Here is a 120,346-nt window from a genome sequence, read left to right on the forward strand (position 1 = left end):
TCTCCTGCTTGTGCTGGCAGCACAGGATTGCTTTGCCTGTGTGAGAAATGGAGCTTCTTTCTGTGCTCTGTGTCTTCAGGTGCTTGCAGAAGATGTGGGTGCTGCAGGGCAGGACATGCCTGGGGACACTGGCAGCCAGCAAGGAGCCACCTGCCCCACACATGGCCAACCCATGGCAGCAAACCCCTCTCTGAAGGGTTTTCTTCCCACAATCCTGTATAAACAGTTCCCATGCTGATGAATACATTAGCAATTCAAACCCAGCTTCAGCAGAGTCACTAGGGAGAGCCAGGTGGGATGCACAACAAGAAATATCCCTGGGGCTCTTGGAGCAAGTGCTGTGCCATCCCTTTGGGCCCATCAGGGTGCTCCTGCTCCCAGGGGCAGGATGTCAGGGCTTTGCATTAAGTCTGAAATGGCTTTTAAAGAGACTTTTCCATTTCACTGTCAAGCAGAAGATAGACTTTTCAGTGCTACAGAAGTTGCCCTTTGCATGCAGTGGGTGTCAGGCTGCAGTTCAGTGCTAAGTCACACTGTTTCCACAACCAGGGCAAGAATAAATTGTGCTCAAGAGACGTTTACCTATTGGGAGCTAAATTTCAATGTATGCTCCCTTGCTGATGAGTCAGAGGTCCAAGTCTGTTCCCCATTACACAGCATGAACCTCGAATGCACAGCAGATGCTGCTCTCCAGTAAACCAGGTTATGCTGTGAAAGTGAAGTTGTTCCAAATTCGCCAAATTTATATAATTGAGAGCAGAATAGGGCCAGGCAGCTGAGCTGGCAGCAGTTGACTGAGTGCATCTTAACCAAGGAGACTGTGAGCAACTGGCTGGGTGTTTGACAACCACTGGAAATGTTCTCCACAAGGTGACTGGAAGATGCTTCAGTCCTGTGGTTTCTTCAAAGCCCTCATGAGAGACTTTGCTATGATGTTATGTACATGTGCTTGATCCCAAAACAGGGATGGGAACCTATGGAAGGGGAGCTGCAGAAAGCCCTGTTGCCATTGCCATGGGCAGGACTGGCTGGTGGGTTCCTGTGCTCAGAGAGCAAACGTGGAGACACCTGAGCTCCCAAAAGCTGCAGCATCCACAGGGTGGGCAGAGGCGCAGGACAAAGCCTGCTCTGCTCCCTGCAGCACTGGTGGGGCTCTCACAAACAGGAAATAGATGCTGATGCAGATGTGATCCCATGGTGCTGTGCTGGGAGCAGATAGCTGAGGGCTGGGGGAGAAGAGGCTGGGCACGTTGTGTATGCACAGCTCCAGAGGCAGGGCTCTATTGTTCTGTGCTCTGCAGAGGCTGTTCCCTGGAGGATATCCTGTCTGGACAGCTCTGTGCCAGTCTGCTCCATGGTGGTGGAGGGGCTGGATGGCCAGCCTGGAAAGAATTCAATAATGCCTTGTAAAAGCAGTGATTTATCTGCAGCAGTGGTGAGCGAGCAGAGTCTGAGATTTTGCCCCTCTTGCTGGTTTCTATCAGTGTTCCCATTATCCCTCTCCTTGGGCATCCCTACAGGCTCCAGGCACTCACAGTGCCAGGTCTGTGTGCAAGGATGTTCCATTGTGTCCATCCCTCTCCTGTGGGAGCACAGCCACAGAGGGAAGCACCCAACTGCAGCAGAGTGAGGAACCCCAGCCCAGGCTCTCCCTGAGTTCTGCTGCAGTTTGGAAAATGCTCTGGGAAGAGCTGTTTATTCCAATGGAACTGACTTGCGAATTCCCTAGCTCTGACTCACCTGCTCTGCCTTGCTGGATATGAAAAAAGCCCAGAATATTTAGTGTATCATTTAAGCTAAATAACACACCCAGTTGTTCTGGACATGGAATTCACAGAATACAGGGTGGTTTTGCTCCTGCTGGCTGCTTCCAACAGTGGTTTCAAGGATGTGCTGTGAGCCAGTGTGGGCCTCAGAGAGAGCAGCTGGTGGGACTCTGGGCAATCTGAGCTCCTTGCTGATCCTCTGACTCATCCCTTTGACTCTGGTGCTGCCCTTTGTACCATGAGGAGCTCTGGGGGTTCCCAGTTTGGAAGTGATGGTTGAGATGGGATGGGTTGGGATGGGATGGGATGGGACAGGAACAGGCCCTTGTGGGGTAGCAGCGACCAGACTCTTCCCATCAGCTCTCTGTAAACACAGGCAATAGTTTCTCATGCATCTTTTTCCAGTGAAAAGTACAGATTTGTAGATATTAGGATGTTTCTGAGCCTATGTTGTATTTTGCTGAAGATTTTGTTTACATTTTCAGATTTTCCTCTAAGAATAACTTCAATGACCTCTTCTGACATTCTCAAAACTAAGGTGATGCCCCATTTTAGAACAGAGGTGGAAATAGTTCCAGCATTTCCTCCAAATGAGAAATAAACTAAAAAAAAAATATATTAAAAATTGAAACCTCAAAAATGTGGGAAAAAAAGAATTTTTGAGCTATGTTTTCAGTCAATCAAAAATAAAATTTCAATCTTGCCTCCTCTTTTCAAGTGGAGGTGCTGAAACTGCCAGGATGGAGCTGCTGTGGCTGTTGGTGCCAGCAATGCCCCTGGGATGGGAAGAAGAGGATGAGCCCTGCCATCTGCAGTTTGAGCCTTGTTTTGTCACTCAGGTCACCAGGACAGGGCAGTGCCCACCACACCATCCCATCTGTCAGCTGTAGAGCTGCAGTCAGCTGCAGGGATTTTGGACCAAGGGCAGCAATTTATCTGCCTTCCCAAGTCAGTGCTCATTAAACTCGAGTGACCTGAGCCTGCTCTTGAGCTGGACTCTGGTTCCTGAGCAACACCAGGGCATTTGGAGAGGATTGTTGTATTTGCAGTTATAAATCACAGCCCAGAGCTGAGCTGCCCCACCAGAACTTTCCTTGTGGCTCCTTCCCTCTCCCATCCAGAAAAACAGATGGCCACAGCTCTCCCCTGCACTGCAGAGCAGCACCACAAAATTACACAGGGTGTGAGTGGGGAAGCCAGGCTTGTTCAGCTTCCAGATTTTACAGGAATCGTCAAGAATTTAGCTTAGACTTTCCACAGAAGTCTAAAAATCCATTATTTGCTGCAGTTTGGCAAAAGGAGAGGGGAAGGGGCACATGGGCCAGGGCTGTGATCTTCCCCTGGGGCTGCAGCAACAAGGATGTTGCTCCCACAGAAGTTATAAAAGAAACTGCTGGTTTCAGCACTTCATTTGGCTTCAAGTTCCTTTGGAATTGGCTTCTCTGTTTTTTAATGAGCTGAGAAGACTTGAGGTCTTCTGCACCCAGGCTTGACACTCACCAGAAATGCAGCTCTTATTTGTTGTGGGCATCATGAACAAACGAAAGATTTTAAGTTCCCAGTTGGGGAGTTTGATGGTGCAGAGCTGCAGGACCACGGGGACAGTGCTGGGGATGGGGCACTGCTGTGGTCTGAGGAGCAAGGGGACATCTCCTCCCAGCTGGCATGGCCAGGGCACCCCAGGGCTCAGGGCTGTGAGGAGGATGTGCAGGGCTGACTCATTTGGCCCCTGAGTCACATCCGCTGCTTCTCGGGGTGCATCACTGCCCCTGCAGCCTTTGATGGGAGCCATGGGTAGCATTCCTTGGAAACTGCTTCTTCCTAATTAATTCAAAGGAAAAGCATCACTGCATTCAGAACCTCAATTAGCAGGAGAAGCAGACTCTGAGCACAAGAATATCAGCTCCTTTCTGGAGGGGGACAGTGAGCTCTGCTCCATGCAACCAGAAGTTTCCAAAAGGCACTGAGTGTGGCAAGTGGCAGGAGGAAACTGATCCCTAAAATTACATCAGTATAGCTTAGAGATGACCAGAGAGGAGCATCAACTTCAGCTTCTCACACAGCAGCTTCTCAGGACAGGGCTGCCACAGAAGTGTGGTCAGGGAGGGTAACTTGGGACCTGTGCTCTGTCCCAGGGGCCATCCAAGACATTCATCAAAGTCCCAGGGCTTCCAATTGGCTTTTGAAGAGATTGCAGACAAGTAAATATGCTAATTCACTAATTCAGCACTTAAGCACATACTTGAAGCTAGACAGCTTTTTAAGTGCCTTTATGAGTGGGAGCCAAGACCACGAGGGAACGCAGCAGGTCCGATCATTCTTCCCTGGCCTGAAATCAACAACGACTTCAGCACGTCCAAGGCAACAGCCATCTTCAGATTCCTGCTCTTCCTTCCCCTCCCACGTGAGCCAGAGCCACCAAATTCACTGCACTTGTCACTTCCATGCTGGTGCTGGTGGCACCTCCCTGCAGCCTGGCCCTGTCACCCTGCTTTTATCCATGCCATTGAGTGAATGCATTCATGGATACAGAAAGGAGGGAGTGACACATTTCAGTGAGAAGATGAAAAGAACATTTTCCGTTTGGATAATTAATTATCAATTATTGGTTTCATTGAGAAGAACCTGAACTTTTTCCTTCTCAGTCTCTTGACTCAGTGATTTTTTAAGTGATGATTTATTTTGCACAGCAGCTGCTGGGAGGCAGCAGAGCTGTGAACTCTGCCATAAATCCAGACTCTCCATCTATGGTCCCCAGTTATGAAAACAGAAAAAAATAATTCATATGCTGGCTGCTTCATTGGCTCCACTTTCCATCATTTGAGGCAGTTTCCTTGTGCAGTTGAGTGAAGCCTCCCAGGGAGATGGCTGCAGCAAGAGGAGCTGTGCATTATCTGAGATCAGCTCAGATCCTGACACTGTGTTTGGTGAGCAGGAGAAGTGGAATAATTCATCGCCAGCAAGTAGAAAAACAACCCTCTCCATGCTTCTTCCAGAGAGACAGACACATTGTAGGACACTGTGGCATGTGAGCCCTGCCAGAGCTGGTGTGGGTTGTGTGGCTGTCTCCTGGCTGGCTGGAAAAGTCACTTGCAATATGTCTGTCTGTGAGGATGTGTAAATTTTGGCAGGGAAGACAGCCTGGTCTCATTCTCAGCCCTGATTCAAATGAAAATGATGTTATTTCCTACTCTGCTGGAATCCCTCTCATTACCACTGGTAAAATACTCTTAACTGTTGGTGCTCAGGCTGTATTTTCTGTGTGAATTTGGGAACTCAGAGCAGCCCCTCCACCCACCTTGGGGCTGAGAGAGGCCCTACCTGCTGTTTTTATCAGATTGCAATTACATGAACATCTTGATGACTGGATTTAGGATTTCCTGCTAATAAAAGTGTGGCGATGTTAATGGGTTTGTGATCAGGAGATGGGATCTGATTTCCTGTATATTTCCCACTTGTTTCTGCATGTCCTGGGAACAAAACCCCAGGCTGGTGGTGCTGTGGGACAGTCCCTGCTGACATGGGCAGTGCTGCAGGGACATCAGGTTTTGTCCTGTGCTCCTTGACAGGGCAGGGCTTGTCCTTCATGATCCTGTCTTCATCCTGTGCCTACACCAGGCAGGAGGAAGATTTCCTCTGCAATAGAATGGGCTGAGAAGCAGATGTGACTTTCAAAAACATAATCAGCACTTTAGACTCAACCTGCACATGAGTATTGTTTGGGGTTACAGTGAGGGGTGTGCTTGAGGCAGGGCAGCTGTACTGGATTTTATCCTGGGCTCAGGAGGACCCCAGACACACTTTGGTGAAATCCATGAACCTTGTTGCAGGATCAATGCCAAAGCAAAACACCAGAAACACCAGCAGGTCTGAGGCTGCCATGCTAACAGCCACTGTCATCTGCTCAGGAACAAATGTTTGGCCACAGAATACATAGTTTTTATGTGTGTGCATGGAATTACCAAAAACAAAACCATCCATTTTTCCTTTTTTGACATTTCCAAATGTTTTTGCTGCCTGATTTACTGCAAAGTGCTGGTGCTGCAAGTTCAGTCTCTCTGGGGTTAAAAGGAATGAGTGCCTTGCACAGGCTGTTGTACTCCCAGTTTGTGGTTGTTGAGTTCAGCATTTTTGGTGTATGTGTTTGAAAGAGTGATTCACTCATTTTTGCTCAAGGCAAGCTCAATTTCAGCCAGGAGCAGGCCAAGGAGGATATGGGTTTGGTTTTGCAAAACCTCATCTGTGACTTTCAATTTGCTAATCCAAACCCAGAACTAAAGGGTGGCTGGGGTCCAGCTTGCAATTTATCTAAAATGATTGAAAACCAAAGCTGAGGTTTGGGAATGTGGATATTCTTTTAACCCTCTCTTGCTCCATCATTTTGTCTTCTCTTTGAAAAAAGAATAAGCAGGAGACGATCTAAATGACCATCAAACACTGGAAAACTTTTGATGGCATCTTTTTTGATGGCATGCCCTTTTCCTGGTGATTTATTTCCGGCTGGCTTCAGTCTTGCAGAGCTCAGGGAGATATAACTTGTGAGGGTCTCAGCCTGGAGCAGGTTTGCATCCAGAGCAACACAGGGGTGCTGGGTCTGTGGTGCTGGTACTGTTTTCTTCTTGGCTCTTCTCAAGGAAGAGCCTGGGCTGTCCCAGGGGACAGGAGGGAGCACTCCTAATCCAAGCCTGCAGCCTCTCCCCAGCCCTGCCCCTGATAAACACAGGATGTAATTGGGCAAAGGGACATTGTCCTGTTTTGTGCCTGGGAAAACAAGGCTGAGAGGCAGGAACAGAGTGCCCAAGGGGACGTGGCAGAGCCAAATCCCCAGTTCAGGCTTTCTGGCTCTTTCTTTTGGTCTCAGGGCCACAGTTTGGAGGGGCTGGAAGGGAAGGCTGTGATTTCATCCCTGGCAGTGGCAGGGGAGCAGCAGTGTGTCCTTTACCCTCCCACACAGGCAGGCAAAGCACAGTGTGATCCTGCTGGCTGTGCTCCCTCCTCTCCTGGGCACACTCCTGCTGAGCAGAGCCCTCTGTGCAGCCATCCCCATGGCAGGGAGCAGCTCAAACAAAAGGGTTCCTGTCACAGGATTTGATTCCAGCTTTCCAAGAGCCTCCCAAACACAGAGCTGCAGTGTCTGCGAGGGAGCAGGGATTGAACATCTGGTAAAGGTTAGGGTCAAACATATAAATGGGGGAAGCACAGCACATTTCATTAAAATACCCAATCTGTGACGTCAATTAAACTGATCAAGCCCTTCTGCCTTGCAGTTAGGGAACCATTAACTTTATCCAGTGAAGAGTGTTTATATGGAAAATATGAGGCCAGGAAGTCTCTCCTGATTGTGATATTGAGGCTATCAAAGGAGCTCGCTCTCCCTTTTTTATTTTTAATCTCTACATGTTGCTTTTCCACCCTGTTACAGTAAGAGCAGCCTCTTGCCTGGCCCCTGTGGGGTGACATTCACCATCCCCTCTCCAGCCAAGCTGCTGCTGCTGCCTTCTGCCTCTCCTGGGCTCAGATGCCACAGGAGCCTGTGCAGCCACTCTCCCTGGTCCCTTTTGCCAGGCAGCTTCCTACCACACGTGCACAGCTTGGCCACTGTCCAAAGTACACTTGGAAGTATTAAGACGAGGTTTAGAAGAGTAATAAAAAAATTAGCTTCCATGGGAACAAAATTTCTGTTCTCGCAGTTGTTCAAAATGCAGGATACTCTGTCTGCATGGGCATAAAATGTCAGTGATAGATGTATGACACCCCAATGAGCTCACAGACAATTGGAGTTGTGGGGTTTGCATATATAAAATGAAGGACTTAATGTTTTTCTCTAGAAATTCTGGTTCATTCAAAGCCTGTTCAGTTCCTGCCAGGCAAGTAGAAATCTTGATCTGTGTGTTCCAGGAACATAAAGAAGCTGCCATTGAATTACTTGATGACAGGGTCTGGTTCTTGGAAATCTGACCAAGGGTAAAACTGGCAGCATTTGTTGTGTGCCCAGGGAAACCTGCCCCTCTCAGCTCCCCAGCATTGCCCTGCAGCCCTGCTGTGCTGTGCTTGGGCTGCCCTGGGACCCTCAGTCAGGCTGGGATTTCACCCTCACAGGGGCTGTGTTCAAACCCAGTCCATGGCTGTGCTGGGAGCTTCTCTGCTCTGCATCCATCCATGGCTGTGCTGGAGCTGAGCTTCTCTGCTCTGCATCCATCCATCCATGGCTGTGCTGGGAGCTTCTCTGCTCTGCATCCATCCATCCATCCATGGCTGTGCTGGGAGCTTCTCTGCTCTGCATCCATCCATGGCTGTGCTGGGAGCTTCTCTGCTATGCATCCACCCATCCATCCATGGCTGTGCTGGGAGCTTCTCTGTCCTGCATCCATCCATCCATGGCTGTGCTGGGAGCTTCTCTGCTATGCATCCATCCATGGCTGTGCTGGAGCTGAGCTTCTCTGCTCTGCATCCACCCATCCATCCATGGCTGTGCTGGGAGATTTCCTCCTCTGCATGCATCCATCCATGGCTGTGCTGGGAGCTTCTCTGCTCTGCATCCATCCATCCATGGCTGTGCTGGGGCCTGAGCTTCTCTGCATCCATCCATCCATCCATGGCTGTGCTGGGAGCTTCTCTGCTCTGCATCCATCCATCTGTGGCTGTGCTGGGAGCTTCTCTGTCCTGCATCCATCCATCCATCCATGGCTGTGCTGGGAGCTTCTCTGCTCTGCATCCATCCATCCATGGCTGTGCTTGGAGCTTCTCTGCTCTGCATCCATCCATCCAATCATGGCTGTGCTGGGAGCTTCTCTGCTCTGCATCCATCCATCCATCCATCCATGGCTGTGCTGGGAGCTTCTCTGTCCTGCATCCATCCATCCATCTCAGGTTTTGATCTTCTACCCTTCTATCCTTCCTGGTTTTTCTGATGGCTGCCTATCAGGAAGGAGTTTTTATCCCTTATCTTAAATCCTGGGTATGTATTTTTGTTGCTGAAGTCTTTTCACAGAATCTCAGAACTAACTAGGTTGGAAAAGACCTTTAAGATCATCTAGTCCAACCTATGACCTAAAATATTCTGATTTCCTGAAATTCCCTTTCTTTACAGAGATAATCAAATCTCAGCCACCTTACATACCTTGGCAGTGCTAGTCATGGGTCAATTCAGCCTTGGTTTTCCTGCAGAAAAGCCTTCAAATCAAACTCCCTCATTGGAGAAGGGGTCTCTCTCCGAGTGGGTTTTTTTCTTTCTTTCTTCTTTTTAAATTTGAAAGAGCTTTTGTTTAAATTCTGACCAAGCCCTTTGCTTTCTGTGACCTGATCTCAGGCAAACCAGCTGGGAAAACAAAAGAGCTGTAAAAGCTGCAAAACACATAAAGTATGGACAAAACCATGAGGAAAAAAATGGTTTTCTTGCCATGCAGCTGGGTGGTCCACATGGACCCCGGGGATTGACTGAGTCTTGTGAAACTTAACACACCTCTGAGCACAAATACCTTCTGTACAGGATCAGGCACCTCATTCACCTCCTGTTACACCCCTAGATTTCCCTAAAGGCATGTGGTGCTGCTTTAAAACTCTGCCCTTTGTGAAGCTGAAGGACAAGTACTGGAGGACAGGTACCAATGTCCACCTGAGCTGTGAGAATTGGTGTCTTCTTAGGAAATTTCAGCACTGGATCTGAAGAAAACACTTTGGTGTGAATCCAGCCCAAAAGAATGGCTTTGTTCTGTCAATCCCTGAAGGCAGCACCCTCAGGATTGAGTGAGTACTGCCATGGAAGACTCAGGGGTGTAACACCCCTTAAATCCTTGCACTGCCAAACACACTTATAGAGGTGAGCTGTTCCCTTCCTTGCTGAGGAGCTGCCTGTGCCTGCTGGGTGTTTCCTGCACCTTTGTGGGCCAGGATCAGGGAGTCAGGACTGGTGTTAGGCCTGGGATAACACACGTGGGTCACTCTAGACCTCTGTGTGTCTCCCTTGAAACATCACCAAGGGCAGATGGGCAGCTCCTCTCCCCTCACTGCAGCTTGAACATCCATTTAACGGGACAAGGCACGAACCTCATTTTCAAAAACAAGTTTGTGAAGTTCTTGAGGTCGTGATCCAGGATGGGTCAGCCAATGTGCTGTGTTTAAAAAGCATTATGGTATTCAAAATGAAATAATTTTTCTCCTTTGAATCATGGCAGTTAACTGAAGTGCTTCCAGACCAGAGCCAACTGTTTGTAATTGGATATTAAATTTGTTTTGTGTAGTTTAGCACCGAGTCTCCATGTTGTCTGAGCAAGAAAAACCAAAATAAATTTTAAAATCTTTCAAAGTCAAAAGGATTTGCCAAGCCTGAGAATATTATTTTGTACTCTAATTAGCTGATTTGTCAGAATAAGAATGAAAACAACTCCTGGCTGCACTCAGTTTATTGAGGTGTTGCCCAAACCAGGGCAGTGCTGATGGGGGGTTCCCACTGGTGACTGTCAGGAGGCTCAGCCTGCCCTGCCCAGGTGTGAACTGAAGTGTGGGCAGGGAAGGGGAGGTTGGCATGGCCCAGCCTCATATGACACAAAGCTTTCATTTTGTGGTGGCTGCAGCTGCTGGGCTGCTGGAAAATGTCATTGACTCATGGCCAGAGATGGCACATTGCTGACAGTCTGACTAGAACACCTCTGTCCCCAGGGATTATTGATCATTTGAGCATAGCTGTGACAAGAACTGCTGAACATTAGCCAAAAGACAGGTTTGTTAAATTAAACTGAAAATAGATGTCCCTGTACAGTGAGGCACTCAGCCCAAGAGCATAAATTGTTGTATCACCCTCCCTTTTCACAGGGTGACACAAATGGTGGTTTAAAGCTTAAACTTTTAACACTTCCTCTTTGGCCACTTTTGCTGCATGAGCTTCTAAAAGTGTTGGAACTGTTCTCAGAATATCATGTATTTATGTCAATTTTGCTTCTTATTTGTCCCCAGTGAATGACCCAAGGTGTAGTTAAATGCTTACCAGCTAGGTAGTTACTTACCTGGGAGCATGAAGTAATTTCATTCCCATGTGCATCAAGTTGCCCATTTGTGTGGAGATTGGCAAACCAGGTCCTCAGCAGTCACATGGAGACAGGAAACTCGTGATTCTCCAGCAAATCATGTAAAACCCTAAGCAGTGCCTGCTTTCAGAACAGAACTGTATTTTAGCAGAGTTCACACAGGTCTGTAGAGCATTTCAGGGGTTTTGGCCAGCTGGGCTCAGCTCAGTTCACCTTGTGCTTGTGAACATTTTCATGGGCACCTTCACAGCATCCTGCCTTCCCCTTCAGCTCAGGCCTTTTTGGATAGCCTGGATTTGAGTTCAGTTTGGATACTCTGGACCAAGATTTCACTCAGAGAGGCTGAAATACATGGAATGCATTCACAAGAGCAGAGAAAAACCAGAATGCTGAGACAAGTAATAACAAGATGTCCAATGAATGACATCAAAACTTGACTGAAGCAGACAGATGGGAACCACAGAGGAAGCCAGGAGGGAACAGTGAAGAGATGATAGGACAGTGGCCAGGAAAGAACAATGCAAAATTATTTAGATTAAACTTGTAGCAGAAAACCAAGTCTGGCGCCAGGAAAGAAACCTGAGGAATATGGCAGGACTGACTGCAGTGCAACTGCTGGGTCTGGACAAGAGGGAGAGCCCAAGTGTCAGAAGGAGAAGATCAGAGGCCTAAATGTCTCCACAGCAGGGGGACAGAGTTCCTGCCTGGTCAGAGGGAAAATCTCCCAGGAAAGGCCCTTGCTGCAGGCTGGACTCCTTTGCTGTCCAAAGGAACACAGAGTAACCGGCGGGTGTGGAGGGAGCAGAGACAAAACAACAATTCCTGCTGGTAAACAGAGTGGAAGTGGGTGAGGCAGGGGACAGGAGTGACATCAGTTACTTATCGCTGTTTGTGTCCCCATATCTTTTATCTCCCAAGGAAGGCAGAGGCTCTGTCGTCATTGGCCGGCTGTCCCCGCCCGAGGGCAGCAGGGACAGAGACCACGTCCCTGGGATGGAGCTGCAGCACAATGACCCTGTGCAGGGATGGGATGGCAGCTTGGGGTGTTGGAATGGGGACAGTCTGCTGTCACATCCAGCCTTTCCCTGGGGGCAAATGAACCAACTCACAGAAATGTGTCTTGCTATGAAGAAGGAAAACCAGAGGTGACAGTGAGAATGAGGTGTGAGCACAGTGCGGATGGAGCAGTTCAAGGAGTCCAACTCTACTCAACAAAACACTTTGGGATGTGCCCACTTGGGCATCAAACAAGTCCTGCTGCCTTGACTGAGGTTTAGGTATAAGCTATTTCTGTTTTTCTGAATCAAGCCAATGCTGTAAAAACTTTGTGAACTTGAAATGAGGGAGAGCAAAGCCAGTCTTGCTCTATTTTTCATATTTGTTCCCAGAGGCTTGTTGACAAAATTGTGATGTGTACTGTTACAAAAGAACTCTGGGACAGAATTATTTGAATAGAGAGCTATAAGTGATAAAAATCTGTTTATACCACAACATCTCCAGCCAAATGATTGACGTATACATTTCTGTCCTTCCATTGATGTAACTTTTCAATTTCCTGTTGGTGTCTAAGCTTGATTTATTTTTCCATTTATTTGGGTTTTACAAAGAGCACTAAAGAGCTTGGCACTTGGGGCTCTTTTTTTTTTTTCAGTTCAACCCTCTTAGTCCTCGATCACTTCATTGTTTCTGCAAACAATGAAAAAGAGAGATGGAAAGAACAGCTGAGAACAGCTGGGTTGCTCACCAGGTGTCTGACCGGTATTCAAGTATCCTCTTTTGAGAGAGGCCTGTATTCCCTGAAAAAAACAAAATACAACAAAACCAAAATTAATTCAGAATTCACTTTATTTGCTGCCGTCACACATGATGTGACATTGCCAATCTGAAAGAAGTCTGAAAAAGCAAAACAAACAAGAAAAGCTGCTCCAGAAAGCTCAGGGTTTTTTCCCTCCAGTTCCCCCAGCTGAATTGAGCAAAGAACTCTGCAGGGCCTCTTGACAGATCTTGCCAAGTTAATTTGGAGACTCCTTTCTCATCATCTAACTCCCCTCTGCCTCCCTCGCCCAACATCTTACTCAGAGCAGCAGTCAGGAGCCTGGCCTGGAGACCTCTGGCTTGGAGGAAATGACTCCTATGATTTATTCTGCCAGCAAATCTGCTCACTAGGGCAAAGACCCTCTACCCATCCCCAGCTCACAGAAGTCCCCTGGTTCCTAAAAAAGCAGCTGCATGTTGCCAGTCATCCCAAGGGTGCAGGGTCTTGAATGCAAATCAGACTGAATTCAGGAGCAAAACTGATTTATTGCCCACAGATTGGTACCACAGTCACAGCAGCACCCCAGTGTGCCCAGGAATAGTGATGTACTCCTGACACCCTGCCCCACAGAGGTTTATTCAAGGCAAACAGAGAGAGGCAAACACATCTCTATCACCCTGAGGGAGGACACACAGATTTAGTGGCAAACAGAACCAGGAACTGCTCAGCAGCTCTGTCTGCAATGGCAGAAATTGGTGGGCAACACTGCCCAAAGCTGGAGCCTTCATTTCCCCTCGTGCCCCTGGGTACAGCAGCTTCTCCTGGATGTCTGTAGCCCCTGGCTTTTCTGGGAGGGTGCCAGCACCTATTTTCCTCTTCCAGGCCACAGTTGTGTTGGTGGGGAGGTCACCAAACCCAGCACACCCCCAGATCTGGGCACAGCAAGTGCCTCTTGCTACCACTCCACCAGAAAAATCCTCATTTACTAGGAATAAGGAGAGAAATAATATAACCCTTACTCTTCATAGGCAATAAAACAAGAAGCTGAAGCTCTCACTTTGTGATTTCTCAGATTAAATGCTTTACTACCTACAATAATAATTTGATTTCTGACAGTCACAATTAGTTCATAGCTCCTGTTCAGCTCAACACACACACCTGGGCAGAGCACTGTGTGCACCTAAACCATTCCCAAGGCATCTCAGCATGGATTTCAGGGCCAGGGAAAGAAGGGAAGTTTATCCTTAAAGTTATTTGTGCAGCTCCAAGTCAGAGCAATGGAAAGGACAGGATAGTTTATATGGAGCAATTTTGAGTTTGATAGAAAACTCAGATGGGGTAAGCAAAAGGGTTTCATTGAATTTGGTGCAAGTATGTCTACATCATTAATTTTATATCTGCATCCTCTTGATGAGCTCTTGAGTTATGGGACAGAAGACAAATCAAGCAAACAGCCCAGCTACAGAAAAACTGAAACCCAGTTTGAATCAGCTTTACCCATTCCAGGACACCTGCATCCAATATCAAGCATTTCAGACAGAGAAATATTCCCTGTGCCCTGGGTTTCACATTTCCACTGCTCTTTGCTGCTGCTGCAGAGATGGAACACAGAACAAATGAAGCTGTAAATAGGAAGGAGTTTAAACCACTGTGGCAACACTTCCCGGAGCGGGCACGGCGGGGCCTGCGCTCCCCCTGCAGGCGCCGGCACAGCGCAGGCCCCAGCGAGCAGAGGGGGTTAAAGGCAGAGCGGAAAGGTAAAAGCAGAAGATGTTAAAGAGCAGAAAAGGTTAAAAGCAGAGGTTTCCCTTCTGGCAGGCGCTGCCGGCTCTCTCGGGACGTTCGGACCACTGTTGGTAGTCCGGTGCCACCTGCCGGGCCCGGCCGGCTCCGCGGGGCTCCATCAGGAGAGCAACAGCTCCTACGTGTGGCCGGCCGCGATCGGGGCTGGGAGCTCCGGGAGCTTAAAAACCGAGCTGGAAAAGCCTGCAGGGAAAAGCAGCGAACCCGGCCGGAAAGCCGCGCTGTCCCCTTGTTCATTTTGGTTCTGTGAGTTCAGGTCTCTGGTGCTGCCGGCTGCTGTCTGTGCCTCACCTTCTGTTATTTTTTTTTTTTTTTGCTGCTGGTGAATTTCAGGTTCCTTTCCCCAAAGTTCTCAGATCTATTGCATTATTCTTGCACTAGGGAAATAGATAGGCCATAGGAGACAGGGGAGAGTAGGGGAAGGGGTCAGGTGCTTCTCGACCCTGGCAGGGTTTGTGCGTGACCTCAGAAGGCTGGGCTACGCACACACACACAAACCCTCATGTATGGCCCCTCTCAAACAGCCTGCCCTGCTCAAACTGGCATTTGGGCACCCAGAGGGGCTCAGTGGCTCTGCCCTTGGTGGCTGCACATGGGTGGGTAACAGACCTGCTTTCCCTGGATTTGCTCTGGGCACTCGGTCTGGACTGTAGGTACTGGGGTAACTGTGGCTCCTGATCACATCAGGTTTCTCCCTGTGGTCCTGGAATCTCTGCAATTTCCCTCTTAAATTATGACTTGCATGAGGAAGGCAATGGGCTGGGCAGCTGCCTGTAACCTCTAAGTGTCCACCTTTCCTGTCCTGAGCATCAGGGACTTGGCAGGACAAGGTGTTATGCTGGTGTTGTCCTGTCTGACACCCCATCTCAGCCCGTTCACTCTTCTGTCAGCCTGTGCTGCTATTGCTGCCATCCCTATTCCCATCCTTCCCACTGCTGCTAGATTGAAGTGATTTCTTTTTGAAGGGCTGTTTTTAGTGATGACACCATGGTTAAGTCAATCAGGGCAGGCAGTGGTGACTCTCCCCTGGCTGGAATGGGCTCTGCTGTGCCAGCGCTTCCCACGGCACACGAGGCTCTGCTGCCACCTCAGCCTTCAGCTGGGGAGCACAAGGAGGGGAAATGATCTTAGCTTCCACACGTCTGAGTCTAGCAGAGCCTGAATATTCTGCTCTGGGCATCCCTCTGATGCCTTGTGAGCTGGTCACCCTCCTGAGCTTCAGTCCTCCAGCCAAAAGTGCGTGTGGAGCGGCCCTGAGCTGCTCTGCAGAGATGGCACAGCAGGGACCTAGTGCTGAACTCCCCTCTGGGGTCAGACCATGGAGTTTCCTGCAGACTGATTTATCCTCTTCAGCCATTGCCTGCAGCTCCTTTGCAATTTGTGCTGTTGTTGCTCTCCAAACAGAGCTTTTATAGCTCCCTTCTAACAGAACCTTTTTTTAAAATCTTTTTTTCTTTCTGATTGTAGGGAGGTTCTTTGCTGTTTCCCTAACATCCGAGACAGAGCCTTTGTTATGATTTCTTTCCTATTCTATTCTTAGCTAGCCTTCTGAGGAAATCCTTTCTTCTATTCTTTTAGTATAGTTTTAATGTAATATATATCATAATATAATAAATCAAACCTTCTGAAACGTAGAGTCAAATCCTTGTCTCTTCTCTCAACCTGAGACCCCCGTGAACACTGTCACAACATCTGACAGCCAAATACTGAGCCTCAGACCCAGCATGTGGTGTGTGACAGGCACAGAAGAGCAGGGACGCACAAATGTGCATCCCGGGTGCCATGGGGCTCCCTCCCTCTGCCAAAGGTGCCGCTGGCAGTGCCAGCCTCTGGTACAAACTTCTCCTCAGCTAAAGAGCCGTCAGAGAGGGCAGATGGTGGGTGGGGGATGCAGCCCTGTTGACCTCACGGCGGGTGCCATGTGTGAGGCCCGGGCGGCAGGATGGCCCCGTGACATATTTCTTACGGCTTAGACGCGCCAGATCGGATCCTGCTGACACGTAAAGCCCTTTTCCACAGCTCTGCCGCTGCTCAGAGCTGGGACAGCCTAATCTCTTCCTAAAGGCTCCTGTGCTGTAACCAAAACCTTGGGGTTTTGCATGGAGAGGTGGATGTGCTGATGTCTGTGGTGCTCCTGGCACCATCCCTTTGTGCTGCCTCCCTGGTGTCCTGGACATCTCTGGCTTCCAGCAGCTGGGGTGGTCTCTCTCCAAGCACTGTGTGGGTGACAAGTGGCAGCTCTCTATGTCCCTACTCCCTTGTCAGCTTCAGAGACATAAATCTGGAAGGTGCAAAAGGCACTTGAAGGGTTTGTGGTCAGGAGCCTGGCGCTGCTGCCAGGCACTCGCAGACTTCACCCTCTTCTCAGCCGAGGATCCACACAGGAGAAAGAAATTGGCAGCCCCCTGGCTGCAGAAATGCTGCAGTTTTGTTGTACCTTCTCACACGTGGGAGACTCAAATGAGACAGAGCAACCTGTGGGAAGCAGGATCCTACAGAGGGATTTGTGCAAGGACTGGCTGGGCAGTGTGTGACAGCAGTGTGACGTGTCCTTGTAATACTGACAGTGACCTGGGCAATAAACATCTTTAATTCACTTTAAAACACTGCTGTAGCACTAGCCCAGGGCAGAAAGAATTTAGTCAGAATCAGTGATCAGGCATGTGAGATTTTGAGAAAAGTTACCTTGCAAATAACTTCCTAATTATTTCTGTATTCATTTACTAATTACACAGCTCAGGTTTTTCAGCCCATGAGTCCAAACCCACCTGAGGAAGGGAGGCTCTGCAAAATGCCCTTAGAGAAAACCCAGTTTGGTACCTGCCCACCAAGGAAAAAGGTGGTCCCTGGGCAAGGGGCATGTTTTCCTATCAATATAGCAATCAAATTTAGCTTCTGCCACTGTAGGCAACGTGGCATTAAAAGAAGGAGCTTAAGTTATTAAACTGAGCTGCTTTAATCGTCCCGTTCGGGGAAATCCATTGCTACAGGAGACCTGAGGATTAGTGTATTTTTACCACAAAGCCAATACATCTATTCTGATCAGTTAGCACTTGCTCATTCGTGCATATGAAACTTCTTTCTCCAGGTTTGCCCTCTCTAGTATGGGTCCAAATGGATTTTTATTTGGAGATTGACCCCGTTACCTTGAATCTCATCATTCTGGTATCTAGCTATGTCATTCTGCTTCTGGTTTTCCTGATCTCCTGCGTGCTCTATGACTGCAGAGGGAAGGATCCCAGCAAGGAATATGCTCCCGAGGTCCCTGCAGACAGCCAGCCCCCGATCCGGCTGGTGGTGATGCAGCAGGGCTCCCCTGGCACTCGCTGGGCAAAGGGGCTCGTCTCTGCCTACGAGAACCCTGCTGATCTGCCTGGGAAAAGGACTACAGTGGTGTGAGGGACCCTGCCTGCAGCTCCAGCCCCTGCCTCTCTGCTATGTTTACTCCCCGTGTGCAGAAGGATCGCGGGATCCCCAGGTACGTTCAGATTTATTTGATGTGGCGCCATTGCTCAGGGGACCATTTGGTGTTGAGCTGTGCTCTGCATCGATATGAGCTCACAGTTCTGCCCGCCAGCCATAAAGAGACGAATTTCCATTTCTGCTGCTGCCTTGCAGCCCACTGGCAGCCGGCAGCAGTGACGCTGTTATCCTCTCAGGCTCTGATGAGGCACCTTGGTTTGATCTTGGGTTGTGCCCAGCGCAGTTATTTTGGCAGGGACGCAGGGTTGTTCAGGGCATCCCACCCCAATGGGCTGAGCTCTGCTGCCCCACAGCCTCGGCACATCTTCCTCAGTCATGCAAATGACCTTGGAAGGCTGTTCCCTCCGCCCCAAGGAGAGCAGAAACACCGAGGATTTTCAGAGGATGGGGATAGTGCCTTTCCTGTGGAAGCCAGCTGCTGCTCCCATCAGAATTCAATACTTTCCATGTTGGCTGTGAGCTCCCCTGAGGGCAGTGCCAAGCCTGTCTTGGCACTTATTTTCTGTGGGTAGAACACAAGCTCTGCTCTTAGGGAGCCGAGCAGCCCTTGCCCTGCACAGATCCCCTGGCAGGGTACAGTGCTGTGCTTCCTGGAAAAGCTGGCTACAATGCCTCCTGCCCAAGGGGAAGTGGGAATTGAGGTGAATTCACCAGTAATGTGAAACATGTGTCACCACTGTGCACTGGAACAGGAATTTCTGACCCCACATTTCTGATTTTAGTGTCCATCTCCACGTGTCTGAGCCTGCCTCCTGCCCTGAGCCTTTCTTCAGCTCTATCAGGTTCCTGCTGGGCCACGTCAAGGCTGTTATTGTATCTCCAGCAAATCTAATGCTATCTGCATCAGGACCTGCTATTCCCATGATTCCAGAGCTATAAGCTAAAGGCCTTTTTGGTTAACAAGTTTCTTCTGCATCTTGCTGGTTTTCTCCCTCTCAGTGTTCCATGGGATATTTAACACTAGGTTATTGTGTCCCCCTAAATAGTGCTCAAGTTCCTATGTGTGATATTATTTAAGTGGTGGATTTTAGCTGGATATTAAGGGAAAATTAGCACTGGACCCAGACTGTTGCAGGTGCCTGTCCCAGAGGCTGTTTTGCATCATGTTAATGTGAAGTTCCCACAGAATCCTACAGAAAGCTTTTGTAAACACAGTGAGATTTATTCCCTGTGTCAGGTGTCATGGATGACTCACTGGATGCAGTGGTCCCAATGTCTTCAGGACAGGCCTTTTAAATACTTCCAGAAATAAACTGCAGTGAATTTGAACCACAATTGAACAAAGCTGTTGCCTGGATTGCATGGTTTGTACTCCAGCTGGGTAGGAACAGTCTGCGTGTGCCACATCCCCAGACATGCTGGGGGTTTCTGAATCAGCCACAGAGCATCCTGGCTCTGGCAATGAAAATCTCAAGAGTACCTTTTATTTAACTGTATTTTAAGAAAAGGAGCCAGAATGGTTAGTGGTTTTTCTTTTGGTTTCTTGTGGGTGAACCCAGGCTTTGTTTTCAAGGCTTTGTCATGGATATGCCTGGTTTGGGAAGGAAGCCTGAATTGGAAGGGAGGTTCCTGATGGGTGGGTTTAAACTGGAGGAAAACCCTTGATGATGAAACTGCTAAATCAGAAGTTGGTGCCATGATCCTCTTCCATGTATCATGCTGAAATAACGATGTTGAATGTTTTCTTTTGGTTATTTAGCACTGGAAAAGTGCAATTCATTGCAGCTGCTTTGGCAAAATATGGCAGTGACTGAACTGCTCATATGCCATGGCTGCTGTCACCCACCCAGGGTGGGTTATCTCTCCTTGGGCTCTCCCATCTGCCTTCCCTTCAGCCTCTAAGCTCTTTAAAGCTTTTTGTGTGTCCATGTATCATTTAACATTCTAGGAGCCTTCTTGGTGATAAGGGATCCCTGGCATTCGAGAACAGAAATAATAACCTTTGTTAATAAGACCTTGGGAGAGGTCTTGAGGGACTAAAAAGAGCTCAAAAATATCACAAAGAGCATGGCACAGCTCGTGTGACACCAAATGTCACAGTGCCAGCAAAGAAGCTGTGGTTCTTTGCTGAAGGTCATGCAAATAATGTAATGACACCATGTCACCATTTCATTGCCATGTGTTTGTTTCTGTAGGTAAAACAGACTTGCAAGGCTATGTTAATAAATACTTTTAGATAGCTGAAATGCTCCAGATATGGAGTTTTGTGTGCATTAACCACAGATCCCTGGCTCCTTGAAGCTCAGTGGCAAAGCTGCTGATTTTGGCAGGGTAATTTTTCTGGCTTAAGCTTTAGGAAGTTGTGCCTGGGGAGGCTGCAGGCACAAGAGCAGTTTCCATTGTTCTCTCATGAGGACATTTGTCAGTTGTGATTGTTGCTGGACTCTGATCCAAAACGTGGAGGTAAAAGCAGCAAATGATATTTTCCTTCTGATAGCAGAAAGGTAAACACAGGGCAAATCCCTTTCTGGAAATGAAAAGCTAAAGTGCATCAGGGCTTTGTCTTCCCAACAGGAATAAAATGGCTTTCTTATATACTAAACAAATATTGGAGTAATTTGTCTTACTAGGCCAATATTGGAATATTGTTTATACTAGACCAGGATTAGAGTATTATTAGTGGGAGAGAGTCCTTGAGTGTGTAACGAGAATTCTAAGTAATCAAGGCCCTGTGAGTGAAATTACTGCTTTGGGGAGGTCTCTGCTGCCCTGCTTTACTTAATGACTGTGTCAAGATTAATGCATGCAAATGGGCTTTTATCAGGCCAAGCTTGCCAGAAATCAGCCTTGAAGCTTTGTTCCTGGGAGTGCTTGCAGTCCTCTGCCATGCCATTGGCATCACTGTGAGGAAACAGGGATGAGTACTCCCACAGCAGGGCTGCTGTTTGCATCAATTGTGTGTAAGATGTGAATCCCTTGCTGGAATTCACACAGTACAAACCATCCTGGACCAGGCTTTGTTGCTTTCTATCCCAAACTGAGCCTTGCAGAGGAGCTCTGCAGAGACTGAGCTATCCCTCTGGGACGCCTGCAGCATCTTCCAAGCCCTGTCCACGTGGGGAAGCACCGGGATGTGGCTGTGGGGATCCATGGGTTCAGGGAAAGAGCCCCTGAACCTGACTCTTCCATCCCTGCCCAGTTGAGGATGGGTTTGTGCCTTGCTTAATCCTGCCCGTGCCTATGGAGACGTGCTTTGCCCAGAGGATTAGACAGGATTTTAAGGCCAGGATATCCAGCACAGAAATCCTGTCCTGCAGCAGGTGCCCTTTGCAAATGAGTGAGATGTGGGTAAAATTGTATTAACATTTATTCATAAGCAATATGAGCGACAAGGATTTAAGGAAATATGCTCTATTCCTAATTCTGCCCTTGGATTATGGGGCACCCCTGGGCAGCTCTTGTCCCCTCTGTGCTTTGCTCCATGTGTCTCTGGTTAGTTTTCTCTGCTCTTCTGCCCTCTGCACTGAGGTTTGTCTCTTCTGAGTCATTTATGCTGTTCATAAGGGGGTTACACTACAAAACTTGAATTTCAGCCCATGGGCCAGGAGAACAAAATAAAATATTGTCCCACAACAATGCAGGTGGGTCAGAGAAGTCTCTGAACAAGCCACATTAAATCTGGGCAAACCCTGGGCACAGCGTTACAACACCTGCTTTGGGTGAGCTGTGGTCACCTTGGCACCCTGATATCTGTAGCTCTGTGATTTGAAGTGAACTCAGGGGTGGTGGGAGGAATTATTGCTGTTGTGCAGGAAGCAGGAATTCAGTCTGCACTGGCTCGCTTACAGTTGGCTTAGTGTGCTCTAAGACTCACAAATTACTGCTTCTGTAAGGCCTTTATTAAAGGGTTTTACAGAAACAACAGCAAAAAAGATTTCCAGAGTTCTCCAATATTAATTCAAGTCAAACATGTCATTAAATTCACTGAAAATTCATCTTTCATGTGAGGCTGTTCCACTGTAAACATACTGTCTAAGCCTTCAGATTTCTTTCTAAAATCCCTAATAAGCCACTACATATGAGTAGAGGATTAGTCCAGACAGACTAACCCGTATTTGCCAGGGAGAATTCCTTCCCATGCAGTGATTGTTTTGAATTTGAAAAGGGGTTAATCTTGTCTCATTTTTTTTTATCAGCACATTTTTTTATCCTCCGATAGTGCTGAGTGTAGAAGCACAGTGACATGTCCCAGTCAAACCCCTTGGCTGTAAGAACTTAAGAATAATTTTTGCTGCCTAGAACTGCATCACCTTGAGTCACCAGTCGTTCAGCTTGTGTGATGCTGGTGCTTTGGTGGGAATGCCAGGAGGTAAGAATTGGTGTTGGGAGTTTAATTGGAAATACTGTTCTTCCAGCCACGAGCCAGTGGGCACAAATGGGGAGCCCATTTGTCATCTTTTAGAGGTTTCAAACCCCACAGCCCCACATCTCTTGATCTCCCTGTGTACCTTTGCTGTGGCAAAGCACTGCCCTCGTGTCCTGGCCCTGCTCCAACCCAAGTGACTTTGTGGCTCTGACTCCCTGTGCAGGGTCTGTTCTGCCAGGTGGGCCCTGGGGGTTGAGCTGGATCCCCGTGTCCTGCTGGGGTCCCTGAGGGGCTCCTGCATGAGGTGACAGCTGGAGCCTCAGCACGGGTGGGCTGTGAGCAGCGTGGCAGGCACGTACGTGTGCTGGAGCCTGCTGGTGGCTGCTGCCCCCAAAGAAGGCAGGTGGGCTCCCGGGGCAGCTCCCAGGGCTCTGAGGTGAAGGTCTGGCTCTTCGTGCTACAGTGGGTGGTGGAAAGCTAAATTAATTGTTTATAAATAAATTGCTCTGACATCCACAGCAAAAAGCTATCTGAATTAACCAGAGAAAATCATAGCAGAATGATAAAAACCAGAAAAATCTGAACAGATGCCTCCTCAAGCTTCTGTTCTGCTCCTGCTTTAGTTTCTTTACTTCTTCCTCCTCACATATGCTGGTTTCCTTGGAGACACTGCTCCTTGGTTTCCCTGTCTAACACTGACACTGTTTGACATTCGTGTTTCAAAGAGGCATTTCCGCCCCAATGTGACAAATCAGGGGCAGTTTTTGGAGGCAGATCCTTGTCACAAGGCATCTGAATCCAGAACCTGATGGTTCAGCCCTGGCTGGGGATGGGTCAGTCTCATCTCAGATCTGCAGCAGATGCTCTGTGTGGGCAATGAAGCTGTGCCCTAGTTTCTCCATCTGTTAATGTCAGTAATAATTGTTACACAAGTGGGGTGTAGGGTTGATTTAATTAATATTTATGAAGGAACATGAGATCCTTTCACGGGTGGTGCTATGGAGAAATTGTTAATTATGAATGATTATATATTTGTGTCTCTTCCTGAATGCCTAGAAGACTTGGACATATTGTTTAAACACTCTCATTTTGCACTCCTTCAGTATTTGAAGCTGATTGGGCCCACGGTATAGCTCTTTATTACTCTAAAAATACACTGAATTTAACTGCTATTGACTTCTTCATGAGCAAGGAATATAGGCTTAGCATCCACCTTTATTTGTAATAATTATATTGCCTAAGTAATCAATATCCTTTTATCACTTCATTATGTAATATTCTGCACATTCTATTTTTATCTTTGCCACTTCTTTCATGTAAAATAAATATACAAATTCAGGTAAATTCTAGGGCTAAACCTTTCAAGAAAGAGGAGGGCAGGCAGGGATTGGGCATATCCACCTTTGCCTTCTTCAAATGACAAACCCCCTGAATTTCTGAGAGATTAATGGGAGTTGTCTTAAGTTTATTGCTGGAAACTGGGCACACATAAAGGGAATATAGTGAGCATAAAAGGTGGATTGAAAAAATCAGTGAGTAGCAGCAGTATGATTTAATGTCTGTAGGTGTTCTGTCCATTGGGTTCAGACACTGCACCTCATACCCTCCCCAAGAACAACCAAAAAAAGACAATACTTGATGGAGGGATATTAATAGTGCTTATTACAGGTGATTTCTTTCCCATTCTCTGCATTCCTCCTGTTTCAGGAGCGTTTTAAGCACAGATTTGACGTAAGTCACACACTTGTTTCCTCAAAAAGAGGAAACCCACCCTTTTTCCTTCCAAAAGAAGAGCAGACAGCAGCAGCCTGGGCTTGCTGAAGGACAAACACTGCACCTGCCCTGAGCCTGAAGGACATGTCCCTTAGTGAGAGAATCTTCCCCAGTTGCTGCTGAGCCCCGCGGGGAGCAGTGCAGGGCTGTGCTTTGCTCTCTGCAGGGTTCACAGCAACGCTTCCTTTCAATCATTTCTCATCAGCCACCAGCAGCTCTGCAATTTCCAGCCCTCCAGGCAAAGCAGGCAGGTCACCAGGGCAGGGGAGGTGTTGTGAGCTGCAGGGAAAGAAAAGCTTTTTTACTGAGATGGGAATGGTATTTTTATCACTTTCAGGGCTTTAGTTTTAGACCAGGTTTACACTGAAACCAGGGTGGTTTAATAATGGGTGGGTGTTTTTATTACTAGCAAAAACTCTGATGCTGACATGATTACACCAGCAAAAAGTAATTTGACAATAAGCCTTATTTTCCTTGCTGAAGCAATGTGTACTAACTTGGCAGATAATCTCATTAATTAATTGAAGCTCTATTTACAGTTGATGGAGAGAGACAGCTTGTTAGGGGCATGCCATCCAGTCTTTTCTAGTGCAGACAAGGCTCTGGAAAGCTGCATTATTATTTATGTACACATGCTGAATTGAAAATCGGGGCATCGCTTGTAAAGCCAAGTGTTCAATCCCTGGAGAAATGAATAGAAGGCAAATCTTTGGCATCAGGAGGCTCCCTGTTTGTTTTGGGAAGGAAAACTGGCAGGGATCCCAATGCTAACTCTGAACATCTGAGGAAAAGGCTGCTGGAAAGAATTATGTCGTGACGCAGACAGGGGAAAGCCAGGAAATTTGAAGCCAGGACAGAGACTCCTACCTTAACTCATTCTGGCATGGAAAGAAATCACTGTGAAGTATTAACACCACAGCTCTGGGATGTGTATCTACAAAGGGTGCTGGTGTTTGAGTTCCCTGGGAGGAGGGAGGTTTTCAGCAATTCTTGGTGGTAGGGATTAGAGAACTGCTGGGACAGGTGGGAGTGTTAAGCCATGACTGGAGGAGGAGATAGGGATCATCATTGTCACATCCGTGTCTTTTTGTAGCTGCCTTGGCAGGGTGTTTTGGCCTGGGAGGGGACATGCTGCTCCCTCAGCAGCCTCTGGAGAGCTGAAGGGACAAAGGACCCTTTTTGTTTCCCCTCCAGCCAACTCTGGAGGCCATGAGATGCCGAGGCTTCCCTCCTCTTGAGAATTTGTGCTCTCAGTATTGCAAAAGTCCATCTGTTTGTTGGGGTGACAGTTAACCTGCCATTGGGAGAGTGTGAGATATTGTCATGGGCTGGTTAATGGGAAACTGTTTTGCAGATGGACTCACTGCTCTTCCCCTTTTGCAAACAGAAAATGCTTTGCCTTCTTCAGCTGCTGAAGGTGAACGTGCGCTTTTCTTTTGTTGCCTGTTTGCTCTTCATGTACAGTGAGAGAGGATGCCCCAACCTGGGATAGAGCTCCCTGAGGGGAGGCAGTCATGTTTGAGGCAAGAAGGCAAAGAGAGGTCCCACATCAGCAGGGAGGTGGGTGATGGTGCTGTTTAAACTTCCCCCAAGGTGGCCAAAGCCTGGCCCACAGGGCACAGCTTCAAAGCACAGTCATGCTGTAGGGCTGCCTTTTCCTGTTTTGTTTAACAGCTGCTAGGGAGGAGATGACCATGTTTTTTCTGTGCCCTCTCTGCTGGGAAGCATTCAGGGTAATCTGGAGTCATAGATGTTACAGAGGCCAGATCATTTCCATTTTTTTGAGCAGAAGAAGCCAAGGCATTCTTATTGGATGAAATGGATAAAGGCAAAAGGCTCAAGCCCAGGCTGTGCTCTCATCACAGGAGGGTGAAGCACCTCTCTTTGTTTCTATACACAGCAAAATCTTGCCCTTACCTGGACTGGAGCAGGGCCAGCCTTTTGCTATGAGTTCTTTCCAGGCATGTGTGCAGCAGCACTCACCTGCCTGCAATGAGCAGGGTACCCTTGGATCTCCAGGTACTTCCCGTCCTGTGCAGATGGCTGGAAGTGGAAGCTGGGTCTCAGCAGCTCCCTGCCCATCCTCAGAGGCCAGTTCCCCCAGGATGGGCACCAGGACCTGGCTGGATGGCAGGAATGCCTGTCCTGAGCAGGGCCAGGTGTGCCACCAGTGTGTAACAGTGCTGTGGGCGTGGGCAGCTCCTGTCACTGCCTCCTGGCAGTGCAGAGCTCAAGAGCATCCTCTCGGGTCAGAAGCATTTTGCCACTCTTTGACTGAAGTGCCAGCCAGTCAGATTAGCCGTGCTCCTACAGGGCACAGCTTTTCTGTCTTAGCAGATAAACCTCTGCTGGCCAGATCACAGCGTCTCAAACCCCCAGCACAACCTGCCAGAGGGCACTGAGGGCTCAGAGCAGCCCTGAGTTCAAAGGGGCACTTTGGGCTAAGAACTCCCAGTGAGCCTGATCATGACTTCAACCTGGGAGATGGGGACAGCAAGTGCCCCAGATGACCAGAGCAGGGCAAGGCTGCAGAGAGATAATTGGGTTTGTAGGTGCAGCCCTGGCTGCTGGCACAGCACAGGCTGCTCCTGTGTGTGGTGCAGTCAGAAAACACTTCAATGTTTGGATTTTAAAAATGGAACCATCATAATGCGTGTCTCCTAATAAAAGATAATAAAATATGCAATACTGTAGCAACCCTATTGGCTTCTCTGGTTGCTAGCCCCATATTAATGTATAATGCATGCACACAGCTCCACATGCTGGGACCTGTCTTTGTGCACATAATTACAGGTTCTTGCAAAAAGAACCTGTAATTGCTGCAGGTGCTTCTATTTTAACCCTGTACTACAATGTCTTAAATTCAATACAGAAGTCACCCCAGCTCGATTCTCATTCTTCACCTCATCTTGGGTCACCCCTTTTCTCCAGAAGCTCAAGAGACAGGGCAGGTTGTTTGACATTGACATGCACCTGCTGTCCTAAGCATCAACTTTCAAAAAGCACATTCTGGGATGCAGGTACAGCACACAACATGCACTTGGTGTCTCCCCACAAACCAGTGGTCTTTCCATGCTCCAGTTTTTGGATTTGCAGGGGCCACATTCCGTTGCTCAGGAGTGGGATGTGACCCTGGACAGGTCTGAAGCCCAAGTGCTGTGCTCTGTTCTCCCTGTCCCTGCTGCAGGCAGGAGCTCACTCCAGGCAATTCAACAGGATTTCAGTGGAAATACCTGGGGGTGACACGAGTGCAACTGCAATGCAGGAGAGGGGCCCAAATCTGCACAGGTACAACCATGATTTCTATTTGGCTGTCACACCAGATGTGCTGCCCCCAGCTTTCTGCCATTCCACCCTGCTTTCAGATCCAGCTGCTCTCTTACTGTTGGTTTTCACACTCATTTTGTCACACTTTGTAAAATGTGACCACTAATTGTGCAGCTAATTAACTGTTAAAAGACAGTATCTTGGTGTTCAGATCCAACCCATGGATCTGAGCAAAGCTTTCCTGAGGGACAAAGGCAGCCACAGGTCTGACCACCCCAAACTTGTTCATTAGAGCTGCACCTGGGAGATTCAGCTCCTCCCTTTGAGGGCCTCAAGCAATGTTTTTTGCTGAGTTGGACGTCAGGATGTCTTTTAGTGGACAGATGGCATTTTTCAAGTGAAGATGGGATTAATAAAATCAAATATTTGTTTCAATTTGAACAAAAGTAATTTGTCTGATCAGACTGTCTTCCTCTGGCATCTATCCATGGAAATACAAACCACAAAGCAACAAGCAACAGCTCTGGATTTTACACTGGAGTGCCTCCCTAAGAGACTGAGTGTCCTGTTCAGCACAGATTTCACTGGGTTCCCAGGCCTTGCTTTCTTTATTTGAGGTTTGGTGCAACAGCAAAAAATTTCTGCTTCGTTTCTTTTGAAGACTGTAGAACATTCTTTGAGTAACTCTGAATCTTCAGAACTGGGGTTCTGTGAATGTGTCCCCAGAAAACCTCCTGTGCAGGGGGGATGTGTGACACCACTGATCCAGCCAGGACCAGCTGCTCCTAACCAGACCCTTGTTTTTGTCAGCCCAAGACCCCATTTCAGACAGACCTCTGTACAAGCTATAAATCATCAGGTCTCTTCTTTCACTCCCTTTTGTATAATGGCAGTCCTACTTTCCTTTGACAGTGCAGTAATTTAGAATTTGATGGTGGTTTAATGAAAATCCTGCTGTTCTTCTCCCTGGAATTTGAGAGTCGACATTACAAAGAAGTCCTTCCTTGACCTTTCCCTCTTGGCCACTCCTGGAAATTAAAGTGTCTTCATTTTAATGAGCTCAGAGGATTGGGGAGTTGCAAGAAAAGAAAAATCAACTTCAAAAATACCTAACCTCCTCTTGTGAATATGTCAGGACATGTTTTTAGATGCAGAGCTCTTACCTGAACAGGCTTGTTCTCTCCTCATTCTGTGGCTTCTCCAGCTGAGCTGTTTCCTGGCTCCAGCCTGTGCTTGATGATGCAAGGCCATGTTGACTTTGCATGAGGTTTGCTGCAATGTATAGAGCAGATTTGTAAATCTCCCCAGCCTTTGCTCCCCTGTCTGTCCCTCCTGCAGTCCAGTCCAGCTGGCAAACCAGGGCTGACCTGCCTCTGTGTGTGTGTATAAATACATATAAGACTGTATATAATGCATAAGAATATATCATGATATAAGATGCAATATAAAAACATCTCTGCAAGGCTTCAGGAGCTGTGTCTAACCTGGCAGGGCCATCCTAGAAGTGGAAGAAAATGAACTAAATAGAAACGACTGAGAATGGGAAGAGTTCAGGAAATGTTGGGTTTGGGGCTCTCCTCTACTTAACCCTGTGGGTCCCCTTCTTGGCCATGTGGGTCTGAACTGAGCTCAGGGCAGGTTTGAAATCTGGGAGATGTGGAGGCAGAGCCCAGCAGCTGCAGCCCTTACCCTGGATGGGAATGGGACAGGACTTCTGCCTTGGAGCCAGAGTGATGCTGCTCTGGGAGTGGTTTGGGGACTATGTACCCACAGGAGTTTGTTAATGAAAATAAAATATTTGTCAGCAGTTGATGAAACTCAGCTGTATTTTTTTTTTTTAGCAAAAAGCTTTAAAACCGGCCAGGCATCTTGCTGCCTTTCAGGGAATTGAAAAAATTTCTTAATGTTACCCTTTTTGTTGGGTGAGATGATTTCTTCCAGAACCAGTGTTATGAGGTCAATCAGATTTCAAGCCCAAGCTCATGGCTATGGAATTGCTCCTCTTTTACCTACCTGAGTGCCAGATTAAAAATTCAGTTTGCTTTCACAGCCAAAGGAGAGGGTAGGGTACCTCCAGGGGAAATTCAGCTCCCAGGTGTGTTTTGTTTCCCCTCAAGTAAGGAGACATTTCATTTGGGTTCAGTGAAAAAACCACAGGTTTGGTATCTACTGTGCATTTTGGGTTTGTGGTCCTGTAGGTGGTGTAAGCACAGCTGTGGAAGATCCTCTGCAGCTCCATGCCTTAGAACAAGTTTGCAGTGTGAAAAATTAGAATTTGTATAGGTTTGAAAGCTGTATAAATAATAGTGGTTTCCTAGTACTACACCAGGGCTATCTTGCATACATATTTATTTAGTAGTAAGACCAAAAGCTTGGAAGAGAACTGTGTTTGCAAAGGGCTGTGATGGCAAAGGTTTCCTTCCCATGCCCATGTGCAGCACAAAATGGAAGCAGACATATAATGGAAAGTATGTGGGAAAGGTAATTTATTCTGTCAATGTCAAATACCCACACAAACCAGTCTGGCTTGATATTTATATTTGCAGAGTTTATTAGCATAAAATAAAAAAATAAACCATAGTGAACATAAAACATACCACACTGCCATATGGGAAGAGTGTCACCAAAGCTGTTCTTGCTGCTGCTTCAGTGCATTTATCCAACACTGGATAAATGTGTTTTTATCACTCCCAGACCTGCACTGAACAGTTTGGCTTTGAGGTGAGTCAAGGAGGAAATGACAGGGATTGTTGGTTGGGAAATCAGGTTAAAATCTGGATCAGCCATATGTAAACATGGACATGGTTATGTGAAGAATGAATGTGCAAATTCAAAATACCCTCAGGCCTTAAATCATGAGAGCCTTGCAGTGATGCTGCCCCAGGCCAGCACTGCTCTGCAGGGCAGGACCTGCCATCAGCCAAGGGCCTCTTTGATTGAGGATGGCTTTTTCCTACACTGGTTTTAGCCCATTTTTTAATAAAAAAAAGAGATGAGCTTCACTGCCTCACCTGCAGGACAGCAGAAGACAGGGCTCACTCCTTCAATGCTGCCTCAAGTCCCAGTGTAGGGAAAGTGACTGCAATTTCCTTGATTCCATAAGAAAAATTTGCTATAGCTGATGGTTTCTCCCTGTGGCCTCTCTAGGGAGCTGGGAGGTATTTTTCAAGTGGAATGGTTAGTGGATACCAGCTTTGGCACTATAAATGAGGAAAGCAGCTGCAGTTTTTGCAGTCAGGTAAGCCCTGAGCCTGAGCACGGTCATGCCCGAGTAGGGGCCTGGTGCTGTGCTCACCTGGCTGTGGCACAGAACAAATCAGACATGCCCCATCTCCCCAGGGATTTTACAGCTGTGGAGCTGAGGCTCACTAATCATCCTGCCATCAAAACAAACCTTCCTCCTGCGCTGAGGACAGGGCTCTGCTCAGAGCTGGACTCAGAGCTGCAGTAGCAGGGGCTGTGTGAGGTCAGGGTGGAGGTGAGCTGGCACAGCGCCCTGGGCAGGCATGCAGAGTGGCTGCCCACATTCCCACAGGCTTAGCTCAGGCTGTGGCCCCTGCTAGCATGTCCATTTTTGACAACAAATACGAGCAGCTTTGCCACCTCCTCTGTGAGACTGCCAGCAGAAGGATGGGCTTTGTCCCATTGCTCTCCAAGCTGGGAACTCTGCAGAAATTCCCAGCTGGAGCAGACACATCTTCATGATGCTGTTCTGCAGCCCTCCTCCAGCAACCCCTTGCTGCAGTGGGTAAATTGTGACCAAAGCAGAGACTCTGAGCTGCTTGGCTTGGCTTTTCACATTGAGGGATAAAAAGCAGGATTTGGGATGTAAAGCTGTGCAGCTAATCAGCTGGAATAAAGGTCCAGAGAGCATCCCTGGCTGCACTGGAGGCAGAGCTCCCAAGAAAGGCTGAGGATGTGCCCTCCAAGCCAGACAGAACAGCTGGATCACTCCTGCCAGGCTGTGTTCAGTCTTGAGGGCAGGACTGCTTTTGGAGGCAGCCACATTCATCACCCACAGCAAAATTTAATGAACAGCCAATCTTTTTTGGCAGCTTTTTATTGCAGGGAGGGCAGAGGGTTTATGTGAACTGGATTTGTGAAGGCAGTTGTACAAATATTTGTTCTCTGCTCCTTAGCAGCAAAGAGATGAGTACAAACAACATACCCATTTAAGGTCCCACTCACTTGTTACAAAAGAATTAATCCAATTTTGGTTGTGTTATGGGCCTCCAGCTTGGTCTGCGGGTTGTGTAAGGTGTAGCTCAGCCCCATTCCATAGCCTGGAACAGAGGCAAAGTCATGACAGAGCAATGCTGCAAGGATGGAAATCCTCCTGCACAGGGATGGAAATCCTCCTGCACAGGGAAGAGCTTTGGCCTGGGAAGTGGCTGTAAAAAGAGCACCTTTGGGATCTCCAGTCAGTGGAGACAATACCATCTACAGCTCAGGTTATCTCAAGCATCCATCTGCTCCCTGGGAAGGCAGGATCAAGCCATGGTTGTTTTCTCAGTGAGGCAGCTCCCTCCTGCAGGCACTGCAGCAGGGGATTTGTTCTTACTGTAGGGACAGAAAATTCTAAAGACAAAAAAAAATCACAGGAAAATTTTAGCATTCAGTGCCCAGGTTAGATTAGGGCTGGTCTGTAAATGACTAAGGATCAGATCAGATTATCAAGACTTGTGTAAGACCTCTCCCTCCCAGCTTGGATTAAACCCTATGCCACACATTGGAAAATGAAATATTGCACAGCTACTCCCAAAGTGAACATAGTCCATTCAGTTGTGTGATTCTTCCCATAGGAAAAAAGCTGTTTGATTATGGCATTAAATAGTGTGCAATATTAGACAGAGGCAGCTAAGACAGACTTGACTTGAATTCTGGTGCTCCCTAATATTAAGATCTTTGATTTTGCAAGTTCAGTGCTGCTCTTTTATAAGTGGAGAGATTTTGTGCTTAAAAGTGTTTAATTTTAAACCCCTCCTTATGCTGAAGAGAATAGGTCTCTGCTGTGACTATAGAAAAACGGTGAGAAAAAGAGCAGTTTGAACAAACTACCTTGGATTATTCCAAAACCATTTAGCCTTGATTCCCTTCACTGATCTCATGCTGGACTTTTATCATCACTGTAATTTGATATTAATATTTTTAAATTAAAGTGCAGGAACATTTCTGGTAGTTGTTTTTGGTAGGTTTCCATTAATATCTACTTAACTGGAGACAGAAAGAGTTGAGCACACATTTAATTATGGAGATGTCTGCATGACAGCATAAAATCTCAAATGAAAAAGAAACTCTTTTAAGATGAATAATCATCAGACTTTAAAATCTCAGTCATCTTTAAATAGCAATATATCGATGGCTAAAAGCAGCACTAATGTGTCATGCACTATACAGCCTGGAGTTGAACAACCATTTATTTTAACCTTCCATGTTGCAGGAGCTGCAAGTGGGGGCACAGCCCATTGCTCAGTTTGTGTGGGATTAATGTCACCATCCAAAAGTTGAGCCTTTGCTCCCCTCAGAACTCAAGAACAAAAGGGAAGAGATTAACTCCTCTGGAGTGTTTCCTCTCCTCTGCTAAGGGGCATCTTTCCTCAAAGGAAGCATTCTCCTTTTTGTCTCTAATAGCACTAAGGAGCTTTTAAATGGCTAATGTTAGTGCAAATGTACCCAGTACAGGTCTACTGCCAAAATCTGGGAATTTGGACTTCCACTGAAAAATTGAAAATTTATAAATTTTGGATAGAGACTTTTGTCATTTTGACTAAACCTCCACAGAGGTTTTTCCAGTGCCAGGTTGCTAATAGCTTTGCGGTTGTATTCTAGAATTAAGTAAAATGCTATTAAAAGACTCCTGCAAAGTTCCAAAGAATTGGAGACAGTTCAGAAGCCACCATTCCTACTTCAGTCAGATGTGAGGCTGTTTGCAATGAGCCTTGGGCAGTTGGTAGCAGCAGGACAGGGCACAGATGCCACCACGCTGGTTTGTCCGGGGACACTGTAGCCCTGTGCCCCACTCTCACACCAGGGCTGCATCTTGCCCTGTAATTTATAAAACTGATCCTGCTGAAACCATACAGAAAGGAGGAGAGTGCTGTGACCCCAGGCAGGAGAAAGAGCAGGAGCGCAGTGCAGGAATTCCTTCCTCCAAGGCTCTGGGTTCTGCTCCCAAAAATGTGGCCTTGCAATTTAGCACCCACAAGGAACAGATAAGAGGTTGTAACACCCAGTGCAGCAGAACAAGGTTAGGCCCTGGTGAGGATCCCCACTCCCCTCTGTGGGCAACCAGAAGCAGCTCAGAAGTTACAGCCCCAGGGAAGGAACAGTTTCTGGAAAGACATGATCTGTGCCCACAAAAATCTCTATTTCAGCTCTTCATCAGGGGCATCCTCTGTTTATTTCTTGATTTTGTTCAACCGGCCTCTCCTTACAAATATTGCACTGAGCCTCAAGACGCAGGAATCTGGAGGACAGGAATTTGCTGTCTGAGGGATTTTAAAACCAAGTTGAGGGACTCCTGTGCACCCTCTGGATTGTTGTTCACTCAATCGCTTTCCAAATGGCTCCTAAAAACTCCCCAAGTATTAGAGAATTTTTTTTCCCCTTTAGTCCTTCCAGCAATTATGTGAGGGGTCAGAGTCTCATTTGTGTGAGTCCAATTCCTCAGTAATATCACTGGAATGCTGTAGACTTTCATCCCCCCCACCAGAAAGAGAAGTCAGGTCAGAGTCTGTCTGAAAACTCATCTCTTCCATCGAAGATAACACAATTTATAACTCATTTATAACTCAAGGACAGACAGAACTAAGTGGATGGTGGATGTGAGGCCCCACAAAGCTTGCTAGCAGCAGTAACACTTGTTTTGCAATCACTGTTTGGAGCAGAGTAGATAAATTTGCACTGAAATCAAACTTCTTGATGTCTCCGTTTCTTGCAAGTCTTCTGACCTCTCAGCAACTTGGCCTGGCCATCAGCAACTAAATGATATATCCCAAGAGTTCCCTGCTGTTCAGAAGGGACATGGTGAAACAGAACTCCCTTTACTCTTTGTAACACACCATAACCAAGAAACAGAACATTTTGACTTTTGTCCTTAAATAACAGTCTGCAGAAACACTGCAGAAACAGTCTCTAAACTTATCAGGGGAATTGGAAGTTAGACAATCACTCAGATCCTCTTGTCCCTGCCAGGCACTCTGCTCCCTCTTCCCAAGGCTAACAAGCATAATTCAGACTGGGAGATAGTAGGGACAGTGTGTCTGATGTTTGCTGGGCTATATTAAAGAACATGTTCATTTTGCTTCTGAATGATATTTCTAAACATTTGCAAGCAATAGAGAAAAATGGATTCATATTTTATTAAGTCTGTTTACAAAACCTAGAAGACCTGATGGCAGCGCTATGTGTTGGAGTACAGATGTTTTGTCCCTCTCCAAATGCATTTAGGAAAGCTAAAATAAACAACACTGAGAGGCTGTCAGCTGGCTGGCAGGAAGGGCAGGGTGAGTGCACAGCCCCTGCCAGCAGGGCTGAGCTCCTGTGCCCACGATGCTTCATGGCCTGCACAGGGCACTCAGGCACCTCTTCAGTTTCACTGACTTACACTCACCTTGATCTTTCTCTCCTATATTTGGGGGGGTTTTTTAAATATTGAGAGAACTAAGTATCATTTTAAATGGAGAGACTATCCAACCAGCGTAAAATTTCAACCATTTAGCAACTGACAAGAAATCAATGCTTTCTTTTGCTAAATATGTTTAAAATCTCTAAGCAGTCCAAATGGGATGTAGGAATCATTTCCTCTCAGATGACAAATGACAGGCTAAATTCCACCCACTCTGTTCACTCTGGCCTGACCTAGGGCTGATAGGAAACAATGAGCGTCTTTCCGTTAACTTAAATGGATTTTGTGTCAGCCCCATTAGGTAACAGCTTATTTCCCTTCATTGATTGTGAAGTCAAAGATGAGGAATTAAGAGTGATTGGCACATTAAGAGTGGATGGCAGACATTCACAGAGCAAAATTCCAGTGATGGGGAGAAGAAAGGAGGGGAAAAGATTTTGTGTATGGATGTTATAAACATCAGTTAAAGATGCTCCACTCTGTACCAGGATTCAAACACAAAACTGCTTTATTTTGGCTTTGGTACAAGGGTGAACATTTTTCATTTACTTCTGTTAAAGGGAAGAATTTGAGGATATATTAAAATATTGGGTCCAAAGAGAAATAATTTAGTTCTGCACGGGTTACACATGCTAAAAAAATCTTCAAAAGCCTCCACTTCTGGGTGCTAAAATCCTATTTCCGAGGGAGGGCAAAAATGGTCTTTTTTCCCCCCAAGGATGGGGTACAGCTGGGGCTTTTTTTTGCAGGCCACAATAATGAGACAACTGGAGGATGGGGTGAGAGACCTCATGTCCTAGGATCTAATGACACTGAGAGGATATACTGTTACAATAGAGTAATTCTTTATTCTCTCTTGTAGACTTCCTAAAGGCAGGCTACAACACAGATCCTCATGACTCTTATCCCTTTGGTTTAAGAAACTGAATTGTGATTTTTCAGGTGTTCTCCAGTCTGAAGCTGAAGGCAATGGCAGCTGCTTAGCTCCTGAGTCAGGTTGTCCTGATTTGGCCTTTCATATAAAATTCTCTTTATGAGTGAATTTTACCTTTAATAACTTGCTCTTTGCCTATCAGCCAAAATTCCATACAGATTTCTGCTAGAGAAACTGATAGATGTTCCAAGGGCTGTGGGCCACCATCTTTTTTATGGTACAATTATTAAAAGCCAAACCCTTCTCACATTTTTTATTTCTAAAAAAGCCTTGAAATCTGGCACCTTTATGACTAAAGCCTCCCAAAGGAAGCACTACAGAATCAATATCTGAAAGCAGGATGCTTCTGCATTTTTTGAAGCAAAAGTTCTCTGCAGTCATTAACAGACTTGATTCATCTGATGACTCAGAATTTGTGCAGCTGGTCCAAGGCCATTTCAGAGACTGAAAAGTGCTGCTTTTCTCTCCTTCTCTAAAAAAGTGATCTTTTCTCAGTTACATGAAGAAGCACCTCCTGCCCTCGTGTCAACTTCATTTAAGGAGAAGGTTATATTCAGAGCATGTAGCAGCAAAGAATTTGATTGAAAAGATGAATTAATATAAAATTTGACCTTCATCGGTTTTCCCAATAAGCATTTTGAAATCTTTGAAATGTCCTTTTGTTTACTGGAAATGCAATACATGGTAGGATTATTGCAATACATAGGCCAAATAGAAGAACAGACTGTGAAGACAGAACAAATAGAACAAACTGCAAAATAATGTTTCTCCATTATTTAACTATAATTAAATTTCATTAGTCACATAGATCATCATATTATTATTTCATGTTTGTCTCATGTTTTTGGGAGCTTCATGCTTATTGAAGTTCCTGAATCAGATACACTTTATTTACATTTTGGTTCAAGTTTTTTAAACAATCAGAGCTTACATTTTCTGTGACGCATTTGGGTTTTATTTTCATTATAAAATTCCAGTCTCACGCCAGATTTTAAATGTTAATAATTCAGCCATTGCTTTTGAAGGGGTTCTATGGCTCCATTCACTGATGATTTAAATAGTCAATTTTCAATCATCACTCTCTTTTGAGAGTTTATAGCTGTGCTATTCCCTTCCCATTAAATGCTGTCACAGTAAAGATTCCTATCGACTGGAAGTACTTCGATTTTATTCCCCATGGTAAGTGTTTATTATCCTCACAAAATCTTGTGGGTTTGTGGGACATGAAAAATACACTTTCCTCAGAAATAGTGACGAAAGAGAAACCTTCAGCAGAATTTGACATTTCATTATCCAGACTAATGTAATCTAATACAAGGCCCATTCCTCTAAAGTCCCTTGTTTCACTTGCAAGTCTTTCTCCAATGTGAGTAGCAATGCTGTAATCCCATTTCAGGTTTAGTGCTGGCAGCAAGAGCTGGGACATCAGGTAAATGTTTGCATTTCAACATTTCCTGCTGTAAGTGGCTGTTTATGTCAAGGAGCAAGCTTTTCTTCGATACCTGTGTCACCCTGGAAAAGTTGTCCAGGCCAGAACTAATTCCATTAGTGCTTGGAAAGCTATTTATAAGCCTGCCTTCAGTGGGATGACCTTATTAATTAGATTGGGGGAAGGCTGAGGGAGGGAGAGACGCTCATTTCACAAGACCATTGACATGCATTTCCAGAAGCAATGCCTCTCCTTCACACTATGCTCAAAAAGACTGTCAAATAAAGCAGAAATCTGGGTCAGTTTGCAGCAAGGAAAAAAAAAAAAAAAGCTATATCCATGCTGTCTGCAGGACACAAAGCATAAACTTTTGACAGGGTAGTTCTGCTGCCATATGTCCTTGAACATGCTAACAAAGTCCAAACCCTGTATTCTCTAAATCCAAAAACAGGAAAGAGCTTTACCCCTAAAGCTTCTAAATCAAACCTTACTGAACCCACCACCTTCCTCCATTATCATGCACACCCCTAAGACAAGAAGGCTAAATCCTCATATTGTGCTTGTCACGAAGTCGAAAGAAAGCAGAAGGCTACTTTCCTCCCCCTTATTTACCCCACATGCTTGATTTACTCTGCAGTGTAGACGGTGAGTGGGGAAGAGTTTCACCTGCCAAACCCATTTCCTGTGCCTCACTAAGGCTCTGCTGCTCTGCTCCCTCCCGGCTGCATTTAACTGCATTTAGCCACGGTGCCCTGCTCTCTGCCCCTGAAGCCAGCCCATCACCCCTGCCAGCTCCAAAAAGTGAGCAGCTGGCAGCATGAGCCGTGTCTTGTCACTAATACATGCGTGCTGGCAACTGAGGAACTGCTGCTCTGTTATCTGTTTAACCAATCGGGGGACTGGTTATTGCGCAGGCTTGCAATAAGAACTCATCTGTGCAAAGCAGCCAAAAGAAACTCAGCTTTTGTGCAGGATGTTTACTTTTATCCATATAACCTCCTGACAGAATCTCATTCACCTCTGGCATCCCAGTGGCAATTCCATTTTTCATCTTGGGTGGGGAAAAGGAAGTTTTCAGAGCCTGCCTATTCATTTGATGGATTTGTACAACCCAGGACAATTTTGCAATGCAGGGAAAACTACAGACCCTGTTTCTGTGTCCCTCTTTGCATAATCCTATACAGATATTCAATGTCTCTTTCAGAATTCAGTATGGCTTTATGTGACAGTTTAATGCTCATCAAACTCCTCCACCTCTAGACAAGCAGACAGTGCTTGTGAAGGGTGGGCAGGAGATTGTACATGGGCACAATTTGACCTAAAAATAATAAGGGCAAACCACACAGCTCATGTACTCCTGAGCATCAAAAATTGTAATTAGTAACAGATTTGCTATGCAAACGCCTATGTGGTACCAAATGGGTGTCTGCTGGGTATCAGACTGGGATTGCCTGGTTCATTTTGAAAACCCATTTTACAAATGCCTTACAGAACTAAAGTCTCTTTGTCCCATGAAAAAATAATAGGTTAAATGTCTTATTAACCAACCCTTGGCAGTTCACGTTCAGCATGTTGCTCCTTCCAAGCACACTACATGACTGGGCCCCACAACAGGGATGCATTCAGTAAGAAAAGTTCTTTCATCCTTCTTGTAACCCTGACTCATTTATTAAAATGCATTTCTGGCTGAGTGCACGATGACATATTTCTAGTCTTAAGCACGTTTTAAATCAAAACTACTTAAGGTATTTGAAGGATCTGGTTTTCCTTACTTTGTAAATATTTGTAACCAAACTAACATGGTTTTTGCTTCCTTAATCTTGTATACTGAATGCCAATTTTTAGGATTTAGACTTAATGGTTCCTTGGTCCATAATTAGGGCTTTATTTTATTGCCATGTTTTTAAGGCACTCTGATTCATTCTATCATCAAAAACAATTACAGAGATGAGTTCAACAAGAGTCACTGGTACTAAAAATATGTTATTGGTCAGGACTGCTCTAACAATACCTGTGCTGAGTAATTTAGTGCTCTCCTTAATAAACACTGACTTCCAGTAAAAAATCTTCCAGTTTCATCACCACTGTCATGATGGTTAGGGCATTCTTACCCTGGTTCCACTCAGTCAAGCTTCATGATATGAATGTTCTTATTTTCATTCAAAGTAAACAAGAAACAAGTCTGAACAGTATTTTTTTTTACTGTATCTTGAATTTGTATACCTTTGATGCTCCAGCAACAGGAAGTTACACTGGTTTCAGATTTGTGTCTACAGAACAAAGGTGGAAAAACAGGCTTTGAAAAGTGTAAGGAGAAGAACTCTGACACATTTGTGAGTCTAGATCAAATGTCCAAGGCAGCAGGGAAGGAAATGAAAATGACAGTGGCTTGGGAGTAGGCAGAAGAAAGAGTCAAAGAGGAGCAGAGAAAATGAGAGGAGATGGAGACAAGATGCAACACCTCTATGTGTACCCTTGAAGGTGTCAGTGCACTGTTTTTACAGCAGTCAGCCCAGTTTTTTGCCAGAACCACAAAGCAGCCAGCCTTCCAGTCATGGTGTACACATCACGTGTTCCAGAACATTTCTACAACCTGAAATACAAATTACTGGGGAGTTACAGAGGAATGCAAGGATGGGTGTGTGGTACTGAGCAGGAAGGCAGCTGCATCACCACAAGCCCTACCTCAATATAAAGCCAGGATAGTGCTGGCACTTCAGCTGCTGAAATGCAGCTGTGTGCAGGTCTGGGCTCTTCAGCAGCGTCCTCAAACTTTGCTCCTTTTGGATTAACAGATAACATAGGCAATATGAAACTTTATTACCAGTGACACTGCAAAATCAGATGACTGATTATACCAATATAGTAACAGTGATACCTCACTGAAATTAATGGGAGTATTTCTCAGGGAACTAGCTTGGTTCTGCATTTCAGGAGCTCTCCTTTCCAGCATCAAGCTCTGCCCTTCTTTTTCAGAAAAGCTGAGCAGCTGTCTGCATAAGTCTTCTGGCCCAGCCTCGCCTGTCCTAGCACAACCAAGCCCCTGTTGGAGAAAAAAATCTGCAATTTGTATCAGAAGAGCTTATTCTTTACTGGAACTACAGAAGCTGAGGGGCAAGTCTTGCCATGGCAGTTTACAAAACTGTTACCACCTAATCCTTTGCTCACTGCTGATACCAGGGAACAGCTGGTAAAGGGGGAGAGCCATGAACAGTCAGATTGAGCCTGACAAGCAGCCAAGCCATGACGCTCACACTTCCCTGTGCTGGAGGTGGTTACCTGGCAGAGGTGACACGTTTAGCCTGGGAGATGACTTACAAACCATGGCACAGCTGCCAGCAGATCCTGTCTGCATCAGTCCTACCACAAAAGATGTTGACACTGAGTATGGTTTATTTGTCTAAACCTGTGCATGGCATTGGTGTGCCTCTACCAATCGCTTTTGTTGAGGGCTGGAACTGTTCAAAATCCCACTGTAAACAAGATATTAGATTAGAAAAATAGCATAAATAGAATTCTAATAATAATATTAATATTCTCCTAAATCACGCCCTGTTTGTATTGTACAAGGCAACGCCAAGTTCACCTTACAGAAATAAGCTTGACATGGTCGCTTCACTTAGTGAAATAACCCTTGCTTGGCAAAGTTAGTTTTGAGTAAGTAAGATTAGTTTCTCTCTGCCAAGCAGTCTGGCCACTGTAACCTCGATCTGGAGCGGAGTTAATGATCTCATGTGCCGGTTTATGTGACAGCAAAGCCACGGCGTTTTTCTGTGCTCTCCTGTGCCACGCCGGGATGGACCCCACGGGCGGGCGGGTGAAGTCACCCGGGTCAGTCCGTGCCGAATCCGTCGCAGACAGGCTCCCACAGCTCTCACACTGGGAAGAGGAAGCGTGCTGCCACCGCCAAGCCCTCCTGTCTGCTGAACGAGCTGAGACAATGGCGATTAAACCGCTGTCCCCAGCAGCGCCCCGGGGCTGCTCCATCCCCTGCGGGGCCGCGGGACGAGCTGCAGCCGGGCCCCGGGAACCGTCAGCCCCGGCCCCGGGCACCGCCAGCCCCGGCCCCGCCGCGGCCGCTGCCTCCCACTGCTGCCCGGAGCCCGGCCCGGCCGGGCCACCCTCGGGAGCCAGGCCGCGGCTCCCGCTCCCACCGGGCCGCTCCTCCAGCCCCATTCCCCGCTCCCACCCCGGCGCTCCCCCGGCCCCGTTCCCCGGTGCCCCGGCCCCACCTCGCAGCGGCGATGCCGCGGGTGCCCGCGCCGGGCCGGGCCGGCTCCTCCCGCGCTCGGCGGCGGGGCCGGGCCGCGGTGGGCGGGCCGGGGCGGGGGCTGCGCGGAGCCAGGGCCGGTTAAAGCGGCCGCCGCCCGCCCGGCCCCGCGCTCAGCCCGCCCGGCGCCCGCCGTCCTGCGCGCCGCGGCCGCGCGCTCGCCAATGCGGGCCCGGAGCCCGGCCCGAGCCGCCCGCAGCCCCCCGGCCCGACCCCCAGCCCCGGACCCATGCGGCGGCTCCGGGAGCGGTTCCGGAGGTGAGCTCGCCGCGACCCCCGGCGGGGATGGCATCCTCCTTCCTGCCCGAGGCGCTCCCCGCGGGATGGAACCCCCGGGCGGGGTGAGGGGTGGGTGGGCGAGCCGAGGTTTTCTCGCCGGTGCCGGGCGGGGTGGGCAGCGAGGTCCTGGGGGCGCGAGTGGGCGGGGGTGAGGAGGGTCTTTTGTTTGTGTGTGTGTTTGTTCATCGCCGCCGTTCAGTGGGTGAGGGTTCGCGCATCCGGCCCTGTGTCACAGCCGCGCATCGCGGCGCTCCGCGGGGCCCGACCTGTGGCTCCTGGGCCGGGCTGGGTCAGCGCCCGCCGGCCCCGTGTGGCCCCGCGGGGCCGTGGAGCTCCTTGTTCTGCTGCCTCCCAGGGCGCATTGAGTATCATGGAATCGCAGAATGCTCCGGGTTGGAAGCGCCTTAAAGCTCGTCTCGTTCCAGCCCTCTGCCATGGGCAGGGATGCCTTACACTAGATCAGTTTCCTCCAAGCCCTGTCCAACTTGGGCTTTTGTGCTTCCAGGGACGGGACAGCCGCAGCTTCTCTGTGACCGGGCCTCAGCACCCTCACAGGGAAGAATTACTTCGTAGTATCCAATCTAAATCAATGCTTTTTTAGCTTAAAAATCAGCCTTCATTCAGCTTTAAGATGCTGCTCGGGTAACTGCAGTCGTGGTTCTTGGATAAGCATCTGTGGGCTTTGGTTCTCCACTGTGCACATGCCAGGCCAGTAACTGTTGATGGACAGCCCGTCTCCTGGGTGAGGCCGGTTGCACAGGGCTTACCTGACCGGGTACCTGCCGTAGGCCTGCCTTGCTCTCCTTTCACCAACTTGCTCAAAAAACTGAGACCTAAGTATTAAAAGGGAAATAAAACTGAAAGAGAAAAATATTAATGCGGTCGGACGCTGTTTCTGTGCTAGCCCACACTTTGGCTGGCTGGTCCTTTGCCCCTGAGCTCAGATGTGCTGCAGCACCTGGGGTGACTTGTGAGTGCTGCCCACTCTTTGCTTGAATTGCTGCCTTTCATACTTGCCAGAAGGCTGGGGAGGCTTTGGGGCGGTCAGTGGGATGCACAGACACTTTTTTCCATGACACAGTCTGTGTATGATAGCAGAGTTGTTTGTGGGTTCTCAGAGTATTGCAGGTCTCCTTTTATCTTTAGTATCGTGCTGTAAGTACGTGAACCTTCACACAGCGTGGGATTTCACTGATATTTCCAAATAAGGGAACTGCTTCTGCACTGATCTGAATTATTTCTGTGCCTCAGATGTTGAGAGATAGTAAAGATTATGTGAGCAGTTACAAACCACAGCTAGATACTGTCAAATCCAGGAAGGAAGGTGCCTACTGTGGAGGAAGATGGATCTACTTTTAACTGAATGAATTTGGTCAAAGCCAAATTTGGTCCAAGCAAGCTTTTAATAAATCCTTTTGTTTCTCTTCAAAATCTAATCTGAATGGTCATCAGATCTGTTCTGACCTGCTTGTATTTTTTTTTTGTTTTCCTCTTGAAAACAAAGAGCTTAGGAAACATCCTCGGTACTGAAGCATATAGTTAGATAATGAAGCAATTTTTAACCCCATTTGATTTATGCTACTGCCGGTTTTGTGGAGTTACGCCCACGTTGTTGCAGTTTCTCATATGCTGTTATTTGTGGTTTATTAGGTCTAAATGGCTTCTCTTGCTGCTGGAAAGCACAAAGAAAGAAAGGCACAAGAAGAGGGAATGTGCTTTTAAGCTGGTGAAAGGAAGTATGAGGTCTTTTGAGCTGAATAAAGGAAAAAATACTTCCTGAAAAGACTAAAAAATCCAGATATTTGAGGCCATTATCCGTGCTTGCTGTTTTTAATGACAATTTGCTTTATGCTTAAAACAATAATTCATTCAGCAGATGGGAATCATCAATAGGGCAAGATTTTATTTACCCTTCTGCAGTCTGGGGTCTAAGCTTGTTGTAATGCCAGACAAATGTCATACAGATATGTGCAATGGATTTGGGGTTTTATAATTTATTTTTCTAAGCTGGCTTTGCATGCAAAGACAAAGCATTAAGAGCCCTCGGACTTTCCTTCTGCTTTGTCTCTGAGACACTATCTTCTCTTAATTCTGGAATCTCTGGGAAACATACAGCATCTGTTCCTTGGAAATGAATAGGGGCTTGAGATTAGGGTCTGTCACACAGGATGGATCAGTCTGTATGTTTAGAATTTAAAATATTTAAAGTATTTCAAGATCAAAGATCAAGTAGCGTGAAGGGAGGGGTATGAGTTTCTTCCCTCTTGTTTTAAATTGCTGTATCTCTCTCTCAGTACTTTTTGTCTGCTTATATTGGGAGTATGTCCATCAAAAGTTGTTTGTTTGCTATGAAATTCTGAGTCTTGAACTTCCTTGGCCTTGAGCAGGTTCTGAGCATTGAGAATTTAAATTGTGAAAAGGAACTCACAGCTCAATTCAGTGTGAAAGCATTCTCTCCTGGCTGGCTACAAGCCGTTCTCAGTCTCTTAATTTCAGAAATTTCTTCTTCTGATATTGAAGGCATTAATATTTTATCTTGGATATCTTGGATTGTCAATACCTTAAATGGACAAGTATTTGTACATCCTTGTGAGATGTGCTGCATATCTTCTGATTAAATTATTCTGGTTTCACTAGATCTGCTAGTAAAAAATACATTAGAGATTTGCTAGAGAATCAAAAAGGCTTCAATTAAAGACATTTCCTGTAAACTGTAGCCCAGTTCAGTGGGGCATTGTCAGTCTGTCCTGCATTTGATAATAACCTTAATGGCTGTGTTACAGAGAGCCTTTGTATAGGAGTGAACAGCATCTGAATGCTCTTTACTGAGCTTCCACTTTTAGGGAGGTGAGATTATAATTCCCACAATTATCTTTTGCAGAAGAGGCAAATGTGACCTGTAGATAAGAGGAGGAACAATGTCCCTGTGCTGCTGTATTCACAAGGCAGGAAACAAGCATCCATTGTTGGTGGTGGCATGGGGTTTGTTAGCTTATTTATTTATCTTTAAGGAAGAGCAGAGCTGTTTTGCCTCTAGAATGTGAATAAACAACCACATTCTTCTGCCTTTGTGTTGCAATATCATATGTGTCTATAACTGCAGGAGTATGTGACTGGCTTTAACTGTGTGTGTCAGAATAATTTTCCTGGGTTTGAGGAGCACATCAGTAATATCACAGAGCAGCTCTTTTCAAAATCCATGTCTGTTTCTTAAGACATTAAGCCTAAACTGTCAAACTGGAAATGAAAGGAACTCATGAGAAGCTCTGGCTGGCATTTTTGCCCTTCCAGCCACCTCGTTAATGATCCTTCCTCTGAAGCTGTTCCTGATAATGTTTATAAATAGTTAATGATCAAAAGGCAAGGAGGAATAACTCAAAGTTTGCTTTACTAAGACTGCTGCCTGTGAGCAGTGACCTGAGCAGATGTTTCCAGGGTCTGCAGCCTGTTGGATGGAGGCAATCCCTCTGGGAAGGGAGAGGTGCAGGTCTGTCAGATGTTGGGGCATTGTGAGACCCATTTCTGTGGGGGACAGGTAAAACTGAGCACTTCCCCTTCTGCCAAAACACACTGGAGGTGTTGTGTTATTGGTGTAAACACTGAGGTGAAGGGGATGGGTGAGGTGTTGCTAATGCTGGAGCTCTGGCACAGAATATTTGCATCATTCCTGTGCTGCCACAAACAAAAACAGGGAAAAAACCCAGCTCTGTGTGTAGGTAACAGAGCAAGGATAGGTTTGTTGCTGTCTTTGTGTTCTGTCCTACAGCTAATAAATGTCTTTAAATTAGTGACAGTAAGAGGTCCTCATTTCTAAAGTGTTAGTGCATAATTCTAAAATCTAACATTACCCCTAGATCCAATATGATTGCTTTAGAAAGATGCAGTGTATTTCCTACTGAAAAAAAAGGGGGGAAAAATTAAAAGTAGGCTAATGTTGGATAATAGAAGATCCCATTAGGAGGCATCAATTATTTATAGATTTGTATATGATAATAGTATCTAACATAGAAATTTGGAACACCAGAAATTATAAAGCTACTGCAGAGTATAAAATTATTCCTTTTGGTTCTTCAGGTTTGAGTTTGACTTTTTAAAAATTTTTTTACTTCTTGTGAGACTTCCAAGGTACCACCACAGAGAAAAGCAATAATATTCTAGATGTGATAAGTGAAAAGTTTCCCATGACTTTGAATTTATGGAGTTGGACAAGGGCAGTCCAAGCCTGGCCACTCACTGAGCCAACAGATGCTTTTATTTTTAAACATTTTCCTGACTTGGAAGCAGAACTGAGCAAACTGAATGTTCCATCTTTAGAGGATGCAGAGATGGTGTTCAGCAGCTGTTGAAGACATACAAGCACTGGGAATAAAGTAATTTTCCAAATATTCTGCAAGCCTTTGTGATGACAGTGTCATTGTCTTCTTGGAGAGGAGAACAAGGTGCCATTTCTCACTGACAAAAGAATTGCCATTTTTAACCATACATTAACTCCTGCAGGGTTATTAATGTGCTAACAACCATTTATGTTCTGTGTCTGTGAATTGAATCCACATTTTTCTTAGCTTTTGTATTAGTACCAATGGACTGTTTCTTGAAATTGCCATGGTTTAGTGAGGGATCATGACACTGTTATTTTCCCAATGCTGCTACATTTTCATCTATCAGTTTAGAAAAAATGGTTCACAAGTCACTTAATAAATCAGTCAAGAAAACCAAGTGAAATATTCCAGAAATCTGGAACTGCTTATGCCAACTGTAAGATTTGGGTTGGATTTTTTTTTAGTTGTTTGTTTGTTTTCCCCTGTTTTGAGGTTGGGCAGTATTTTATAGATGTCATAAAAATAGGACTCATTTTGATTTAAACCAGGGGGACATGGGGAAGGACCAAAGTTTGTCTAACAAGCTTTTTGTATAAATCTAGGTAACAAAGCTGCTCTTGGTTCTGAGTATACAAACATGTTCTGTATTTCTTGTGAAGCTGTTCCTGGCTGCTTGGATACCTGACTGATTGTCAGTGCATAGTTTTAGAAAAATCTGGAGTAAACTGGAATTATTGGTGAGAGATAATCACTTTTGCAGGACACTCAGCAGTGCTGGGATAACAGACTGGAGCTGGAGAAATTCACAGCTTTCATTTGACTGTTGCATATAGGTGTGTGCTGTCTTTTACAGGTGTTCCTGCAGAGATTTAAATTGTTGAGTTTCACAGGAAACAGCTCAAGTGTTTGGTTTTTTTAATACATGTAAATGAAACGTTTGCATTGGCAAATTCTTCCAAAACTTTCTAGGGTTTCATCATATTCTGTTCAGCTTGCATGGACTGCATTTGATGTGCTTGTTTGTTTGTTAGAATGTTTGGAAATTCTTAGATAAAAAGATGGAATGTCTATGGCAAACCTCTTGAAATATTTCCTCTTCAGAACTGACCATTAGAGTCTCCTTTCATCATGCCCATGTAGGAGATATTTGGATCTCAGTTACAGACATAGGATTAAAAAAATGAGCCACCTCATGCTCCAGAGATGCAAATACTGCTTCTTATAGGAGTCAAAAATCAGTGTTCAAGTGCTCCAAAATGGAATATTGCTGCAGTTTCAAGAACTTCTTTAAAGAAGAAGCTATGATGAACTCCATATTTTAAGAATAATTTGAGTTCTTGCCATGTAATTTAAATAGGAAATGTTTCATTCTTCCTCTGACCAAACTGTCAGAAAAGAGGGACTCTGCTTTATGTGAACTCCTGATTAAAGAGTTCACCATCCTGCATCAGGCAGTCACAGGAATTTATTTAACATGTGTGTCTGGTAAGAGACTTTACTTGGGAGAACTTGCAATTCAAATCACAGTTACTTTGAACATGTCTGTACTTACAATTTTTAACACTACCAAGTCGGAAGTATTCCTTCATTTCCTTCATGACACTCAGAGAGATGTTTTAGCAAATTTCCTGAAAGTATTCTTCATTATTCCACAGGTTCATGAACCACCCAGCCCCAGCCAACAGCCGCTACAAACCCACCTGCTATGAACATGCTGCTAACTGTTACACACATGCAGTAAGTACACTTCTGCCTTCTTTAACCAGATGTTTCAATAAATTTTTGTCTGTTTGGATTGCTAAATGCTTACCTTTGCCTTGGCTGTGTTCCTGTCTACAGCCTCTCTCTGGTTTTGTGCATATAAGCGTTAACTGTAACAGTACAGAAAATTAGATGTTTGGTAATATTCTGAATCTCTTAGAGCTCCAGACACTTCACAAGATTGATTTTCACCAATGTTACAGGTCTTTAACTTGATATTTTCCCTGTGTTCCAGTCAAAGGATGCCTGCAGTAAAGGGGGTATAGGCCACTACTAGTTAGCCTGCAAGGTGGATTTCCCAGGTCTGCCCTGACATAATATTGTGCAAATTGTAAACTGGAAGTAAAAGAAAGATTTATCCATGTGAGAAATGGGAAGGCCTCATCAGACTGTCTGTGGATATGGGCAACAATCACAGAATCACAGAAATTCAAGGTTGGAAGAGACCTGTAAGATCATCAAGTCCAACCCATGTTGTAACAATTCAACTAGATCGTGGCAGCAAGTGCCACATCCAGTCTTTTTCTGAACTCTTCGAGGGATGAGCTGGAATGTTTTAATCCTGATACCTACTGACTCTTCAAGAAATCTGCTGTTTTGCAAGAGACCCTGATAATGCTGACTGCCCTGCTGAAATTTCAAGCTTTCCTTATTTTTGTAATGTACGGACTTTTTGTAGATTTGAGTATGTGGTATTCACATAAAGAAGAACAAAAGCAGTCCCCTTTGATTTTTTTTTTTTCTTTTAGTAATTAGGAAGTTTAATTTGCTGTCTGGCACTTTGAAAAGGACTTAAAAATGTGTTTGTTTGCTTTCTAAGATAGCATTTGCCCTTTTACAAAAGCAGCTTGTGCGTCTCCTCAACCCCTCAACTCCAAACATCTGAAGTATGTTTGACTTTGTCCTCAGTCTCTTATCTCCAGTGTGTCTGAGTGAGCTGCAGATAGGAAAGCTCAAAGTAGTGCCCAGAACTCTTCAGTTCTTAAGGAGCTCTGGTTTTAAGGATCCCTTGTGTGTGTTTCATAAATAACCAACATACAGCTCCGTGGTGCTGGAAAAAACAGAATCACCTTGGTTTTGCATGTAGACATAAAGTTGACTGAAGCTTCTGTGTTCTTAAGCCAAAGGTCTCATGTACAGCATTATGTAAATATATGCTTATTTGCCTAGGGAATGAAGCAACATTCTGTTAGTTAATACAAATGCGTAGTTTATCTCATAATCCTTGTGCAAATCTTGTTTGCTCTGGCCAAAAAGTTAGATTTCAAAATATCTGGCAGATGTTGCCGTGCTCCTAAGCAATTTCAGCTTTCACCTAGTTGAAAAACAGGCATGTTTTACTCCTGATAGCTAAGGTGGATCAGTGTTTTCTGGTGGGCTGCAGTTTGTGGTGGAGCTCTCTGATTACTTTCTGAGCAAACTATCTGCTAAAACTTACAATAAACTGTTAAAATAAATATGCCATATTTTTTCATCAACATTTAAAGTCTTGAAATGGGAGTCTAAGCTGAGGTAGCACAGAAAAGCTAGAGGGGATGTTTTCATCTCCTTTGTGTTGCAGAATTACTAAATGTTAGATGGTCAAGTGGCTGTGTCTTTGCCGCTAGATTGCAATGCAAGCTTTCAATTAGACATTGATAATTCTATAGAACAGAATTCAACAATGGTTCTCCAATATATTTTTATTCCAAACTTTTATTCATAATTCAGGAAGCAGTCAACTTCTACTTTATGAATGTACTTCTCAATAGGTACCCCATCTGGTTTTGAACTTAAAAATACACAGGAATCAGTTTATGGCAGCTGCTTACTAAAAAACAAACAAGCAACAAAAAAATAAGGATAAAGGAGGGTATGGAATCCCAGGTACAACCTTTTGGTACAATACTTAAAAGGTAGTAAGGTATCTTCACATTTCTTACTTGTAAGGCTATTTTAAATGCCTTGCTCTTTTTTTTTAGCTTTAAATGAAGCATTGACTTGCCTTCGGACACTGGGAGAGGAATGGCAGCAAAGTAGTTGAAAACAGAAAAAGCTGTTCTCTGTGTTCAAAGGAACAGGAAGGAAGCAGTGTATGAGAAAAGCAGGGGTTGTGAGAATTGGAGGGGAGAGATGACTTTCATAACAAAGCTTTCTGGTGTATGTAAGGTTTATCAGACCTTGTTGTGTTAAAACCTCAGGATTTAGACATGCCTTGCTTTATACTACTTTAAATGTTTCTTCTAACTGCCTTAAAAGGAGTAACTATTCTTAAAATTAGTTATAATCTGTATTCCAGGTTGGGTTAGTGAAGTGCATGGAAGAACAGAAGTAGTATAAATATTTAAAAAGTGAGACTTGGAGCATTTAGGTGGCCATTTGAGCAGGGAAGAAGGGGTGATCAGAATTTCAGAAGGAGACTTCTGATGAAAATGTCTCCATTCCCTCTGACTGGTATAAGCAGTTTCTCTGCTCTCTGTGTGTTGCACAACCCAAGCTGCTTGTGGGCCTCTCACTCTGTCTTACTGGTCTCCTAAAACTAGGGGAAAATTGAAAAGTTGGGAGAGATGGTAACAGGGGTGTGCTCATGGAGCAGGCAGCTGGGGATGGGCACAGCCCTCCATGGGTCCCTCTAAGTGTCACATTTTGGGGGACAGGGCTGGCAGCTTTATTGCTGTTTCTGCTGCCTTCCTTTCCAAAGAAAAGGAACTGCATGGACCATTTTTGTGCCCTCAATGTTTCCCTCCCAGTGAGAGGCTCGTGAGATTGCAGCAGTGACACCAACACTGCTGCAGTGGCTCGTGCATCAGAGGGCAGTGCTGCTGCCTGCATGATGTGCAAGGAGAATAACTTCATTCTCCAGGGATGTTAGATACAAAAGCAAAACTTCCAACAGGTTTTTGAAGCTGTCTGTGACAGAGATTGTCTGGAGAAATATGGAAAGAATGCAGGTAAAATGCTGAGCAGTGGAGCAGTATCCTCAGCAGCCCCAGACAGGTGGAAGGTACTGGGTATTTTGCTGTAAGTTGGTAACCAGAGAGTGTCATTTCACTCAGGTGACCCTGATCAGGCTCACAGCTTATTGTCTCAGCCTCTTCCCTTGTGCCTTAAGGGTTTTTACTTGCTGTGACAGCAGGGTTTGTGGTAGTTGGTTTCCCAAAATGCACCACACAAAGGTTGTGCTGAAGACTATTCTGACAGATTGCCACCTGTAGATGTAAATGAACATATTTTAATCCTTTATCTTCCTCCTTATTGCAAAGAGCTTTTAACTTCATTCTCTTATTTTGTTCTGACATTTTTCTAGAAAGCTTAGGAAACTGTTGCCTTCTCTCCTGTTCTGCAGATCTTCCTTCCAGCCCCACTTCTGATGCAGCCAGGATTAATCACGGTGCTAAAATTAGTAAATTTGCACATCACAGCTCTGGGTTTGCTCACAGTACATTAAGTTACTGGGTTTGATGATATTCACTTGGAAGACTTGCACTCCATGATGAAATAAGCAAAGATTTTGTGACTTGTAGCTGGAGTTTTTTTCAAGGAATATTGGCAACTAAGAAATGCTTTGTCATGCTGTAAAATGACACAGCACAATCCCACTCATTCTGTTAGTTCTGATTCTCTGACTGCTTTTTTGGTGAACTCCCCTTCTTTTAAAGGACTCATTAATGGCTTTTCCATTCTGAAAACTGGAGATTAAAATGCAGTTCGTGTGCTTGTGATTTTTTTTCAAATGAATGTGGGAAAATTTGCCTTTTTTTGTGAGCTGAAGTTTCATATTTCTTTTGTAAGATGGATAAAGCCCATTGTACCACATGTTACCTGTTATGACATTGCCATCTGAAGAACTTTAATCGAGTTGGCTGGAGCAGCAGGGTATCATTTCTGGAATTTGTATTTAATCTAGCTATTTTTGGCCAAGAAAAAAAAAGTAATAAAACATCTCTTGTTTTGTCTGGCTGTTCCCATGGTGCCTACCAAGCACGGAGAGGAAAATGGTTCCAAAAAGAACACTTAGAAAAAACAATCAGTCCTTTTCATGGAATACAGTGCTCTTCCCTGTGACAGGTAGAATTGTTCTTTAAAGCAGGACAAGGCAAAAAAGGGACTGTACTCTTGATTCTGAAGGTGCAAATAAAGAGGTGATAATAATAGAATTGCTTCTTTGTTTTAACTCTATCACTTTATACACAATAATTACTGGAAAGAGTGATTGACTCTGAACTTTGTTTTGGCCCATTTGAGCATCCCATATCACAGCTTAGCTTGTGAAATATTTATTTGAGGAGATTATTGAAAAGCTGGGGTCTCTGTAAGAAAGGTGGGTTATTCTGTGTAATATCTAAATCTAAAGCCCAAAGAGGGCTCTCTTCCTGTGGTCTCTGTCAGAGTCCCTGAGCAGCTCATGCCTAGGCTGTTACAGGGAATTAGTAGGAATTTGCTGTTTTACCTGGTATTTATAGGTATTTAATCTCTGAAACCTTTCAGTTCTTTGTCAAGCATAGTCAAAACTGGAATTTGCACCAAAAATTGGGAAGGAATCTGAGGGTGCATTGGGACTGTACAGCTTAGGGCCGTGGCTACACCTCCATTTCTGGGGCTGTGTGTCCTCCTGTCCCCTGCAAAACCTAAATGAAACAATTGTCACATCTCGTCAGTTCCTGGCTGTGCCAGGGGCTCCAGCCACACTTCACTCGCACTGTGTCTCACGTGTGGAGAGCAGGAGTGGCTGATCTCCTGAGGAGTGGCACATCTCAACCTTCCCTGAGTTTGGGGGCTCCCCAGGATGTGTGCAGGAAATTTAGGGTTGATGATAAATGGGAAGCCAGGCTGGCAGACTATTGCTGGCCTTAAAGTGCACCAAGTCAACTTCCATAGCTCCATTACAAAGCTCAGGAAGTGTTTTCACCTGCAGTCCCAATGCTGTCAGTGTATCAGTGCCATGCTTTTAATTTCCATGGCTCTACAGCTTTTGGCACAAATACACTGAATTTTGCAAAACATAAGGAAATTGAATAGTAATGAAGCTACAGCTGATACACTTCAAAGTCAGAAGGAAATTGTTATTCTCAGATCCATTCATGTTATTGTTGTTCTCACATCCATTCAGTTTGCTCTGCATCCTCTGCACTGAGCAGAACCTCGATTTCCTCTGGTCTGTAATTAGATAAAGGACAGATAGGTCAGGCTAGACTAGAACTCTGCAGTCTGAGCTATCAGAACTCTAATGCAAAGTGCCAGGTTTGTTTAAACATTGCTTGTTCCTGGCTTTATTGTTTAACATATGAGACTTGGGTTAAATTACCAAGAGTTTAACCCTAAGGAGCTTATTTGCAATTCAAGGGAACAAATTAGCATTTTAGACATGCTGTAGGGCCTGGAAGAGAATTTGTGCAGTGTTTGTAACTTAGAAGGCTGACTTGATAGTGGATGGAGATGGGTAGAAATAGCTGAGTCAGTGAGCTCTCTTCTTCAAATACTTGTTGGATTTAGGGTGTTTTTTAGGGTTTTTGGTTTTTTTTCTCTTTCTCTCTCTCTTCTTTTTGCCTTTTCCTGAAGGAGATAGAGGTATATCAGGTATTTTATTCTGGAAGGGAGTGTGGTTTTAAATGTATGCATTTAAAGCCTGCATCACTTCTTGGATGCTTCATGCAAACATAATTTTATAATGATGTTTGAACAGGGCCTGTTTTGGAGGAAGTGAATTAGAAATGCTTTGAGAGGGAGGTGGGAAGGAAAACAGAGTTGGATATGCTGCATTAGAAGAACATCTTTGTGCATTAAAAATCTATTCATGAGAGAAGTTTGCAGCTAATTTATTTATGGTAGCTTAACCCAAGTTCTGCAAAATTATTGCTTAATTCTTGCAGCTGCACTTTGCTAAATGCTTTGTTTTTTCATTTGGGATTTGGGTTTATTTTGGTCTATCTTGTGCTCTGTGTCTGTGCACAAGATGTGGCTTAAATTGAAGCCTAGAGTAAGATCAATTTGGTTTTAAAACATGAAGCTGAATGTGAAAATAAGACCTGCTAATATTTAGAAAATTAGACAAAAGAATTTGCTGTCATGGCTAGAGGAGTTGGTAACCTTCCCTGGTAACCATGGGGGGGAGAAATTTAGCAAAACCAGATCTAACCCATGCCTGAGACATCGATGAATTTCTGGTGCTGATGTGTCAACTTCAAACTAAATGACAGAACTCTGTGGCTGTGGCTGGGCTCTCTGCCTGCTGGTGCTGCTCTGTGGGTGGCACCAGAGCACAAAGCCGACAGTGTGCTTTTGTTGTGGCAGCTCCTGATTGTCCCTGCCATCGTGGGCAGCGCCCTCCTGCACCGGCTCTCGGACGACCGCTGGGAGAAGATCACGGCATGGATGTACGGCGTGGGGCTCTGCGCCCTCTTCATCGTCTCCACCGTCTTCCACATCGTCTCCTGGAAGAAGAGTCACCTCAGGTAGCAGGAGAGAGTGCTGCACCTCCTTGGCATGTTTGCCCTTTGTGCTTGTCAGTCAAACCAATTTTACCGGAGGTTGGAGTGGTACTTCCTACTGGACCGCGATAAAAACACCTGTGGGATTCACGTTCTCTGAACCTGAGAGAAGCAGAGAAAAGAATGATCAAAACAAATCTTATCACTGTGTTGTGCCAAAGTAGAATGCAATATGGAGGTTCTTTGTTTACCCATCACTTTGGGTAAACAATCTCCATATTGCATTCTATCACACAAAGTGATGGTGTTTTGTTTCCTTGGCCTGTCAGGGCCAGGTGTGTGTGTGTGTGTCAGGACTGTCAGCTGACAGCCATGGGATTCTGGGTGCTTGTGCAGATTCAATTTAATACAATGCAATAGAATATAGAATAATATAGTATAATAAAGTAATTAATTAACCTTCTGATATCAGTGGGGTCAGATGCACCATTTCTCCCTGCCACAGGGGTTGCCTTGGTTCCTATAAACATCCTTGATTTTTTTGGAAGGAATAGTGAGCCAAGCTCATGTACCAGTGAACTTGAATGTCTGCTGCCTTGTCACAAAGAAAACGTGTTTTGGTAGCCCTAGTGGCTCTTAATCCAGAAGCAGAATGAGAAAAACATAATGTAGGTGGTTGATGGATAATATCTGATTGCAGATGTGAAGACACTGTCTGGGACTGTGGCATGCTCAGGTGCTTTGAGGAACACAGCTTTTGCCAATGCCCAGCTAACCAGCAGGAAACCTCCTTGGGACCAAGGCAGCAATAGCAGAACTGACATGGGATTTATTCTTTTAATTTTATTTTATTTATCCATCCCTTCTAAAACTCCCTAAATAATTCTGGGCCATAAATTGGATGTAGCCAGTAGTCACTAAATAGTAACAGTGTCTGGATTAGGCAGAGTTGATGTGACAGGGGTGCAAGGTGGAGAAGTGCCCAGCTCTTATGTGTCTCAGTTCCTCCACATGGTTGTAAGAGGGATGGAGGTGATGGTATTTTCTCCAGAGTAATTCCAAAGCATGTCAGGAAAGTGAGGTGATGCAAAAATCTTCCCAAAATGTGTCATGGTGACCTGTTCTGTCTCTCTGTCCCTAGGACAATGGAGCATTGCTTTCACATGTGTGACAGAATGATGATCTATGTCTTCATTGCAGCATCCTACGCACCATGGTAAGAAATGGGGACCAGAGCTGCAGAATCAAAGCTTTTCCAAAGTAAGGAGTTCATCATGGCAGCTTTCCAGAATCTACAGATGCCTTCTTGGATGCAACTGGCCACATTATGTGTTGTGACAGACATTGCAATGTCATCTCCTGGGCCTTGCTGAGCAGAAAGTGATGCTAGAAAACATCAGAAAGTAGTTTATTTATACTCCTCATACCTCAGTTCATGCTTTCCACCCATCAATGCAAGCACCTTCTGCCTCCCTGTGGGTAGAATGTCCTTGTTTGTTCCCCCATCGTTCTGTAGTTATAGCTCTGAGTATTTATTTGTTTTTATTAACCCCCACTGCTATTGTGTTAGTTTACTCACCACTTTTGTCCCTTGGAACCTTTATGCCTCCAGGTTAAATCTCCGTGAGCTGGGACCTCTGGCATCTCACATGAGATGGTTTATCTGGCTGATGGCTGCTGGAGGAACCCTTTATGTATTTCTCTACCATGAAAAGTAAGAATTATTCTTTGCATTTAACTTTAAACTGAAAATTATCATCAGAGTACAAGACCAAACTTTTTTTTGTTTTGGAGATGAGCTACCAAGGTTCTCATCAAACAAGAAAATTTAAGTTGCCTCAGTGTTTTATTCTCACTGGTACTTACTGCAAGTGAAAGTGTCTGGGCAGTATTTAGGGAAGGTATTGCCTGCAACTCTACAATGCAGAGATAAATGCTAGTTTTAATTTTGTCATAAAACACTACAACCTCCCTATCTGCATGAAAACTTTTTGTATAATGACCCAATACCAACAGATAATTTAAAATACTCATTTTTGCTGTTGAAGGAAATGTTCACCCTTTTGTACACCACCTTAAATTGCTCAAATCATTCCTTTTTAGGTATAAGATCGTTGAACTCTTTTTCTATTTAGCGATGGGATTTTCTCCTGCTCTGGTAGTGACATCCATGGTAAGGAATGTGACTTTGAACAGTGCAAACAAACAAGACTTGCCTTTTATAACCAGCTTGAATTCCAGTGCAGCTCTTTCCTCTGCAGAGATGTTCATTTTAGTACACTGTACTTGTAAATGCTCTTGGCAGAGCAACCAAATACAACCTGTCATAGTTTGGATTTATAGTTCACATTTCAGTGAAGTGCTGCCTTGTTTTGTTCAGTCTGGGCTGCACTGGGTAGATAAAGAGAGCCTGGGTTTCTTGGTGCATTTGAAAAGCATCCTACTCCAAACTGTTTTATAGTTACACATTTTAAATAATGTTGATTAACCATCTCTGCTGCTAATATAAATGTGACACATTTTCAGGTTAATGCCTTAACTGGCTGTATCAAAGTCTTGCTGGGAGGAGCTGCATTAAACTCACACTTCACAGAGTAATGTGGTTTTCTTTGTCTCCATGATTGTCTGCTCTGCTGATGAAGCAAACCATCAATCTTGTTTTAGTTCTTGAGTTGTCCCAGTATAAGTTAAGTTCTCTAGTGCTATGGGGACATGGTATATGAGCACATTATTGTGCATTTCACAAAGTGTAATATAAATACATGCATTTCTCACTTGTCCATCTGTCCCACCCAACATTTCCAGAGTTGTCACAGCCAGCTCCCTTTGCCTGGGGGAGAAAAGCACTGTGCATTCTGTCCATAAATACTCTTTGCCCCCTTTACACCCTGACCTGTGCTTGTTCCCTGGCAGAGCAACACGGAGGGGCTGCAGGAGGTGGCCTGGGGAGGTTTGATCTATTGCCTGGGCGTGGTGTTCTTCAAGAGTGATGGAGTGATCCCCTTTGCCCACGCCATCTGGCACCTCTTCGTGGCCACAGCAGCTGCTGTCCATTACTATGCCATCTGGAAGTACCTTTACAGAAGTCCTGCAGACATCATCCGTCACTTGTGAGATCTTAAAAAAAAAAAAAAAATTAATCTGCACTTGGCCTCTGTAGCAGTATTATTTGACTTAAAGAATTGGGGGGAATTGGAAAAATTGCACAGCAAAACTGCACTGACTTTGGTAGTTCTGTGAACACAATTACTGTGAACTGATGTTTGTGTCCTGCCATTTCCCATCACATGGCAAGTGCTGTAAATAACCAAGATACTGTACTGCAGTAACCAAGAGTCCATTCCACGTTAGCAGAACTGGCTGCCTGATGTTTACAAACAAATTTTGTATGCTAGTTTAATTTTACAGTTTTTAACTACGTGAATTTTTCTAAATTAGTGATTCTAATGGTGAAGTCAGTGCAATAGTGAAAATGTAATGCTTGTGACATGAAATTGGTTTCTATCACCTTTCCACGAGTCATTTCTTAAACATGAATCAGAGACAACTAATCTACTTTTACCACCCATTATCTTGGTATAATGTGACTTTTATAGAAACTTTTCTGTGTTTTTTGTAAACTTTAAAAGTACATTTATTGAACTGAAGACACACAACTGTCATCTATGCAGTTATTCATGTTGCAAACTCTTGCAAGAAACGGTTACATTCCACACCCTGTTCTGAGGAGCAAACATTGTACCTCTCCTGAAGTTTGTGTTGCAGCTGTAATTGTAATAACCACTTTTACAAACTAAAACCTGAATGCGATTCTGCTGACTTCTAACATGGCAGCATTCTGCTCATTTACAATACCACTGAACCAGACCTTAAGCTGGCTTTATTTGTGATGAAGAGCTGAGGGTGATTTTCTCCTCCAAGGTCCCAGCTGTCCCCAGGGTGGGGGCTGTGTGGAATATCCCCCATCCAGGCCAGGGCCCCTCATTTCCCCAGCCCCTGTACACACACACACACATGTGGCACTGGGACCTGGGTTTCCAAAGGGGCTTGAACTGACTGGGCCCACTGGGTTTGCTGGGGTGGTTGTGGTGGGAAACCCGGGTGGGAGCAGCAGGCAGAGCATTGCTGAGCACCTGGAGCTCAGGGTCCTTCAGAGGCACGGCTTGGAGGATGTGGTAAGTGTCACTCGTCATCTGGGGCTTCTCACAGAGCCTGGCTGGTCTCTGTCACTGTCTGTCTGTCTGTCTGTCCAGGAAATCCAGCTGTGGTAGCAAGGCGTGGTTGTAGGGCGTGCTCAGATGACCGGTGTAGAGGAGTCCCTGTGATCCTGTTAGTCCAATAATTCTATCCTGTCCCACTATGTAATGAATGTCTTATATTAAGATTGACTTTATCCTTTTTCTAATTTAGTCAGTTTTACATGTCAGTATTGAAAAACAAAACCAAAATGTGTTGCCTTTTTCAGATTTTGTTCTGGATATTGCCTGTCTGCAAACAATAGGGATGTTTCAAAGGTCCTGTTTCACTCAGATTTGCCAGAGGGCCACAAGTTTTACAATATTTACATTTGTATAGGGAATTTACCAGAGGGACAAACTTTAAATTCAAGACATTGAAGAATTGCTCTGTGGTGGTAGCAGGTGATCAGAGAAGTGGCAGCACCACAGCAAACTCAAACTGCCCCAAAGGAGAGCAAAGGGAGCAGCTGGGCAGGTGATTCTACCACAACAGTCTTGCAGATCTGGATGCCTCAGTTTTTTAACATTGTGTCTATTTTAATATTTTCCACTTTTTGTGAGTCCATATATTTTGTTGAAATGCAGTACTGCTAAAACCACTAAAATACATGTAAAGGTTTTCTGTAGTCGAAAGTTAAACTATTGCTTGAATGTGTTTGTTTTAATTTTAAGTTAATTTTTCATGGCATTTGCTTTTTGGAGTGTTTGAAATGGTTTTTAAAAAGTTTCAATTCGCCAAAAATATTTTGAATTACTGTATTCTAGTCAATATGATATTGAATGTACTAGACTAACAATAAACATTTGGTGCAATTTGGAAACTCTTGTTTTCTTGGTGGTTGTTGTTTCCCCTCTCCATCATCTGGGCAGGGCAGTCACAGACTGACACTGTGGCCACTCCTGACAAAAGGGATCCTGTTTAAAAACAGTAAGACTATAATCCAAAATACTCAATTTTTACTATGGAAAAGATATATTTCTGTCTAAATTTTGGTAAATAGTTGGAACTTGCTTTTCCCTTTTGCTGTTCTGGGATATAAGAATATATTGGGATTTTTTTTCAGCTTAGAACATTGAAATACATAATTTTGCTCTTATCCCTGGAGGAGTATCATTGCATAAAATACAGACAAGCTGAACTAAAAATGTGTTTCTGTCTGGAAAGCAAGCATATCAATTAGTCTTTTCTTTTTTCCCCTCCATCTAATTGGAGCTCTCGAGGCTGATTCCTCTCAGGAGTAAGGATAGTGCTTTTTCCAGTAATGCATGCTGCAGTGCAGAGATGGGATTTCTTTGTCTTCCCAAGGCAAATGTTTTTAAAAGCACTTGCTTCTGTATTTTCCATGCCTCTAGGTTTTAGAAGTGCAACAAGTAGGCTGAATTTAAATAAAGCAGAGATAGCAAACATTTCAGATGGACCTTTCCAGAAAATGTCTGAGATGCAGCAGGTACTCTGAATACTGCATATATTCTTAGATCATGTTTTTATAACACAATATCCTCTGCCTCAAAAAATAATTCTACTAAATGAAGGGCTACCTTTAAGTATTTATATTAGAGTGGTTGTTTGAATCATATTGGTTTAAAATAAACAGGAATGCCCAAAGACAATATTAATTTTTCTTCCTGTTAACAAAAAGAGATCTAAAGGTAGGTGGGCTCCTGTTCCAATCCTGTCTGCTCCACATTGCTCTGAATTATTTGTGATTATGGTAAGAATCTCCCAGTTCTGGGTGAGGAAGTCCTTTCCAAGGAGGCTTGAGTGCCCTTGTGGGTCCCTTCCAACTCAGGATATTCTATAAAATGCACATTCTTGGGGCTGGAATGAGCAAGTTAAAGAGAAGATATTACAGTTTTTCATAGCTTTTTTTCCTTGCTCAAATGCCCTTCCTGCTCAGAACCTCTACACAATTCTTTACTTGGGTCTGGTGTGTTCAGCCACAAGATGTCCCTGAAGGCCGAGGCTGTCATGGTCACATCATGTGCTTGACTAAACCTTTTCTCCATGCTTTGCTATTTTTGAAGAGCACAGGATGTTGGGCCGTGCTGCTGATTGCTTTCACCCATCAATAGGTGCCATGAGGTTAAAGCTAAAAATGGTTGACAAAAGAGTGATCAGGATGGCGCAGCAGAGCTGCCTCCAGGCTGTGGGTGCTCTCTGCCTTCCCTTCCTCAGCCTTGCCATTGGCCACTGTGCTCCTCCATCCTGCTGCTTGGGGGTGTTTCTGTCATCATTTGTCTGAATAAATTCACCAGCCACTCTCAGAGGGAAGGGAATGGACATGAGACACCTGAGATTTCTCAGCAGAACAGATCCCTCTGAGAGCACATGAGCTTCATTAGCCAATGATGCGACTTAGGTTATGAAACCAGCCTCTCTGCCAGCCTTTTGCAACAGGATTTTGGTTCCCCAGCTTGTCCTGGCTCTTGGAAGTGTTGGGATGCCTTTACCTTGGCATTGCCAGCACTGCCCAAGTGGCACAAGCAGCAGTGGCATGGTGACACTGTCCTGGGGCTAAACACCCGATTCAGCACAGAGCTGGACACACAGAGTTCCACTCACAGGTCAAAGCCCCAGGGAAAGCAGGGCTCTCTTGGTAAAAGCTTTCAGATTCCCCTTTGGGTGGTGTTTTGGTTCTGAGCTGGGTGTCCATCCCTGGGCTGTTTCCAGCCCAGGCATCCTCCTGCTGTCTATGCTGGGCAGGAAGGGTGGCAGTGCTTGTTTCCCTTGCAGAAGCAGGGTGCTGGCTCCTGAGGATAAGCTGGGAACCAAAATCCTGTTGCAAAAGGCTGGCAGAGAGGCCAGTTTCATAACATAAGTCACATCCCTGGCTAATGAAGCCCATGTGCTCTCAGAGGGATCTGTTCAGCTGTCTCTGCTGCTCAGCATGCTCTGCTGGCATGGATTTGAGTGCCCAAATCCTCTAGGTGCCTCTGCAAATCTCCCTTAAATTTTCAGAGGTGCAAAGCTGTTGGTAGAGACTGACTGAATGAGTGGCTTTAGCTGCAGCAGGCACCTCCTCACTGTCGGGTGGGTGGCCCAGAGGTGTGACCAGATGTGGCTGCTGTGACACAGCCAGCAGGACATTCAGAGCAGCCCACAGGATGTTTGGATGGAGAGCAGTAGTTATTCTGGATGTTGAAACACTGAAACCCAACCCACAACACCCACTGAACATGGGGAACCTGTGGCACTGTTGGATTCAACCAGCAAGGATTTTGTAGCATCTTAAATGCTGGAGGATTGAACGTTGTTGCTGTGGGAACTCTTCTCTAATCAAAACCCATGAACATGGGAAGCTCAGGATTGGTCCAGGAGGGGAATATTAATTTTTTTTTTTTAATATGTGTCTTAATAGATGAATTTGTTTGAATGGAAACGGCTTTTGTCTTGAAGCTGATGGTGGTGCTGAGCAGCTTAATCTGCCTTCTGCTCAAACGCTGAAAATAAAGATTGAAGGGACGGTGAGATATTTTTAGCCCCTCCTCTGCCTGCAGGCAGGATGGAGTCTGCCTGTCAGTCCTGACAGGCTAGTTCTAAAAAGCCTCTAATAATGGGGATTTCACAATCCTCCCAGGCAGTTTATTTCAATGTTTCACCCGCTGCCCTTTTGATTTTTGGGTTTTTTCTGGCTGCCCAAGCACTGTTTTCTTTGCTGTACTTTAAGCTTGTTACTCCTTGTCCTGTGTGCAGCAGCTCAGAGAAGAGCCCTTCAGGCAGGTTTTCTGTGGCTGGAGTCTCACTTCTTCCCGTGCTTCCTTCTGCCCCGGACTTCAACAAACTCAGTCCCTTCAGTCTTGCCCCGGTGTCCGACAGGGGCTCGGGCAGAGTGGTGGCACTGCTGAGGTGACACGGACACTGTGTGACACTGGCACTGTGTGACACCGACACTGTGTGACACTGTGTGACACGGACACTGTGTGTGTCACTGACACTGTGTGACACTGGCACTGTGTGACACGGACACTGTGTGACACCGACACTGTGTGACACCGGCACTGTGTGACACCAACACTGTGTGTGACACGGACACTGTGTGACACTGACACTGTGTGTGACACTGGCACTGTGTGTGTCACTGGCACTGTGTGACACCGGCACTGTGTGACACTGGCACTGTGTGACACTGGCACTGTGTGTCACCGACACTGTGTGACACTGACACTGTGTGACACTGGCACTGTGTGACACGGGCACTGTGTGACACCGACACCGTGTGTCACCGACACTGTGTGACACGGACACTGTGTGACACGGACACTGTGTGTCATTGACACTGTGTGACACTGGCACTGTGTGACACTGGCACTGTGTGTCATGGACACTGTGTGACACGGACACTGTGTGTGACACGGACACTGTGTGACACTGGCACTGTGTGACACCGACACTGTGTGACACTGACACTGTGTGACACTGTGTGACACTGGCACTGTGTGACACCGACACTGTGTGACACTGACACTGTGTGACACTGTGTGACACGGACACTGTGTGACACCGACACTGTGTGAAACCGACACTGTGTGACACGGACACTGTGTGACACTAGCACTGTGTGACACCGACACCGTGCGTCACTGACACCGTGTGTGTCCCACCGGGGCTCGGATCTCCCCGGGTCCCACCTGCAGCGGCTGCCCCGGGGCGGGAGGCTCAGAGACACCGAGGGAGGATGCGGGGATGCTCGGAGGAAAGGCTGGAGCTGCTTTGGAGCGATCCCCGCGCTCGGAGCCGCGCACGGCTCTCGTGTGACCTCTGCTGTCGGCTCCGAGGGGCTCCCGGCGTTCCCACAGGGATCTCTGCCATTTCCCACATTTGCATTTAGGAGCGATTACATATTTTAAAAAAATCCCAATACGCCGCGGAAACGCACCGGTCGCAGTCACAGTGACAAATCCTATTTATTCCTCTTAAATGCAGTATCAAGGATTCGGTTTTTGCCATCCAGACTTGCCATGGGGTATGGCTGTGTCTTTATTAGGCTCTGGATTAATTTCTTTTAAGCAGTTGGGCAAGGGTGATAGAGGATTTAAAGCATCTCGAAGATTCTGGAGTTCTCACAGGTTCCATGAAAATTGGGACTGGAGTAAAAGGAGTTAAAAAGGAACAGCAAAGCCAGCCCTAAGGCTGGGGCTGTGCCCGGCCAAGGGAACACCTCAGGACTTTTCCAGTCTTTTTTAAGAATTTTGAAATCATGAATTTTCTGGGATAATTTCATCCATGAATGACCCCAGAAATGTTAAATCCACTAAATTTACCCAGAAGTCAAAGCAGGTGGGTTGAAACAAAAGCACTAAGACCTCAAAGTGGCAAAAACTCTGCAAAACTACTCCAAACAAACCCTTGGCTCCTCATAAAGATGTGTTTGGGATGTGCCTCCTGGGCTTGGGGTGGAGAGGAGATCGTTTATGTTAAATATTTACATATTAAAGTATATTTATGCTACTAACTATGCTGCATTAATAAGACCTCTTAAATTTTCTCTGAATATGTAAACGTGTACTAATAAATACCTCATAATATGTGAAAATCTGGTCATATAAAGTAAATAAGAAATAAAACATCTCCAAAAAACATGTTTTATGTATCATCTGTTCCATATGTTATATAAAAATATAATTCTAATAAGGCTACTAAAAGCACACACAGGCAGTCAAGGAGGTCTTGTGTGTTTCTGCATTATAACAACTATATTTTGTACATAATAAATAACATATATGGCAAATATAATCTTTGTAGCAATAGGATACAAAAAGCTCTAAATCCATATTAATGAAGAAAATGCTGTTGAGTTGGCAGTGTGAAATATAATTATTAAATGTCTCTAGTTGGGTGCATGTAAAGATAAATGTGCACAAACACCTAGACAGGGTGAGTGTGTGTATTAGAAGAAACACATGCCGTGTCCCATATCACATCTATTAATTTTCATAATAAATAAAATCTACTTCATATATTTAAAAAAAAATATAAATCTAGCCTTTAACACAATATGAAAATATGAATTTTAACCTTTAAATCACATCATTTTATACACGTGTCTCTGGGTAAAAATAAATCCCTTTTGTTTAAACCTGTGCTGAGTGTGTACATGGAAACCTCAGTGACAGAGACACGTGTGTGTACACTGAAGCCACAGGAAGCGTTTCAGGGTTATTAAAACACATCTTTGTGCACAACATATACTCAATATTTATACTCAGATCTTTACCTGTTAATGATGACAATTTTTAGATGAATCTTCTTGCAAAAATATCAGAAACCTTGTTAATTCTTTTCCATATGCTATGTGGAAATAAAAATTAAATTTCTGACTAGACAGAAATTCTGAGAGGAAGGGGAGCGCACACGTGTGTATATATATGTGTGTGTGCATAATATAGAACGTGCAGTAAAACCAGACTTTTACAGCAATAAAATACACAATTTGAAATACAAAAAATATTAACCTAGATTATTAAATTCTGCCAAGTATGCTGTATGAAAATATAACAGTTTATATCAGTGTATACAACAGTATATGGACACACTGCATATATATATTTGCACACATATATGTAGAGTGTATATACATATAGATCTATATAAAAATATTAACCTAGATTATTAAATTCTGCTAAGTGTGCTGTATGAAAATATAACAGAGTTTATATCAGTGTATACGACATACTACATATATATATTTACATATATATATGTAGTGTATATATACATATAGATATATATTTTATGTATATAAACTCTATATATATATATACATACACACAGTTTACAGACACCCAGAGCTACATGGGCACACTGCTGAGTGTGTACATACATTAGGACATCTCTTATGCATAATTCAGACCTAACAATAAAATATTTTTTGCGTGTATTAAAAAGTTTTATTCAAGTAGTAAATTGTGGCAGACTAAATGAGATAGTTATTAAACTTGTAAATATATAAAACATAGAGAGAAAGAGCTACAAGGGTGTGTGTGCTCACGCTGAGTTTGTGTATTGTAGCAATTATAGTTTGTGCATAACATATATGGCAAAACCATACTTTATAGCAATAAAATGAATATGTATTTTTTTCAAAAGTTATAAAGGTTTATTAATAAAATAAGTGCTGTTAAATGTTCTCTATGAAAGTATAATTAGCCAGTGCATACTCTATGGATGCACGGAGATGAATGTGCTTGTGCAGGTGCACGTATGTGTGTGGCTATTGGATCAAATACAATCTCTGTCTCATTAAAAACTTTTGTATTAATGAAGCTATTGATATATTTATAAAGGTGTAAAAAAGTAGGAAGCTGAAAGCAATTATTATAAACATGGCATACGAAAATGAAATTTTAATTTATATATTTATAAATTTAGGGACACACACATATCTTTAATGTGTGTATTAAAATATATTCATTTATATTACAGCTATATATTTAAAACTAATGAAAGCATGCACACAGAGGGGAGACTGAGTCAGTGTATTATTAAAACATACATTTTGTGCACAATAGGTACTGTGTATTTAAAATGCAGACTTTTATAGTTAGGTGTGCCTATATAACATGCTCTATACCCTGCTATAAATATACAGATACATATGCACACATGTTTAATAACCTGTATACAGGAAGCATTAGTCCTGAATTATAGTTTTTCTCTCTCAGGCTGTATCTTTATATAAACTACATATCTAAAAGCCTGTCGTATATCATGTGGTCCATATAAAATATTACCTATAATGGAGAGTAAAATTAATAGGTTAAGTTGCATGCTACAATAAAAAGTTCTCCTTGATATGCAGCATTTTTATGAATTTACTGTATGAATTTACAGTGAATTAAAACATGATCACATCTCATAATATATAAAGTGTATAATGTATATATGGAAATGGTGCTTCCACTGTACCACTTTATTACTTTTATATATAAATATAAAATATGTTTGTTAAAATAGTAAACAGTACTCATTATGGTATAATTTGAATTATTTGATCTCCTGTAAATGCACATTTGCTGTGGTTATACCCAACCCTGGTGGGACAGACCAGAGGATGGGGGAGATAAAATTCCCTCCCAAAAGCCCTGATACACCAAAACAAGCACACAGCTGAGAGAAGAAAAATTTAAAAGTTTATTAAACATTAAGAATAACAGACAAAAAAAAAAAAAAGATTTGGGCTGAACAGCATACAGGATGCAAACCATTTCTTGTCATACAGATAATTTGATCTATTTGTTAAACTTGTATTTAATTCTGTCTTGTGGTGTTGCCAGAAATACGATGGTTGATCGCATATAAGTTTTAATATAATTTTTAATATAATTTTCTTTTCTTCACATAAAAAAGTCAACAAAATAAAAATAAACTGCACATCTCTATTGTAAAATTACCTGCAAAAATAATTTTAAAGCAATAATTGGGGGTATTGCAAACCCACAGAGGCAAGATATTCAAATGAGAGGGGTCTGAACTGATCCCATCCCTGGTGCTTGCTCCGGCTCCTCCCCTGCACTCTGAATTTCTTGCTTTTGTGGATTCAAGTCAGAAATTATTTCCATGGTGCTTGGTTTAGTGACTTCACCCCCCCTCCTGTGCCACGGGCTTTCCACAGAGAGCCCCAAGGTGCTCGGATGCACAAATCCATCTCCAGTCCCACTGATTTCTAGAGGGCATTCTTTTGTAAAAAGAAAAAAATCCACTTCTAAGGTTCAGCAAAAAATGAAAGAGAAGACAAGCATTTTACCAATGCTTATAGTGTAATAGAGGTCAGTGAATTATTTAGATAAGCTATTAATTATTCTGCAAATATATATATATTTCTATTTTTATAAAATTACAATTTCTTATACCTAAAAGCTCCTTCATGAGCAACGAAGCCATCAGAGGTGTGATGAGCCCAGCTGAGCCGTCCTCGGGAACTGAAAAATGAGCTGAACTTCCATTTATTTATTTTCATTGTTTTTTCAGGGAGACAACCTGGATAGTGAACTTGGGGATTTTCCAAATTTTAAGCCCACACATTCTGCCTTTTTTTAAAATTTTTTTTTTTTTCCCAGGTGAGCTTTCCAGAGCAGCCAGAGTGCCCGAGGCCCACGGGGAATGGGGAGAGCCGCACGGGCTCCTCTCTCCCCGTCCCAGAGGAGAGGCTGTGGCAGCCGTGACACTCCCAGGGCTGGGATGGGACCATGGGGAGGCACCAAAGTGGCTCTGGGACTGCTGGGCAAGGCAGAGCCAGAACCCTGTGCTCCTCCGTGGCCCTGCCTCAATAAACCTGATACCCACCCTTCAACCGCTTCCCACACCCCTTCCCTGCCCTAAGAAACAGAAGAATTCTCTTTTTCCTTTCCCAAGCTGCCTTTTGCACGTTACACAAAGTTTTGTGGTCACTGGCAGTGGCACCAGTGACCTCACCCTGCTCTTGGGGCAAAATCCCCCTTTGTGGGGGTGGCTGGAGCCTGCTGCAGTTTGCTGTGCTGCTGCTGAAGGTGCGTTCATCACCTTCCCTTTCCAGAGGGAACACCAGGGGCATTCCCAAGGGGCTGCAGCAGAGACCCCACCTGTGCCAGGCCCTCCTGACCCTGCAGGGCCTCCTGCCCACCTTCAGGGGATAACTCACTGCCTTTCAGACCTTCTGCAGCACCTGGAAACTCGATTTGCTGCACAAATGGGCAAGCACTGCACCTTACAGGACACCGACGAGCCAGGTATGTCTGTGGAAAAATACTGGAGAAATGCCATCCATGCAAGGGTGCTTTAATGCTGACCCAAAATGCTGAGTTCTCTGCAGCCATCTCCTGAAGCATGAATAATGATTTAATGGAATGAACAACGTTTTTATTCGAAAATAAAGTCAGAACGCTTAGAAAACTGAGAGCAAGACGTAGCACCGTATTTTCCTCACGTTACTAACTGTGTGCAGTACACAGAGCTGTGTACAGGATCTCAGCTGTTTGTAACGAAAAAATTCAGCTGGAAACAGATTCTAGCAGCAGCAGCAGATTGGAAATTACGATGAGTGGTTTTGTGTTATATATTATTTTTCTGCCATTACAAAATGTTGTAATGTCCAATCAATAGTTGACTAAAATCCATGTTGTGCTTTGTCCCTGTTAAACAGTTTCTTTATGTGTTTCTGATGAAAAATAAAAAAAGTCTCTCTTTTTCAGTAATATGGAAAATCCTGGAAAGCCATATTACTTCCATAAAAATTTAATTTAAAGCACAGAACATGCCAGTGTGCCAGGCTTAAAATTATGGATTAAGAAAAAAAAGAAGAAAACAACAACCAACAAACCCCTAAGCATTTCCTTTCTATACAATAATGGAGAATATATATCTTTGCTATATATTTTAAACATGGAATAGCTTTTTCTTTTTGCTATATATATGTCTTTCAAAATACATTGTCAGTATTTGTACTTGAAAAATACTGTACAAAACGAACATACTATAATTATTCTGTATAAACTTTATACATTTTATAATATCTATCCTTTTGGTCTAGAGTAAACACTTAGATTGATCGGATTAACCACAGTATATGACAACACCATCCCCCTCTGAAATACACCAGTGTCTCTTACATTCATTTTTCAGAAGTCCACTTTATATTAGAACATACATGTTCAAAAGCAGTTTAAAACAATGAAGTTCAGAACCATCAGTTCATGTCACACTCAAAACAACAATCACTAAGGAAAAATGGGCTTTGCAAACCAGTGACTTCTTCTAACTGAATAAAAGTGATTTTTTTTTTAAAACAGCAAGATATAATCCACAGAAAATATATTACAAAACGTGGGAAAAAAACCAACTGAATTTAGGTATTTATTCAACTTTTAATCACAAAATGGAGTAACTAACTGAAAACAGAAAAGCCCCTCTGATTTCAACATCAGATCTGATTTGACGCTATTGAATTTTGTTCTCATTTTCAACCAGCGATCCTGCCCCTCACACATGCGCTGCCCCACGGCAGGGACACAGCCAGCACAGCACGGGGACGTGTCCCAGCTCATGGGAACGCGTCTGGGACTTTTTGGAACTCCTTGTTGAAGACATGGAGGCTGCTGTTGGGTAGGGAACCACCCCACGCCCACGGGGAACATCCGGGCAGCATGCACGCAGGATTATTGCTTCAGGTACAGGCAGTGCAGGGAACACGCTCTGCGCCCTACCAACAACTCCTACCTACCTACCTGGGGTCCGTGGAGAGAAAAGGAACCTTAGTAGCTACAGAGAAGCCATTATGGGATCTATCATGAGTATAGCTAAACTCAGGCTAACAGCACTTTTTAAATCTGAAGACAATTATTACCAAAACTTAAAAATACAACGAAAGCGATCTATAAATTAATAGTTCTGCAGTGTAGTACTAAATTATTATTTGTGCACTTTATTAGCATGTTAACTTTTCTGATTAGACAGACTTAAAACGATAGCTTGTTACTCTCGAAAAAAACTGAGATCTACCTTTTTTTTCTTTTTTCTTTTTTTTTTTCTTTTTTTTTTTTGTAATTTATGCCGGGATCTTTCCAAGTAAATCAGGAGGATGGAACTGATTACGAGAACATAAAACCCCTACTCTGAAGCAGCACTGAAGGAAAAAAAAAAAATATATATATATAATAAAAAGCTTACTATGGCGGTTCTCAACAGTCCAGGTAAAAATGTGGCACCCTTTGAAGAGGGCTGATAAAAATGGGAAGTGCTGAGATGCGCACGCACACGCACAGCCACGCACATGCACACCCACAGACACAGACCTGGGCACACACGTGTGCACACACACACACGCAGGGACACGTACACGCAAACAAAAAGAAAAAAAAAAAAAACAACAACAAAAAAACCAACGTTAAGTCAGTTTTGTTTCTGCTTCTGGTAAAGTGCTGAAGACAGAAAGGTTGGTTTGGGTGCGGTGCTATCAAACAGGAAACACACTGTCCATCTAGTCAAATGCCAACCCGCAACAAAGAAAAAAAAAAAGAAAAAAAGAAAAGAAAAAAGAAAAAAAAAAACAAAACCCAAAACACCCCACCTCCCCCAGCTGGGATTTACAGGGGGCCGTGCCGAGCTTCGTACTTGGCCAGGACGTTCTTGCACTTGCCCAGCTCTTTCCGCAGGTCGGCCACCTCCTGGCGCAGGGCCGAGTTCTCCTTCTCCAGGAAGGAGGCGCGGATGGCGATCTGGTTCTCCTTCAGCCGCCGCGCGTCCCGCGAGCGCTTCGCCGCCATGTTGTTCTTTCTGCGCCGGGCCCAGTATTTGTCATCCTGCTCGTGAGACACACAGAGAGGCAAACAAAGGCGTTACACTGGGCTAGAGGCAGAGCTGCCCGCCGGGAGCCGCTCCGGACCGCGCAGGCCGCGGCGTCGCCCGGGGCACGGCGGGGCCGCAGTTGCAGCTTTGTGTGGCACAATCCGCCCTGGCAGCGCAGGTGCCCTCACATGCTTCTGTCAAAATGTTTACACTAACCCCCTCATCCTCCTGACAGGGAATTCCTCCCAGGAAAAGTGAAGCAATGTTCCGGAGGTACAATCCATCTCCCATCTAGGCTGACCCAGTTAGCACATCCACCTCCGTGTGCCGTGACTCACCCTGAACAGTGGCTGCAGCAGCACTAAGTTACCTCTGGCCCTGCTCAGCGCTGCCAGCCAACACCTGGTCCACTCTCTGTGTTGCTATCACCCATTTCATCCACTGTTCTGCTCTTTTTTAATGTTCAAAGCACTCTACAGAGCCCCAAAATGTTCCTGTCTGCACCACTGTCACCACAAGAGGATTCCTTGGCACAATGATCATGGCTGCTCTGGGACCAACCACAGAGATTAGTGCAATAGGCTTTGGCTGTGGAAAAAAAAAACATTGGACAGAAATAGGTCCACTACTCCGTGAGGTTTCATAAGCTAACACATTCCCAAAGTGTTATCCCTGAAGATTTGCCTCTAGATTACCTTACCGCATTGGTGTATCAAAGACTTGAAGTAAGGACTGAATTTCACCTGATTTTTCCACTCTTCCAACGAAGTGGCCTTCAGCAAAATGGCAGTTTTCACGTTGCTTCATAACTGAATTAAGTTCTAGAACTTTGGAACAACTCAGGAAATAGAAATGCAGGTAGAATCTCTTGTGAAAAGTGAAATTCTGTCCCCTGCAGAGTATGAGTGATGCAGCACTCAACTCTCAAACTCTGCCTGGCCATGTCACAGAGTTCAAACTCCCTCTTTCTCCATCCTAACATGCTTCCATTTCCCTGTGCAGCTCCCAAGGACCAGCACAGGGCAGGAGACCCAGTTGCTCCTCTGCTGCACTGAGCAAACATCCACCACTCCTGAGTCCTTGTGGCCATCCCAATCCTGCTGCTCTGCACCTTCTGCTGCTGCACAAGGCACAGCAGGAGCAAAACAACTGCTGGCAGGAGGGCTCTTGAACTGCTTTCTACCAGTTTGGCTCAACACAGAGTGCAGGAATGCTGATCTGGAGCCAGCATTATCTCTAAATGGCTCTTCACCTGTACGTAGATGTGCCCCAGTAAAATCCTCCGAAAAAACAAGCATGGAGCAAAAAGCTGTGACCCAAATCTTGTTTATAATTTCCCATCTCAATTCACTCCATAAAAATCAGCTTTAAGCAATTTATTAGTGTGCCACCTAGGCTTCATCCCTCTTTATTTTAACAAATTGCTATGGCAAATCCCTTAATCCAGGCCTGAAAGAGGTAAGGCTGGCATTTCCAAATCACATGCAGCCCAGAGACGATTGACTGCTCTAATCTGCTTACCCTCCCCCAAAACCCAGAGGCTCCACATGCCAGGGCAGGAGCAGCACTTGGGTCAAGCACTCTGAAACGAGTCAAGGGCAAGTGATGGGATGATCCTGAGGGAATGAGAGACCCTGAGCTCCTGCTTCCCTCCTGTGCTGCGCTGCTGGGCTCCACCTCTGGCCAACAGCTTGCCAAAAGCTTGCTTTGATGGAAAAGGGCACCTGGGAGACGTGACAAAGGGAGAAACTCCAGCCATTCCTGCAGCAAATACCTCTCCCTTGGGCACTGCACCCCAGCAGGGCATCACAGGCAGCAGAACTTGCCCAGGTAAGCAACAAGGTGCAGGCAAAGCTTTGCAAAGGAAAGCTGAGTGACAGCAACCTGAACACGACTGCAATTGTGATTTCTGTGCTTTTAACTCGCACCACAGCATGCTTAGGGATAAAAATAGCTTCTTTCCCTAATGCTATCAATCTGGTGCAAACACATGGCATCCCAGGCGCCCTGCACATGCAGCCAGGGATTCCCACTGACTCCAACAGGCTCCCAGGCTGTGTCTCTTGGGGGCAGTAGCAACAGCAGAATGAAATTCTGCCCTGACTGCCTCTGATAAAAGAGATCCTCGTGGAAAGCACATACCAGGAAAACAACTTTGCAAATAATATTCAGAGTGTTTGATAACCTGGATCAGTTGATTAATTTTCTTGCTATCTTCATGCACTTTGCTCTTCACATCTCAGAAGCAGTGAGTGGCACAGACTCTTCTAAAATATTGATGTCATGTTGTATTTTACATATTGTATTAAAACACACCTCTCAGCAGAAAAATTCTGTTTTCTTCTGTTTTCCTACCACTTGTCTAGATTCTTTCACCTGGATTAGTGAATATATATTAATGAAATAGCTTTTACTATAGTGCTCTCATTCATTATTAAACACAGAACTACAGAAACTTCCCAATAAGACACAATATACTTCAGTATGTCATCAGGGTCCTCCATTCTCCTTGAAGGATTCACAGCCTGTGCTGAGTAGACAGAGGATGAAGAAAAAGGAAATATGAATAGAGACAGGATGAAGAAAAAGGAAACACGATCAGGCTGTTTCATAAGTGGGAAACATGGGACAAAGCAAGCTTGTCCAAGGTCAAGCAGGAAGTTTCTGGCATACAAAGGAAATGAATACTGAGCTCATGAATTTCAACTGTTGCATAACTAATAAGGGACATCCTCCCTTCAGTCTCATCCAGAACCCTGAACACTTTTATTCTACAGCAAAGCCAGATTTACATGGAAAGATCTCCCTTACATGACAAAACAGATTCATGCTCCAAATCTGTACCTCAGTGAGCAATGTCAGAGACCCTGCAGGAATCACCTCGTCACCAGCTCCAAATTACCTTCAGGTCATCTGGGATGAAGACTTTGCGAGCTTTCTTAATCATGGGCTGGGGTTTCAGCTCCTCCTCGGAGAACTTGCGCTTGCGAGGATCGAACATCTCCTGGCCAGGAATGCTGGACAGAGCAAGATCTGCAGGGTCAGGCTCGTAGCCCACAGGAACTTGGATAGTCTCAGGATCAATGGGGCTTGGTGTGTTCCGGTTTGCTGGCAAGATCTGACCTGCAGAAATACAGGACAAATACAGCTGGGTTAGGAAAATACGTTAATTGTAGCTAAGGTTTTTAGAAGATCTTTACGTATTTTACAAGCGGTAACTCTTCCAGCTTTCCCTTCAGATTTGGTATCTATGCTTACTGAATATTAGGTTGTCCATTCTGCAAGGTGCATATTCTGAGCCAGACGTGCTCATGGCCTTTATTTTCAGAATCTGTTCCTAACTCTGGTTTCTAATCTTGGATTCCAACTGAATCCAACACTGAGCTGCACTGGACTCCAAGCAGAAGATATACTGCTCCAACCTGAACCACTTCATCAGGATCCCATCCTCAGGAACAGATCAGAAGTACTGTCATTTAGTTCAGATCTATCAGCACGCTGTAACCCCTCACAGTTATATCTCTGAGGGTATGTTTATTTTACAATCAAACAATGTACTGTACATGCCACGAATAGGATCTTATAAAAATGTACTTTTAGCTGTGCTGAAGCACTCCAAGGAGACAGCTATTTATACTTTATTAAATCCTACCAGGGACATTCTAAAAGACAGTGAAGGAAACCAGTGATATGGAAGGCTACAATGATTCCTTAAAGATGCTCTGCAAAAATTAAAAAGACACTTATCGATGTTGCATTTCTCTTTTATGGTATACAAAATCTAATACAAAGGAGCATATCCCCAGAAAATGAGTGATATACCTCCCATTTTTCTCTTTTTGATTTTAGATAAAGCCTTCAAGATCCTACAGCACCAATTTGGGCACCATTCCCACTAAAAATCCAATTTAAAATCTCAACCAAAGGCTCCAAAAATAGGATCCTGAAGTCAGCTGCCTAAACATGGACTATCCCCGGGGGCAGAATTTTCAGAAGTTTTCACATGCCTCAGAAGTAGAAGCCTCACAGACTTCAGAGGGAGGCCTTCTGATTGAAGCAGATATTCTTTTATCATTTTGGCTATTTGCTAATTCACTTTGACTTTAGCAGTATGACGGCTTTCATGATAACTACAAAAACATCCTGTGGCTGTGTAATGTTTCCTTACTTGTGCCCACTTCTGCAATATTTAGGGTGTAAAACAGTAAACATTACATGTCATTTCTAATTCCAAGGCCAGCATTAACAATGCAGTTTTTATTTTAATAATATGGGAACCGCACGGAAAACGCACCGGGGGAATTGCACTGCGCAGGGCTTGCTAAGGGAGAGCTTTTGTAACTCCTATTTTAGAGTTGATAAAATCAGCTTCCAGGAAAGGCTGGCGAGGGCCGGGCAGAGGAGAAAAGGAGGATCAAAGTTATCAAAATACAGATAGGGAGAGGAGAGGGAGCGCGAGGAAAGGATGCTGCTGCTCGCACGGTGCCGCTGCGGAGCGGCTGGGCTGGGACGCGGTGCTGGGGACGGCGCTGCGCTGTGCCCCGTTAATGCAGCCAGGAACCGGGGTGCCAGGGCTGCTCCCCACTCTTGGGGCTGGGAACGTGCCGTTTCCAGCTGTCACCCCGTTAGAACAGCCGGGAACCGGGGTGCCAGGGCCGCTCCCGGGGCCAGGAACGTGCCGTTTCCAGCTGTCACCCCGTTAATGCAGCCGGGAACCGGGGTGCCAGGGCTGCTCCCCGCTCTCAGGGCTGGGAACGTGGCGTTTCCAGCTATCATCCCGTTAGTACAGCCGGGAACCGGGGTGCCAGGGCTGCTCCCGGGGCTGGGAACGTGCCGTTTCCAGCTGTCACCCCGTTAGAACAGCCGGGAACCGGGGTGCCAGGGCTGCTCCCGGGGACAGGAATGTGCCGTTTCCAGGTGTCACCCCGTTAATGCAGCCGGGAACCGGGGTGCCAGGGCTGCTCCCGGGGCCGGGAACGTGCCGTTTCCAGGTGTCACCCCGTTAATGCAGCCAGGAACCGGGGTGCCAGGGCTGCTCCCGGGGACAGGAACGTGCCGTTTCCAGCTGTCACCCCGTTAATGCAGCCGGGAACCGGCAGTGCCAGGGCTGCTCCCGGGGCCAGGAACGTGCCGTTTCCAGGTGTCACCCCGTTAGTACAGTCGGGAAGCGGGGTGCCAGGGCCGCTCTCAGGGCCAGGAACGCGGCGTTTCCAGCTGTCACCCCGTTAGTACAGCCGGGAAGCGGCGGCCTTTCCCCGGCCAGCCGGGCGCATTCCCGGCGCAGCGCTCCGGGATTACCGGGACAGCCGCGGGGAGGGAGGCTCGGCCCGCACGGCTCTGGCCCCGAGCGGCTTCCCCCACGCTCTATCCCTCCTGGAGACGGCGGAGCGCCGGTGTGAGTCACCTCCCGGCCCGGTGTCACCTCCCCGCCGGTGTCACCTCCCGTCAAGGGACGCGCACCCGGCCGTGGGGCCGATCCATCGCTGATGGATGGATGGGCTGCCACGGGCCCCTTTCAAGGACGAAACACAGGAAAATTTGCTGCTCCGCAGCAGCCAGGTATTCCTTACTGCAGACAAATACATAGATGGATGCATCTACAAACGTGCGCTTTCTGTAATACTGATAAAAATGAAGCAAAACACGAGCTCTGAGTACTTTTATAATATTTCTGGTGAGCCTGCAGGGTGTTTCTAAAAGTAAAATGGATTGTGAAATCTGACCCAGCTTTCTAGTTGTCCCACGTATTTAAATATTGCTGAAGTTCTTGATATACAGGATCAGTTTGCATATTATCATTTATCCATAACGTGCCATATTACACAATTACGTGAGCTCTGTTGACACTGGCTGCAAAAAATTTTACAGTATCACCCTAAAAACAGGGCAAAAATGCTCCTTTTAGACATGGGAAATCGAGGCATTGCATCTTGGCAACACAAGAGCAGAACAAAGAGCGATGCACCTCCACAGCGGTCCGGGAGAGGACACGGCAGGCAAGGTCCTGCCTTGCTCCCTCCACGCACACATTTCCTCTCCCCTGCTTTAGGAAGCTCTCACAACTACAGACCTGGCCCTTCAGCGAACACAAGATGTTCCAGTGCCAGTGAGAGGCTCGTTCAAAGGGAATGCTGTCCACCAAAGCCTGAACAAACCATGTGTCTGGCCACCGTCATGAGGAGCCCCAAGAGTGCTGCCCTGTGAGATCTCCTACACCCACATGGCACACACACCTCTGCCAGTCTCTGTTCTGTCACGCTCCTGCGAACGACCAGCAATTCTGTCAAGAACAACAGACTTAACAAGGGTACCTCAAGCCCCAGGCAGAAAAACCAGAAACGCTTTGTCCAGCATTTCACGTTGGGCAACTCCTGGCACCCGGGACCTTTTTATTTATTCTATCAAGTTTCGCCAATAGCGCAAGCCAGGAACCTGTCTTCGTTAGTTTGCTGGCCAGGGGCCATGACATCTCTGCGGTGCTGGAACTTGTCACAATCCAAGGGGACAGCGTGGGCCGCGCTGGCCCTGGCTCCGCTGTCGCTGCGGGAGCGCAGAGCGCGGCCTCGCCTCACATCGCTCCCCGGGCTCCTCTCCCCGCCTGTGCTCGGCACTTTCGCTCCGCATCCTCCTGCCAAATTTGTTCGGGGTGTTATTTTTATGCGCCGAATTCCTCGCAATCAGAGGTAGGTCAAATAAGCACAGCAATCTGAATGTCATGTGCCCAGCAGCCGACTAATCCTTGCATCAGCAAGTTTCCCAGCTGTCACAACAGCCACAAAAGGGCTGCTCGGAGGCTCGGATGCACAAGGAATCGGCCAAGGAGGAAACCCACTCTGCAAGGTAAGGCCCCTCAGTGCCCAGCACGGGAGCCAGATGCCTCTGCCAGGCTCTGCATTATTTAAACACTCTGTGCTCACAAACAGCGGCCAAATTTTCACAACAGTGAAGTGGCTGGACTGTTTAATGTGCTTAAGCTTTGTTCTCAATGGGGGATGATGACTGCCAAGTGTTTTGGAAAGAACTTAGCCCCTCTATTTAAGTTGCTGAAATGAGAACTCTTGAGCATTAAGCTCTTTTGGAAATCCAGCTGCAGAGCTCCACGGTGGTGGTGGTGGTGGTGGAAGCGCGCCGGGAACAATTGTTAATGGAAACTTCCCCTCATACCACCCTAGTGATGTGTCTCAACCATGGCCTGGAGAGACCACAACTGTGTCAACACTGGCCTTTTGTCTGGAGCCTTTCCCACTTACAGAACTCCACTCAAGCAAGGAGGAGTATGCCAGGACAGACAGAGCTCCAGGTGTCTCCTGGCAAAGGCACCAGCAGGTTTTGACAACCCCAGCAATTCTGCTGCCCTAACATCTTGCCCTTGCTAACGCTTTTGGTGTTTCTCTGGCACATATTAGCATAGTGGAAAATTTTCCATAAAAGAGGACTTGAAAAAAAGTTTGCTCTTCTAATCCTTTCAGTCATCGTCCTCCTCCTCCCAGCAGAGACTGCCAGTGAGAAGTCCAATGTAATGGCAGTATTTTCAGTGTGATTCCTTTTTCAGAGTGAAGTGGACTGAGGCCATTCCCTTGTGTCATCTAGGTGACCAGACTGCTGGTAAAAAAAAAAACGGAAGCTTTAAATTCCTTGCAATAATTAAAATTCCCCGTTCAAAAGTACAGCAGCATTTTTGTATGCCTACAAAACCTCAAATGCTGATCTGGTATCATAGGGAGTTCAATCACCACATCCTGACTCTTAATTTCCCCTTTTTGAAACATCCCACCTACCAGCTGTGCCCAGGAGAGTGAGGACGGAAATAACCTCTTCAGCTGCACTACTGCCTGGCAGACTTCTTATCTGTACTGCGAGAGATCCCTGGTAAATTATGTGGAACACAATTCTGAATCATTCAACTCCCATAGAAATGTGTCTGATTTTAGAAAATCTCCCTTCTCACAGCCCTTCTACACTCCTCATCAGCTCAACAGCTGGCTGGAGAACAGCACCGAGAGGAAGAAAAGGGAGTGAAAATGTTCTAATCAAAATATTTTTCCCTATTTTTTACACACATTGGAGGGAAATAAAAGAGGAGTTTCCTACTCAATTTATTAGCAGCCCAGAGATAAAACATGTGTTTGCTAATCATTTTTCTTTATATAAACGGAAGGCACTTTGTGTGTGTCAGTCAGGCTCTGCAGCACAGTGGTTAAACTGACAGATAATCCTCACCCAGAGCTACTCCAGAGCCCTCCCTGTATGTTTTCCAAGCCATCTATCCCCTTGGCAGCTGGCCAGCTATTTGGGATAGTTCCCTTACTCCAAATCACAGCCTGTCCTGGACTGATCTGTCATCCAACTCTGCATTAACTCCTTCAGCCTCCTCAAGTTTTCTCACTGCATAACCCACAGCAAGAGCACAGGGATCAAGACAGGCAAAAATCCCCACAGGAGGCAAAGTAAAAGGGGCATTCTGGAGGTCAGGATTTATCTAAGGGCAGCACCATGTCATGCAATCATTCCTCACCTACAATATTACAAGCAACCTTTTATCTATCCTATCTTATTCTATGTAATTTCCCTGCTATTAGGATTGTAGCTGTTTTCCAGAAGCCAAATCATTTAGGTGGACAGGACTAAAGCCACACGCTGGAATCCTCCTGCCCTCAAATGGAAGGACAAACCAAACCACTCTCTGTCTTGGGGTGAAGAAGACACTTCACCTCCGGGTGTGTTTATGCAAGCAATTATAGGAGCTTTATTTTCTTCCCAAGCAACAGGAAATCTGTGTATTTTGACCAGGGCTCCAAGCTGGCATGGACATTCCCCTATTCCTTATCTTACACAAACTCAATTCTGCTGAGCATGGGGTGACTGCAAACACTTCCTGCAGAAAGAAGGATCTCAACCCAGTGCAACCACAACATAATTCACTGGTTTTAACACACACTATATATAGGACTGGTACACAAAAGGGTTTATAAAATGTGCACTTTTTGAAGATATCAGCATTGTTTACAAACCTTGTGCATTTAATTATGAAAGAATTGCCATCTCCCCTCTCAGCATTGTGTGCCTCCTGCTCCAGGCCTATACAGCATTATTCCAGGCAGGACTGGGAGTCTTATTAAGACTGTCTAACACTTCCCATTAGAGGATGCTGTCTTTGGTTCCTTCAGCCTTCGCCAGATTTCAACCATTCTGTTTGGATTTCTTGTGCGCCAACTGCTTCTGCCAAAATGGTTCTACAGTTTCCCGAAAGGGGTTCCACAAAAAATACTTTGTTTTGAACCTGTTAAAAATTTCTGGCAGACTTCTCACTGCAGTGTGCTAGTGGCCTGTGCACTGGAAGAGAGGGCAGCCCCTGGGTCAGTGTTACTTCAGAGAACCACACAACAGTTTAGATTGGAAAAGCCCTCCAAGATCATCGAGTCCAAGCACAAACCCAGCACTGCCAGCTCCACCACGAAACTACGACTTCAGTGCCACATCTCCATGTTTTTTAAAAACCTCCAGAGCTGTGATGCAACCACTTCTCTGGGCAACGTGCTCCAGCTGCGGGCATGCTGAGGCTCGAGGAGAAGGGGAGGATTTCATTGAGTGATTGGGACTCAAAGCTGAGAAGGGGGTAAGGAGGTGAGGAAGGCGAGGATGGCAGATGAGAGGGAGAGAGCCTGGAAGGGGAAGGCTGCTCCAGCAAAGGCTGTGATGAATGCATTCACTAGAAGAGCACTGTTGAAGGGAGCAGGGCAGGATGAGCCTGTGCTGATGGTACAAACACAGCCCCAGATTCCCTTCAGTGCCAGATTCTCTTCAACAAACAAAACACTGGCAAACCTCCCTGTCCTCCTTCAGCTCCTTACAGCAAGGGTCAGCTGTCATCCTCTACTCAGTCCCACCAGCAGGACACTGTGGGGTGCTGTCAGATCCATTTCTACTCATTTCCAATGTGCCTGTTGTAAGAGTGGGATATGAGAAAGTCTAGGTTGTCTTTTCAATCTGTTTTTAAAATTAAGTGCAAGAGCTGTGTCAGAAGTACAGTCATGGCTGCAACAATCTTCCAAGTTTCACATACTACCTTCACCTGGATTCTCTCCTCCTTAAGGAGACAATTGTTTCACCCATTTTGATTTACCCAAATAAATCCATACAATATTTGCCATAAATTATTCCAACTTCCTGTAGAGAAACAATTTCAGGAGTTCCCTCCAGCACTGACAACCACTGCATCTGTGTGCTTCAGAAACAGCTTCTTCCCCACAAGACTCCCATGAAAGAAGGGGCAACACTTACCCTTGCAGATGAAGCAGTACAGATATTTTAAATCAAATCATCACTCTCTCAGGTTAGCAAAAATTGGTAGGCATTGGCTGCATTTCAAATAGGACTCTCATGGGCTTCTGCAGCTGTGGGGCACAGGTGAGAGCCACCCAAGGTGTCACACTGGGCTCCTCACAGAAAGGGAAGCAAACACATGGTGGGACACATCCACAAAATCAAATTAATTGCTCATAATTCTGATGAAACTTTAAGCAAAGACAAAATACTTTGGTCGTTCCTGCCAGATTTTCCCTTCTTCTCCTGCTGTTCCCTGCATCCTCTCACATCTGCAGTAAATGAGGTCAAGATCCAAGATCCTACAGACAACCACTTCCTTCCTGAAATGGCCCAGATTCAGCCCAGAGCTGCTCTGAGAGCTGCAGGCAAAATGGGAAAAGGGGGGGAAGAAGAGGATATAATGTAATTAAAGCCTGCATTTCCAAGGGACAGGCTCTGCTATCCAAGGCTGCACACGTGGCCTTCAGCCTGGCAAGCCTGTGCTCACCATGGAGTGCCTGGAATACACTTTGCCTGCTGGCCCAGCAATGTTCTGCCCTTCAAAACAATAAACAAACAAACAGGAGGCACCAGCAGGTAAAATCAGCCACTAACATCTCCTGGAGTTCAGACTCATCTCTTCTGTAAGACCCAAACTCTGAAGGCCTCCTCGGATTTAGCCAGCGTGAAGGCAGCAGCACTTATGAGCTCGATGAGGCCTCATCTCTGAAAACAACCAGGAAATCCAATTTTTATTCCTTTCCAAACTACCCCTGCAAGATGCCTGACAGGAGCTGCTCCTGCTCTGAACAATTCCCTCGCAGAATGGCTACGTGGAGGAACAGAGGGTTTGATTCTGCTCCCAAGACACCAAACAGGGATTTTAAAATTCCTGAAATCATGAATTGATAAAATCTTGAAAGCATGAAATCCGCAGTGTTCCTAAATACCTTTCTGATTTTTTGCAGGATGCAGCCTTCCTTACAAAGATCAGCCAAAACAGAATTCAGTGGGGACAGGGCCTGAAGAAGAGCTGCAGGGAAGAACGTTCACACTGGTATTTAATTTTAATTTACACTGGGCTTAGAAGCATGTCTCAGTTCAAGATGCTTATGTTCTCTGGTATCTTGGAGCTTCTTGACATCCTTTGGCATATTTTTGTTACCTGGTAATTCACATATAGCAAGATTCCTCAAGAAGTACAGTAATTCTTTTCTTAAAGGGAAGATTCCAGAGAAGCATCAGAATTGTCAACCTGCTCTGAAGGAGACAAAACCACCTATTTTCCTTTCCTTGGACAATTATGTACCCAACTTTAATAAACCAGTAGGTTTTAGAGAGAGACCCTGGTTTAGGTAACAGCCTCATATAGCACAGAGTCACAGAGGTTGGAAAAGATCTCCAAGATCACTGAGTCAAACCTGTGCCCAATCCCCACCTTGCCAGCAGTGCAGAGCACGGAGTGCCACATCCAGGCCTTCCTTGGACACCCCTCCAGGGCCTGGGACTCCAAACCCCCCTGGGCAGCCCCCTCCAATGCTAAACCACCCTCTCAAAGCAGAAACTCTCCTGGAATCCAGCAAGAACCTCCCCTGGTGCAGCTTGAGGCTGTTTGTTTGCTCTTGCCTTGCCCCTCGTTCCCTGGGAGACCCTCACCATCCACAAATGTGCCCTCATGAGGAATCCTGCTCAAAACAAAGACAACACTTGTCCCCAGGATGTGTCTGTGCCGCTGCCAATGCGCTTTTCAACGCTGCAGACCAAGTCAGTCCCTCTCCCTTTGTTCTGTTTATTTGTCTATCTAGGACAGCACGCTCTCAGTAAACAGGTCTTGCAAAGGGCCCTCCTGTAGCTCTGACAGCACATGCCACCCATGACTCATGGATCTATTACCCAGTTCTGGTACCCAAGCCCTGCTTGCCTGGGTGTGTTATCAAAACACAGCCAAGGGAGATTTCGGCTGGCATGGAAAGGCCACGTGAAACAGGTACATTTCCTCTGCCTCCCAATCAGCAGCTAATGGGGAGCCTGAGAGACAGACAACAGATGCTATCAGCAGCACTGGAATACATCCCTGAAGGAAAAGAGGTCACTGGGCAGAGTTACAGAACTTGAAAATCTCCTCTTCTCTTTTGATCTGCTCCGTGCACACAAATCTGAACGATCTGTTGCAGTCACTTCTTACTTTTTTTACATTTTACATTTCACTAAAACAAAGCATACTTTTTATGTGACAATTTATTGAGGGTGATTTGTATAAAATAATCACGTTTTAAGGATTAGAGCTGCCAGAATGGGAACACACTGTTCCCATAATCTAAGGAAGGCTGAGTACATTTTATTTTCTCTCTGCCTTAAATTAGGATCCCCTAATATGTTTTGGGAGTAAAAAATTCCAAACAAACAGCAAAACCCGAAAAATTATATTTGGGTTGTTACAGCCCAATAACTGCAGAGGTCTAACTTGCTTTTATATACTAGCTTTATTGCCAAGGAGCACACATAATGTCTGTGTGGTTGTAGATTTTTCTCTATTGTTGCATTCATCTCCATTTATAAGCCATACAGATGCATCAGCCTGGGTAGCCTGAAAAAGGGGGCAGAGGAAGGAAGGCAACACGAAGCCACTGAGGGAAAATTCCAGGAAAACAGGCTGTTGAATATTGACACTACCCCTGTGTCTGCAACTACTTTACTGCAGCTGCATAAAACAGGTTTTGGTGCACTTCAGACACAGGAAAATCAGGTAACTTCAAAAAGCAGGCCTAATGAAAAGATATTACAGCACTGAACACCGGGCACTGATAAATTCACTTCTAAATGTGAGGGAGTCACTGAGCACCAGAAAATGGCAAGAAATGCTTTGCTGAGGAGCCTCCAATCCCAAAGTAATGCCTGCAGAGACTTCTGTGCCTCATAACAGCTCTCACATGGACCAGTCAGCTCAACATGCACCAAAACCTTCCCAGAGGCAGTGAAAAAGGCTGGTGATGGAATATCCCTTGAGGAAATCCTGGAATTCTGGTACTTACATTCCTTCTTGAGACCTCCTCTGCAAAATGCCCACAGCCCTGAACTAAGCCTCTGAACACACCACTATGCATGTCCTCAATGCAACAGGCATGCTGAACCTATGAAGATTGTGATCTGTGTCAAAACTTAAATCAAAATGCCCCAAGACACAAAAATCAAAGCTCCCTTCATTTATTGTGCAGTGCATTTACTGTGATGCCTTCAGGAGCCATGTCAGCAAAAGGGATCCATATGAGATTGCCCTTTCTTCTAAACCCTCTTCCCCAGTCCACAAGTAATACAGATTTTACTCCTGCTTTCACACACAGCATAGCTCTCCACTGCCAATTAATGACAAAAAAAACCCCCATTAATATGTTAAGTCAATATATTTTTAAAATTTCAATATGTTAAAAATAATATATTTTAATGTAACCTTAAGGCCAGCATGCAGTGACAAATCATTGATCAGTTCTCTGCATACAGGAGCATTTAAACATGGGAGTTAGCATTTTATAAATACAGACGAATGGAGAACCACTATTTTAATCTTATTTGGGAGGGGGGAAGTGCCCTTATCCCTGAGACTTTCTATGTCTAAAACACTTAAAAAATGCACATTAAACACAGGTGCACAGAAGCAAATTGACTGCTTGGCTTCCTTTTTATACTGGTGGCTGTCCCATTCTCTGCAGAGACAGCACAGGCCTCACAGCATTCTGTGATCTGGGGCTTTTGGCAGGATTTGGGGGGACGACAGGACAGGACAGGACAGGATAAAATCCTTCATGGTCTTTCCCCCCTATTTCCAGGTCGTCTGCAGAGTTCCCATGGCGTGCCCCTGCCCAGCACAGGATGGGGTCTGCAGGAGTTGGCCATGTGGAAAAAGGTGATTATTCTGTGTCCACATGGAAGGAGAAGCACTGGACAGCTGGAAAGCACTGCAGGCTGAGGGCAGCAGCAGTTCATAGGCTTGGAAAATTATGTGGGCTTTACCTTTTACACTCCTGTTAACTCTGATTTTCATGAAGTAGGTGGTGTTGCTACAGCAACTGTCGTATCACATCATTTCTGCTTTCTCTGTCACAAGGATCATCTTATTTTATCTTAAACTCAGATATGCAGCTTTTCTTCAGCTATTCTAAAGCCCTCTGTATTCTGGATATGAAAAAATTATACAAAATAGAGCTGTGTCATATAAATGTGGTTCTTTTGGGTTTTTTAATGTAGCAAAGGTTATGGAACATTTTTATTTGTTCTCCTTTTACAAATGCATAAGGAATAAAGAAAATGGCCCTGGCAGATTTATGGTGCTCCAGATTTTCAGAAATAAATTAAGATAAGGTCTCACAACGAAGATGTTTCATGCCACCTTTAATGTTCTCTCTACAGAAGCTAACCCCGTGCTCCTGTGCACCTCAGCAGAAGTAACTCATCTATTCACAGGTGAAAACATTTTGCTTCCTCATGCCCAGGCTATTTATGCACCTGCATTCCACAGAACTCACACCCAGCTCAGATGCTGCTGCCCACCCACAACACAACCCCAGCCCTCACCTGCCTGACCTGGAAAGGCACCTCCTGAAGCAGAAATCCCAACCCACCCTTACCTGGTCCAGAGGGTTTGTCCAAGCTGCTGGGACGAGGTGGTCACCCAGCTTTGCCTTGCTCAGTAACCCCAGAATTTGGCTCTACCTCTTTGGCCTCCATTTTGCTGCCTGGAAAATGTCTTTGAGGTTCAATGCACAAGCAAAATTCAATAAAATTCTGATTATGGAAATGGTCTTTTCCATTTTTGTTATTAACATGCATTCCAATGCGTGCAGTCACAGATCTTCCTTTTAAAAATACAAAAAGCAATGTGGAACAGTAGTAAATATTCAGTTACACCCTTGGGCTACTCAGGAAACAAAAGAAAAGCCCTACCTATAGTCAAAGTTATTTCACAGACCTCTCAGCCAGCACAGCTCAGACATCCACATCAATCTCTGCCACAGCCTAAGCTAAGGAGTATTTAGATGTGCTTCTTGCAAAGGAGTATTTAGATGTGCTTCTTGCTAAGGAGTATTTAGATCTGCTTCTTCCTGAGCATTTCCAGCCACCTCCAAAACAATCAGTGCAGTCACCAAATTACACTTCATTGCTCCAGACAGGTCCTGGGCAGATAGAAATCTGCCAGTGTGGATCCTACCTGTGGGCAAGGACTGTATCTAGTGCACCTGGTTAATGGCCACGTACAGAATTAAGATATCAAACAGCCTTCAGCTCCTTCAATTGCTTTGCAAACTTCATTTCAGTGCCCCTGGTACTTGACAACTGTTCTTGAGCTGATTTCAGAGAAATTAGTTTGCTGCAGTCCTGCTGTCCAGCCCCCTCCCAAAAGCTTGGGAAATTGTTGGCCAATTCCCTGCAAATTTGGCAGCAAGGCATCCCCAAGTGCTACCAACAAGCTTTGTGAAAACAATGTCAACGAAAGCAGCTCTTCCCTCCCTGGCTGCAGGAGCCTCCTTACACACCAGAGGACCCACGGAGGTTGTGCTGCTCATGGAGCCAATTCCTTGGGCAGGAGGTAGGAAGGAAAAAACAAAAAATATTCACCAAGTCGCTGTTTGTTAATGGCAGTCATGAAAGCCATTTCATCCTCTTGTTCGCTACTGGAATTGAGAATATCTCTTCACTTTATCCTAGCCACTCATTTACTATTTTCAGTAATCAAGAGCAAAATTATTTGTTTCACAACTGCACTGTCACTTGACAATCCCTCTGAATTCCAAGCAGACACATCTGGTATTGATAGCCAGCAAGCAGCCATGCACATGGTCTGTCTTAAAAATCAATGCAGAAGACAGTCAGATGTGGACAGCCCAGCTGTCTGCTATCATCTGAGCATTTATTTATTCTTATAATATGCACTGAAAACCAGAACTCTGCTAGAAAGAGCTTTTTTATATTATCCCTAGCACTTATTATGCAAGCAATTTAAGCCTTCCAACCAAGACACAGTAGGAGTGTTTGGGAATCAACAAATTTGCTCTGGCAGCAATGTAACATTCATTACTGGCTTTGAAGTAAGGAGGGGTTTGGTTGGAGAGGGGAATTTCTTTATTTTCCTAAGAGTATGTTAAAATGTGGACAAAATGCTGGTTGAGGCTGGCTGGGTAGGACTCAGCTGAGAATCAGAATGCTGCAGATTTATGCTGGAAGCTGCCTGTCTGTCCCAGCTGAGGGATGCAATCCTGGTGTGTTTTTAGTGTGTAAGAGATCCCCTCTGCCCCTCTCCCCTGGGCTCTCCCTGCTGCTATTGCCACGTTACACACCCACAACCACTCAGGCCTGGGGAAGAACGGGTTAAACTCAGTGAAGAAGAAAAAACACAAGCAAGAGAAACACCTTTCCTCTTTCTGCTTAACTGGGTAATTGCTGAGCAGGAACCTGCTTGATGAGTTTCAGCAGCTCCTCCAGATCAGCCAGGGCTGCTTCTGAGAGGGGCTCAAGCTGCCAACTGGATAAACACCAACAGGGCACCCCTTGCTAAGGCTTCTGATAAATAAAAATTTCCAGAAGGCAATGAAGCAGTTTGTATTCCAAAGATCCATCCAAACCCAGTAAGAGCAGAGAGCTGAAAAGGCAGAGTATTTTACAGATGTTATATACATCAAGCTGTCTAACAGTCAGAATAAATAGATGAGTTTAAAAGCAAAAAGAGGGGATTAAATAGTTTTTACTGCAGTGGAGAGAGTGCAGCAGTAAAATTCAAATTATTAAATTAACAGGTTCTGTCCTAAGAATTTAAGGGGCCAAGAAAATTCTAGTCCTGCTCTGTACAATCCTCTGGGCTTATTACTTGATACCATTTATCTATGATGCAAAGATTTTATTTAAGTACTTAGTGATTTTGAGTCCACCTGGCTGAAATAAAAGCACGCAAGGATTGATTTTCAAATAAGGATTATCTTGTTCTACCTGTATCAGATGTGTGTGCAAGCACGTGAGTTAAAAAAACTAAAAACAAACAGAACCAAACCCTGGCAAAATCCTGCTGTAATTTCAAACCAGTCCCAGCTGTACAATCACCAAAGCAGCCCCTGTGGCAATCACTGTCCATATTATCACCTTCATTTCTATTTATTCACATCAGAGTTTCAGTTAACTCAACACTACAACTGGCAAGCAGGCATTTAGACATGCTGGGTTTTAAGATCAAGACTCGCAGCTCTCCCTCGCTGAAGCTCTGCCAGCTGAATCCAGATGAGAGCCTCACCACTGGCTGTCTCCCAGGTTCCCTCCCCTCTGAGGATGCAGAAGAGACTAAGAGGAAGCAAAAATGCATTTAAATTCTAAACAACAACATACAGATTTGGGGAAAAGTATTTCAGCTTTGCCAGTGTTGATCTGTTCAGACACAGCTCAAAGTTTTTGATAAAGGAACCAAAAGCCACAATTCAAGGCTCAATACCACCCATCTAAACCAAACCAACCAAAGCCCTCCACAAACACTGGAGGAGAGGTGTCCCTGTGGAAGATGACAGGAACTGCCCCTCAAACACTGCCCCTTGCCCTCATGTTTTTACCCCTTCCCCAAGCATTTTGTCTTTTTGTACTGCCTTTTCATACAAGGGTGCCCTTGCAGATGTTGGGGTTTCAAACCCAGAGCCAACTTTCCAAAACACGCTGCATTTTGAAGAGCCCATTTTTGTTTCACAGAGAAATAAAGGAGCTTGCATCATAAAGCCTTTATCCCCCCCACCAAACTCAAAGCTCCCCATACAGTTAAAAATCAAATCCAGCTTTATTTTCCTACATGAGTCAGGCTGCATGCAAACAGCTTCTGAGGAAGGCAGCTTGGGGGGGAGAACTGAAGGAAGAAATCCAGAGAAAAGGAATTCTTCTAACAGCACACTCCTATTTTCCCAGGACATTTGTGAATATTTTCATTTTAAAGCTAGAGGAAAGCCACCCCCTTCCACCCCAAAAGAAGTTTTAAATATTATAAAGACACACAAGGACATACTTTATTATTTTAACAATTACTGCTATTTTCAGGGCTCCAGCACAGTTACTTCCTTCCATAATTGGACTTCAATCAAACCCTAGTGAAGCTTTTGATCTTGGAAAGAGTAACAACACAGCTCTGTTATCAGCACAGAGGGGGAAAAGAGTAGGACATCCAGCATTTTTCAATAAAAGAAAGTTAATTGCTTTGACTTATATTTATCAAAGGTCACAGCTACAAGTTCTGAGTGCACACACATAACAGTGCACACTGACAAATCTCATACAGACTGGGCAAAGTGTTGGGATTATACTATCTGTGTGCATTAAAAAAAAAAAAAAAAAAAAGAAAAAGAAAAGAAAGAAGAAAAAAGCAGCAAAACAATGCTAGATTACTATCCAAATATACCCCAGTGGATGTCCTGCCAAAGAGCAAATATGTGGCTGTAAGCTCCAAACTGAAATAAAAGCTTGGCCAGCAGCCCAGAGCTTCACTGTATTTTGCTCAGCCAGCCATAATCTGGCAGAACAGAGTGAACACATTTGCAGCCACGTGATGGAGAAGCCCGTCGGGCCAAGCTGATTTCCTTGTGTTGGTTAAATGTGATCTTCAGACTGTACACACCAGCAGCTTGGGGAAACGTGAGAAAGTGGAAAACAACCAGCCACGGGCTGCAAACTGAAGGGCAGCAGGAAAATTCACTTGAGTTTGCTTAAAGGTTTGGGCTGCCAGTGGTGGATTTTAATGAGGTGCTAACTGGGCTCCCAGGGCTGAGCATCCAGTTCAGCTGGATCTCCCCTGGAGTTACACACCACCAGCTCCTGCAAGGATGACAGAAGCCGGCTTGGAAAAGGCACTGGAAATTCATTGTTGGGACAGGATTGAGAGCTACCCATCAGTGTTTCAAAAATGCAAAATGCTGGGTGGCTCTGAAGCTCACACTGAGGAGACTCAGAGGTGCTCAGGCCTGACAGGATGTGGTCCAGGATGGTGCACAGCCCCCAGAGCTCAGACTGTGCAGACACCCCTCGATCAGCCACTCCTGAACACAGAGAAACAGCCATCAAGTGAGACACAACCTGGCCAAAGGATTCAACCTGAAAAACATACAGCATAACAGCTGCCCCCACGATCAGGTACTGTATTTTGATACTAGTGATAATAATGTTTTTAAATAAATGAGTTAGGGACAGAAAAACAGCATCCCTGGCCAGTGTCAGAGCTGCACGTGATCCTTGAGAGCAGATTATGTGTGGATGCAGAAAGAAAAGCCCCCAGATACAAGACCTCAGAAGTACATCCCTGCTGCAGATAAGAGCAACTTGGCTGAAGCAGCCACCAGAGTATGTAAGAAAAGTGAGATTTGTTTACTTTCTAACAGAAATAAATTGATAAACCAGACACGTGCAGCACCTGCTGAAATCAGAGACGCACACGAGTTGACAATTACACTTCCAGCTCTTTCCTTCTCCTTGCCTAATGACTCCTTTTCACGTGTCCAGAGCTGCTTCCAGACAGAGACTACCACAATTTTCAACAATGACATCAACCGTATCGCACTGAGAAAATTGAGCAGATAAGAGACTCTGGAAAAGTGCTTCTTAAACCTGGTGATGAGCATGGTCCAACTGAAAAATCAGCCTTTCTGAGAGCAGCCACGTGATTATGGATGGATCAACATCAGGCCTTGCAGCCCGGACAATCCATGCCCTGATTTTTTTAAGTACCAAGGCACCCACAGGCAAGGTGTTTCAAGCAGACACCCAAACCACAGCTGTCCCACATGTCTTACTGAAGGCTAGTGGTTTAACCTCCTCAGAAGGCAGATATGCAGGTTAACTTTAAATATGCTGCACTCTTCCGTAATTCTCTCATGTAAGTATAGAGTTGAGTGATGCAGATGCTCACAAGGTCAGCTTCCTGCTCCCTTTTAATCAATTGGTGTCAAAAAATGCTCTATCACTCCAGAAACAATTCAAAGAATGTTCTATCACTCCAGAAACACCTTCACCTGGTGAGCAAGCCCTGTGGCTTTTTGCCTTTATGAGTTAGCAGAGTAACACACATTAACAACACATGGCTGAGGATCATGACACAATCTAGATACGTGATTTATTAACCTGATCTGTTATTTATGCTCTTCTCTTCCAAGAGAATCAATCTTCACCACGGGCTGAGATATAACTCCTCAGTTTTCAGTGTACAGAGGGCATAAAGGCCATGCTGTGGTCAGTCCCTCATGACTGACCTGCTTGGGTGCCTCAAGTTCCTGGAAAAGTCTGGAAAACCAGAGCAGGAATTAAACAACAGTGCCCCAAGGCATGTGTAGTTTCACTTGCCAAAGTCTTCACATTCTTTATTAATCAGAGCAGTGATCACCCAGCTGGACAGGGCTGTGATTCTGTCCACCCTTTTTTAGTACTCCACCCTCACCCAGCAATAAGCTGAGAGAATTGGGCTGTCTCACAGGACAAGCCCAGTGTATAAAAAGGACACACCAGATCAAATTACCTCAGGATGAATGCAGCACCAAAAATTAAACAAAAACAGAAAGACAAAACCATTGAGCAAACATACTAGTGTGAAAATTTTACTTTGACATTGATATGCTGCTGTACTATACTTCAAACAACAGTGAGCTCAGCACCTGCAGTTATTTCAGATCTGCATCTGCTTTTTCACTCTTTGAAAAAAAAGGCAGAGGCAGACAAAAAAAATTGCAGCATTTCCCAATAAACTTTCTCCAACTTAATCTTGAGGAAGCAGGAAGAAACTCTTTAGTGTATTTTTAAACAGATTTTTTCTTTTTTAGAGACATTTAATATTGTATATGCCACAGCCAGACCAAACAGATTCTTAGAACTCAGGTAAATGCTACCTTACCAGAAATGGTACTAAAATATCTTCATGCTGTGCTGGAAACAGATTGAAGGGACACAGAGAGGTTCTCTCAGGTTTGTAAATGCCCTACCAAGGATGTATTGGGGCAGAAAGAGCAGGGAAGTCCAGCGAGCAGCGCTGCATTACACCGAGAGCAGCTTGTGTCACTACAGCTCTATCCTGACACACCCATATTTTACAGCACAAAATGTACTGTACAATTCACAATGCCAAGAAACTCAACATATCTAATCTGGCAGAAAAACAAAGTCATATCAGGTTAATCCAATTCTTAACTTGCACAACTTTGAAAAGCCAATAGCAAAACAAATCTTCCTCCTCGCTTGCGCTCCCCCAGCCCTCCTCCCAGCGCACATACCCTGCCACGACCTACTTTTCCTCTTTGATCCCTCAACATTTTTAGCCCACTCTCACTCTCCTCTGCTCCTCTCTGGCTCCTGACCTCGCTGCAGCCCAGACCCCGGTGGCAGGGTGGAAAATGTCCCAGATCAGAGGCGGCTCCCTGTGCCACAGCTCGGCGTGCAGGGCGGGATGAGCGGCGCGATGCGCGCACAAGGTCGCTCGGACACCCGCCCGCGTGTGACACTGCAATAATTGTGATAAGAGCCACCAAATCTGAACCTGGATCACTGCAAGGGAGTTTCAAACGAGGCAGCAGAGCTGGGGTGACTCTGGGAAAGGATACAGCAAGGATGCATAAAGTTAAGACATTTTTTCAGTAAAATAACTGTGCTTGGCTTTGGAGAGGATCAAGACCATTCCATTGCACGGCATCAGAACTTTCAAGATCTTGCTTAAAAACGTGACAGCTCCTTTTCTAAACTCTCTTTATAAATGAAATACCAGAGTCCCATCTAATCACAAAACTTGAGAAGCTGAGGAGTTCCAAGGAAGAAGAATGGCAGAAAAAGTTTGACTGCCCTCCCTCCAACACACACTAAACCAATTAAATTTGGTTTCTTGCAGATTCTTTTCTCAAAGTGAATTGACATTTCATGGTGTCTGAAAGGGTGTCAGCTTTTCTAAAAGCATTTCACACAGATCAGGCATTTTAAAGGTCTTATTTACCTTTTCTGATGTAGAAAATGCACATTTGCATTATTCTTCATGCTCAGCAACACAGTCCCATCCTATATGGCATCATACATCCACTCATTTATTTTCATGAAATTTTAGGACTGTAACCATTTCTTCAAAATCCCAACTTTTTTAATACATTTGGTTAAAATCCGACAATATAACCAAAAACCACCAAGCAGGAACAGGCAAGAGGCCATACACGCCTAGCATGTTTGGTTTGTTTTCATAGAAAAATGGTAACAAAACAATATCCCAATGCTCATCTCTCACAGCAAGCAAATGCTGCAGGAGTTTCGTGCCTAGAAGGGCCAGTGCCCCAATCAAGGGCCACAGCTGCAGGGACTGCAGATGTCACCAACATCCGTATTTCCACTATGCAGCACCAAGAGAGGCAGCAGTTGAGGGCTGATTGCTGCAGGGCCCTTCAAATTCAGTTTAACCCTCTCTGTTGTGATGAGGAGGAGGATTTGCGTTTCAGTGCTCAGTTCCTACTTAATAACTTAACAACACAGCTGTTTTTTTTTTTAACAGATTTACTGGTGGAATAAGACAAATTTCCAAAAGCTGCAATGGTGAGTTGGTAAAAATGACTGAGTTGTTTTAAGCCATTTTTGCTTCAGCGCAAGCCTTGAGCCTGTGCTTTACGTTCTGCAGCCTTGGTCTTCTACAAGAAGGTTTGGTGCTGGTATTTCAACAAGCTTGCTGTCCTAAAAATATTGATTGCTCCATTAGACACATTTCTGCAGTACTGTGTGTTTTGAAGTTCCACATTACTGTTCCTCCATTTTTTCCACATGCAATTTACAGTTTACTTCCTCTCCACATTTAATTTCTGTTGGAGTGCTCTCACCTGTGCCATGAGTGCTGCATGACCAGCTCACCTCAAAGGCAGCAGCAGTCACATAGACATTATGTTAGCAGGAAGGCCTTGCAAGTGCTTTAAATAAAACTTAAGATCCAGTCATTGCCACACAAATTAATTGATCTTGCTGTGGACAGAGAACCCTGCTCATTCATTTGTTTATTAAATTCAGGAGAACCAACCAGTTCTGTAATGAATTACTTAATCTTTGACCTATTGTCCATAGCCATGTTCCAGAACAAAGAATTTACAGCAAGCTGAGCTCCCTAAGGCTAATTGGAAAAGAATGCTTTTTTTAAACCATTCTTTCTCCATCTTCAACAAATCTTCGCCAAACTCTGTATTTTTGCCTCTCTGCTTTATAACTACATATTTAAGGATAACAATTGGTTACAGGTGAGTTATTGCACCAGTTCACTGTTGCTTTTGCTTGTAGGAAACACATATTAATGAACCCATCTGTGGGTTCCTGTTTTGAGTAGTAATCTACATTTGTGTTCCAGTTAACAAGGAGCTGAGTTTTCTAGAACCCTAATGCAATTTGATTTTTTTTATTTCCTCCTACAACAGCCATACACCAAAACAAAGAGCTCCAAGATGCTCAGTGCCTGTTTTCATTAAATTGCAAGTAATATGAACGAGAGAATAATGCCAGTGGGACGAAGAGCTAGAGCTGCTTCTCTCCATGTTGAGCAGAGAACCCTGAAGCAAGAGCTTGCCACATCAGAGGAGCTAAGCAATGGTGTTGGAGGGTGCACAACAAAAATCTGGCCCAAATTTAGCCCTGCCAAAACTTAGTTGAGAGGATGGGACAGGGAAACAGGACTGTGCCACAGCTTGAGGCGTGTTAGAAATGTGAGAGGCTGAACAATATTTTGCATTTGTTTAAAACTTGATGGATAGCAACTCAGTCATGCAAAGCTGAAGTGCTATGAAGAGCACCAGAATAAAAGAAAAAAAGAAAAGAAATGTTGCAACACATGCTGCCTTACACACCTGTGTTAGCTCTCCACACTGCAACTCTCAAGCTCTCAGGACCAAATTCAGCTTTGTGATAAACACAGAGCTTCTTTGTCACCATTTGTTCGCTTTTAAAAAAAGATTATACAAGCTGCAAAAACCCATTTGCCATAAATTCATTTTGACAGAGTTGTGCATTTTACACTCATTTTCTATACCAAGTGATTATGTATAACTTAGTCCATTAAGTGGAATAGATTTGAGGTTTAAGTAAATGGTTTTTTACAGAGCTTTCATTATCTACTTAAGATCAACCCACAGTTTTTCTTGAAAATAACTTAGCTGAAATATTCTTTTTTGATCACCAGTCTTCTGTGAAATTCAGACAAAATATTGAAAATTTATTTTATTTGTTATGAAAGAAAGACTAAACAAAAGGGAAAAAAAAGAAACCTATGCTCAAGTTTTGCATGATATAAATACTGAACACCTCCATAGTGTACTGCCAGGCAACCAAATGATTTCATAATGCATAAAGTCCTTTTCACTGATGGTGACTAAGTCCTTTCATCCTGTGAAAACTCCACTGGCCACTGAGAGCTGTTACCCCCCTTAAAAAAATTCCAGAAAGATGAATGACAAGAGAGTGAATGGTGACATTTTGCTGCTCCACCTGGGAGGTGACGGAGAGCAGTCAACAAGCTGCCTACCTGCTGAGCAACAGAGAAATCAGGGAGACCACATGAGGAGCAAAGTACTTATTGCTGAGATTAATTGGCAGAATCTGGCCACGGCAGCTTCCACAATTGCCAATTTGCTGTCATAAAAATATGTAGAGCTTGAACAATTTAATGTGTTTCCTAGTAGCTTCATCTAATCAGATAATAGTGGTGTCTTTGTGTATGTCTCCTGATGAGGTCTTCTCTCCTGACTATAATATATTGTTTTATGAAAGACTTCAGGGTGTACTCGCCCCTTAAAACAATCAAATCACTGCACTGAGAACCAATCGCTCTGCAATGCACTTTGAGACGGGAAGCAAAGCTCTGAAAAATATATTGTACTTTTCTAATTAATTGTAACAAGCCTGACACTCAAGACATCCTTGAAATATCTTTAGAGGAGCAAAAAAACCCCCAATCCTAGGTCTTCCCTGTGCTTTCTTCCTAAGTCTGGATAGCCCTTCCTTGCACAAGGACCTCTCCCTGTACACCCAAGATTATTTCACGCTGTTTACTGTTGGAACTCCGAACTAACTTCAAGTTCTTTCACGCAGTCAAGCAATTATTTAACCAATAATCAACATTTAACTGCGAATATTAAAATTAGCTCTCTTGAAGGAGACACAGTGTTCTTGCTTCCAGCATTAACAAGCCTGTGCGTTCAGCACTTTTCCCCCCCCCCCCTCCGTTATCATGTGACAGGCTATTTTTAATATTTGCCCGAATATATTTCGCATCCTCCTTTGATCCGGAGAGCAGTTTAGCGAGGTTTGCCCGCGGATGGCACTGCCGCGGCAGCGGAGCGGCGGCGCAGCGCTCCCACCGGGGCGGCGGCAGGAGCGGAGCCGGGCTGGGCTGGGCTGAGCTGGGCTGGGCTGAGCCGGGCGGCACAGGGCAGGCACACGTGCCTGGAGCACATGGTCCTGCAGGCAGCCCGGCCTCACGTGAGGCTCAATGTGAAGCGCAGCTCCGGTACCAGCCCGGCCACGCTGGAGCTGCTCATCGCCACCCTCACGTGGGAGGCCAAAGGTCGGGAAGTTCCCGCCGAGAGCCCTCGGCCTCAGGAGAGAAGGGGTTCCTGCAACGCGCGGGGACGGCTTGTAAACAATGATTAAAGCTCAGGGGAGGATTCCACGCACAGGCTGGCAGCTGGGAATGCTGCCCTTGGCTCTGCCAAGCTGTGCTGGAGGAGGAGAGCGCGTTAAGGAAGGCAGGGGAAGGAAGGCTGCAATCCAGGGAGTGCTGCACACACACCCTTTGGGGTGCCCTGCAGTGAGTGCATGGAGCAAGAACGGCCTCTCCCAGCTGGCTGCAGTGCCCGGCACAAACACCAGTCCCAAAAACACTGAAACCCACCCAGGTGGGTGCGGTGCCCGGCACAAACAAACACCAGCTCCAAAAACACTGAAACCCACCCAGCTGGCTGCGGTGCCCACCACAAACACCAGCTCCAAAAGCACTGAAACCCACCCAGCTGGCTGCGGTGCCCACCACAAACACCAGCTCCAAAAGCACTGAAACCCACCCAGGTGGGTGCAGTGCCCTGGCTGCGGTGCCCGGCACAAACACTAGCCCCAAAAACACTGAAACCCACCCAGGTGGGTGCAGTGCCTGGCACAAACACCAGCTCCAAAAGCACTGAAACCCATCCAGCGGTGCCTGCTGTCAGTCACTGCAGCTCCGTGCCTGCCCCAGAAGCCAGAGGTAATGGATACTGTGCTCTAGACAGAGTTTCTGGACTGAGCAAATACACCACAGCACTTCATAAAAATCTTTGGGGGGGTGGGAGGTGTAAGTGCACTTCACATGGACACAATTCTCAGCTTTTTGGTTAACGTGCCCCTAATTTTACTTTTTTGCAGATACTGCACATAGGTATATTTCTGCAGTGGATTACAAAGCTTGTTTTTGTTTTTTTTTTTTCTTTCCTTAAATAATCTTTGGCAAGTAATCTAAGGCACCCAGCCATGCAGGCAACACAGACAGAAGACCATCATCAGAGAACACAAAGAGGGAGCTCTCTCAGAGCCCCCAACAGCCCTGTTCTCCTTTGGAGCAAGGCAGAAACAACACCTGGTTATCACTGTGACACAGCCCCACATCCAAGGCTTTTTGGTGGCAAACAGAAAATTCAGATCTAAACCACAAAATCCCAAAAACCTTCTAGTTAGTATTCTCTGCCAGATCTAGCTGATGCTTCTCTAATTCACACCTTTCAAACCCTTTACAGTACCTGCCCCAACCAGCTCCATCAGGGCTACACGGGGGAAAGAACCAGGTGAAAACAACCAACTAGTTACTTGCAAAATATACATCCTCCCTTTGCATACAAACAGCTAAAAATTACTCCAAATTTCCTTAAGGACTCTGCATTTAAAAATGGAGATTGACGTTCCACTGCAAGACTACATAAGGTGTACAACATGAAGAACCACAAAAGTGTGTTTGCAGTAATGGGTTACTCTGAAAGCTTCATAAAAATCTGAAAACCTTTTTCTGAGGAGACCATAGATTTCAACTAACCTACCAGCATCCAATACCAACACAAAACAGGAGTTTTAAATGCATCTACCCATGACAATGAATGTTGGTCTGCAATGCTAAAAATAAATTAAAATACTATTTTTTATTAACAAAATCAGCACTGTGAAAGATAAATACATGGTTTCACTCTTGCAAGTCATTATCCTGTGTCCCTCATCAAAACAAAGCCAGAAATTTCTGTAACTATATTCCCTGAGCAGAAATGTATGGGGAGTAGGCGGTGGTTCTGTTCTTTGCGGATGATAAACTGATGAGCCTAAACATCTTTCCATCGACCAGACAATCTGGGCTGAAAATACAGAATCCTTTTTGTTGCCATTACGTTTTTTTAGAAGGGAGAAAGCAAATCCGTGAGGATTTGGGTAATGTCACGTCCACAGTCAGGGTCAGCAGAGCTTTGCTGAGCCTGATGACACTCGGGGAATGCCAGCGCAGATCTCCTGATCTCTTCCAGACACGGCAGCAAACACGTTTGGGCAGCACCACTCACTCCTACAGACAGATGAGGCTTGTGCTGGAACACATGCACGCAATTAAATCTCCTCATGCTGCTCTGCCATGGACCATCCCCTGAGTCCCAGAGGCTCCACGTGCAGGGGGATGTGTCCCCCCAGGGATGTCCCCCCCGGCAGGGCACAGCCAGGCTGGCAGCTGTCACCACCGGCACGTGAGCCCGGTGCCAGCCCAGAGGGACAGCAGCAGCACAGGGCCGGACCCTCCCTCTGGCCCCACACGCTCAAACAGGCGCCCACTGCAAGGCAGAATTCAGAAAACACACCAGTGAATATTCCAGAGTTACTATCACCTAAAACAGTCACTTTTCCTGGAGGTAGTAGGATCACATGGAATTCATCTGTATTGAAATTGGAAGTATATTATTGATATTGGAAGTATACTACGACTTGTTCTTTGCTTTATTACCGTAACACAAATCACAACACTATACTGGAATGCTAGCTCACACCAACTAAAAACCTTTCTTTATGTGAAAATTCTAAAAATCTATTTTAAATGCTCTAAGATATATTAAGCAACAGGCTCCATTACAATGATTTTAACATTTACCTCCCTATTTCAAAGCAGCACATTTGCCTTGGCCCTTTTATGATAACTCTTAAATGTTTTTACTTTTACTAAATTGTAAAAAAAAAATTTATGCTCCTATATTCTCAAACTTGCTCGAATGCTAAACTGTGAGATGGTCTCTTCAGTACTGATTGTCAAAGAAAGGTTTTCACATGACAGCACATAAAAATTTCAACAACCTGATGATAAACTAGACTTCAGTTAATGAAGCCACACTTCCTATCTGCAATGGGGGACAAGAAAATATTATTTAAGAACTGAAATGAGCTCCCTTAAAAAAAACAAACAAAAAAAAAAAACAACAAACCAAAACATTTAATGAAAAAATCTATTCTTGTTAAGGCAAGATGGTGTTGGGAAAAATACCTGCAAATTTAGATGTTTTATCCTACCCCAAGAGACATAATGTCCTTTACAACAGTAAAAAAGTGCACTGTGAGATAAGTTTGTAACCCTGAGCTGCAAAGGGCTCAGGATAAACTGAAAAAAAATCAATGAGTTGAAAAGTCACACAGATAGCTGATTACAAATAAATTCTGACAGGTGATCATTAAAAGCCTGGCTCACCACTAGGCTCCTCTGAAAAACAGAGAGAATGGGGACAGATTATGCTTTTAATTTTGTGCATGCACAAGTGACAAAAAACGATGTAGCACATATGCACTATTTTTAAAGCTGGCTCAGAAAAAGCAATGGGTTTCATGTTCTGCTCTTGCCTACTCCAAATATATTTTAACTTTGGACACCCTTATAAGTTATTAGTTAACCATGAAAAGCCTTGAAACTGAAACACAAAGCAAAGTCAAATCCACACAAAGTAAAAGTAAGTAAATGAAATCCATGACTAAACACACAGTTCTGATGGGGGGGGCCAAGGAGTATGCTGACAGGTTTGGGGAGCTTTTGGGAATATTTTATTTCTTTTTAACAAGATAGGAACGTTGCAGACTTACAAGACATTTCTATTTCATCCTGCTCCACAACTTTTGCCTCTCTATTTATTTATTTAGCCTCCTTATCAGATGATTCTGACAATGACTTCGCACACTGAGCATGGCAAACGATCAAGCAGAAGGGAGAGGAGTGGTTTCCTGCTGCCAAGAGCACACTTTGCTCCAGCACACCTCATGTGAGCAGAAGAGCACAATAAATAACTCACTCTCTGTATTTTTTTTTTTTTAAGGAAAAAGGCAAAGCTCCATGTTTCCCAAACTTCAACGTTGACACTCTTCCACTGCCCATGATCTCAGCCATGCTGGTGTCAAGCCAGAGGAGTTACTCTGGATTCGAACTGGTGTCTCTAAAGGGATGATCTCAAGTGCTAATAAAATAATAAAAGACTTCCACTGACATCAGACAGGCTGGAATTGTGCATTACAACCAGGCCTTGGACTCCATGGTGTTTTCTTAAGCGTAAGGTGACTACAGATGCAAGTTATGAACTCAGGTCAGAGTTACACTCAGTTTATGCCAATTTAAGCAAGATTATAATGTTGTTCCAAAACTCAGTTCCTGTGGCAAATTTTACTTTGCTCAGTAGAGAGTAAGATTACGGCCAAAATTTCAAGTAAGAAGCATTAACCTTTAACTCCAGAGTAACTGCCCACTCCTGCGTCTCACATCAAATATTGGCTGAAGGAATATTCTCTTTCACAGTCCTTTTCCCTGCTCTTTTAACACTGTGGCATCTATGCCATTCTGTCTGTGGTCTTTTTACTTGCTAACAGCTAAGATACCAACTAAGATAGCCAAGTTTCCATGGAATTCCCAGAGCTTTCCTTCAATAATTTAAACAAAAATCCTGGTGGAGCAGCTTAGTGATAACTGGAGCTCTTGCTTTTATTTGCTGGGGTGTGAGTGACAGGAATCCTCAGGGCTCTAAGCTGCCTGTCAGCTGCACAGGGAGAAGCAGTGATTTACAGTGGGGAGGAGGGGTTCATGCCAGATTCCACAGGGGAGTTCTGAGGGCTGATTTACCTGGTCTGACCGGGCTCTGCATGCAGTTCTGCGACACCATGCCTGGATGGACTGAAGTAGAAGCCCTGCTGCTGAGGTCCATGACAGAAGGTGATGCTGAGGTAGCTTGCTGGAGACCTGACTGGTGTGGGCTAGGCTCGTGCTGGTTTGGGCTGGGTGGAATGCCATTTTCTGAGAGGAATTCTTCCAGGTCCATGTATTCCAACTGGAAAGTGTCTCCATCATATGGCAGTGTCTTGTCCCATAATGTTGGACCCAAGAAAGCCGACTGAGGGACTGTGGTACCAGTGCTATCATCATCTAACTTCTTCTCTTTGTCTTTTTCTTTACCGAATGCTTAAACAAAAACACATAAACATGTAAGAATTCAGTAATTAAAACATTAACTACTACTACTTCCATTATTTCTACTCTACTCTCAGATGTAAGAAAGCAATATTCTCTTCAAAAAGTAACTCCTTTGACTCACTCTGCTTGGAAGAGAATTGAGGGGTCATGTCACTGAGCACTTTTGTGGGAGCCAGCCACATTTTTGAAATTGCCCTTTGTTTTTAGTTAACAGTTCCACTCCATGCACAGCTTTGAATGTTAGCATCAAAAAGTACTCAACAGACTTAAAAGTGAACATTTAAGTATTCCAGCAAACTGGAAGCTATTGATATATTCTGTTGAAAAGGAACAGTCTTAGCCTGAAATCCCTGGGATCCTATCATTCTTCTAAACTAAGATCCCAATCTTGTTAGCCCTGGCACAAGCAAAATAGTCCTCAAATTCTGCACTTCTAAATGCTACTACCATGCAGTGGCAAAGGCTGACAGAACACAGTTTTGATGTGCAGAAGACACAACAAAATATTCAAAGGTAGAAGTAAAAAAAAAAAGCTTAACTGAGGCTTCCTCATTTCTACAGCCCCCAGTGATTTCAATGCACGTTTTGGAAGGGAAACGCCTGATTTCTCTGCAAGATCTGCAAGAATCTGAACTCCTAAAGCTTCCTGTCAGCTACCAAGCCTTCGCAGCATTTTATTTTTAACCTCATACAACAGCCCCGGTGAAATCCTGCGAGTCGCTTGGCAGTGGAACTCGGAAAGACGAGGAGGCAGAACTGCGAGACCTTCCCTGGGTTTCTGCTTTTCGTGCGCGCTCGGTCCGCTCGCCATACGCGGTACGGGTATTCCCGAGCTGCCTCCCTTCCCGGGGAAACCACAACTTTCTCCCGGTGAACCGGGGGACGCGGGGCCGGGAGCGGTTTGTTGCGGGGCCTGGGATGGGGATGCCGGCCCCCTTTCCCCGAGGCACCGAGCGCCCTTGGCGTCCATCCACCGGGGCCGGCGATGGGAGCACCGAGCGCGTCCCGTTAGATGGAGCCGAGGCGGCCGCCACTCCCGCAGAGCGCCCCGAGCGAGGCGTCCCGGGGCTCCATCGCCGGGGAAGCACCCGGGGCGGGGGGGCCGCAGAGGGACGGGAGAAAGGGAAAGCCGTGGGGCGGCCCCGAGTGACAGCGGGACCGGGACGCACTGCGAGGGGTCCCAGGGAAGCCTCACCGTCTTCGTGAGCGAGCGGCAGCTTGAGCGGGTTTTCCAGCAGGGACTTCAGCACGCCGTAGGTGGGCGGCAGGAACGGGGGGTTCAGCGGGAGCGGCCGCGACATGGTCGGTGGGGGCTGCCCGCGGCGGCGGGGAGGGGGCAGCTGCGCGGCGAGCGGTTCCTTCCCCCTTACTGTAGCCGCTGTCGCGGCGCGGGTGAGCCGGGCGTGGGGCCGGGCCGAGCGCCGGTGGCGAGGGGCGCTGGGGCCGCGGGACAGGGCGCGGACCGGGCGCGGGTCAGGCCCCTCCGCCGCGCAGCTGCTCCGCCGCCGCCGCCGCTCCCGCCGCCCGCTCTGCGCCGCTCTGCGCCCGCCCGCCCCGCGCCCACGTGCAGCCGCCGCCGCCGCTGACGTCACGGCCGAGAGCGGCCCCGCCATTGGCGCGCCGGCCACGCCCCTCCCCGGTAGCGGCCCCGCCCCCCGTGCGCCCCGCCCCGGCACGCGTGCGGCCGGTACCGGGGGGGCACCCCGGGACACCCGCCCCGAACCCCCGCGGGCCGCAGCGCCTCCCCGGTAACCGGGACGAATGTGTTAATGACATGTTAATGAGCCTGAACGTTTGACCCCGCCCGGGGCATCCGAGCGCGGCGGCTCCCCCGGGGCAGCGGGACCCGGCGCTGCCGCGGTGTGAGGGGTCCGGGCTGCGGGGCACGGCGGGTCCCGGCCGTGTCTAAGGGAACCGACCGTGGGCTCTGCGCGCGTCTCCCACCGAGCTCCCCCTGCCCCTCTGCCAGGTGTCACCCTGGGGTGACAGCGCTGTCACCAGCACGAGCAGGGCTCTCACCGCCTCACAGAATCCTCCGGGCTGGAAGGCACCCCTGGAGATCAGCCAGTCCCACCCGGGGCAGGTGGCACAGGAACGTGTCCAGGTGGGTTTGGAACATCTCCAGAGAGGGAGACTCCACAGCCTCCCTGAGCAGCTGTTCCAGGGCTCTGCCACCCTCCATGGAAAGAAGCTTTCCTCACACTGAGGTGAAACATTTTGTGTTTTAGTTTATGGCCATTTTTCCTCATCCTGTCACTGGGCACCACCAAGGCAGGTGCCAGGAGGATGTGTCTGGACCCATCCTCCTGGCACCTGCCTTGGAGATACTTATAGGCATTGATGAGATCCCCTCTCAGTCTTCTCCAGACCAAAGAGGCCCAGCTTGCTTCAGACTCTTCTTGTAAGAGATGCTCCTGACCCAAATCATCTTTGGGCCTGTGCTGGACCTTCTCCAGCAGCTCCTTGTCTCTCTTGTCCTGAGCAAGCCAGGATGAGAACCAACATTGCAGATGTGCCTATCAGGGTCGAGTAGAGGGAGAGGTCACACTCTTCCTAAAGCACCCCAGGATCCCACTGCCCCCCAGGGCACATTGCCAGCTCATGGTCAACTTGTCATCCACTAAGACTCCCAGGCCCCGTTTTTGCTCAAGTGGGACTTTCCTCCCCACTCACCACGATCCTCATTCAAGCACGGATGACTTTCCATCTGCTCTGGCCTTCAGCCCATGCAGGCTGTGCAAGAACTGCATTAGACCCAGAGTAACTTCACCCTTCAGGTGCCTGTGGGCATCTGTATCTCCCTTATCCTCATTTGGGTTTTCTTTTGAATCACATTTTGCAAAGTTTTACCATCTGTGTTTATTTGTGACTCTTCCTTCAAAAGTCAGCTTTTAACCATCAACAAATATAAATAATCATAAATATTCTCTAGAAGCAAATAAAGATAAGTTATGTGCATAAACTGCCCAGTATTTAGAAATATAAGCTGCCTGAGGAACAGTTATGTTCTCCCCTTGTGTATCTACTGTATCTTTTACATGTGTGCCCAGGAACAGGAACAGCTGGAGCTGTGTCAGGGAGGGTTAGTTAGGCTGGATATCAGGAAAAGGTTCTTCCCCCAGAAGGTGCTGGGCACTGCCCAGGCTCCCCAGGGAACTGGCCCAGCCCCAAGGCTGCCCGAGCTCCAGGAGCCTTTGGACAATTCTCTCAGGATGCACGGGGTGGGATTGTTGGGGTGTCTGTGCAGAGGGGTTGGACTCAATGATCCTTGTCAGTCCCTTCCAAATCAGGAGATTCTATAATTCTATCATCTATTATTAGGTGTCTTGTTAAATGAACTGCCTAAAACAAGCTGATGGAAGTCCAAAGTACACTCAAATCAATGAAACTGCACTGGCACAACCAAAAACATGAAGTCTGGGGATTGTGACCATCAGGCCCTGCAGAACCAGAGACAAGTGACAGAACAGACTCAGGGCACGGCTGAGCAGGGCTTGGGAGAATCTTGGGATGCCACAGATGCCACATGGTTCACAACTGGAGCAGGGGTGTGATAGCAGCAGCACAGGAGTTTTAGGTGTCACCTAAGCAAGGAAAAAAGCTGTGGATTATTAAATGACTGTACACGTACCAACGTTGCCTCAGACGGCCAAATTGCTGGGTAGTGGAAACCTTTAATTACAGAGGTACAGATGAGTGACACAAAGATTAGGGAGATTGCCAATCCATATGCAGATGTGGTACAGAATGTTTCTTCTCTGCTGCCTAAAGAAAAATAGAGATATGATTTACATTTAGGAGATACGATAAGCAGCAAAGAAGAGTAAATAGAACAGAAGATGGAAAAGTAATGGGGATACTGGGAAACACCAGTAACAAGATTAGTTTCTGGTGGAAGCTAAACTACTTGTGCTTTTATGATTATTGACCCAACTCAACAGAAAGAAACAGCATTTTCAACACCACAGAAGGACAGGAAACCTTCACTGCTTCACCGAATGGGGTAAATCATAGGTAGATCAGTGCAAATGTGGAACAAAAGGAAGCCTCTCTGAGCACTGTGTGTAGTTACAGACCCTGCATTCCCAACACACAGGAGCTGGGAATTTCCTGGATGCAAAAGCCAAAATAACTCTTCCTGATTTACAGACCAGCCAGCAAAGCTGAGCAGAGTACCTGAGCAGGGTATTGGAGCTGTAATTTTCAGTCTCACACAACAGGAATGGTAATTTAACTCCAGCCATGCTACACAGGCAGATTTCATCCCAATTAACCTAAATTCCAGGCTGTCAGGACACCACGTTGTTGTCTGTACACACAAATTACTGATTTTTACTTGCTACACTTTTCCAAAGGTGGCCGCTAATTCCTTTGTGCTGTTTTGACCACTGGCTGACCCCACATGGTGCACACCAGGTAAAGTCAACCAAGACAAAACAGAGCTAATGATACAGTACCTGAATTTCTCCATTTTCCAATTGCAATACAATTTCTGGCATGTATTCTTAGCTTAGCATTCACCCATAAAATGTCTGTTTTATGGCTTATGAAAGACTATGCAGCTGCTTAGTTTTTGTATTGAAAATATCTTGATGGGTGCCCTATTAAAAAAAAATTATCTCAACCAGTATTTATATTTCCCATGGTTGTTTCCATCACTGGGATCAGTTGTATGAAAAATCCAATTCTTTTCAAACCAAGTACCCAGTGGTTAATGTGCCATAAGATTTTTTTTTTTTTTAAGTGTGATTATTTTCTTTAGCAAAGACAATCTACAAGGCCATTTTAAAGTCGAAAAATCTTTATACTCAAGGGTCCTTATCACGGCCCTGGACCGTCCCAGCCGGGGTCCCCGAGCACCCAGGGACACAGATGGCTGCTGCGGGGCGGGCTCGGGGCTTGCTCAGCCGGAGCCCCACGGGCAGAGGCCGGTTTGGACCGCGTCCCGAGCACCGCGGGGCGGGGGCCCGGGCACCCCGGCACCTGCAGAGCGCTGGCCGCGGTGCCGGAGGAGGCACCGCTGGGTCCGTGAGGGAAGGACAGGGACAGGGACAGGGACAAGGACAAGGACACGACCCCGCTCCCCTCACGGTGCCCCCGGCCCCGCCCGCCGGTCACGCGGCGCGGGGGGCAGCGCGCGCGGGGCCGTCACGTGAGCGCGCGCGCGCGGGCCGTGACCTACTTTGGGCTAATGGCGGGGCCGCGGGCGGGCGCGCGCACAGCTCCCTCAGCGCCCCCCGCGCCACCCCCAGCGCGGCCGAGCTGGGGTGTCCGTGTGGGAAAAGGGGGAGTCCGTGTGGGAAAAGGAGTGTCCGTGTGGGAAAAGAGGTGTCCATATAGGAAAAGGGGTGTCCGTGTGGGAAAAGGGGGGTCCGTGTGGGAAAAGAGGTGTCCGTGTGGGAAAAGGGGTGTCCATATAGGAAAAGGGGTGTCCGTGTGGGAAAAGGGGTGTCCATATAGGAAAAGGGATGTTCCAGTGGGAAAAGGGGGGTCCGCGTGGGAAAAGGGGGGGTTCCGTATAGGAAAAGGGGGTGTCCGTATAGGAGAAGGGGTGTCCCGGTGGCACGGCTCCTGCTGAGGGAAGTTGTCCTGCCGAGGGATAGGGATCCGGCCGGGGAGGGGGTGTGAGCGGCGTCCTGCAGGAGGAAGGGAGTGTCCAGCGGGAGGCTGCCCTGCCCGGCGCTGTTATTGCTGCCCTGCCGGGGGCTGTTGCCCTGCCCGGGGCTGTTGCTGTTGCCCTGCCGTGCCGTGTGTTCCTGCCGCCGAGACCCCGTCATCGTCCCCGTGTCCCCCCAGCTCCCGCCCGCCGCCTTGTCCCGTGTCCCCGTGTCCGGCCCCGGGGCACCGTGCGGGATGAGCCCTCCCTAGGGCAGAAGCGCCCCCGGGAGCTCCGGCAGCCGCTGCCGCTCGGAGCTGTTCCCGCTGGAGCCGCGCACGGAGCGCTGCGGGTCACACCTGGCTCGGGTCGTGACTGCGGGGACAGCGGGGAGCGCGGATGTCGCTTTTGGGTAACCCTTGGCCTGGCCTGCACTCAGTCCTGCCCTTACGTCAGAATCTGTTCGTGCCCCTTTGCTAAAGGTTCAATAACCACCCCTGCCCCACTCCAAGTTATTTTAAACTCGTTTTAGAAAGGAGGGACTGCAGGCTTTAGGTAAAAATCTCCAGCACGGTTCATGAGATTCATTTTCTCCTCTGTTTTGCAGCAGTTCCCATTCTCTTACACATTGCCTTGGCATAGCCTGTAATGGAAATTGGGAATTCTGTTCTGAAATATGTCCTGGAAACATGACTGCAGTTTTTTTTTCTGCATAGAGAAAGCTGGAGTGAAAGTGGGTTTTTTAGGGATCCATCTGGCCAGTATGTTCCAAGGCACCTACCTGTATTTTCTCCATAAGCATGGATAAAAGTGGGGCAGGAAGATGATGCATTAATCATGGCTCAGCAGAATTATGGTCACTGATAGATGGAGAGACACCCACTGCCATGCTTGGAGACAGGGACTGTACAGTCAAGCTTATGATCTAGAACTCTGTGTGTATTTAAATACATACTGGTCTGAAGAATTCAGGCTTTTCTCTTTCTCTCTCAGGGTTAAATGGGAGCCAGTACTGCATGTGCAGTGAGAGATCTCTCAAACCTGAGATCAAAGCTTCTAGTCAGGTATCTGCATGGTCAGAGCTGAACTGCTCCTGTCACTTCATTCCTCTGTTAAATATGTTCTGTCTGGAGAAAAGAGTTACAACAGTAGGCGGGCAGAGAACAAGCTGCAAGATGGAGAGGATAAATAATGCAGAACAAGTGTTCGGGTCAAGGCACAGGACAGACTGAAAAAGCAAATGGTTTACAGTACCTTAAATACCCACTGGTTCATCCACTGAGTGGATCTGCACTTCAGCCCTTTGGGAGCCAAAATAATGGATTAGAGGATTGAGTTGAGATGCTCAAAAAACCCCCAAACCAACAGAAAACCAACCAAACAAAAACCCCAAACCAAACAAAACAATTTAAAAAAACCCAAAACCAAAAACACCCCAAAAAACAACCCCCCCAGAAAAGTAAACAGGAGAGAATTGGAAAAGGCTCATGATTCAGCCTTGTTTTAGTTCTGATTTGTCCCAAACAGTGCAAGTTCCCAGGCTGGCCTCTCAGGGCAGTCCATTTCCAGCTGTGTGACGCAGAACGTGGAGGGCCATGAAAAGCCACATGAGAACGCTCAGATATCCACACCCAGCTGAGCTGGAGAGCAGCAGCTTTTGAAGAGAAGGTCGAGAGACACAGAGGAGCAATGCCTGCCCCCAGCTCCCTCCCCTCCACAGAGGTGCTGCTCAAAGCCTCACTTGGCTTTCCAAGTGAAAGCCACTACCCACAGCACTGAATTACTGAAAAATGGATATTTATTGTCCCCTTAGCGAGCTGCTGGGGCTCCTCACAAGACAAAAAATGCCTGTTGAATGAACCACGCTCCTGCCTTTTTTTAAAATTATTTTCTAATTTTTTTTTAAAGTTTAATTGAATGTGGGAGAGACAGGTTTGGAACTGCTCTTGGGTGATGGCAGAGGAACTTCTCTTAAGTAATCTGGGGTGGTTCCAAAAGGCATTCCAGTTCTCAGAAAAATAGGCATTACTAGTCATTGCTTATATGCTGTGAGTTGAAAGATTAATAATTTTCTCTGCCAAAGTTTGCAGGCAGCCTTTACCATGACAGGGTAGATCAAATACGTGTTCTTGCCTGGGCAGCTGACCTGGTTTGAACTCAGTAAGTGTGGCTCTCAGTGATGACTGCAGTTTTGGAACAAAACTCTGCTCTGCTTTTTAAAGCAACCTTCCTCCTGTAAAGCATTAACCAGACTCTCAAGGCCGTTCCAGGCACCTCGTGCCTTTGGTGCCTTGGCAAATTATTCAGACCCAGTAGGTGTAAGCAGCCAGATGACAGAACTGGATTGAGACAACAGATAAGGGAGTAGCTGGCCCGTTTTTCAGTCAGACCTTCCCCTCAATAAGGACAACTCCCAGCTGGTGCCAATGGGAAAAACAACTTGATCCTTCCGTTTATTCCTCTGCACTCCATTCCCCTTCCTTTTTCACTCTTGGCTTGCGTGCTGCAAAAAGACAGTTTAGAAATAGCTGTTCTTACATGCTCAGGCTGTTTGATTTTGGAATCTGGCACTGGTTTTACTGGAGACAGAAGAGCACCCACGAACACAGAATAAAACAGCCCATCCCCAGGCAGAGCTGCAGCAGAAGGGAGGAGTGAAAGGTACAGGAGCTGAGCATCATCCCCTCCTTAATCAGAGTTTCTATTGAAGTCAATGACCCAGATTTCTCTGACTTCAAATGGCTGCTTTCAGAGAGCTTGCCGGAGGCATGGTGCTGGGGAAGGTCAGGCAGAATTTCGCCTGAAGAATTCCACATGCATAGGCTTATCAGCTCGGGATCTGTACAGCTTGATACTGCAAACCCGTGCTCTCCAACGAGCTGTCTCAAAGTCACTGAAGTGATTGCTGCCCTGGGCTTCAGGCTTGCTAGGCTGCCCTAAGCTTAGGATTTCTTTCTGTGATTAATTCTGTGACATCCACCTTGCTCCCAGGTTTCCCTCTCGAAAAAACAAAATGCAGAAAGCAAAGACCAGTTCTTAATCGTATGGGTTTAAATTATTAAGAACTCAGAAATGTGATAAACCTTTCTTATCTTTGGCAGGAAAGCCTGACCTTCTGTGGAAGACTCGGAAAATTCCTACTGACAAAAATCAGGCTTCTAAATATAAAGGCATGAAAGTCATGCTATGTCTTTTAATGAAAGAATTACTGTAACAGCAGCAAGTAGTGCAGAAATGCACGTTATTAACTGCATGCAGTTTGTCCTGCAGGTTTAGATTAATTAAATATTGTTTCTGAGACTGGGGGTGCTCCTTTCCCCCCCTTCTTAATGCACTGCCCCTCTCAGTTCCATGCAGTACCTGACCAGATTCCTGACACAGCTGCCAGCCCACAGTGCCCTGTGGGTACCCCAGGTACACCCAGCCAGGGCATTCTGCTAAATTACCACCTCTCTCACGGCCCATTTTGTTCTATTTAAATCTCTCATCAGGAATTTCAGCTGGTGACTAGTTGCCATATCATATCAGAATATGTTAAATATCAGCCTACCAGGCTTCCCAGGTTTTTGAAAACCTGCTTATGCAAATATCAGAGCAACACAGAGACTGAACACTGTCTTAAGAGGCAAATGCACCCTGGATTCTGTGTGTGTTTATCTCCCTACTTTATTTGAAAAATAGAGTAAGTTGGACCTTTTAAAAAATGTATATTCCAACTCAGAAGCAGCTTTACTGATAGAAATACTAAGGCTGGATTTCAGTGGCATGGCTGGGTGTTTATCAGAAGGAAAGTTAATTGAGATGAATGCAGTGATAGCTGGGAGCTGTATCTTAACAACCCCTCAACATCCACAGGCACAAGGAAGCAGAGCAGCTCTGCTATTGTTTGTTGCTTTGTTCTGCCTTTGACTTTTTTTTTTATGCCATGATTTCTTTTAAAGTTTTCTGCTCTGATCTGCAGCAATGTGGGTGCATAATTGACTGTATTTGGACTAAAGATATTCCTGTCTGTATGTTTTCTTGGCCAGGCATTTAGACTACAAGCTGTATGGAAAGCATCAGGCAGTAAGTTATGCAGAAAACATCAGACAAAACTGTTTTAATATTAAACCAGCTTTGTAATATTTTTATTTCCATTAATTTTTAAACCTTTAAAAAAAACCCCTTACTTAATTGGCTTCAGAGTAAGTTAGTTTTGAAGGCTTTAAACTTTTTCATAACAAGTTTCTTAGGTTTGGGGTTTTTTGTTTGTTTGGGTTTTTTAACTGCCAAAGGGCATAAACATTTATTTTTCTACAGCCACCTGACAGCATCCATGGAGGGAGATAGATGTCCTCCTCCTGTATTTTCCCTTAAATGATTTTGACCTGGAGAATACATTATGTTGATTGGCATGAGAAAGAAGGCTGTGATCTTATTTTTACTGTTTGTTAGAGCAGCTTCAAACTTATCAAAGAAAGAAATAGAGGCTTTTTAGATGGCTGCTTGCCAACAGCACTAATCAGAATTTTAATGAGATTTTTTGAGGCCTAAATTAGGTCTAATTAACAATGTATAAAGCTAATGTATAATGCCATAGAAGCATGTAGCCTACTGCATATAGAATGGGTTCTGATCTCTTTACAAATACAAATGCTGAACAAAGTGCACATTTTTATGCAGGTTTACATGTCTGCAGCTCCCTAGTATTTCTACTGCTATGCCTTATTAATAAATTGCCTTTGGAAAATGTAGCCCTCAACTTCATAACAACTTTGTCATCCCTTCAAGGGAACAATGCAGGTTCTTATGGCTGAACTCCCTGTGTGGTTCCCACTGACTGACACGGACTCCTGGGTCCTGCAGTGCTCCCTCTGCTATCCTGTCTCTCTGTGGGCCAGTGTTCCCATTGTTTGTGGGAGAGAACTGGCCTGGGACTCCCATTTCCCAACCAGCACTAAAGGCAGGGTTATATTTAGTCCACACACACTGTTTTTCTCCAAGCATTTAAGACAGAAAATGATTAACAACTCCAAAACGTCATCCTCAAAGCATGGCCTTGTTTCTGCCCCCAAATAGTATTTTGTGCAAGGAGGGACGAACTAAAAGGATTTTTCTCTATACAGGAGCTTGCAGTTATTTATGGTACCACGATTCAGTTTTCTCTTTGTCTGGCTGAGCTGTTACATATAAACTATTAAAAAAAATAAGTCTTGTATCCCAGTTGCTCATATGAAGCTTAATGCAATTAAACACCTCAAAGTATGGAATTGCTGCTTCTGCCTAAGTAAACATTTTTATTCACATACTCAGACCATTAACTGGGAACCCTCTTGTAAAGCCTCTTTCCAAATTTCATGTTTAATAAACAAATCTCATTTCTTTATGCCAGAAAAATCAATACCTCTTCTGATTCATTTAGCTCATGACAGATGACCAGCAGCAGTAACAATGGGGGCAAAGAGCCCAATGGAACAGGCCAGGACAGAATGAATATAAACCCCGAAATAAACTCTGCCCCTCTCACAAACTCAGGCTCATCAGTACTGGAAGTGTTCAGAACACCTGAATGGGACTTCAAGTGCTGCTTCAGAACAGGTTTATCTGCAAAGTTGTAACCAGAGCTTCCACTAATTAATAGAATCTGTCGTTAATGAGGCAGTCTGTCAACTGACCATAAACCTTGAACCAACATCAGACACACTCCGAGGAAGCTTAAATAGCCATTTCAGATGTGTTTTTCTTGAAGTGTTTAAATAAATATATTCACATCAAGTTTAAGGAAAGAGCCAAACCACAGGGCAGAGGGAGCCAGAATCATTTTGCATCTGTTACAACACTCAGAATAATGTTTGGGTTGATTTATGGGGGAAATATTTGTTTTTGAGCTGGAATTTTGGTAACTCGGAACAGATGTTCACGGTGTTGAAATACTGTCTGCCCATGCAGCTCTGTTAAATCAAGTGCTGCTACGCATTTAAACTAATCTAGGAAAAAATTAATATACTGTGAAATTGCTAACCTTACAAAAGGTACATACTGATAGGATTCCAATTTGATTATCTTTCCATTTTATTGGAATCTCAAGCCATACAATAACACCTGCAAAAAATTACCAGAGCAGTGAGATTTCATCTGGTTTGTGACCCTGAATGGAGAGGAAGTGCTTGTCTATCACTATTTCTTTCAAAGCATTTTTCTAAAAGTGTTAAACCAAATCAGCTTTCTGACTGCCGAGCCAGGGGATATTTAAACAGCGCGGAGAGAAGAAGGTTCTTGTAATGAGAGCGTTATTTGTGCCTCCTAAAAATCATTAAGAATTCGGTACAATATTTTCAAAAAGTCCTATTTCTATCTCTTAAAGAGCTCTGAGTGCAGAGCAGCCTGAACGCGGCTCTCTCCCCACTCACACCCATCACCGCTCAGCCGGAGCAAAGAGCCCAATGGAACAGGCCAGAACAGAAGGAATAAATAAATAAATAAATAAACCCCAAAATAAACTCTGCCCCTCTCACAGACTCAGGCTCATCAGTGCTGTGCTGTTGGGCTGAAGTGTTCAGAACGCTAGAATGGGACGGGGCGTCCCCAGCCCCGTTCCCTCGGCCGGGGGAGCAGCGTGGTCTGAGACCCACAGAGGGCTTTGCCCCCGCCCCAGGGGCACGGAGCCCCCCGCTCCGAGGCAGTGGCACTTCTGTCACTCTGGGGACGCTGCCGCTTTGCCTTTCCCCTTTCCTCCTAGGCAGGCAAGCTGCAGTCTCCTCTGCGAGCGCCAGCATCCCGAACGATTTGCTGATGCGAATTCCAGGCTGCCAGCAGAGCTCTGCCTGACGGCTTTACGAGGGCTGCGGTTCCTTCTAGGAACTTTCAGACATTCTAGTGCTGTGTTCTGCCCTCCCAGGAGAGACCCAGGTGAGGTGGTGTGCAGCTGTTTAATGGCTGTCCCGTGTGCCCATTTACCTCTTCCTCCTGTGCCATCACTCTTAGTGCCATCACTCTCACTGCCCTTGCCAGGGGCTTGCTCCTGAGTGAAGCAAACATTTTGAATTACTGAAAGCTGAGCTCTTGCAGTTGTACCCAGGTGCCCTCCTGGCTGGCATGGCACGATGCCCCTCTCAGCCCGGGATGTGCTGAGTGTCACCAGCTGGGACAAGGGGAGGCAGAGCAGGGGGACTGTGGGGTCTCTCCTGTTCCACACCAGAATCTCATCCTGAGGGATGCCCTGGGAACGCCGGGTGTATCAAGCTTGTTGTGCAAACACAGTACAAATGCAGATTTTACTCGTGTGCTCTTTGCAGGCAAGTTTGTATTTATAGTGGTGCCGTGAGTCACCTCCTCAGCTGCCATGGATACAGAGTCCCATCCGCTGGCTCCATTCGGCACAACCAGCCCCTCACAGAGCTCTGCATTTGTGCTTGTACAACTCGGGGATTGTTCTTTTCCTTGGGGAAATCCTTCCTCTTTGTCCTGGAGCCATCGGGCAGGGCAATGCCTCCATGGCCAAGAAGCTTCCATGCAACAGAAACAAAACGTCTGCTGCTGCAGACTTTTAGACAAGATTTTGGGAATATTTCTCTGATGCTTTACTCAGATATCCAGCATCATTATTTTATCTTGGTCATTATCTAACTGACTTGTCAACTAGTTGTGTAAATTCTTTCCTGGAAAACCTGTCCTTTCTGCAAGAAGTTCATATTGTCTAATTATTTTTATTTTCTTGAACAGGAGATTAAAAAGTTAAAAACTTTTTTGAACTACTGTTTTTGAAGAATAAAAATTTCTTTGTAATTTAAGCCTTTACACTTGATCTGGAGCCTTCACTTACTGAGACAGTTTAGTGCAGGGGTGGAAGCACCAGGTTGGTGACCTTGGCTCTCCAACCCCTGCCACCACTTGCTGCATGACCTTGGAAAAGTCACTGAGTTTTCATCAGTGTCGTGTCCCTCTCTTTGTCCCTGTTCCTTGTAGGATCAGGTAGGGGGGATCTTAAGAGGGTAATGCCTGTATGCCAGGTGAGTATTTGCCAGAGTTAACTGTGGGATTTCTTAGGTTTGTAAAGTAACAAGGTCTGTTCTGACACTGACAGGTTGCAATCCTCTTGTACACAGCAGCCAGGTACTTGTTTCCAGTAGGAAGTCTTACAGCAGTACAGACTTCTCTGAACCTCACAGGAACATCCTTTTGGATGAAGATGCTCCATCTCTCAAGCCCCTTCACTGAGCTGCTCAGAGGCTGCTCGGCAGTGTCTGCTCAGTAACAGCACCAGAGCCAGCCTCAGTCACTGCAGATTTCTGCACAAACCCTCTTACAATGCTCCTCATAGGAAAACTGAACTGCTGAGAGCCCAGCTGGATTTGGGTTTTTGATCCTGACAGGTGCTGGGGGTTGTTGAGAGCTGAGCCAACCTCAGCCCCTTGGAGCAGGTGATGGACGTGGCTGGCGGGGGTCCAGCCTGGGACAGGGACACTGAGATGCTGTCCTGCAAGAAAACACCTTGACTGGTCTGTGTTGTGAGTAGGTGAGACTGATTTACTTAAGAGTCGCACTGAGGTCCTTTGGAAGTCAATCAAAGGCTTTGTTACACTAAGATTAGTTGCTCCTGAGTAATCTCTACTACAACAGTTCACTCTCACTGTTGAAACGCAGCTGCTACAGCTCCCTGCCACAGCGACTGCGTTTGAAATTCAAAGAAACCTGTGGAAATGTCTTATTGGTGGCATAAGGATCAGAAAAGGGTCTATGGTGATCCATACCACTGAAAAGGCTTTTCTGAAAAGGGAACACTGCCTTTATTACAAACATAGGATTTGCTGTCGTCTGAGTGTACTTGTAAATTTGAATAAAAAGTAAAACATGCAAAGTTCATGGGAGAGGACCCTGTAACTAACACACACTGTGGTTGCAGACATAAAATGCTGTGGTTTTGCTTTGTTTAGAGAACAAACTTGTCAGCAGCGACCCCTTTGTGATACAGCAGCAGCACCAACAACACTGATGGGAGTTTGAAATCAACTGAAAAACCCATTAGGCTTTCCAGTTTTATATTAGTTAACAGGAGATGTGATTTCTTTTTAATATTTTTAACACTTCCCCTCAAAATTACAAAAATCAGACCGATTTTTATTGCAGTTTGCAGGTTCTCCAGGCAGAGGACTTTGTCTACAAGAATTGAGAACCCTGGCAGCCTCTCCCTGGCTCACGGAGTGAGGCTGTTACAGAGCATGGCAGGAGCTATTCTGAGCTCAGAAATCCTTCCTAGTGTCACTTCCATTCAGGTATGGATTTCTCTTTTCTGTTCCACTAGCTGCTATTCCCTTTCACAAAGAAAGATGTCAGCTGGGTTTTCTGTAGCAGAGCTTGCTCTGCTCGAGCCCTGTGTGCCAGCAGCCCCCTGGTTTTTAGGTGCTGTTTTCAGCCGTTCAAGTGGCTGCTGTAAAGATCAGAGGGACAGCCTGGCACTGGCCTAATCCATCAAAATACTGAGTTTTTCAAGAGCAGTAAAGTCTCACTCCAGCTCTGGATCTCCCCAAAGCAGATGAGGTTTACTGGATGATAATGTTACTGTGGATGACAATGTTTGCCTGATTGAGAGCTGCAGAGGAACGACAGCATTCCCACGAGGATCAACCTTGCTGGGAGCACAAGTGAGGCTTCCCTGGAAATGTGGTACCATTCCAAGTGGAGACTCCGGGGAGAAGTCTGCCAGCAGCCTTTTCATCTTCCTGCACCCTGACTCATGAATAAACATAGGCAGAGAGGGAGGAGATGAAGAGCAGCCAGGAGCGTGTTGCTGCAGAGCTGTGCATCCTCCCGGGCAGGCAGTGCCTATAAATGGCTCCTCTCTTTCGGGGTGCCCAGGGCTTCAGCAGGTGCTCCGGTGTCTCCCTGGAGGGAAGCAGAGCAGCCCATGGCACCCTCGTGCTAAAGCAGCTCCCGCTGATTTTAGGTCACGTTAACAGCAAATCTGGGATTTGCTCTGCTCCCTCTGCTGCCGCGGCTCCAGGCACCAGCCGCGTCTGATCTGCCTTCAGGGGAGGCTGGAATCTCTTTGAACCCTGCTGTTACCTAGAATTTAACACGAACTCCACCTCCCAGAGCTGTGTGAACCGGCACAGGACTATCGTGTGCAATAGTCTTAAAAATCTTGGCAAGTTAATTTTGAAGAAAATCCCTGGTTAGGCAGTAGCTCCTGCTAGCAATTACCAGGCTTTTATCTGTAGCTGTCAGTGCAGTGTAAAAAGTGGCAGTTACTCCCATTTTACAGAAGAAGCAGATGTTCCAGGGACATCTGAATAGATTTAATGCAGAAATTGCATGCCTAAAAGGTGTTCTAGAAAATCCCATCATTATCACATGACTGATTTTATTCAGTGCACCCAGGAATTCAGATCTGCTGGCTGTGTTTTGCTTCTCTTATTTGTTTTGAAGCAATAGTTCCAAAGTTTTCATTTTGTTTCCCTGCTGAGGCAGAGGAAGAGCTGGAATGAGACTTTTTAATTTTTGAGGCAAACTTTCAGGTATGGATTCATTCAGAAGTTCTTGGGGTTTAATTTGGTTTTGTGATCAAGAGGCACAGAAGTCACATTTGTGAAATCCAATTAGGCTCCAGCCCTGGCAGGGACACGACATGAGGCACGTACATCCATCTGAGTCCCTGTGCCTCCCTGCTTCTAAAGCCCTCAGCCTCCATGGCAGAGCCGTGCTTCTTATCTCAGGTATTTGGGATTACTGCAAACTCAATTTACCCACTTGGGAGCTATTAGAGCTGCAGTCCTTCCCTTGGAAACGTGGCAGTGACAGGGAGAGTGAGCTGAGCACTGCTCTGCTCCGGGGGAAGATCAGAACTGGCCAGGGCAGGAGAGCTGTGGATGGATGGGTCCAAGAACAATTTCTGGGTGCAGTGGGCACAGAGGGAGGAGGCTGAGCCGTGGCCTTGGCTTTGGCCAGGAATGACAGCCTGCTCTGCACATCTCTGCTTGCTCACCTCCCTGCCTGCAGCCACAGCTTGTTGGTGCCTTTGCAGAGCACACGTTTTTGGTTTTTGGATTCAGCATTTTCCACTATAATGAGCTAAAAGTTGTCAGAGCAAGGAAGAGCTCCCCTGGTAACACTTCCTAGGATCCAGCTCTTATGGAGGTGGTGATGCCCCTGGCAGGGTGCCCCTGTCCTCACTCCAACCCCAGAGCCCTTTCCCTTCTGGCTATAGCAAAAAAAGGAACTCAGCCCTTCTCCTGACCTGGAGAGCTGTAATTTCCCTCAGCCACATCAGAAGCTGAATTGCTGATTCCCCCTGTGCACCAGGCAAGCATCCCTGGCCCAGAACAGCTCCCTGGGAGCAGCCACAGGTGCTGTTCAAAACATCAGTCAGGATGACTACTGACTTTTCTTATAAATGAGAACCTGCATTTTTATGAATGTGGTGAAATTACCAAAGCCTTTTCCTCCAGTTTCCTATAAGTGGGTTAAATTGTGTATCCCAAACATTGGGACAAGCAACAATAACAAACCTGGCCTGAAACAGACTTCAGGGTTTTGTACCGAACAGCCTCTGAGCACAGCAGTAAAACATTTTTCTGTTACCCTCAGCCAGCCACAGGAGTTTTCCTGTTAGTGAACATTTACTATTGATTTCATTCTTGGCTTTTGTATCATTCTCTGCAGGACTCTAAGTGGTTATTGGCAACAGCAGAGCCTGCAGGACTGTGCTGCTTCAGCATCTGCAGCCAGAATGGGTTAAGCACAGGAGAGTTTAGGCTCAAGGGACCGGACTGCACGCCCAAAGCTGAGCAGAGAAAGGAGTAACAGATAATTGCATTTACACATTTTCAGTTAGTACCAAAATTCCTTTTGGTTGCATCTTTCAATTAGCGAAGTAACAAGACAGGCATTCTTCAACACTTAGGGACCTATTTCCTGATCCTGTGTGTTTTTATTTTTTACAAGAGCTCTGCATTGCACTGATGGTGTGATATGGCCTGGGAGTGCCAGGCAGGTCCTTCCTGGGCCCCCCTGCTCGTGCCATGGCATCAGTGATGAGCAGCTGTCTGTGGCTGGCAACGGGGGAGCCCCACAGTGACCAATTGCACCCCCAAGGATGGGTCCCCAGGGCTCAGCCTGGAGATTAAAATGTGCAGCTCAGCCAGGGCCTGACATCTCCCTGTCCCTGGAGAACTCCCTGCTCCTGCTGTTCTCAGGAACAGTGGGCTTGGAAAGGAACAGGGATGCATTACCAGCCTTTGGAGTGAAAATGAAAACATCAGCAGGAACCCCAATACTTTGCTTGGATCCTTTCTCTTTCCCATAGAAGTGCTGTTATTGTTACATTTCTATTTCGGGCAGGAAGCATAATTTTATTTCTTTTTCCATTTCAATCATTTTTAATGAATTCTCTTCACATACAAGAGCAAGGATAGTTCTTGATGATAATAATAATTGGACCACAGGGAAATACTGCCTTGTGAGTAGCTGACAGGCAGGGTACTTGAGAGGAGATGAAGACAGCTCTGATCAGAGTGCAGCTTCTGGGGGTCAGGGTGAAATAGTGACTTATGTGACTTATGTGAAACTGCATCAAAACTACTGATTTTTCATGGTTTGCTTTTAGCCAAGAAGCCTAACAATGAAACCAAAATTCCCCATAGTGACTGGCTGGAGAAATTGCATTCCTCCTCATCAGGATGAGGGGTCATTGCAGCAACCTGCCTCGCTGGAGCCCTCAGTGAATAATAAGGATTGTGGGATTGTGTAGGTGCAGTTCAACGTCTCTAGCAAACATCCTTCTTCAGGTGAAGGAAGAACACAGCTTATCTGTGCTTTGGAAAAATGCTGGACTCAATTCTCTAGAGTCTCGAGCATTGCTGTTAACAGCATATTATCTTGTAATAAAATAACTAAAACAACACCTGTATTATCTTGTAATAAAATATCCTATCTTAGATGAGTGTTGTGAAAATACCAACCTATTAAATCCATGCCAACATCAGCCATTGTTGGTGGAAAAAAATCTAGAATGAGCAATAATCAAGCCACTAGAAAACACGAGCAGAGCCTGGATGGTACAACCTGTGAGCTGGCTGGTATTTTTAGTGTTACATGAAAAGAATCCTCAGGGAAAGGCAAAGCTGGTTACAGAGGACAAAGGTGAGGCTTTAGTCACTGGTATTTGATTTTTGGTGCACTATCACTGCAAGCAGCCAGGGGAAAGATTTACTAAGGTATTTAGGTACCTAAACATGCCTAGCAGCATTTATAGCAGCATCTAAGTAGGTTAGGTGCCTAATTCCC

At 45.5% G+C, this 120,346-nt stretch overlaps 3 protein-coding genes and 1 long non-coding RNA gene across 5 annotated transcripts; 2 read left to right on the forward strand and 2 right to left on the reverse strand.

Moving 5' to 3' along the window:
- Positions 1-17,462: 17,462 nt before the first annotated feature.
- On the forward strand, positions 17,463-17,747 carry SMIM36 (small integral membrane protein 36). Its single transcript, XM_058039091.1, has one exon. It carries the CDS (start codon positions 17,463-17,465, stop codon positions 17,745-17,747), a length of 285 nt encoding a protein of 94 aa, XP_057895074.1.
- A 20,834-nt stretch (positions 17,748-38,581) lies between these two features.
- On the reverse strand, positions 38,582-41,460 carry LOC131092115 (uncharacterized). 2 transcript variants are annotated; one of them, XR_009115466.1, is made up of 4 exons: positions 41,400-41,460; positions 40,046-40,210; positions 39,853-39,947; positions 38,582-39,753 (listed from the first exon to the last, which is right to left on the reverse strand). It is a non-coding gene; the product is annotated as an uncharacterized LOC131092115 (long non-coding RNA). The 2 variants fall into 2 exon arrangements; XR_009115467.1 differs by having other exon boundaries at positions 38,582-39,760.
- Positions 41,461-41,597: 137 nt separating this feature from the next.
- Positions 41,598-59,262, forward strand: MMD (monocyte to macrophage differentiation associated). Its single transcript, XM_058038641.1, has 7 exons — positions 41,598-41,695; positions 47,691-47,772; positions 54,067-54,227; positions 55,345-55,419; positions 55,816-55,917; positions 56,307-56,376; positions 57,117-59,262. The coding sequence occupies exons 1-7, from the start codon at positions 41,667-41,669 to the stop codon at positions 57,315-57,317; spliced, it is 720 nt and encodes a 239-aa protein (XP_057894624.1). The 5' UTR covers positions 41,598-41,666; the 3' UTR covers positions 57,318-59,262.
- Positions 59,263-66,549: 7,287 nt separating this feature from the next.
- Positions 66,550-102,927, reverse strand: HLF (HLF transcription factor, PAR bZIP family member). The gene is made up of 4 exons (XM_058038881.1): positions 102,686-102,927; positions 101,143-101,478; positions 73,603-73,823; positions 66,550-70,714 (listed from the first exon to the last, which is right to left on the reverse strand). The coding sequence occupies exons 1-4, from the start codon at positions 102,789-102,791 to the stop codon at positions 70,499-70,501; spliced, it is 879 nt and encodes a 292-aa protein (XP_057894864.1). The 5' UTR covers positions 102,792-102,927; the 3' UTR covers positions 66,550-70,498.
- Between the last annotated feature and the right edge of the window lie 17,419 nt (positions 102,928-120,346).

This window comes from Melospiza georgiana, chromosome 21, assembly GCF_028018845.1.
Source record: "Melospiza georgiana isolate bMelGeo1 chromosome 21, bMelGeo1.pri, whole genome shotgun sequence".
In the NCBI taxonomy this organism is placed as follows: Eukaryota; Metazoa; Chordata; class Aves; order Passeriformes; family Passerellidae; genus Melospiza; species Melospiza georgiana.

Coding starts and splice junctions, on each gene's coding strand:
- HLF (XM_058038881.1), bottom strand. CDS start 102,791: ATGTCGCGGCCGCTCCCGCTGAACCCCCCGTTCCTGCCGCCCACCTAC. Junction 73,824..101,142: donor GCAGAGCCCGGTCAGACCAG/GTAAATCAGCCC, acceptor GTATTTCTGCAG/GTCAGATCTTGCCAGCAAAC. Junction 70,715..73,602: donor TCATCCCAGATGACCTGAAG/GTAATTTGGAGC, acceptor TCTCACGAGCAG/GATGACAAATACTGGGCCCG.
- MMD (XM_058038641.1), top strand. CDS start 41,667: ATGCGGCGGCTCCGGGAGCGGTTCCGGAG. Junction 47,773..54,066: donor CTAACTGTTACACACATGCA/GTAAGTACACTT, acceptor TTGTTGTGGCAG/CTCCTGATTGTCCCTGCCAT. Junction 56,377..57,116: donor CTCTGGTAGTGACATCCATG/GTAAGGAATGTG, acceptor GTTCCCTGGCAG/AGCAACACGGAGGGGCTGCA.
- SMIM36 (XM_058039091.1), top strand. CDS start 17,463: ATGGATTTTTATTTGGAGATTGACCCCGTTACCTTGAATCTCATCATT.